This window comes from Salminus brasiliensis, chromosome 5 (genome assembly GCF_030463535.1).
Source record: "Salminus brasiliensis chromosome 5, fSalBra1.hap2, whole genome shotgun sequence".
In the NCBI taxonomy this organism is placed as follows: domain Eukaryota; kingdom Metazoa; phylum Chordata; class Actinopteri; order Characiformes; family Bryconidae; genus Salminus; species Salminus brasiliensis.
In genome coordinates this window covers 12929115-13038157 of record NC_132882.1, presented here as the reverse complement: position 1 = coordinate 13038157, position 109043 = coordinate 12929115, and the positions used below count along the sequence as shown (strand labels likewise).

General features: G+C 40.8%; 5 protein-coding genes across 12 annotated transcripts; 3 read left to right on the top strand and 2 right to left on the bottom strand.

Moving 5' to 3' along the window:
* Positions 1-215: 215 nt before the first annotated feature.
* LOC140555997 (CREB-regulated transcription coactivator 2) lies at positions 216-36242 on the bottom strand. Of its 3 annotated transcripts, none has more exons than XM_072679424.1 (15): positions 36073-36242; positions 22907-23008; positions 20675-20788; positions 19327-19388; positions 18297-18365; positions 17166-17266; positions 17001-17027; positions 16808-16887; positions 16520-16569; positions 16110-16342; positions 15122-15585; positions 11532-12077; positions 8956-9042; positions 8604-8808; positions 216-6616 (listed from the first exon to the last, which is right to left on the bottom strand). In XM_072679424.1, exons 1-15 carry the CDS (start codon positions 36175-36177, stop codon positions 6414-6416), a joined length of 2448 nt encoding a protein of 815 aa, XP_072535525.1. In that variant the 5' UTR covers positions 36178-36242; the 3' UTR covers positions 216-6413. The 3 variants fall into 3 exon arrangements, with proteins under 3 accessions (XP_072535525.1, XP_072535524.1, XP_072535526.1); XM_072679423.1 differs by having other exon boundaries at positions 35978-36217; XM_072679425.1 differs by lacking the exon at positions 18297-18365 and having other exon boundaries at positions 35978-36218.
* Positions 36243-40693: 4451 nt separating this feature from the next.
* Positions 40694-57742, top strand: stk31 (serine/threonine kinase 31). Its single transcript, XM_072678733.1, has 24 exons — positions 40694-40730; positions 40863-40915; positions 41833-41931; positions 42008-42079; positions 42249-42407; positions 44570-44886; positions 45082-45241; positions 45682-45807; positions 46778-46893; positions 47491-47647; positions 48285-48410; positions 48716-48907; positions 49077-49193; positions 49337-49456; positions 50113-50244; positions 51583-51684; positions 52067-52147; positions 52893-53018; positions 53211-53330; positions 54061-54147; positions 55028-55177; positions 57281-57402; positions 57512-57580; positions 57670-57742. The coding sequence occupies exons 1-24, from the start codon at positions 40694-40696 to the stop codon at positions 57740-57742; spliced, it is 2913 nt and encodes a 970-aa protein (XP_072534834.1).
* A 3309-nt stretch (positions 57743-61051) lies between these two features.
* LOC140555478 (pro-neuropeptide Y-like) lies at positions 61052-63647 on the top strand. Of its 2 annotated transcripts, none has more exons than XM_072678731.1 (4): positions 61052-61138; positions 61362-61528; positions 62038-62151; positions 63316-63647. In XM_072678731.1, exons 2-4 carry the CDS (start codon positions 61362-61364, stop codon positions 63338-63340), a joined length of 306 nt encoding a protein of 101 aa, XP_072534832.1. In that variant the 5' UTR covers positions 61052-61138; the 3' UTR covers positions 63341-63647. The 2 variants fall into 2 exon arrangements, with proteins under 2 accessions (XP_072534832.1, XP_072534831.1); XM_072678730.1 differs by lacking the exon at positions 63316-63647 and adding an exon at positions 62623-63093.
* A 1912-nt stretch (positions 63648-65559) lies between these two features.
* On the top strand, positions 65560-89208 carry pals2a (protein associated with LIN7 2, MAGUK p55 family member a). 3 transcript variants are annotated; one of them, XM_072679428.1, is made up of 13 exons: positions 65560-65605; positions 66566-66653; positions 77334-77452; positions 77711-77863; positions 79125-79271; positions 79849-80076; positions 84506-84637; positions 84961-85057; positions 85199-85270; positions 85427-85588; positions 86290-86492; positions 86776-86904; positions 87537-89208. In XM_072679428.1, the coding sequence occupies exons 3-13, from the start codon at positions 77336-77338 to the stop codon at positions 87711-87713; spliced, it is 1617 nt and encodes a 538-aa protein (XP_072535529.1). In that variant the 5' UTR covers positions 65560-65605; positions 66566-66653; positions 77334-77335; the 3' UTR covers positions 87714-89208. The 3 variants fall into 3 exon arrangements, with proteins under 3 accessions (XP_072535529.1, XP_072535530.1, XP_072535528.1); XM_072679429.1 differs by lacking the exon at positions 66566-66653 and having other exon boundaries at positions 65569-65605; XM_072679427.1 differs by lacking the exons at positions 65560-65605; positions 66566-66653 and adding an exon at positions 73970-74000.
* A 2534-nt stretch (positions 89209-91742) lies between these two features.
* Positions 91743-107486, bottom strand: gsdmeb (gasdermin Eb). Of its 3 annotated transcripts, XM_072679422.1 has the most exons (11): positions 107205-107486; positions 105441-105473; positions 102482-102713; positions 102116-102308; positions 97837-98011; positions 95571-95688; positions 95241-95357; positions 93994-94121; positions 93634-93838; positions 92346-92419; positions 91743-92237 (listed from the first exon to the last, which is right to left on the bottom strand). In XM_072679422.1, the coding sequence occupies exons 3-11, from the start codon at positions 102690-102692 to the stop codon at positions 92007-92009; spliced, it is 1452 nt and encodes a 483-aa protein (XP_072535523.1). In that variant the 5' UTR covers positions 102693-102713; positions 105441-105473; positions 107205-107486; the 3' UTR covers positions 91743-92006. The 3 variants fall into 3 exon arrangements, with proteins under 3 accessions (XP_072535523.1, XP_072535521.1, XP_072535520.1); XM_072679420.1 differs by lacking the exon at positions 105441-105473; XM_072679419.1 differs by lacking the exons at positions 105441-105473; positions 107205-107486 and adding an exon at positions 107036-107086.
* Between the last annotated feature and the right edge of the window lie 1557 nt (positions 107487-109043).

Genomic DNA, 109043 nt, shown 5'->3' with positions numbered 1-109043 from the left:
AGCTGTGCAGCCTTAAACGATGAATTCATTAAGCATCTACAGGGGGGTGGATACTTCTGGAGATGTACAGCAAAACCTTCACAGGTCTGTCCTTGATCGTTATGCCTTGAATCAATAAATAAAATACTAAGAATGGGGAAGAGCCTCTTCATTTCCCACAAACCCAAACAGAGATTGTTTTAATCAAAGCGAATGATTGCAATGAAGCTCTTGCACACATTCAATTATGTTCTTTATTTTTCTTTTTTCTGTAAAATATCGTGACGATACAGTCTTAAAAATATTCTGTTAGAAGCACCTATGGTATAGGTATATTATTTACAACATTATGGATTCCCTGGTTATCAAAATGAAGAAAATTAAAGATTGTAAAGGTATGACTTAAAAAGCAAACATTTTGTTTCATTTTTCCATATTCAACCTAGAAATAAAAGCTACAACTATCAAACAACAGCAAGCCCAAGCACATAATGACACAGAAAACGGAATAGAGAACATTTTTAATCGTGTCCATAAACATGGCAAATTGTCTTCAGACCTCTGTATTAGCTCTTATTAGCTGTTCAACAGCTACCCCTTCCTGGCAGAGAACAGAACTGCGCCTTAATGAACTTTGCAGTGGGTTTTCTTTTAATACATTGATGGCAAGTCTCATTCTACAGTGCAGTTAGAGGTCAAAAGCGTGCATATAACAGTTACGCATGCATTTGTAACATATGAAAATAGTTTCTTCTTTCTTTTTTGTTTCTTTTCTTTTCTTTTTTTTCTTTTTTTATGAAAAACTGTTCACGCATTTCATGAAAATAGCTTCCACAGTCCTGATCTAAAATCTGTCCAAACCTTGTGTGATAATTGATCAAAAATACTCAGTAACAAAGCCTTGGTTGCTGAAACTGAGGGCCGCTACAGAGCAAATCTTTTTCTAACTCTAGAAGGTTTAAATCACAGGTGTCCACAGTGTATCCCAGCTCAGTCCTCTGGGACTCAAGACCCGCTACAGACGAGCCCTCGCTCCTACGTGCCACAAGCATGCAAAACCTCTCCAGGCTGCCAGAGTTAGCAGATGCCATCTGGCTGCCCAGGACTGAGATGGAACAGATATAGGGAGCCTGAGGGCTGGGATAAGAATCACAGCTCTGGATGCTACTGCTCTACTACACAACCTGCTGACACCAGGGTTGTTTTACCCCCAGCGCTCTCATTAAATGCACATGATGAGAGGCTCCGGATGGTAAGAGGATCCCTCAAAATGCTACACAATATGACTAAACAGGCGAAAGTAAAAATGCATCACCTTATCTCTGCAGCAGCGACCTGCGCTGGATTTAACAAGCATACTTCATAAAATCTTCATCTTTTCACGTGCCTGACTGCTGATGAACCTCCACCGTTCTCTCACACACACACGAGAGCACGTCCAGATTGTCTGATCTACAAATTTAAGACAAGCCAAGATACTCCATAGCACAACCTGGGCTGCGTCCAAAACCACATACTGCTATGCTAAATTGCATGTTTAAAAAAATTAACAAAGCAGAGATAAGCAGGAGTCAACAATGTGCCACAATGCCAATTTCATGATACTGTGAAATAATTCCAGAGATGAAGATTAAAGGCATTATGGGAGGACATAGCTACAGAGACTTGTTACTATGCAGTTACTATACCCTGGATGGTGCAGTGTGAAACTGGTCCAAATCTTAATGATACATGCAGGTGTTCAGTGCTCTAGAAACAGGGGTGCCAAAACTTTTTTGTGGGGCTTTTGTGAGCCAAATAGAATATATTGTCGCAGTTAAGCAAAAATCTTCAGAAGCCTCTAAAACAGCAAATTTACTGGAGAAGGAAAAAACCTTCTTAATGAATGGTAGTCAATGTAACTAATAGAAAAAAAGACTTGATTCCAAGTCACTTGGGAGCATTTCTATTAGTCCATTCATCATTACATTTTCTCACAATGTAAAGAACTGTCAGATTCACATCATAAGCAAAAACACCTGAACCTTTCCAGGGCAGTGACAATATACAATCAGAACATTATGACCACCCCTGGTTAGAAATGAACTCTGCCCAGGACGTCACGGATGCCACAGTAACAGGGTTGCTGCATGTATATATATATAAAAAAAAGCAAGCACACCTGTCAGTTGTAGCAGAGTGCAAAACGATCCAAAAGGGCATGAGTATAGGCTACCACCCTTTGCCTGGTAGCATCTCAGAAATTGTGGGATGTTCTAGAGCTGCCATAGTAAACGTGTACCGAGAATGGACTATTGGGGCACACTGAGTGCCTCCCAAGGGCATAACAGCGGTGCCCCACAGGCCATTAATGCCAAAGGGAAACGATGACTCTGGCAACAGGTGCAGAGTAATCGGCATGCCACTGTGGAGCAGTTATCCTCTATAACGAACACCTTCCATCACCTAATACAGTCCATGCCACGACATCTTTCTAGGGTCATCCAAACAATAGATGGTTATTCTCACTATTAGGCAGATGGTCATAATATTCTGATATGAAGTGTATTTCATTACACTGCTGTACGTAAAACACTTCACATCTGCAATTTTATAAGTAAAATCAAATCTAGCTTTAATATACAGGTTTGTTCTTGCACCTTTCCGGCAGGCTGTATTAAACATCCATTGGGCAGTCCTGCTCTAGAATCACTGACCTATACCTATGATACTCTGATTTAACCCTTAATACAGTATAGTACAGCACAGTATATGGTTTTGGATACAGCACTGGTCTCAGGCTAGTAAGCATTTAAAAAGGTGGCATAATGCAAGCAAGAAACGTCTCAACAGCCCTTTGACTGGCAACTAACTGATCGTCTGAACCAACCAAAGATCATCAATTAAAGTCCTGGAGTCCAGCACAGTTTGGTAATGTCCTTTCTCATACACACCTGACTCAACTCATCTGCAAACCATCTGTTTAATATGCGTTTGAGCAGGGAACCGATGCACCAGATGTACCAGATGCCCCAGAAATGATAACTCCTGTCCTACAGCAATGTCCAGAATCAGCTTTCCAAACGCTGTTTAAATACCACAACATTTCATTTCAAGCATCCTCTACTACAACTACAGCGGCACATCATGATTACGACTGCATTATCCAACTACCTGAACTCAATCAGATGGGCTTAAACTAAAAGCGGTCGAACGTGTGAGATACGGCAGTCCTGGTGGAATTCAGAAGAAAACCAATCTCTCGAGTACCCGCAATCCACTGAGTGCTGTCAAGCACAGTCTGTATAGATATCTACATTAGTGCAGGCATAAGGCTACTTTACATAGACACTGCATATATAAGAAGACAGCAGATGACCCGTATAGGACCTTCGTGCACACTGCTATGCCTTCAGCCTCAGGAACACAGCTGGTGTTGAAGATGGCCTAAAAAAGATATATTAAAAATATACTGAGCAAACTAGAGGAGCTGGCACTGCAGATCAAGCCTGAAGTGATGAACCTAGGTGTTACTCTTAACTCTGTTTGACCTTAACCTCTCACAATGCCACCAAGAATGCCTCTCTTTCAGCACAGGAACACTGCACTGAGACTCCGACTCAGCATGCAAAGGAGCTGACTTGGAGATTGCCTACAGACTCTGATTCATACTGTAGCTTTTTCAATAATGCAGCTGCAAGAATATTGACAAAACCAGGAAATAGCATTCCAGCTGTGGAAGTATTGTTATACTGGCTGAGTGTTCCAGTCTGGGTTGATCTTAAATTTCTTCTCACATCTTTACGTCAAACTCAACGTTTACACCGAACATTTTTACCTTCTCCTCTCACAGTGATTTTAAACCATTGTCTTTCGTAGGTCCTGATTTCCTCCCAGACACTTACGCAAAGTGGATTTTTGCTCCATAGCTCTAAAATTACACAAAGCACTTAAGCAAAGCTCATCAAAATCCACAAAACTATGTAAAAAGGGTCAGAAAACAAAAGTGTTTGTGCGCAAAGAACAGTTCTGTGATCTAGTACCTTTACACATTTCTGAATGTACCTGATGGGGCAGGTTCCCAGTTGGTCCCAATCAAAAGTACAGGCTTGTTGAATGTTCTTAAACTCAGCCAGCAGCAATGTGCAAGCAGCAGCTGCATGCATTGCAACATATTCTGTTTGTCTGCTTATGATGTATTTTTTTTTTTTGGTCATGCTAGTACACTGCTTTGTTTAGCATTTGAAATGTGTAACAGTGCTAGATAAACAGCTCTTATGGCCAAAAACAACACTAGTCAAAATGGACCTACGCTGGCCTTTAAGGTTCCACTGCCATTGCACAGGGTGGACAGCTGTGGACAAACGATACAATCTGTCCATAATTTGCATTATATTCCTGCCGTGGACATTCTGGCATAATTTTGAGACATGCTTATCGCAGCTGTCACGCAAAAACCTTGTATCTCCAAAGTGGAGAAATAAAAAATTACAGGAGAAGGAAAAAAACCTTCTGAGCTTTTAATGGAAGTCAGATTTTATTCCAGGGAATTTGTATTGGTCCATTTATCATGGCATAACGTAAACGACTGCCAGGTTCAGATCTGACATTGTCAAAAAAGTGAAAAAAAAAACACAAAATAGAGATGCAAGGTTTTTTTGCATCACAGCAACGGCATGCTTCAATTTCACATGGAAAACGAACGCGTAACCAGCGTAAGTGCGGTTAGTAACTCACAAACAGCAGTGAAGAGCTAAACACAATGCAACTGTACAGATTTTTCTGAAAATATGAAACATAGTTTAAAAAAGAAAACAGAGCTAATAAAAATCTCAGATCGAGCAAACGACACAGAAGGCAAACAGACAGAGCAGACTCAAATATCCTGTGGCTTCAACAAATAAATCTCAACCTGCTGAATGACAACGCTTTGGTGCATTCCATCAGAAATAGGCTTCTCTTCCTTAAGTTATAGACTTATTATTATACGAATACATCTATATACATGTACATCTAGACTTACTCTGTTAAAAAATAAACTTAATAGTACACACTATTTGTTACACAAAATATGTAGTCCTTTGAATATGGCCTTGTTCAGGAGCAGGTATGTGCAAAGGCAGGCAGGGGGAGCAGTAAGAGATGCATATCACAGTGACAGAGAAAAAAAAATAATCTGACTGCATTCTCCAGCTCCATAACACACACATACCACCAGACGCAAGCTAGCCACATGAGGGACAGCCGTTAGAACACGAATGCATCGATGTGTGTCCATTTGGATGCAAATCACCGTCTTGGGAAAATCTGTCCATGCAACTGCAATGCAACAGCATAGGCTAGGTTATATTTGCAGGGCTGCCGCTTTCAGTTCAGTCGGGAAGGGGAGGCACACAGGAGACGAACTGAGCTCCAGTGTACCAGCTCAGCCGGACATACAAGACAGCAGCACTAACACATACTGCTATTATACAGTGCCACTGTCACATCACGTCCACAAAGACACAGGCTTTTATGCTTCGTAGGAAGCATAAACAGAAAAATAGATATATGTTTAGATATATTTATAAATATATTTTAGGTGGGAATTTAGATTTTTTTTTGGTATAGGGAAATATGTATAGGAGTAAAAATGCTAAATTCTTTCCAGATAGACATTTTGGTGCAACAAGAGATACTACAAATCAGAGCCACTTTCTACTTTTGGGGCTTTACAGCAGACTGGACTTAATCAAAGCCTTGTAATAGACATACAAGGCAAGTTTCTTGTTGATGCTGAGGCAATGACAATTGAAGAACGATCGCACTGAACAAGCTCGCTTCTGTTTGGAATTAATAAATACTCTTTTAGTACAAAGCATGAGCCTTACGATCAGTGACGTACAGTGACGTGGTCAAGTTGGTCATATATATATATATATATATATAAATATATATATTTGGCGATTCCTCTTCACTGAGTGCACAAAGAAACATGGCCGTGATCCTGCCGGGAGAGCACAAATACAAAAGAAGCATCTCCCATCACAGATTTTCAAGTTGAACGAGACTCTGTCCCAGAGAGCCGGTATCACATGCTGGATGCCTGTGCAAGAGTCACGTAATCTGAAGTGCATCTGTTAACATGCAGTTTGGGTTTAGCCAAGCTAATGCCTACATTGACTTTTGCATCACAAGAGAAATTTCGGTAAGTGCCTGGCGCATAGAGCAAAACAGCTGGACCACAACGTGTTCAGCAAATGCATCTGGTCCCATTCAGGAATCTGTTAAGCAGTTTTCAAGCCTACAGATGGTGCAGAGTGAAGAGAAATTCCACTGGAATGCCTTAAAGACCTCCATCCTTGCTTGGAGATGCAATGGGAGGATTGTCACATTTCGTCCCGGTTCCTCCTGAATACTAAAAGCTTCCACCCATCCTTCCATTCCCCTTCATCTCCACTCCTCTTTCCACTTATTCACTTGAGCCGGTCAGAGCGAAAGGAGTCTTCCACGGCAGGATCGGCCAGCATCAGGTCTCCGTCGGTGAGCATGCCAAGCCCGTCCAGAGCCAGTGGATCCATCCTGAGTGGGTCATCTGAAGAGAATGGGTCCACCTCAAACCCTGGCACTCCAGATAAAGCACTGGTGATCTCTTTAGACAGACCAGGAGGAGAGTCCCCTGCAGAAAACAGACAGCAACATAACATTAAAGCAAACAGTAAAGTGGTGAATATGAACAAAACAGACAGCCGGACCCAGTAGAGGGCGCTAGTAACGCCTGTCTAAGGAGTAAAACGAGCTGTAAAAGCCTGCATGTCCATGTAACTAGCCAATGGTTACCACAAAGAGAGTGATGACACAATGTGCATAATTAGGGGTACATACTACATACTCAGAAAAACCTCACCCCAAAAGTACTGGAAGGAGAACCATCATTCCAGAGAAAAACGTTCCACCGCTCCTCAGCTCAATGCTGGGGGGCTTTATACCCCTCTAGTGCACGCCTAGCATTAGGTAAGGTGCCAATTGGTTCATGTTTATCTGCTCTGGAGAGTCTAGAGAGACTTCACAAGCTCTGCGTGTGCATTAGCACATCTGTGTCAGCAACTGGTGCAACTTAAACTAGCTGAATGCATTAATTACAATAGGCGTCCACAAACATTTGGACAGTGTACTTGTCTTTAATTAGATGGAGCAGTGTGGCGAGAGGATCCGTTGGATTTAGGTTCATTACTGAGAGAGTAAAGTGAAGGCAACAGTTTGAACTAAATGGTGACTGGTCTAAACAACCGTGGAAGTTGGATGTTTTGCTGGTTAGTGAGGTTTCTTGCAACACTGGCAATGAGATGATGAGTAAAGTGAAAGAGTACATTTTTCTTTTCATCTTCTGTCTAAACAGTAGTAGACTGTTATTTCTTCCACACAATGACGTGAAGGGTTACTCAGAGAACTTTGTTCTCACACTGGTGCTCCTACATCAGAATTCTGCTCGTGTTCAAATAAACAAGGAGCAAATGCCAGCATTTTCCTTACACTGCAGAACCCTGCAAGGTCTCGAAGGATACAGCAGTCGAGTCATTTAATTTCTCTGAAATGAAAGCTTCATTTTTTAGGCTGTATTCGAAGGATCCCACAGAATGAAACAGCGTCCAGAGATGTGGCGGCTGGAAAATGGAACCTGGAACTCGATTGTGGCCTAGGTTTGGGGACGCATCCTACATCTACTTATGAATTTGTGTTACATTTGTGTAAAAAGAAAAAGTATATATTAGTCTATATTAGTCTACTCAGTATTGCTATGCACACAGCGAATCCTATGCCTGCACTCTTGCAGGACAACAGTGAACACTGCACGTTCAGGAGAGAATGCAGCTCGAGAGGCTGCACCAATTTGTTGGCAAAGGGTGATAAATGACTGGCCTTATTCAAACAGAGCTGTCTGGATTATACAAAAGGAGGCCTTGAGAATATGCAGCCCTGCAGTCAGCGTGCTCATCTGATTTAGATGCTTGAGCCAAGAACCGACAGAGTTTTGGACCCGGTTTACACGTAATTATGCAATGAGAGTAGAATCCATGTATTTACACACTGTAGACAAATGCATGTTTCCTGTTGGTCAGAGTGAAATCCTGTCTGACAAACTGAAATGCTGTGCGGGACGGAATGTGAACAGTCTCTCATTGTGGAGCACTTATTACTGGTGTATCGGTTGTATTGGGATGGGTTTTAGTCAAATGAATCTTGGAGTCTCCGACCACCTGAGATGCACTGAGAGATGGGATTTGTATCTGTTTTAATTGAGTTTTGGGTGTGTTTACACTTGCAGTTTTATGTGGCTTTGCTTTATCCAGATATAATCCTGATATTTAAGATGGATTAAGAGATTTCTATGACAATTATTCAACATGCAGATTAACTGTTCTGAAAACATTGTAACACAAGCACACATTTTTAAAAATGCTTAACATTAATGACATAATGATTAAGGACACTCGGACCTTAAGCAACAGGTCTGTCATTTTGCTCAAGACAACATACATACGTTGACCTTGAACTAGGCATTAATGTTATGGGAATGACAGAAAAATAATAGAAAAATGCCATTAGGAATGATTGAGATAATACTAATAATAGCCAAGTACAGTACCAGTACACACCACCCTCACCAGTCAATATGATGTTGGGGACAGTGTGGCGTCCACTGCCAAAGTTCTGGTTCTGATTTGGGTTGAGGAACTGATGCTCTGCAGAGTCCAGCAGGTCGAGCACACCCTGGTGGCTAGAGTAGGAGCCGTCCTGGCCTTTACCAACGCTGCCAGAGCCCATATTGTGGTTGAAGGACAAACCCTCCACTTGAGAGTCAATGCTGAACTGCAATATTAAAAACACACAAAAGTGAACGTAGAAAAACAAAATCTTTTACCGAAAAGAAACACTGCTATACTGCAGTTTTACTGCCAAGTATGACAAACAAATCAACAAAATACCACTTTCCATTACAGTACAGCTGTGTCTTACCTGCTGAGAAATGTTCTGGTTTTGCCTGCTAGTGAGCTGCAAACCCAGGTATGGATCATCCAACAGAGAGTTCAGTAACAAGGAATCCTGAAACACCATAAACAGACTGGATTTAATTGCACTATATGGACAAAAGTATTGGGACACCAGCTCATTTATCGTTTCTTCCTAAATGAAGAAATCATTCTGCTTCTGTTGATGTAAATGTCTCTTCTGGCCAATCAAGGTCAATCAAGCTCAATGGCTTTGAACGAAATGGATCTCTACTCCCACTCAAATATTGGGCTATAACAATAATAATAATCACTAATTACTATTAATTAGCAGCAATTACCTTCTTTATATAACACCTTCTTTATTTGAAGCAGAAATTAAAATGTAATTGAACTGAATTTAATGAAATTAAAAATGTAAAAACTTTAAAAAGATTAAATAAATTTGATAAGCTGAGAGATACAGAAGCATGTGGACTGATGCAGTAGAGTAATATTCCAGGATTTGACACTGGCCTGGAGGGGTAATGATCTAGACAGCATTGACTATATGAACACTATATGGTTCCTTAGTAGTCAACGTACCATCAAAATAAATTTGAGACTGTCATTAAAAAAAAAAAAAAAAAAAAAAGAAAAAGATTCATAACGTTGATTTAACTGTACAGAGCTGCTGTTGTGAGCGTTTCATTTTCAGTGGCTCAGCAGTTGAATAGTAACAAGAAACTCACAATGCACTCAGTCCTCAGCTATAATAGCAATCTACGGTGTTCACTACAATTTACGAGTGGATTAAAGTGCCCTCAAAATCGCTTCGCAATTCCACTTGGAAAAACGGCCAACATACTCAGCACTGCCCTGAAACGCAAACAGGGAGCATTTTCAGTTTCATCCTACAATTTAGTGTAATTTTTCAGCTCGTCAAAGTTCTTTGAATCTCAATCATTCCAGCCATGCTCTTTACTAGAGAGCTCAATGAACCTGAAAGAGTTGATCATCCATGACCAATAGTGATGATGAGTACAACCCAGACACCTTTCTTCAGCTTGAAAAACATCCAACCCTCAGAGTTATGAATGGAGAGGTATCATTGTGGGACACCTGGCGGCATTTCTTATAAGTTTGCAGCACAAACAATAGCTTTGTTGTGCAGATCTTGGCATCCTACACCTTCTGAACCGAAAAAAAAAAAAAAACAGGAGCCAGGAAGCAGTACCAAGCACACTACTATAAATAGACGCTACACACAAAGGTTAAACAGAAGAAAAAAAAAAGCCTCAGAGCTCCTCTCAAATTCACTCCACACAGAAGCGGGGGAGGACACACAACAGGCTGTGACCTCATCCACCGATTTTAAAGATCATCTTAGTCAACAGGGTTTTAGATGAGCAGTCAGTAGCCCCAGGTGAGAGGCGGGGGATTTCTGCACTGACAAACGTGACTTCCAACACATTCTAGCTATAAGGTCTTTCTAAGGAACACCACAGAACAGTGTTAAGATGTAAAGCTGTATTTTAGGCCTGGGTGAACCCAAATGTGACCACATCCTTCTTTTAGTTTGTGTATGGAAAATACAGCCCTCTCTTTCTTAACTGTAATTACGACAGTCTTCCGTCTCATGCACAATCACAACTCAAGCAGGAACCAGGTTACTTTGCATTGTAGTGGAACATTTGCCTGCCCTGCAAAGATAGCGTGAGCTGCGATATGGAAAGATGACGCATCCCTAATTCAAGTGCAAACTCTAAAGATGAAACAGGTCAACCAAAAATCCAGCCGAGACCAGTGATTTACAGCAACTGGCCACTTTACTAAAACTACCTCCTTGTTTCTTTACTCACCGTCCATTCTATCAGCTCCACTCACCATATAGGAGCATGTTGCAGTTCTATAATCACAGACTATAGTCTGCCTGATTCTTTGCACACTGTTAGCGTCCTTTCACCCTGTTCTTCAATGGTCAGGACCCCACAGGACCACCCTGCAGCTATTATTTGGGTGGTGGGTCATGATCAGCACTGCAGTAACACTGACATGGTGGTGGCGTGTTCGTTATTAAACACCTCAGCGTCACTGCTGGACTGAGAACAGCCCACCAACCAACAAAATCCAGCGATCTAATGATAAAGGTCTAAGGATGACCAACACAAGCTGTGCAGCAACAGATGAGCTTCTGTCTCTGACTTTACATCTACAGGGTGGACCCATTAGGTAGGAGTGGAGAGTGAATAGCCACAGTGTTTAAAAACTCCAGCAGCACTGCTGTGTCTGATCCACTTGTATCATCAGTGCAACACACATTAACACGCTGCCACCACCACCATGTCAGTGTCACTGCACTGCTGGGAATGACCCACCATATGTTCAGGGTACATTACGTTTACATTTACACTTACATTTCCTTTTGTAGCAGAGATGTGTAGGTTGCTAATATAATATCTTATTAAACATTCTTATTACATTGTTAATAATCCTATTAAAAACATTATAGCCAGTAACCTGCCAACCCCCCCGATCCCCAAGTCTTTTTAATCCAGCTGCACAACCCAGGCTTCTGAGAGAAGGAGAGGAGTCATAACTCACATTGTAAAGTCCAAGATCACTGGCTAGAGACTGGCTGATCTGCTGGAGCTGAGGAAGGCTCTGGTTCTGCTGATCTTGCTGTGCAAGCTGCTCGTCTGCCTGGCTGCTGGACTGCGTCTGCATGTCTGCTTCCTGCATGCTCTGCGAGTTCAGTGGCCCCGGCGTGTCTGCGGCACCACTGCGATTCTGGTTCTGCTGCGACTGCGGATGGAGGTGGGCACCCTGCCGCTGAAGCTGCTGCTGCAGCTGAAAGTTCTGAGTCTTGCGTAGGTTCTGCATGTTTTGCATGTGCAGGTGCATGGCCTGTGGCGGCACCTGGGTGTGCGGGCGATGCATGTGCGGATGCGTGTGGCGCTGTGGAGGCTGGCCGGGTATCTGTTGCTGCTGCTGTTGCTGCTGCTGCTGCTGCTGGCCTGTTGGCTGAGTTGACTGTGGCGAGGAACAGCCTTTTTGCATGTCAGTGTTCTGGGCCTGCTGTGACTGACCATAGGGATATGGCGGTAACCTCTGGTCCATCACTAGCTTACTGGTATCAAGTGGAACACCCTGGTCAAAAGCAAAAAGAGATTCATGAATCTCAATTAAAAAAAAAAAAACAATACAAACAATATTCAATACATTTTAAAAAAACAAAACTGGTACTACCAATTAACCCATCTGTTCATAGCTCTCCCTAGCACAAGCAATGCTACCACCTCTTTTCAGTGAAGCCAGCCATCATATCTTTTCAAACTCCCACCGAGCATCGCCAGGCAGCTGACACGCTCGGAGGAAAGCGTTGTGTCCAACTCCGCCACACCAGCTAACAGACGCCAGTGCCGGCCAGCATCGCTTAAAGAGTGATGAGTGGAGAGAGCACCATCTACCAACCTCGAGAGAGCATGGCCAATTGTGCTCCCTCTGACTTGAACTTGCGACCCCTGGCCCACAGTGGTAGTTTTTATGAATATTTTACATATAAGAATTGGTGGCACACAGAGGTTCAAATAGTGCTGTACGGGGCAGTGGTGGCTCAGCGGTTAGAGTGCTGGGCTATCGATAACAGGGTTGTGGGTTCGATTCCCAGGCTCGGCAAGCAAACTGTTGGGCCCTTGAGCAAGGCCCTTTACCCTCTCTGCTCCCCGGGCGCTGGAGTTGGCTCTGGGTGTGTGTGTACTCACTGCCCCTAGTTCACTAGTGTGTGTGTGTGTGTGTGAGTGTGTGTTCACTACCACAGATGGGTTAAATGCAGAAGACACATTTCGCTGTACAGTGTACAGTGACAAATACATGCACCTTTACCTTTACCTTTTTAAACCCATATAGCTTGACAGCAGTGTTGCCTTCTGTTTTCACACTTTTTACTACTATAACAGTTTTCCTACAATATGACTTACCATAATATACTGAATTTATGACCCCTGTATTGTGACACTTTTCATGTCATGCATAGCCATATTGTTACCTCATTTACATTCACTGTATGGCCAAACATATGTGGACACTTCTTACGATTAAGAGGCAACAGGTGCATAAAAATTAAAGCACACAGCCAGGCAAAAGAATAATAATTTACAGCAGCATGTGAAGTATGAGTACTGATGAGCTACCAAAATGATGAGCTCGTAACATCACAGATTTCAACCTCTCCAACTAGTCAGTTTGTCAATGTTTAGCCCCGCTAGAGCTGCCCTATAAGAGCTGATATTGTAAAAGACTCACATTGCGTTAACTACCGTGCGTCTAGATATACTGTTGTACTCGGACAGCAGACGGATAGTTTATTATATACAGCTAACAATTCCGTTTGAAGATCTTATGTAAGGAAGAAATTATGTATGCAGATCTGGTGGCTGAGGTGAGAGAGTGTGGGTGGCAGGCATATATTAGACCAGCAGAGGTAGGTGTTAGGGGTTTTGTAGCAATGTCTGCCACATCTTTGCTGGCTAAATTTGGATTCACAGGCCATGTGCTAAGGGCAGCAGGGAACAAACTGCAGCTGAAGTAGCTGAAAGATGTAGTCAGTGGTTGTGGATAAGAAGGGCTGAGGTTGGGTGGGGAAGAGCAGCATGTGATTGAATGTCAAGGTGTAGCGTGGTGGGAGAGGTAGGTTGTTTTTTTGTATATGTTGCTGATACAATGTTGTTGAAGTTGTGCGTAGAATTCACATGAGACGAATGGCTAGGTACGGCCTTGCAAGAGTGGATCTATTCAGATGTAGTGCCGGTGAATATTTTGTATAGTTGTTGTAGGAGTCCACAGGGAAGCGGTAGATAGATACAGCCTTAGTCACCAGGGAGGCCAGCGTGGTTCTACAACTATGAAGTTGATTAAGTGATCGATCTGTGAAGTGAGCTTGGAGGAGAGTGGACCTGCGACGTCAGACCTCACTTCTCATCACACACAAAGGGAGGTGCCTACCTGTTAAAAAAAGGGCTGGACCCTATGTGTAACCCCAATTATTATAAGGTGCAGGATTTTTCTTCATCCTATCCTAAATGATTTCATTCAGTGGAAATATCTTGCAGTTAAAAAAGTTTAACTGCGCAGTGGTCAGCCCCACAAGCTTGCAGAATGAGACCACAGAGAGCTGAAGTGCAATGCAGATAGTCATGTCACTTGGTTACATTAACAATCACTAATCAGATCCGAACTGCCTTTGAAAACAACAGCAGCACAAAAACTGTCAGTCAGGAGCTTTGGAGAATTGGTTTCGATCACAGCACTGTATTATATGCAAGCCCAAGGTGGCAGATGCAGAGAGAATGCTATGTGCCTGAATGCATAATGTAAACATAGTCCAAGGCTGTTTTTCATTATCCAAAGTCTAATGGAAGCCTTGCAGAAAAGCAGAGGTTGTTAAAGCTGCAAAGAGGGGATCAGACGAGACATTCAACAAGAACTTGATGTTTGAGTGTCCACATATTTTTGACACTGTAGTACATTATTTAAGGTTTATTTGGGACGGTTCCCTCCCATTTAGAATTCAGTTAGAATTTTCATGGGCAAACCTTTATTTGGGAAAGGTGTTTCAACTAGTGGTTGATAATGATGAATACTTGCAAAAGATATTGTTGGCAGCTGGTTAAAAGACCATAACTAAAAAATGGATACAGCAGGATCCCCCAGCAAAGGAGCAATGGATTGAAATTGTCTACGAAATCTACGCAATGGAGGAAATCACATTATAGAACTACTCCAACTTACCCTTTAACTGAGACCATGGGAGACGCAATTGAAGCACTATGTAACAATATGAAACTCAATATTGCCTGTAAAATGTCCTGGTGTGCAAAGTAGTCCTATGTTGGACATGCTAGTCAACCTTTGTTCAGGTTTTTTTTTTTTTTAACTGTTTTTCCCTACCTGCCCTCTTCCAAGGAGGGGTTGTAAAATTTGGGTAAAATAAGTATAAAACATAAGTTCCCTCCCTTACAATAATTAATAGCTACATAAGGTACTTGCATGCTAGACTGTGAAAAAGCAAGTGAGTTACAATCCCAGCACTCTTCTAACACAATTTCTAAGTTACAAAATCAATGTTACTTTAATATGCAAAAATCTTTGCTTATCAGTCTTCTCTCCCTTAGGTACCAGCAGAGGTCGCTTACCTGTGTAATGGCAGACAGTGTAGGGGAGATGGTGGGGGAGAACTGTTTGGAGAGATGCCTGCGGGACTCTGAGCCAATGGGAAGATTGAGTGGCGAGAGCTGGGTTCGCCTCCGGGGGGAGGTGCTTAGCTGCGGTTGTACCTGGCCAGGTAAGAGCGGAGGGTACGAACTCAAACAAGAGCCAGACCCACCTACTGCACTATTTGCTGACTGGAGGGACTGTCCACTTAGGGAAGAGTTACTCAAGGAGGACTGCAAGGACTGGTTGCTGAGGGAGGACTGCAATGAAGGGGAGGAGCTTAGTGAGGACTGCAGGGAAGGATTGCTGAGTGATGAATGCAGGGAGGTGGAGCTAAGGGAGTTTGGGAACGAGTGGCTGCTCAGAGATGACTGGATATTTGGGTTGCTGAGTGATGACTGAAGGGAGGGATTACTGAGCGTGCCCTGTAGAGAAGCCAGGAGACCTGTGTGTCAGAGAGAGAGAGGGTGAGAAAGATAATGAGAATCATGGCGCCACAAATGAATAAATGAATGTATAATTCCCACAGCTGTACATTTTTAATCATTATGAGATGCAATAAGGTTACTACAACTAACTTAAGCATTAAATGTTATAACAAGGTACTAAATGTAAAAAGGAACCCCCCCAAAGCATGTTATGGGTGTGCAAACCATACAGGCAAGAGAGCAGTGAGTAGGCTACATCCTGTGTGGTGAGCAAAAAAAATCGTTTTATGGAGATAAGACTAGCTGCTGCTTCCGATTACATGCACACCCGCTCCCTCCCTCACCCTGTCATACCAAACACTCTGATGGGTCCTAAAGCTCAGCCCCTAGTTTACTTCTGTGCACTTCTATAAATCCAGCTAGCAACCATCATTAGGAGGAATTATCTGAATAATGCTCATCTCTTAACTCCAGAAGGTTTAGATTGTTGACCAGACCTTTAATAAATCAATTATTTTCACTTTTCTGAACTCACACACACCTGGAGAGTGGAAGGCATTGGTGGTATTGATGCCAAGCTGAGTAAGAGTGGAGGCCAGGTTGCCAGTGCTGTTTCCCCCGCTGAGGGAGGGGTAACCAGGCTCATCTGGGTCGAGTGGTGTTGGCAGTGGAGAGGGAAAGTGCAGACTGGACAGGTCAGGCAAGGAACCGCCCGTATTCAGTGCAGACGGGACATGAGGGGCATTGGACTGCTGGTCTGGTGAGGGGAATATGCTGATATAGGAGAGGGAGAGGGAGAGAGATAGAGAGAGGGAGAGAAAAGGTACGCGTTTATCTGAAAGATAAAGGAGGGCTGTCGGTTGTGAAAGACTGTCAGAATTCACTACAAAGTCACAACTGACTACAAACGTTTGAGCGGCTTTGAAGGTAGAGAGCATTCTTTGAACTTACGTGATTCCAGGGACTTCACAAGATTTTGGTCGCGATGACAGGATAGGTAACTAGAGCAAATAAACAAAAACAAACAAACAAACAAACAAACAAGTTCTATTAACTATACAACAGAAACTGATATGTAAATGATTTAGTTTATAATACTAATAATTATAATAATAATAATGATAATAATAATAATAACCAATCAATTAGTTCACAGGAGGCCAAATATGAGGACATGGAGATTATGATAACAGTGCATAACAAAAAGCTGTTAATTAATAACAAGATAACCAAGACTACCTTCTTGGTATCCCATGGTTTCAGGAGTTTTCCTTCATCTAACACATTCTCCTCAATGGGAGGGACCGGGTATGGAAACACTATATGAACAAAGAATAAGAATCAGTGTCAGAAGTTTCTCCATATTCAAGCTTAAGACTGTACACTTCTCACACAAACAAGTGTGTGAGCTGCAAAGTATTAAGTGACTTACTTCTCCTTCCATCACCTTCAGTCAAACCTTCAGTATGGACAGGAGAAAGGAAGAATCAGCAAAACACTGCTGTGATCCGAAATAACCATTACAGCTAGACCTTACCATCTTGGGTTAAAATAAGAAGTGGCGCATATGTCCGTGGAGACGGCATGTGATACCTACCGCTGCGTCTCCCCTGTGGGGTTAGGGTGTGTCCTGCACTGAACGGATCTCCTGTGGGGGGATTCATCACACTGGTGTGCAGCGCAGAGTCTGAGTTTGTTCTAAAGAGGAGAGACACAGAGAGGGAGAAGGATGTAAAGGCAGCAGGTGATTATATGAAATGAACTGGTCTGGGTTAATGTTGGGCAATACAATATATATTAACTATATCAGTATTCCAATGCGAACTGGAATCGGCTGGGTGGTTCAGTTGGGACAGAACATGGTTCAAAATACAAAAAAACTAAAGAAATAGTAGATTTCCTTTACTGGAACTGAATGGCAGTTCCAGTTCAATCAACATTTGTTCAATCAACATTTCTTCAACATTCCACTTCAGCATAAGCAACATGGTACCTCCACAAAGACGTCTGTTTGACCTGAGAAAATGAACATTCTCGTGCTTCTGGTCAGAAACTTGCAAGCTAACCGTTTTTGAGATGGTTTAACAAAAGGTACCTTAACATTTTATCATCAACACTGCCCAGTATGAGGCTATTAGAAAATAAAAAAACATAAAAGTGTGAGCAATTTTAATCACCAGTCCTTCTTGCAGGCAATGGAAATTGGACAAGTCGTCCTTTGAGCAGCAATGATGATATTAAATCATCAAACTAAATGCCTGTCCACAAATGAATGAGACATCAACTAAATTACTGCAGTGGATCGCTTCCTACCAAGGTCTCTCCTAGAGGGAGCACATAACTGACTTAAGCAGCCAATCAGCTCACAGCTCTCCCAAGCTGCAAAACTAAAAAACCTCAAACCTATTCACAGGAGTCAGTCAATGCAAGTGCAAAAGCATACACAGCTGCGAGAGCTCCCTGAACGCTAGCTTGCACTCACCACTCTACTCAGCCCACTAACCACACTGCTCTTACTGACCTTAGAACGTCCCATCAAACGAGTTGAGAAAAGACCAGGGCAAGAAGAGGAGAGAAAAGAAAAGAAAATGGAGAAGGAAAGAAAAAGAGAGAAGAGAAGAAGGGGGGAGGATAAGAAAAACCACTGAGAGACAGAAAGAAAAAAAAAGCTAGAGATGATAGACAGATAAATGGAGAGATAGTAAACGGCCGAGGGGGGTGAATTCACCTGTTGAGTGCTGTGGTGGGAAGACGGAACAACGGGTTCTTGTCCATGGAGAAATTACTGGACCAGTTCCTTTGTGATTGACAGAAAAATGCCCATTATTTCCAGAACCACGAGGAAAGAATGGAGCAGGCTTGCGAAGGAACCCGAAAGCAGCCCAAGAGAGAATCAGAAAGAGGGACACTGACGATATACAGCACATGGAGCCTTTCTCTATATCGGTCACCATTCCAGGAGAAAGGGATCTGACTCATGAAGAAAATTAAGACTCATTTAGAGAACAGAGCTACCGAGGCCACTCAAACGGCCGCTCCAACATGCCGAGTGGCATGTGCCTCTGTGATTACATCACTGCGTGTGTGTGAGGGGCTAGGTAGGATTTACAAAGGGCTGTTGATCAGAGTGAGAGGACTCTGCTGACACAGCAGAGCATGTCTGCAGCTTACTGCTGATTCCTCCACTCTCAAGCTGATCAATCGATCGCCAAGATTTCCAAAAACCTCAATCCTCATAAACTGCTAAAACGTGGCAGCTGTAGAGTTCAGTCAATAGCCAATTGCTTAAGTATGAACTTTCTTTCTTTTTTTTTTTTCTTTTTTTTGGTACAAAAAGTGATTCATTTTTTCAAGTCAGGATCCCACTCACTGGGGGTGAGTCTGTTCCACTTAGCAGAGCCAGAAGATGGGGGGGTTGGAACAGGAAGAACAAAAGTTGAAATTAAGAAGGTCCTCTAATCAAGAAAAAGCAGAGAAAAGTTTGCTATTGTCAAAGTAAATTTAAAAAAGAAAGAAAATCTGCCCAAACGGCCTGGAAAGCAACAGAAGGCAAAGCCGTGGAGGAGAGTTAACTGAAGCGGTGCCTTTGGGTTAGTCCTGTCAGTGCCAGCGTTAGTCCGCCACAAACCAAAACTCAGCCTCGACATTCATACGCCAGTACCTCGCATTCAAACAAGACAGCCAGACAGCAGAGTCAAGATGTGTAGCACTGAGGGGGCCCGGACTGAAGCCCAATAGGTATCTTTAGTATCCATTACCTTCTCCAGCTGGGGTCAGGGGGCGGCGAGAGATACGCAGAGCTGCAATGAGAGCTGTCCATCTGAGGTTAGTGATTAAGGACAACTGCAGTATTAACCCCCATTTCTGTCTTTTTAAAACAAAGCAAGTGACTTTCACATTTCACACAAACATTTAAGCCCATTTCACACCAGACCCGGTAGACATGCTGCACCGCATCCCAAGAAAAACCCTCCTATACTAATCAAAGTAGCTTTTCACATTGTCCACATGGCATTCTAGTGCCAATTTCTAGGCAGCAAGAGTATAACATGCAGTACTTGCAGTGTTCTTGCTAAATAAATAACTCAACCAACAGTTACCTTGGAGAAGAAGGTAAGTACAGTACCAGTCAAAAGTTTGAATCTTGTTGTGTGCTGATCTTCATCTTAAAAACATTTCATCCAAATACCAGGATGATCATATTTTTGTTTTAAAAAAAGAGGACACTGGGGATACAGCGGTATCCACCGTAGTTACGATGCCGTGTCATGACTGGGGGTTTCAAGTAGACCCAAGTTGTAAGTTGAACTGAAAGGAGATGATCTGGTCATATATGCATACATATTTTTTTTATTTTACAACAATAAGCTATACTTTATGGACAAAAGTATTGGGACACCTGCTCATTTTCTTCCAAAATGTGTATATATAATTCAAAATCCTCTTGTCTCTACTGTCTAGGGAAGGCTTTCTACTTCATATTGGAGCATTAGTGGTAAGGTCAGGATGTTGGACGAACACCACCCCACCTCATCCCTAACTCATCCTCAACTGCCCAAAAGTATTGGATGAACAGAAGATAGTTCCACTGCTCCACAGCTTACTGCTGGGGGGGCTTTATACCCCTCTAGCCTATGTCAGGGATTAGGCATGGTGCCAACAGGTTCTTGTTTATCTGCTCCAGAGAGTCCTATTCTACTGGAAGTACTTCTCTACAGGGACTAGACAAGCGGTGTGTGCGCATCTCCACGTCTGTGTCAGCAAAGGGTGCAACTTAAAAGAAACTGAATGGTTTTATTAGAAGAAGTGTCCACAAACATTAGTGTACTTGCCACCTGATATTGTAAGCTAAACAGTATGAAACAGCAAGAGTCATGGAGGGGTTTCGGCACAGCATGCATCAGGTATGATTAGATTTACACAACCAAACCTACATTAACTAGCAGAGGAAGAACATTTCATTGTGAGGATTTTAAACTGGTTAAGGAGTACACTGCTGAGAAATTGCAGCTTCCTGGGCAAATGTAATTACACTGTATTTAGGCACAGCACACTAAATGTTATTACATATAGGAGCAAATGCAATTATATAAAATGTAAGGATACTTGTCTCCTGTATGGCCGACTGGGAGAGACGAAGCGCCTGTCTCTGTGGACTCTCTCCACCAGCCCATGGTGCCGCGTGGAGCGATTGGAGTCCAGGTTAGAGTGGAATGGACCCTAAGGGAGCACATACACATGGACACATGGGGCAACACAAATAGTCAAAGTTAGGCTCATCTCAAGAGAACAAATCAGAATGCTCAGGCACAGCTAATGAGCTGTTGCATGACTTGATGCAACTCTACAGAGTAAACTTTCGTACAGATTTCCAAGGAGACAAGTTACAGTTGGTTTAATTGGCCTACAAGTGTACTGCATTTAACGTCCACCCCTGAGGTCTCTAACAACGAATCCTGAAGAGTTTTAGTTCAAACTCAAATAGAATAATATGAGGAAGCTCTTGGAGATCTGGATTAGCTGGACCAGATTCAATAATTACAGCTAGGAGTTGGGCATGCAGTCTGTAAAATCAACAGTCACACCATCATTCGGAACTAGAGCAGAACTTTTTCCTCTTTGTTTTAATGGAACTAATTATATCAGTTTTTAAAAATAATTTACAGCATATTAATGTAAAGCATATACAGGGCAATGTAAAGGGATTTCAGAATTTCTGAATTTGTGCACATCTGTTAAGTTATATGTGGTTTATAGTGGATAGTAGTAGTATGTTGAGTCTAGCAGGAAGATTGAGACAAACATTTGGTACACAGCATCAATTGTATTTCCAGTGTGAAAATGTGTTTGTCTGGTGTACATCTAATTTTAGGCCTTTAAGGCATCACACAGAAGTAGTCTACAGAAAAGACAGATTCTTAAAGACCTCAGAAAAAAAAGATTGTGGAAGTCTCTTAGTCTAAAGAAGATTACTAAGGCTCTAAAGCTCTCTAAGGCTAGAGGGCTCAGTACACAACCTGAACTACAATCAAATAGAGAAACTTTGGAACAGTCATAAAACTTCCACAGAAATCCCCAAGAGCATTAAATTATCCAGGAAATGACAAAAAAACCCAAAACAACATCTTATGAACTGCAGTCCTCTCTTGCCTCAGGTAAGGTCCGTGTTCATGAGTCAACCATCAGAAAAACACTCTGTAAGAATGGGATCCATGGCAAAAATGCACCATTTCTAACCAAGAAGAATATAAATACACCTCAAGTTCATCAACTAGATGATCCTCCTGAGATTTGGAGTAACATGTAATGAAGTGGAGCTTTTTGGACAACATGGGCCACATTATATCTTTTTTTTATGAGCTAAAGTAGAAGCACAGTTGGCTCATGCAAAAAGACCATGATCTACAGCACACAGGCAGGTCTACCTCACAGTGGTTAAAAGAAATGTAGACTTCTGAAATGGACTAGTCAAAGTGACCTGAATCCTATTAAAACGCTGTGGCAAGACCTGAGGCGTGTAGTTTATGGTGAACTAGATTTACTGATCTACTAGATTCTGGAGCACTGCACTGCATTCAGCGGCAAGAGCATTAGGGGGGTCAGGATGCTGGATGATCACCTCACCTCATCCCAAAAGTATTGGATGGAGCACCATCCATCATTCCAGAGAACACAGCTCCACAGCTCAAGACTGGGGGGGCTTTATACCCCTCTAATCCACGATTTGCATTAGGCATGGTGCCAATAGTTTAATAGGTTAATCTGCTCCAGAGAGTCCTATTCTATTGACAATACTTCTCTACAGGGCCTAGACAAGCTTTATATGTGTGCATATTTGCACATCTGTATCAGCAATGGGTGCAACTCAATCATTTGAAGGGGTGTCCACAAACATTTAGACATATCGTGTTGATCCATTAGGTTCCATTTCATGCACTAATAGGTTTTGGTAAAAGATATAATGTCATGTAGTTCTTTACATGTGCATGAATTCAGAAGTTCAGATAGGAAGCCAATGCTTTTTTGGCACTGTAAAGTACTTTAATACTATTTATATTTATACGCTACAATGATTTCCCCAACATTATGATCCTGCTTCCCCCAGATCATCAAGTCACAATGTTAAAAATTTCACTACTAAAACAGAAACTCATTCACTTATAAGGCAGCTCTGTATTTCTTATAGCCGACCATTTTACTCTGCTTTGTTGTGACTTCTCACAGGAAGATGACTGTCCACAAAGTTCTTGCAGTCGCCTCTGGTCAAACAATTTAACCGACCTACAGTGGCTGGTTCACAGCTAGCTCCAGACCCAGCCTAAAATCATTGTGACATACCTGGAGTTCGGGGGCGTTCCTGCCGATCTGATTGACATTTGGTAGAGAGCCGCCATAGTACGGGCCCTGTGTTCTAGCCAGTCGAACCTTCTGAGCCTGAATCTGCAGAAGAGGAAAAAACACTTGTGTTACAGAAGCAGTGCTGGACGATTTATATCAGATACATACGCCAGTATAACAGCTGCAGCCAGGGTCCTAAAACTAGAAAATGTGACCATGTCAGTCCAGTTCTATCAGCACGTCATTGGCTCCCAGTTAAATTGCGTATTGATTACAAAATTCTTCTATTAACATACAAAGCCCTACATGGCCTCGCTCCTGAATACCTGCGAGATCTTATTTCATATTATGAACCATCAAGAACACTTAGATCTCAGAGTGTTGGCTTCTAAGCAGTTCCCAAAATTCAGAAAATCTCAGCAGGGGGAAGAGCCTTTTCCTACAAAGCTCCCCAACTCTGGAATAACCTTCTTTAAATCTAGGCTGAAAACTCATCGGTTTAGTTTAGCTTTTGGTAATTTATGTTTCCCCTTAGACACAGGGAATTGTAGTATACTGAGATTCTGGAGCTGTTGTCTCACTGCTAGCACGCGATCACTCAGGTTTGTGGACGGTGGAGCAGATGGATGCTAGCGTTTCAGGGAGCTCCCGTGTCTGTGTTACCTTCTGGCTCTCTCCTTTTAATTAGGCTGTCAGACCTGCCTGAGTCGTCAGACACACTCTGATATGGTTCAACATTCTCTGCTCTCTATAAAATCCTCTCAGAACTAACTCTCTCTCTCTACTTTCTCAGAGTAAAAGGTCACCCAGCCCAACCTGCTAGAAGACTGCCCACTGAGGTCCCCCCCTACCTGCGTCAGACCAGTTGCCAGCTACCAGTCCGACCAGCTGTTTTTTTCCATTTTCCAAATACTGATCTTTCAAAATACATTTGAAAGAACACTTGAAAATGACAGCAAATCAATAAATATTATAAACAGAAGGAAGGCTCGCTCAGCTGTGTATCGCTCAATATTTCTAGCAGAACCTGAGCACTGGTCAGAACATATATGATTCATATTTTGCGAGTTTCTGCCTCTAAACTCAAATATTCATAAAATATGTAAAACTAACTCTGCCTGCCCAGTACACAGAGTATCAGAACACAGCAGAGCAAACAAATACTGTGAACAACACCTCGAGCTCCACAGTGCAGTTCTGCACAGGAATTCACAGACTCTCTCAGCTGCTGCTGTTTTAACTGTGGTTGATGCTCCCGCCACTCATCACTCTTGAAGCAACACTGGCCGGCACAGGTGTCTATTAGCTGGTGCAGCGGAGCTGGAGACCCAACACTTTCCATGAAGTGTCAGCTGCCCAGAGATGTTTGGAAAAAGGTGGTTGCTGGCTTCGCATGTACTGTAGGAGACGTGGGTTAAGTGTCGAGTGCATTGCTAAAGCTAGGGGGAGTTACGAACAGGTGGGTTAATTAGCAGAACAAAAAAAAAAAAGGAGAAAACAAAAACTAATCAAATAAAAATGTATTTTAGGGACTTTGTGAAATTACATACTGCAATTTATATTACATAATGAAATAAATATGTTACATAGATTGGGATATGACCACAGCAAGTTCTCCTGATGTATACATTTTCTTAGTCACTTTAGACCCTCCTACAGACATTAGACACCTACAGCTCTTACCATCATCCTAGACATTACTGACATTTCTGGGGGTTTTCTTTTCTTCTATTTCTGGAAAGCAACAAAATGGCACAAGGCTGTCTCAGACGCTTATTTGGTAAAGCTGGTTTCTAATGCAAGAGCAGAATGTTTAGGTGCTGCAGGACTACTACTCCTAAAATGTGTGAATTTTGTCATTTTACTGCATGTACAATCCTGTAGAAATGTGATTACATCGGCTAGACATAAAGATGAAAACCTTCAATCAGTTATCAGCATCGGCCCACAATCCCTATATTTGTGCATCCCTACCCAGTACGAGGCACAACTGAGGCACAACTGAGGCACAACTGAGGCACAACTGAACCCCACTAGACTATCCAAACATTTCCAACAAGCAATGTCTCAACTGATTAAATACTTGTTTGAATTCCTTTCTTCCTCTCATGTCTATTCTGAGCTCTACCTCGGTCCCTCCTTTTTGCCATTTCACTGTTTAGCAGCATCTCATTCACTTGTAACAATAGTGGCCTTCTTCCCGCCCTCCCCTTCAGGCTGTTTTTGTGTGATGTATTGTTTACACCATAATGAAGTTTCAGTGAACGCATACTTCACTTACAGGGGCAACACACCTGGCTCTGGTGTTTGAAGACTGGCTGCACCAGGTGTGTTAAGGTTAGGCACGGATGTCTACAGAGTGGAGCTGCAGAAACATATGTATAGAACTTCAGAGAGAGGCTCAGTACCTCTGAAAAGCTGAACACACTGAAACTGAAATCACTCTTTAAGTTAAATGGTTTGGATTTATACAGTCAGGTCCATATTCGGACAGTGACTATCATTTGTAATTTAGCCTTTGAATTTTTCTTCTTTCTTGTCAAATATTTCCCTTTTTCTCCCAGGTTGGTATTGCCAAATAACCCACCTGAACGCAACTCCCCCAAGCAATAACAAATCTCCCAACACTATGATGGGGGATAGGATAAGGACCAAACACGTCTCCGCCTCCTCTTTTGTGCAGCCGACGCACTTGGAGGAAAGCGCAGACTCCCCTGCTCCACCGCACCACCTGTGCCAGCCAATGTCGCTATGACAGTTAAGGGAGGAAAGAGAGCGCCATCTGGCCACCTGGAGAGAGCACGGCCAATTGTGCTCTCTCAGACTCCGGGCACTGATGGCATAGCAGGCATGGCATGGTTCCAGATTCGAACCCCCTCCCCCCCTCCCCGGGCCATAGTGGTAGCGCATTAAAAACCCCTGAGCCACTGAGAGCCTAATTCAAGAGGTTTAACATAAAAAACATAATAATCATTAGGGAATTACAGTGGTTTTAAATATAGTTCCTCTGTGTATCTAAACAAAAGCAAAGGAACATGCTTAAATGCAAAAGTCTGTGCATCTCTGTCCATACTGAAGCTTTAGTTGATCGTTAAAGCTACAAATACATGTGCTTGTAATTGTGATGCTCTGCATGTTGCACAGCAATGAGCAGGACCTTTAAATGACATACTCTTTTAGTCACAATTTATCAAACAGCTTTCCTAAACACTGCATTTTATGTGCATGTCATACGGCCCTAATCCGCATTTCATCGCCGTCATTCGAATAATGAACCATGAATGAACAACGGACCAATAGAAAGGCTCCAAAATGACATGGAATTAAATCGTTTTACACCCACTTCCATTGAAAGTTAAGAAGATTTTTTTTTTTCTCCTCTAAGGTAATCATTTTGGAGGAAATAATCACTCCCGATTATTAAAACAAAGTAAAATATTACACAAGAACTTCAAACCCAAATGGTTGAAAATATCAGTGTTCCTAACCAGAGTCAGAGACAGATCCCAGAGTCATATTTCATCCTGCAGACCATGTTCCAGACTGAGCTTACATTTATTCCCACTGCAGTCGTCTGCCGTCGTTCTGCAGCAGGCTGCAATGAGCACGATTGTACTAGTGCTGTTCCACCGCCTCACTGTTCTAGCCCACTCCGAATGTTACAAACAAGCTTTTGTTTCCACACGCCCAGACCGAGAGCAATTCACATTCCTCAGCTTTAGAAGGCTTAAATCATGAGCATAAGTGACAGTGACAATACTGTTTTGTGTAGGAGCCAAAGCGACACTGCATCAGTGTTTACTAATCAAGTGAAATGGGAATAAAACACAAGAGTGCTTTCCAATTGCAAGGCCGCATGAGATAGGCTGTGCTCAAGGACAGCACAGAGGGAGACAATGGTGTCTAATCAATTCTGCACATGGCATGCTCACTTCAGTGAGGCCCAGCTTCTTCTCGCTTTGAACTAACTACTATAAGTAGCTTCATTTCATTACCATCGCAGTTTCATTTGAACAGCTAGGATTGTCCAGCCACTGATTTAATGTACAGATTGCAGAGGGTGACCCCAAATTCACCAAATTATGAACGACATTAAAAAAAACAGAATAACAAAACACACAACACGTAACAGAGGTAACAGGTAATACCTGCAGCACTACTGAGGCACCACATTAGGTACAGGTGGCATAACGGTATTGATGGGTATCAGTATAGGGTGAACAGGAGCGGAAATATCTGGATCAGATATTGTATCTGACCTGACTCTGACCTAACTTTCTTAGCCTTTTCTTCCCGTGGACTAGAAGAGCGTTTGAGTAGCCCACTTTTACTCAGGTCTAGTGGAGTGCATCCATTAAAAACAGCTTATTTTAAAGGTTTGTAGACTGTAAAGAAAAAAAATTGATTGGTAGCGACTAATGCTCAGGATTTTCCAAAAGAAAAAAGAAAAGAAAAACAAATAAAATGAAAGAAAAATAAATACATAAAATAAATAATATAAATATGTAAATACTAACTGCGTATTGATAACTAACTAACTGATTGATTGCAATATTTTTTCTGCTGCATATTTTGCAATATAAAAAAATGAGTGATCAGTGATCCAACATGTCAGCATATTAATGATGCACTCAGCGAATTTAATGCTGGAGTGAAATAAATAATACTGGGTAGATTGTGGTAGATAAGTAACAGAAAATGAGAAATACACACTCTGCGATGTGACCATGGCGCATGCGAGGTGGGACCACCACGGATACGTTTATAAAATATAATAGTTGTTTTTTTTTTAGCTGACAGGGCAAGATGATGCAACCTGCATCAAAATATTGTATTAACACCCTCGGCCCAACACCACTAACCACATCCTCTACCACAAATAAACTCTCCCTCCCATTAAGAGCACTTTTACTCATACTGATTAAACGCTCAATGGGTTAATGATCTCATGATTCCTAATACCATTACATTTCATTTCATAACTTTCAAATCAAAAGTGTGAAATCTAAAATAATAAAAATATTCGATTTGAACTGACTGCATTTTTAATTGTATTTATCATGGCACATCAGAATAAATTCAGCAGTTCAGTACATGGAAGTGATGAACCTCAAACACTTTCACTTACAAATTCAATCCCATGTGCACTTCTTACAAAAAAGAAGGATCATCAAGGGTTCTTTAGTAAAGGCAATGGTCTATCTAGAACCAGGACAACTCAAACAACCATCTGAATTAAATGGTTCTTTGGTTACTGTGACGAGTATATAAATGAGGAATATAACCAGGCCTATGTATGTCATTTACACTGTCAAGAAACCAAACCTGGAATGCATTTAGGAACCAAAACAACAACTTTAAATAAAAGCACATACGTGACGTGTGTAAAAACATCCATTCAAACATTAAAAGCTCCCAGCAGCTCCCAGGATGTCTGTAGTCCGGGGTTTTGTGACGTTAGAGCAAATACACACAAAAGCCAAACCACACAGCATTACTGACCATATATAAAGCAAACACACAGTCACTCAATCTACTTCAGAAGTACAGTTTAAAAATGTGACAGCTGTTCAGCAACTCCATCTTCCTGAATGAATTATACGCTTACATATAAACTGAAGTTACAGCTGTTTTACTGCAGTTATACACTCCATTCATTGTTTTTCTATCTAGAAATATACCTAGAATTTTTTTTTTCAGTCAGATTCTATGAGATATCAACTTTGTTTCTCAAACCTTAAGGGAATCCCAGTTCCTATACAGCTTCTAAAATGTGCAACTCAACAGATATGCAAGAAAGTTCATCACCTTATATCAGCAGCTCCATACAACAGCTAGCTACAACTCTGACTAAGAATTATGAAGGTTCAGCCAGTGGAGATGGGTGCTGAAGCTGCTACCTCTTCACCTGCATCTAGTCTATATGCCACAACACAGCTTTCCTTTCCTGGGACAGAAAAATGAATCATCAGCGAACATCAATACTGATCTGAATGGGTTTCCATTAAAAGATTTTTTAAATTCTTTTAATTCTCCAAGTACTTCACTTAAGATAGGCATCTAAAATTACCACACTCAAACTGCTTAAAGTCAGAGGAAGCACATAGTGAACTAAAACTCTCTTTATTTTTTACAGTGCAAATGTGTTTAAAACAGACTTCAATTTCTGAATTGTAAATTTGTAAGACCACTTCCAGCTTTGGGATTGCAATACAGCACTACATTAGCTCCTTGTTCTTATGTTAACAATATCACACATCATATATATATACATACATACATACACATACATACACACACCATGTCTTTCTCTTCTTTACACTTTATATTCAAGCTGTCCAGCAATATTTGCAGCTAGATTTGCTACCCAAACAGAATCTATTATTTAGTTCAGTTATTGGGTCTACTCCTAATACTGTGATCCCTAAACTCCAAAGTTAACTTACTCGATTTCTCTCTACACTATTAGACAACAGGCAACCACTTTGGCTAGCTCCCAGTGTGAAAAACAAGACTGTTAAATCAGTAGCAATTGCAGGCAGAAAAGAGGCCACAGGATTAAACTAAGTCAACAACACTTAACAGAATACCTGACTTTCTCTGCTGTCCAACAGAAAATACCATGTCCAGAGTCACTCTGCCGGCTGTGGGTCTACTTGAAGGAACTCAACAAAACCTTAACTTGTTCTAATGGTAACATTTAGCTCTCTGGGAAGCTAAGAGGAATGAAGATGTACTTTGTATTTCAAACATACTTAAAAATGTAATTGTACAGTAGTCCCCAACGCTGACCCAGGAGGGCAACTGGCCAGCACCCTTTAGTGCTTTCTCTGCTCCCAGCACACCTGAGCCATCTAATTAACTCATTTACGAGCCCTTACTGAGTTGAGGGTGTGTGAAAGCAGGGAAAACAAAAAGTGGGCAGGATAGTGGGCCTCCAGGGTTGGAGACCACTGCTGTATTGCAAATACACATGAAATGTGGAAACTGTCCTAAAATAAAATACATAATAATAATAATAATAATAATAATAATAGCAGAACAATCAGTGTTATCAGACAATTTAATAATAATGATGATGATGATGATGATGATGATTTTCCTTCTGTAAATCATTTTGTCCATTTTTGTCTAAGCATGTACATGCAGTGCTGGTAATTCATGTTGGTACCAGAACACCAATCAGCCATAACTTTATGTTATGTTTGTGAAGATCACTGACGATCTGGTTACATCGGCACCTGTCAATGTTGTGGGGTGTGTAGTGCAGTGGTTGGTACCTACCAAAATTTGACCAAGGAAGGACAACCGGTAAACTGGTGACTGGGTCATGTGTACCCAGGGCTCAGTGATGTGGATGGCCGTGGAGGCCCCACCTCCCAAATTACAGGACTTAATGGGTCTGCTGCTAGTGTCTTGATGCCAGATACCACAGGACACTTTCAGAGGTCTTGTGGAGTCTGTGCCTTGACTGATCAGTACTGGTTTGGTGGCACGAGGAGAACATACACAAGATTGGGCTAGATTGGTTTTAGTGTTATGGCTGATCAGTGTATGTATTGGCAATAACATCGGCCTCTGCTTCCACGGTGGTGCATCTCAAATTATCAAATAAGAAAAAATGTGGAGATGCACAGCCATACTAATGGTACTTGGTTAAATCATGCATTAACACGCTAAAACACATGTTTGTAGAAAATGAATAGTCTAGCTTCGTTATCTTGAAATCTAAACTGACTGACAGACTAAAAGAAGGGCAGTGACTTTCAGCAGCCACACAGAGACGTCTCAACATGCTCACACAGAGAGAATGATGGTTCTCAGTCTGGTGTACAGTCAATCATACGCTCTCCACAAGTCAAAATCTGGTAACTACAATGCTCATGTTAACTGCTGTAAGCAGCCAGACTCCACTCCTAAATGACCATTTATCACTTACTGTCTGCTCCAGGCATGCCGCTGCTTTTAGCCTGATTGGACACACCGACAGAAAAACACCACAATACGCTTCAGCAGCAAGACTGTTCAAACAGACAAAGAGAAAGGAGATCCTCAAATGATCAGCTATGATAATAGGACATCTGCAAGGAAGGGGGGTGGGGGGTGATTACATTAATAGACATCCGAGGCCAGCACTTATTAAGCTCATTAAACGATAACTACCACATGAGGAGTGACCTGCCTGAAACTCTGGCCATCATTAGACTTGATATCAATATATTTTAAAGCTCAGCATCAACATGAAGGTGTTCGTCTACAGAAGCAGATGGAATTACTAATTCATTCATTAATTGTTTCTTCCAAAATCACATGTTTTTAAAAAAGAATTTGTTTGTTAGTAACTCTGTCTTCTGTCCAGTAAAGGCTTTCTACTAGATTCTGAAGCACTGCTGCAAGGCTTTGATTGCAATTGACAAGAAGAGCTTTTGTTGAGCTCACGATGTTGGATGATCACCGTCCCACCTCAATCCCAACTCATCTCTAAAGTACTGGATGATGCACCATCATTCTAGAGAACACTGGGGGGACTTTCTACCTCTCTAGCCCACGACTGCCATTAGGCAAGGTGCCAATAGTCTATTCATTAATAATGTATTCATTAGAAGGGGTGTCCACAAACATTTGTATATAAAGGTAAAGGTGCACGTATTTGTCACTGTACAGTGTGGACTGTACAGCGAAATGTGTCCTCCGCATTTAACCCATCTGGTAGTGAACACACACTCACACACACACATGTGTTAGGGGCAGTGAGTACACACACACCCAGAGCGGTGGGCAGCCAACTCCAGCGCCCGGGGAGCAGAGAGGGTAAAGGGCTTTGCTCAAGGGCCCAACAGTGGCAGCTTGCCGAGCCCGGGAATCGAACCCACAACCCTGTTATCGATCTCCCGGCGCTCTAACCGCTGAGCCACCACTGCCCCAATATATAGTGTACAACAGCAAAGGAGAGCGAGTGATTGACCGGAAGTGTCGATGTTGTTCGTCAGTTGTCAGGCATGTGTGAAGAAACACACTGAAACACACATGGGGGGGGGGGGGGGGGGGGACTATCCTACACTAGGTGATACCAACTGTACCCTGCACAACTATTAACTAAGAAACCTAGCCTTCTGCATAAATCATGGTGTGAACCAAACCGTGACTTCTGTGTACAGTTACAGCTCTAGTCCTCAGTGTGCCCGGACGAGATCACACTGTACTTCCCCACTAAAAAGCACAACAACACATACACTGTTTTAGTTCCGGGGATCTGCTCTGAACACGGTTCCTCACCTGTTCCAACCAGCTTATTATACTTGTATAACTGTACGCTGTCAAATGTTGGAAGAAGCCGTTTGAAATGGCTTCAACGGTGTCCTCCTCTAACCTGCTGGTCAGAATTTAGCAGACCCTAGGTAAGTGTAACTGGATACAGAAACCATCTCCATTTACACACACTTACACAAAGACGCAGACACATCACTCTCGTCCAGTCCACTATGAGTTGAAATAAGAATTTTTATGAAATACCTGAAAGAGCGAGCAAGAGCGAGAGAGAGAGAGAGAAGGGGAGACAAACAAGACTACAGCTACCATACCAATACTCTTCCCGCAATACCATGCAAATCTAATGACTTCCGGGGGCACGGGCACTTGTGAAATTGCCCCATTTACCCTAATAGCACATACAGTGTATTCTTTGTGTGACTGCGTGCACCAAAACCTCGACTCCGTAACATGACTGTTCTGAGCGAATACACCCACCATTACAGCCCCAAGTTATCCATAATACTGATCGTAACACTGGATGGATTTATACCCGACCTGTCATAAGACCCAGTAAACACCCCCATACCTCCAGAGGTGAGGAGGTTGATGAAACGATGACTTTATATAAAAATAAAAAAAAACTTGAGTAGAAACCCAAACATATACCAGGTCAAAACACCACACAGGTACTGAATAACTTATACAACAGCATCTATTATTAAAAGACCTGAACTCATGCAAATGTCTAAGATGTCTCAAATAAAATTATATGATAATGAACCTAAGAAACTCAGTTACTAAACATTAAATGATCAATGTTATTAATAATGTACCACTGATGACCACATTCTTTCCACAAAAATATACATTTGAGGAGCAAAAACATTATCATTTGAAAATACTGAGAGGTGTACACAGGTTTCCAAGAAGAACTTGGTTACTCTTCTGAGCCCATCATGATCATCAGTACTGAGAGAACAGTGATCAACTGCAGTTCCACTACAGACAACATAACTGGTCCTGTTTACATGGAGGCTTTACTCCGAGTCTCTTAATACTGAGTACCAGCGTATACCGATCCCATCCGATCTCTGTGTTTGGACAAATAGTACAGCCACACAGTTTAGATAAGAGGAGCTCCCATTTATTTTTAGTATCAGTTTCTCTAATGAGACCTTCTGGACTGATTGATTTAGTTTAGTCAAGACTTTGTTTTTTTAATTACTGTTTTATAGTGTTTAATATCTTATAATCCAGTCTGACCTTCCTCCCTGACCAATCAGCTCCCAGCTCCTTTAAAACACTGCTGTCAAATCACTGTGTGTGTGTGTAGGGGTACACACTCTGGACTGATATCGGTTGTTGTTGGTCTACTGGTGTGCAATAACTGGTTTAGGGTGTGAATGTGCTGTGGATTGAGTTTCTATAGCATTTGTGTATTAGCATTAGCGTTAGCCTCCACTTACTCTGAATGCGCTGGTTTCAAAACAAAGAACAGATATAATGTTATGTTTGCATCCACTGAAGAAGAAAAAAAAAGACACCAGATAGCGCTCTGAACACTGCAGTTAAAACAACGAATCGGAACTGGACTGGGATCAAAATAGGCGATACCTAACTCATTAAAATATGCCTGGATCAGATCCCCACATCCCTACATGAGACATATCAATGTAACAACTAGGCCTGCACCGGCCCGATACTAGGATCGGATATTGGTCCCGATACTAACAAAATTAGCTAGATTGTGTATCGATCGCACACCGCCGGTATTCTATGCTTCTTAACTCAGGATCAGAGGAACATACAGACATCATACACAGATACACAGAACAGCAAACAGCATGACTCCCACTATCTTACCCCCTGTCTAACCAGCATGGTGCCCTCGATCTGTCATCAACTATCAGTGAGTTATCCAGCTGGTCTTCCATATAAGGAGAACCGAGAAAGGAGGAGCTGCTAGCTCCTCTTCAGTCTCAAAGACTTTGAATTTCAGAATAAAAGTCCTAGAGAGTCTCGACAGAACTGTATTTAAGTGACCAACGTTCATTTGTTAAATTAGTAAAGTAATGACTCTGTCAATCCTGATGCCGCAAGTCTCTCCCAGATGGTCAGCAATGGTATGAGATCGGTACCGGCCAATACTCAAAGTTATGTATCGGTATCTGTATCTGTATCGTAACAGAAAAAGATGGATCGGTGCATCCCTAGTAACAACGCACGACCTGGTTAGTGTGGTGCAGTGGGTAACACCACCACCTCCTTCCCCAGACAGCGGTACAGTTGAGTCCCTAACCAGACAAGAACACCCCGCTAAACATGATGTTGGTCTCTCTGGAGAAGTGCGTCAGCCAAACAAACGGCACAAATGTGAACGTAAAAATGTCAAATCTTGGTGACTAAGTATCACGATATCATTTGTCATATCGATCACCCATACCAGTTACTCCACAACACCTCCAACTGTATACAACTATACCAGAACAAACCAACAACTGTAAAACCCTCATTAGGGGAAAACATGTTCCTCAAAAGCTGAATGATGAAATGACGGTAAATCAATCCTCGCCGATGGTATGGCAAATGGTAGCCAGACTGTTCAATCTCCACCTAAGATTTAATAAAAGTATTGTATAATGTATTTTTAACTTGCCCTGCTGTGGACATTGAGCACACTGGTGTTGACAGCATGCCAGCAAGTCTTGCAAGCAAACCAGTGAAGCTCAGGTTAAACTACACCTCTTTAAACGGTCACTGAAGGGCTGTAAAGTCATTACTTTGAGAGGCTGCTGTTTTGTCGTTTATTTAAACGAATGAGTTTCCATAAAACAGCGTGTAAACACACTGAACAGGGCTTGTAGGTCAGATTTGCTTAGCTATCTTTTCCGGTGAGTGGTCGGCGGAGAAGCCAGCCAAGTGTCGTTTAGCGCAGCTCGCCTAAACCCCGAGTCTAGCCCTAATTATCCCCCAAGCAGGACTGAGCAAACCCCGCCGTTTAGCTCAGAGAGCCATAAGCAAACCCGCCTAGTCGCCTCATGTGATAAATACCTGCCTAAATAAAGACAAACCAGGCTGAAAGTGGTGTTTGCCACCTTCACTGGGGTCTGACCAGTAGTGGCGAATCCAGGTCCAGAAAGTACGAATCCACGCCAGGAAGTTGTTCAACCCGCCTGAACGGCAGCGCTGCAGCGCTGCAGCGCATCCAACGACGCAGCGGGGACGAAAGCCTGGGGCGGATTCCTGCCCTCCGGACCTGGATTCGCCACCGCCGCTTCTGACAACTTCGTAGCGACGCAGCTTGCTAGCAAACCTACGCTAGCCAACACTGGAGCTTATCGTTAGCTTCCTGCTTCTGAACCGTAGCGAATTTGTGCGGTATTTTCAAGCAGGTCGTACTGGCCATACATTGCTGGTCTTTTCTTCCTAACGAGCCGTATATGCAACACTGCCCGCTGTGGCCTGTAAGCTAAAAACACTGACAGGAACCTTTAGCCACTTAGCATAGCGCTAACTAGCTTAGCCAGCTAGCTAGCTAGCCCAGTGTAACACAGCAGTCTTATTAGCTGCGGGCTAACCCACCTACTGAGCTCCAGAATAGCTGTGTCTCACTTTAAGTTAGAGTTGGACCTCCACTTCTGCTGTTACTGCTAACACACCGTTCAAACTACCGCGCTTAGATATGTGTAATCTGATGAAACAGCGGTTAAAATATCAGCTGAAGTGAGTCCTGTTTTTATTTACTCCGGTTCAGTCTCACAGCCCAGCGAATGACAGGCCTCTCCTACGAGACTCATCCCCGTTTCCCTCCTGACTTACCCGAGTCGAGGTAATGTCCATCATAACCTCCTGGAAAGCGGCGGTCTCCTCGGCCTGACGCTGGGTGTGCAGGGCTATTTTCTCGCTAAACTTACGGGGGTTGGAGGCCCCTGATCCAGGACCGGCACTGGGTCCTGGTCCGGGTCCGCAACCTCCTGCACCCGCGGCGGACATCTTCTACAACCCAATGACTTCAACATACAAGCCGTCCCGAAATGATCTGACTAGCAGAGGGAGGGCCGAGAGGGAGTGGAAAACTAGTGAGAGCCATCTAGGGGCGTGTTCAACCCTGATTCACCCGAAGGATGCTCAGAATACACACTTCATCTGTTGCCTAGTTAGGGAGCACCGCGGGCAAAGTGCACTACTACTACTACTGTACTACTACTGTACTACTGTACTACTACTACTACTGTACTACTACTACTACTACTGTACTACTACTACTACTACTACTGTACTACTACTACTACTACTGTACTACTACTGTACTACTGTACTACTACTACTACTACTACTGTACTACTACTACTACTACTACTGTACTACTACTACTACTACTGTACTACTACTGTACTACTGTACTACTACTACTACTACTACTGTACTACTACTACTACTGTACTACTACTGTACTACTACTACTACTACTGTACTACTACTACTGCTACTGTACTACTACTGTACTACTACTACTGTACTACTACTGTACTACTACTACTACTGTACTACTACTGTACTACTACTGTACTACTACTACTACTACTACTGTACTACTACTGTACTACTACTGTACTACTACTACTACTACTACTGTACTACTACTGTACTACTACTACTGTACTACTACTACTACTACTACTACTGTACTACTACTGTACTACTACTACTGTACTACTACTACTACTACTACTACTGTACTACTACTGTACTACTGTACTACTACTGTACTACTACTACTACTACTACTGTACTACTACTGTACTACTACTACTGTACTACTACTGTACTACTACTACTGTACTACTACTACTACTACTACTACTGTACTACTACTACTACTGTACTACTACTGTACTACTACTACTGTACTACTACTACTACTACTACTACTACTGTACTACTACTGTACTACTACTACTGTACTACTACTACTGTACTACTACTACTACTACTACTGTACTACTACTACTACTACTGTACTACTACTGTACTACTACTACTGTACTACTACTACTACTACTACTACTGTACTACTACACCTGACCATGAGGCTTTGCTCTAAGGCCAAACGCTACTGGGCCCACATGTATCAATGTAGAAAAATAATAATAATAAAAAATAAACGTTCCCTCAATTTAATAAATAATTAATAAATAAATGAAATAAATAGTTTTGAGGCATTTAACAGACACTCTTATCCAGAGCGACTTAAAAAAAAGCGCATCTCTGTTTACTATTAAAAATATAGCTAGCTTTAGCTAGTTTGCATGTAGATTAGCTGGTCTACAAGCATGCTGAATCTGACCAAGCTGGACAACCACTAGGACCAAGCTTGCCTATGCTGGTTGACCAGAAAGACCAAGCAGATTGACCAGCATGACCAGTGTGACCAAGCTTGTTAAGCAGCGTGGCCAAAGAAAGTGTGAATTGGCCCAATAGTCTGACTATGGTGTGATAGTGTAAGACATTATAAACTGTTCCACATATAGAACCTTTTGTCTGTAAATGTATGTTTGGGGAAAAAAAGCGGCATAGTTTCATGAAAAGAACACTTCTCCAACTGTTAATGCCTGTGATGCAGCCAGTGGCAAATGAACTTTACACTGGATTTAATTAAATACCGGGAAAAAAATAGCTAACATACTGTGTGTAAAAAACAAAACAAAACGGAGGATGAGAAGAGGATGGCTTCTACAGCAAATGATGATCCTAAACACATCAATTCACAATAGACTCCCTTAACAGGCATAAGCTGAAGGTTTTGCTATAGCCCCTGCAGTCCTCCGAACATCAGACTTCAACAAAGCAGTGCATGACTGAAGATGACCCAATAATCTCACAGAATTAGAGGCTTCTTGCAAGAAAGAATGGGCGAAAATCCCTCAAAGAAAAGCCCTTAGTGACACTGCCAAAGGGGATGTCACTAAGTACTAGCCATGCAGGATGCCTCACCTTTTGCTTTGTGCCCTTTTGCAAATTGGGCCCATTTTGAAATATTAGTATTAGTATTAGGTTATCATTATTTATAAATGAAAGAAATTTTTAATCTTAAAATTCATTTTTTGGAAATTAGTTCATATTAACAATATAAACAAGCCTAAAACAGCAATAAGTGAAGCCTGGCTACATGAAGTAACAGCATGATCAGGATAAAATGTGCTGTTTCCTTCAAGGTAAAGGTATTTTCAATATGTCATACACGAAATGTATTAAACAATAATTCAGTTCAAAATGATATCAGTTGATATTCGGTTGTGTGCAATAAACTGTAAACACTGGCAAATAACTGTGCCAATCCAAACAGACTCAGTCATACACCTGCACCACAGCTGCCTGAAACTAAGCCTTACGGAGACGGTGCTGTTGCACTTTCTACACAGAACACAGATATATATGCGTTTGCTGACACTGTCTGAAGGCTTTGGGATGGTAATGTGCGGTGTGGGGTTGTTTGCTCTCCTCTCTGCACATCTCCACATTCCTTTCCAATCATAAAAAGACAGACTAAATGATTTGTCTCAATTAATCACACATCTGAGCGGAAGAAAAGCTTTAAACAAGGATTACTTCATGGCCACATGTGAAAAGCAGCTGTTTAATGAAGATGCTCCACAAAAGTGTATGCACAAGTGAGCTGTTATTTGCAGTTCAGTTCTAATACACAGGTAATTCATCATTCATTTCAATTTTATTCAAATTTATTTCTATAGGCTTTTCACAACTAATATTGTCACAAAGCAGCTTTACAAAGAGCCAGGTCTGAGCCTTTTTTAACAAGCCAGTAGCAAAAATGGCATAAAAAAACTCCCTCAGATCGAGAGGAAGAAACCTTCAGAGCAATCAAGACTTTGGTTTAATTACTTTGATACATAAAAGATTCTCCATAAATGATTCATTGTCTTGTGTCCTGACTATATTATCTCGTAGCTTCAATATGTTATCTTGTGGCCTCAACATGTAATCTTGTAGCTACAATATATTATCTTGTGGCTTCATTATACTTATTTAATGGCCTCAATATGTCATCTTATTGCTTTAATATTTTGTGGCCTTATATATTTTCTTGAGGCTACGGCATATTAAAAAACAACCGCCATGTTACTTCAGGGGCACCATACATTTATTTTATAATTTATTTTCAGGTTTTTTTTTTATGGTGCTCCATCAGTACTTTCGGGATGAGTTGGGGAGTTGGGGATGAGGTCAGAGGGGTGATCATCTAACATCCTGACCACACTAACCCTCTTGCCACTGAATGCCATCAGATTCCCACAGCAATGCTCCAAAACATTTGCAATACTATTGTCCCAGTCCATATAATGTGTGTGTATACATGGGATAGAAGAACATAGCATTGGTTGTGGACTACTCTGTGCTCTTGGATCTGTTCAGTTCCACCAGTACCTCACCTGATTTACTTTAATGAATGACTTATTATTTAAAGAGACTGTAAATATTGGACTTTCTCTAAGGGGGTAATTTCACAAAGCAAGATTTCTCAGTTAACCAGGTAGCTAACATCAGCTCAACTGGGGATGTCCCTCATCTCTTCTCCTTCTGGACTGAGTGAACTCTGGGCTTTACTGATCTAAACTGAGACTAATTGCTTTGTGAAATGCCCCCTGGAGATGTTTGGAAATAGTTAGGCTAACACACCTTAAAGTCGTTCACTTAATTTTAATATTACATTGATGACGTATTTTTTTTTTATTAATTAATTAATTATTAATTTATTTTTTTTATTTTATTTTATTACTAATCCAGGTGCAAAAGCCTTTCTGGCGTGTAGGACATCGGAAAAAATAGATAAATAATAATAATAAAAATATTTTGTAATACTGGCGCTATGATGGTCATTCGAGGCTTGCCAGCGTCCAGCCGAGCTCCTGTGTCAGTAATGTCTGCACCTGAAGAGTCGCCCCGATTCACTCATTTAAAGGGTGGTTTAAAAGCTCCTGGGCATATCAGACATAGACGACCCCTTTTCACAGAAAACCTCATATCTTACATTTGACGTTGACCATCAATTACATGGCTTCAGCCCTCGTTTTAACTCCTGAACGGGTTAATTGAACGTGCTTCTCCTGTTGCCCTAAACAGTAAAGCTATGCTAGCTAGAAAGCTACAACTGCAGAGACAGCATCGTATTATAAAGTCAACGAAATATCATAGTAAAATGACCTAGGTTTTGTCTGTAAAGCTGAAATACCAGTTAAATAAACGTTAGCTAACGTTAGTAAAGTCGTAAGCATGACTTAGCTAGCTAGTAGCTAACGTTAGCTAGCTAGTTAGCTAGCTGGCAAGACACCTTTATTGCCTGGCTATACTGCATGCTGACAGCGATAGATCAGGTAAGGGGACAAAAACGTAAAGAAAATATATAGCTATATGTTTATCTGCAGTATGTGTCTGCAGACAGGATAGCTGTGTGCTTGTGGGGCTTCTCTGGGTCTAATATTATGAGCGCCATATTGTTTTTAGGGACGAGGCCTGATGGAGGAGCAAGCCCGGGAGCTGGATTTTGAGAAACGTAAGACAGTAGGTTACAGATTGCCAGACCCAGCTTTAGCTGTCTGCTTAAAAGCCCCAAACAGCGCTGTTGTTCAGTGTTTATAAATGTATTCCCCAACAGCAAGGTTTCTTTCTCATTGGAATGATTCAGTGGAGCTGGTTGTTGTCACCCATGTTGTGGATGCCATCACTTTCTGGGCTCAGGTGAGTCGATGCGTCTGCTTTAGCTCCAAACTCCAAACCCCAGCACTGCTTTACACTTTATTTATCTCAGCTGTAACGTGTGTTTATGCCTGTAATGAACGTGTATGTATGTGTGTAGTACAGCACCCATTATTGACACGTATGTGCAAGTACCCACACACAGCTTGTCCAGGCCCTGCCCAGAAGTATTGCCAATAGAAGAAGACACTCTTGAGCAGATGGCATCATGTCTAATCCCACGCTGGGTTAGAGTGGTATGGAAGCCCCCCAGTACTGAGCTGATCCCAAAAGTATTGGATGGAGCACCATCCATCATCCCTCATCCATCATCCCTCTGGGATGATGGATGAGGGATGATGGATGGTGCTCCATCCAATACTTTTGGGATCAGCTGGGGAGAATCATCCAACATCCTGATCACACTAACCCTCTTGCCACTGAATGCAATCAGATTCCCACAGCAATGCTCCAAAATATTTGTAATACTATTGTCCCAGTACTTTTGTCCATATAATGTGTGTGTATGCATGGGATAGAAGTTGGTTGTGGACAACTGCGTGCTCTTGGGTCTGTTCAGTTCCACCAGTTGATTATATAAAGAGACTGTAAATATTGGACTTTCTCCAGGGGGTAATTTCACAAAGCAAGATTTCTCAGTTAACCAGGTAACATCAACGAGGTAATATCCCTCATCTCTTCCCCTACTGGACTGAGTGAACTCTGGGCTTTAATGATCTAAACTGAGATTTCTTGCTTTGTGAAATACCCCTCTGGAGATGGTTTGAAAATGGTTAGGCTAACACACCTTAAAGTCGTTCACTTATTTTTAATACTACCTTGATTCTTCACACTGTACCACTGAGCCTGAGTATATGCCCTTTTTTCTGTTGCACACTTCATCTTGAACAACAACTAAGGATGTGACTGAAGACAAAGCAGCAGAGAAGATGGATACCATTCTCTCTGAAAAATGCCCTGCTGCTCCTAGACTGGCAGGAAGGCCCAGCCCACAGAAGGTAGGTTAAAGGATAAACTCGACAAATATATGAGAGAACTCTGCAGCATACTTTGCTTATCTCTGTGTCTTCCCAGTTTTATGGTGCATGCTACTCGGAGGACAGATGCTGGTACCGGTGCAAAGTGCAGCAGCAGGTGGACGACAAGGTGATGAACAGATGATGAAATATTTGATATTCCCCAGTCTGGTGGTGTTGAATATTCATTCAGGTTTCCCAGCAGTGGAGATGACCTTCATCTGTTCTGGCTACAAGTTTACTGCAAGGAAGCTTGTTCCTTAAACCTGCCGTTCTCTGTGTTTATTTATCTTGTTTAGTTCCATGTGTCATATGTTGATTACGGGAATGCAGAGGTTGTAGGCAGATCTGACCTGGTTGAACTTCCAGAAGACTTGCAGTCGGCTGCACTTGCCAAAAAATACAAGTTCTGGGGCTTTCATCTGTCAAGTGAGCAGGATTCTCCACATTATTCACAGGTAATCGACTTGGGGGCTCAGCATACAAATCAAATCACGTTTATCGTCACGTCACACAGGTAACTACATGTGTTTATGACAGAGCACAGTTAGTCCTGTGTACAGTTATTCCAACTACTGTTGATGTTCTACAGACAATTATGAATAGAAATCATTGTATGACGAGTTTTTGATGGCCAGTTTATGTATCATTTAACTGTCTTTAAGTATTATGATATAGGCCTAATACTTTTTCTATGTATTATACTGTATTATTATATACTACACACACACACACATACAGGTATATGTGTGTTTAGTATGTAATATAGGTTTTTAGTCCATTGTTACTCGGCAGATTATATATTGTGTTGTGAAAATGTCTTCTAGTAATGTAAGGTTGTGTTTTTGTTGTATCACTCACTCCAGTTGGGGCCTTAATCACCATTACCTAATCACTCTTTTATCCAGCTCTGTCCATGCTATTAAAGTCAACATGGACTGTAATTAAAATATAAATGCATAAACAGAAATATAAAGTGTAGAATTTGCTTTCAAATCATTTTAAAAAAGACTACTGAAGTCTGGGTATCATCTCTGGTGATGAAGCAGTTTTCAGTTCCTGTGTGTTTTGGACCTCTTGTCCTCAGTGTAATCTTTATTAAGTGAAAAGCGTGCTCCAAGTCATTCAGGTGAGGTGATTGACCTGGTCAGTCAACAACCTTTAGCTTTTTGGCCCTGAGGACAAAAAAATCTATAGATGCTTTGGCAGTATGTTTGATGTCAGTGTCTAGCTAGATGGTAATATGCTGTCCAGTGATTTTTGTGGTGGGTTTTGGATATGAGCTGGTGAGATGCTTCTGTTCAATTCAGGATCCATTTTTCTACTGTCGTCAAATCACATTTATTGTCCCATTACTTTAACACTGGTGTGAAGGTGTGTGAAAAACTTGAATATAAAAGGTGCATAGTCTCACACATGTATATATTCTGTTTTCTCTGTTTTGTATATACATGTTAACTTACACTATACATGTATTATTATTGCACTCTTTGTTTATAGGTTTAATATGTACTCTGAAATAGAGATGTGTGCATTACTATTTACATATAAGCACTGGATAAGATAGGAGTTCAACAAGAGCAACAGCAAGAACAACTGAAACATTTCACAGATAATTTGCTATACTTTGGATTATGACCAGTTCCCTTCTTTCTCAACACCGCCCTCTTTCCATCACTGGTTAATCTTCACCTCATCTGTCCATAAGACTTTGTCCCTACAGAGTCTACTTTTCACTTTAGAAGATTAGACTGAAAAAGCCAGAAACAAGCAGGAACCGAAAATGGCTGCATCACCAGGGAAGATAGCGCCTAATGATGTCTGTTTATCGTAGTCCATGTTTTTGCTTTCAACCTGGATAATGTTCTCGGTTTGTTCAGTTACGTTCTTGGTATTTGGAACCAGTCTTCATTAATCTGTGTCCATGGATTGTTGATTGTTAATAATTAGTGCAATAATTATGTTTCCTCTCAATTATTTTGATCCTTCTGCTTAAAGATGACCTGGTTTACTCTCATTAATGCTTCTTTGGTTCTCATGTTGAGAAAACAACAAAGACCAGATGGAAGAAATAAACAGTTTCCTCCATAATGTTTGGGTCAAAGGCAATGCTTTCTTTTTATTTACCTGATCAATGGATTTAAATGTGAACTCCAATAATTTGCATGTACTTATGTTCAGGTTATCAGATTTTAATGAAGTTTTATCATGACAAAATGTAATCATGCATATATACACACCCCTATAAATATAAAAGCTACATTGCAAGATCCAAAAGTGCCCATAAGTCCAGAATCAAGACTGATGCTTGTTTGAGGTCAAATGTAAATCTGTTAAGTACAGATGAAATGTCATGTCCCACACATGGAGTGCACTGTGGAAAAACAGCTGAGGAACCAGTTGTCCAAGTACCTTTGGTCTGCAAAAATGTCATAAATGCGTTAATCTGGAATAGAAGTACATACTCCTGAATGAGGCTGACAGTGGGCTCTTTAACGTAGTGACTATTTCATGTTATTTCCACTTTGGTATGGTGCAAAGAGTATAATAACAAGCATTGTCATTGTCATACTCTGTTCTTCATATTTCTCACATCATGTATTCCAATGTTTTATACCAGGGGAAGTCCTTCCTCCAGAATCTCATATATGGAAAGAAATTAAGGATAAATAAGAAGTCTGTGTGCTTCGATGGAACTATCTTGGTCCAGGCGTTTCAGGGCAATCATGATATTGGCGAAGAGGTGTTGAAGTTTAAATTTGCCAAAGTGAGTCTTCCAGGCAACAGAGAGGGCCCTTTTCCAGCTAAAGCTCTCCAGAAATCGACCGGACTATGGCCCTCCGTTGGCTCTCAGGGAGACAGTGACAACCCAGGCTCTTTAGAATGTATGCCGAAGTTGCGCCCAGCTTTCTCCAGCCTAAAGCCTCCAGGCTTGATGTAAGATAAACCTGATACCACGTAATTGCTCACATTCTTTCTGAAATGTATGAATTATAGATTTGTGTTATTGTGTTATTTTTACACTATGATGCACACAGCTACACAAAGAGGTGTTGATTTCAGTCTGGGAGTGTGCAGATCATGTTGTGAAAGTGCCTCCAGGCTGATTCATGCTTTGATGTCTTGTCTTAGCGAACACAGCACCAGCACAACCTTAGTGACTGCAAACGTACCACAAACTGAGAAAGAGCTGGTAAATGAGAACCGGCCACCTAATGCAGAGATGGTCATCCAGCAGCTTTGCAGTCAGGTGACCGAACAGATGCTGAATGAAGCCAGATCAGAGCTACAGGTGATCATCCACACTTGATGCTTGTAGTAATGGGTTTTTAACGCATTGTTGGTCATTTTTTTAGTGTAGCAAGCACACTGTTTCACTTTTCCCTTAGAGGTTGATGTTTTTACAGTGGTTTGTGGTGGCTCAGTGGTTAGAGCAGTGGGTTCGAGACCACGGCTCGGCAAGCTGCCACTGTTGGGCCCTTGAGCAAGGCCCTCATCCCTTTCTGCTCCCTGGGCACCGCAGCGATGGCTGTGCACTGCTCTGGGCACAGTTGTGTATGTTTACTGCACGGATAAGTTAAAGGCCAAATTTCATTTGTGTCCAACACAAATTGTGAATATGGGTGTCTTGTCTTGTCCACTGGGGGACTGGTCTTTGTTCACAATGCTTAAATAAGCATAATTGTGTATTCTTTGGAGTTCACCATGTGCTGTGTTATTTTGATGTTGTAGCTGGTTAGACAGGAGATGGAGGAGAAAACAAAGGAGATAGAGAAACTTGAAGAGGAGAAGAGTGCCATCCAGAAACATGCAGAACACCTAGAACATCAACTGGAGGAGGCCAGACTGAAGCTGCAGGTTAGAATTAAGCAGTACATCTTACATGCTTTACGTAAAGTAATTTTCTGCAAGAGAGCGTGGTCACACAAGCTTTAATTTATCAATGGAAAATGTTTATTATGTTACATGTTATTATATATGTTTAAAATTGAAATATATGCATAAATTCTCTATTTTTGCAGAAAACATTTCTGATCTAGAACAAAATGTTACTTTTTGAACAGAATTTTTAAATATATTTATTTAAAAATATGTATTTATTTAACATTACTTACAGTTGCCCTTTCCATCGACTACAAAAGCAAACCTTTTAAACCATTTTAAAACGTTACCCAAAGAAAACACTTTTCTCCCTATTGAAAACAATTCAAGTTATTATTTTTTTAAAACACGTGACTATGTACAGAATTCAACAAAAGCCCAATTGCTTCTATTGTTATTCTAAGTTAGCTTTGAAGGGTTGTTCTGAACTCTGAATACCAAAATGTTTACCTTTTTTCTGATTTATCAGTTTTATGGTTGTCCATTACTACAGTTACTGAAGTATCCAGTTGGTGGCAGTGTTGTACAGAGCTGTGAAATGTCACATTTCCATATGCTGATGAACTGTATCGTATTTGGGCTACAATTTCTGTTACATTTTAGCATTCAGAGAAAGCCTTTGACTGCTAAAATGAGCAATGGATACCAAAGTAATGAATACAATTATTTTAATAATAATTCATTTAGTGTTTGAGGCCAAAGGATTTCTGTTCTTTTCTAAGGCAGTTATTGTGTGTAGTAACTGATATGATGTTCAGGTGTGTGATGTGGTTGAGGTGAAGTATCATTTAATGTAGTTTTTTCAGAGCCTCTGTTGTATGTTTAGATTTTCAGCATACATAAAGAACTTATTCACAAACTGGTTCATCATTTACAGTCCAGGAACTGAACAGATCCATTAGGACCACAACCTGGTTTGATTTTTACCTTCTTGTTTGTTCTGTAGAAAGTGACAGAGGTATGTCAGAGGGAAGAGAAGAGTGTGGAGGTCCACTTGGACACAGCAGTAGGTGGCAGGTTTTCACAACTGGCTCAGAAAATGGAAGCAGTGAGAAAACAGAGGTAGGGTTTCATTGTTGCTGCAGTTATGCAGTTTCTCAGAGTTTACTATTACGAAAGATTTATACATATGGGCTTTTAGGGCAGGTTAGTCAGCAGGTTAATCGACGTCGATTAGACTTCGTTTAGATATCCAACAGAAAATACTTTCTCCATGCTGGTGGACACTCCTCCAGACTACATGACTTGTGTTAGATGTTAGAATTCAAAACCAGGTAAATTAAGAAAAAGCAGCTTCCCAGCAGTCTTATTAACTTGTCATTCACAACAGTGAAGCATACCCTAAACTGAACAGTCATGTCATTAATGTTATGCTCATAAGTGGTTTCTCAGGAAAAAAACAGTAAGCTTATAATCGTTTATGCACAAGCATCACCTCATTATTTAGGACTGACCTCCTAGACCCAGATTAATCTAGATTAACTAGTCCTAAACCAAAAAGTAGTGGGGATTTCATTGACACTGAAATTGAGTCCAAGACCAAGCTTAACTCACATGTAGGAAACCAGCCCATAATGTATTCATTCAACACATAGCTTACTTCAGTACAGTAGGCTGTGTATTATAGAATTTTAATTGGTTCATTTATTTTTACTTTAGAGAAAGTAATCCATGCAGTACTGCCGGGGATCGCCTTTTGGAGTCCATCACAATTGTGGTGAACAACCGAATTATCATGCCGTTCACTTCAGAGAAACTTGAGGTGGCATGGGATGTCCACAGACAAACCTTAAAGAAGCTTAGAGATTGCCAGAGTGTGAGTAATTTTGACCTTGACTAATATGGTTGGACGATATAAATTTTTTTTCTTTCACATTATTACTCTATACAGTATTACTGGGTAGGGGAGTAGGGTGAGTGGAGCTGGGCACTATAACAATATTTGATTGTATTGTGATAAATTATCGTGATACACAGTTTCTCTAAGCATATCGAAGATACCGTAAGTGCTTAATAAACACTGATCAGCTGCACATTTCATTACAAACAGTGTAATTATACTGGAGTAATTGGATGAAGAGCAGCAGATCACTATACTCAGTATCTGAATAGTAGTTTTTAAGAATCTGTTGGTACTGATGTATTTAGTTTGTGATTAGGTGTATTGCGGAAGTATTTTTAGTATTTTTACCATATCGGCTATGCCATATCTGTTTGCTTACAGGGTGACTAATTGAGTGAATGCTGCAGTTTAAACCAATCGTGTGTGTGTGTGTGTGTGTATGTATGTATGTATGTATGCATGCGTGTATGTATTTATATATCACTGTAAATGGTTTTATGCAGTTGCAAATAAAGTGTAATGAAATAAAAGGACTATTAAAAAAACTAAACAAATCTGCAGTATGTTGAGAATGTCAAAAGCTGTGAAGTATTCACTACTTTTCTGTCAGAAGGGGGGGCTAGAGGACCTTGTGAAGAGCAGGAATCAGGCTTGCAGCGTTCTCCTGACTGCCATAAATGACTTCCTTCTGGAGGTGGACAGTTTACCAATTAGTGAGCGTCTTGAGAGTCTAAAGGTGCGTTGGTGGAAATACAGACACTGTCTCTTCGATTAATAAATCAAAAACATGAAGCATGGCGTGAATGACTGCAGTGAAATAGGACTGTACACACATGAACACACACACAGCTGGGGTTTTTCTCCAGAAAAAGATTTGATTTCTTCAATAAATATTGTAATTATATGTATATGATTTGATGCCTTCAGTGTGTGCTTTCATGTTTGTGGATTTGATGTCTCCAGTAATTGGTGTGATATTGTGTGTGTGTGTGTGTAGAAAAGCCCTGTTGTCACCCTGCCTGTATCCTGACATTTTAACAGGGCGTTAGCTCATCGCTGAAGGCAGTGTTAACTGTTGATGGCGATGATTCTGTCTCAGAAGATGTGGAGGATCAGACTTTTGAGAAATTCTGTGCGTGGAGAAATCAAAAGCATCAGAACTCCAGAAATGTGCAACATGCAACAGACAAAGCCCTGTGTGCTCTAAGGGACTGGGCAGCCAACACCAGTAAGGTACACTTCAGCACCTTACTGGAGCCTAATAAATTATTATTTATGTAGGAAGTATGCATTGTATTTTCTGTTGTCTTATTTTTCATATTTTTACCTGGATTATTATTATTCAGTTGTTTACTTCTTTTTGTCAAAAATCTAATATATATTTATAATAACTTGTCTGTAGTTTTTGTGCTTGACAGAGAAGGCTGCTGTGACCCTGGAGGCTGTTGCAGATGAGGTGGATGACATTCTGAAGCAGGCTGAGACCAGTGTGTGTGTGGAGTTGAATATTAATCTTTCTGTGAGTCTCAGTGTCTCTCAATGCATTGTACAGTATATAGTGTTTTGTATAGATATTATTTCATCTAGTATAGATTACATTTTTGAAAGAGTCCTAGTCTTGATCAGGTCTGTTTCATATTAACTGCTCGCTGTATTTTGCAGGAACAAGGTGTCCAGGAGATGAAGATGATGTCAAATGCCTTTCATAAAGTGATGCAGCACATTCAGAAGGAGCAGCATTTACTATGTGACATCCGAGAGAAATATGAAGCAAATAAAAAGGTAAGAAAATATCTCACCAAAAGTTAATAGCTAACTGTTACTATGGGCACTGATCTGAGGGCATTTTCCATTAGATACACTATTTATCCAAAAGCTTGTGGACACCCCTTCTAATGGATGCATTCAGCTACTTTAAGTTGCACCCATTGCTGTGCAAATTCATACAGCTTCTAGTCAGACTAGTTCATGTAGAGAAGTACTGCCAATAGTAGAATAGGACTCTATAGAGCACATAAACATTAACCTATTGGCACCATGCCTAATACCAGACATGGAAAAGAGGGGGGCTTTATACCCCGGTACTGAGCTGTGGAGCAGTGGAACCATGTTCTCTGGAATCATGGTGCCTCATTCAATACTTTTGGGATGAGGTGGGGTGGTGATCACCCAACATCCTGAGCTCTAGTAGAAAGCCTTCCCTATACATTAGAGACAGTTAAAGCAAAATAATTTTTATAGCATTGTTTTTGGAAGAAATAATGAATGAGCTGGTGTCCTAATACTGGTTCAGATCAGACATTAGCAGAGGATTAGCTCACAGTATAATTTGCTCTGTATTTACAAAAAAGACTGCAGGTTTATCTGTATGATTAAACATAAATAAACCTCAGAGCACTGAGGGAAGAGCCTAAGCCTTTTCTAATGTTTGGTGCCAGTTTAAGCAGGAGATGCTGCAGTGGCAGACCAACACTCCGAAAGCAGATGAGCTGTTGTGCATAAAGAAACGCATCAGAAGCTTGCGTTCACAGCTGCGCTGGAAGCTGGTGGAGGTGGGCTGTCTGGAAGAGGTAACTATCCACTCTAACAGAAATCAAACAGAATGATGATGTTAAACAAGAAACTTGAATGTTTCACTAAAAGGCTTTCACACCATTTTAAAATAGCATAATAGTAACACAAAGTGTGAGAGAGACTCAATAGAACTCTCACTAGTTGATCAGAAATAGTAGTCTGTTTTTTTTTTTTTGTCTGTTTGAACTCTAAGAGATGCAACGACTAGTCGACTTAAATTAATAGTCGTTTGGTTGGTGACATCATCACATGTGTTTCTTGTGCTGGACGTACGCGAGCCACAGATTAAAAGCCATAGTTTAACCATAGTAGTGTGGAATACAAATTTACTTCCACTGTTAATTTTTACAGTAATCATAGATAAATAATAAACAATAATAAAGTATGTCAACCTCAGAATGACTAACTCCGCTCTTAACCTTTAATGTGAAATGGAATGAAAACAAAATGGGGTGCAAAAGAGAGGTCACCAGTACAATCATCAAGCAACCAGACTCTGTCAAAATAAGTCGCTAGTACAAACTGTCAAAATTAAAGTCAGTAATACAAACAAGCTGACGGTGTCAAAATAAAAGTTGCTAATATAACAGACAGACCGTGTCACTATTACAAAGAGGTCCTGTAAAAATAAAAGTCACTAATTCAAACAAAGCAGTAACCCAAAATGCTTTCAATCTGAAGCTATAATTAGTGTCTTTTTTTTCTTTTTCTTTTTGCTGATCCAAAAATTATAAAAAAAAAAACAAACAAACGGAAGGTTAAAGGAAAACGTTATAAATACTTTGCTATATTTTACACATTTTATTTATCTTTTATATTAGCAGAAATGTTATCTTCATTGTTGGTTAGGAACTACACCTGGAAGTCGATAGCTATGTAAGAATAATAGATCTATTCAATAACTGAATAATCGATTATTCGTTCCAGTAATCAATAGATTATTAAAATGGTTGTTTTCAGACCTATCCCACTTATGAAACCTAGGAAGAACTAAAAATCTTAATACATGTGTATTAAAAAAATACATTATGAAATTATGAAAATTATGAAAGTTTTGTGGTGTTAGATTGATGTTAAATCACCTGTATCTATAAGACACGCAAGATTTGTTCAGCCTATTTGTAGACCTATAGTAAGTAGTAATTTCTTTCTCACAGTTTTACATCATTTCTTTCCCCTCTTTCCAAATTATTTTGATGTTTTTTTTACAAGCATTTTTGGGAGTGCAGCAATAGCTGTAACCTCACTGTCACAGTATTGAGCCAGGTGAGCAATACTAAAGTGTCAAGTGTTGTCTTAGCAGCAAGGATGTGTTTGATCTCTGTCTTTGTCAGGCTGATGATCTGGATCTGCCAGAGATTCTGAAGAAAAAAGAAGAGATTGCGGAGACGAGGAATGCTCTGTTTCAGGAAATTAGACACGAGAAAGAGGAATATGTAAGCTCGAACAAATAACACTCATCACACTTATCTTCTACCAGACCTTTAATGCAGCCATACTTGAGTTCCGCTCATGTTTATTCTTCAATAAGTGAAGGCTATGTTCAGTGAGACATGTGTACCCTGAAAAACTGACCTCTGACCCAGTTATGTGACAACCTTATAAAAGTAAAGTCTTATAAAGATTCACCAGATAAAATTCAGATAAAAGATATATTATGTACATTAATTGTGGAATAAATTAACTAATTAAAAACTTTTTTGGTGATCAACTTTAGGTGATGTGATGTTTAGATTGATGTGATCTGATGTGATGTGTAAGATGTTACCAGTGTACTGATGTATGGTGTATTTAGACAAATTTTGTGTTCTCATGTAGACAAAACTCTGTGAGCTGGTAAAAGGAAATTTTCCTGAACTTGTGCAACTCTATCCTGAGGCTGAATTCAACAGTTACCTGGTGAGTTAAACCATGGGAGGAAAAAACAAAAGGACAGAATAAGAGAAACTTTTTCAAAAACAACTTAAAACAGAAATGCTTTATCAATTTCATTCCAATACCAACCAAACTACAAAGCTTAAAAAGATGTTTGTTTCTAATAGAAACATCTCACTTAAAATGATGTTGAAGTTGATAATCATTCTCAAACTACTCTAGATTCAATACAGGATTTGAATCGACTTATTTCCATAAATCTTCTATTTTCTGCTGATTTCAGCTTGATATTGATACCTGATATCGATATGCCTTGTCTTCTTAAACATGGAAATCATTCTCAAAGATTAGTTGAACTCCCTTGATTTCTCCTTGATCGCTGTTTATCCCTTTTAAAACATCATGCTCTCTGCTCCACCTGAACTTGCATTGCATATTTTGGACCAGTTTCCTGGACAGAGATTAAAGAGAGCCCTGGACTGCCCATTATTATTATTATTATTATTATTATTATTATTATTATTTTATTTCTCATCCAAAGGATAATATTGTGACTGACTAGGACTTTGTCCCTGTCTGGGTAATATGCCCTTATATTTTATTCTTTTTACTTCTTAATTTTGATTTTGTGAGCAAACTAGTTTTGTGAAAATCTTCTGCCAGAGAAATCATGCTTGGCAAAAACGGTCCTGATTATGCTGTTGAGTTTTAAAATATTGATCTTTTGGGTGATAGTTATAGATAAAGGTTTGAGCTTGTGTGTTGACAGAGCTCTGAGGGTCTGTTAATGCAGAGCTTGGACAGAGACATATTTGATGCTGAGCCAATGAGGGAGCTGAGTGGGCGGAGGCCTTTAGTCTGCACTGAATTCCAGGGCCAGAAGGTGGTGCTCAAGGTAACCGCGTTGGTTGTTGGGATAAAGATAGTGAAAATTATAATATTACTTGCTTTATTGCTGTATTATTTATTTTTATTTACCACTTGCCAGCTCATACTTGACTCTCTAAACTTTGTTAAAGTATATCTGTTTTGAGTGACAGTCATATTAAAGGAACATGGACTCATGTTTGTCTTTTTCTTATTTCAGGGTTACTCTGTGGACGAGGAATCTGAGGTGAGGATGCTGCAGCAAGCAGCTCAATACCACAGAGTTCAGAGTCAGAGCCCTTCCACGGTCATGCCTCTGCTGGGACTCTTCTTTGGCAAGGTGCTCCATGTTTACAGTACACATGCAATTTGAAAAGGAGGTGCTGCATAAGCCTAAAGTAGTAACTTGTGTTATTTAAAAACTACAATGTAGAAATATTCACATTTCTCTGAATATCTGAAAGGAACATTTCAGTCTTCTTCAACCTAATCTCCATTTGCTACATCCCCATTATACAGTTGATGAGCACAGACCAAAGGTGCAGCTTTTCCTTTACTCGTGATATTTAAAGAACCTAAACACCTGACAGTGGTTTTCTGGTGTCCATGTGTGATCAGGCAATGCTTGTGAACATTGAAAATGATCACATAGATCCATCTCGACATCATTATTGTGTTGAATTGACACTGTAATACAGATACTGTTGGTGTGCCGCAACAGATAACACCACTACCTGCCAGTGAGCTACCACACCATGTGGGAGACTAGGGTTTGATTTCTTGGTTTGGGGACTACGCTGCACTACACCAATAAAAGTGCTTGGGCAAGAATCCTAACACTACACTGGCCCACCTCTGTAATACAAGAAGCCTCGTAAGTCACTCTGAATAAGAGTGTCTACTAAATACCACCAATGCAATACATCAAAAAGAGTTTAGGTTTACAGCAATATTCTGTAAATTTCCATACATTTGTATATGGAATACCTTGTGTGAACATTTTGAGGCTGATTTGTGTGTGCAGGTCTTACATCAGAGCTGTCCTTAACCATGCAGAATGTGTGTTTCAGTCTGATCCTCTGGCATACATTGTGGTGCCATACTTCTCTGTCGGGAGCCTCAGGGCTTTGCAGAAAAACAACCCATTGACGCACTCTGTAAGTGTTCTGTTAATTTATGCAAACATACAACTGGAGAGCCATAAAAAAGAAATGATTAAAGGCAATAACTGTGATAAATAATGAATAAAAGCTTGCCATTATTTAATGTGAAAGCATTATTCAAAAGAGCTGACACTTAGCTAACACTGCTCATGCGTTTATTTATGGTTAGCACATTAGCATTTTGAATGAAGTATGTTTTACATAATAAAGGTGAAAGAAATGTCTAGACTATAGAGATACAGAGGTATTGCTATAAAATTGTGATATACTAGATGGCGTTAACCCTTAAATTAAAAAAATATATAAAAATTATATAGGATGTTTGTAGGATCACTTTCTGTTAGGATTATCAGTGGCTGGTCAAATACACAAGAATGTAAAGGTTAAAGGCATTAAAAGGGAAAAAAGATAAAAGCTACACCACAGATGAACCACTTGTGTTTTTTATAAAGGACTGTGTTTGTAACAGAGATGTGTCCTTGTAAAGTACCTTTTAAAGGTTGATATAATGGCTCTGACATTGTGCCTCAAGGATCACAAGTTCAAATCCTGCTTCTCCATCAGCAGCCAGAGCCTGAGAGAGCACAATTGTCTGTGTTCTCTCTGGGTGGGTAGATGGTGCTGTCTCTCCTCACATGTGTTGGCGGAGGTTGTAATAGGGGGAGTTTTAGTGAGTTGGTGGTTAATTGGCTCTTAATAAAATAAATAAAATTTAGATACAACTTTCACTTGATCGTTACCAATTTAAAGGTTTTTCACACTTGCTCATATCTTTTACAAAGGTGGTTCTTCTATGGCATTGTTAAAAGAACCATTTGAAGTCATGACAGGAGCACAAAATTGCTTAATGCTAATGATTCCAATGTATCTTCAGGACATTCAGGAGGTGATGAGAGGGGTGCTTGTGGGGCTACAGAGTCTGCATGTAGCCGGTATCATCCACGCCTCTCTGAATCCCAACAATGTGTTTGTCCTCAACCGAGAGCGAGGCATCGTAGGGGATTATGATTTTACAAAAACACCAGTGAGTAGCAATTGTCTTATCCTTCTCCCTGAACACAAACACAGATAGAAACAAACTAGACACATGGATTTGGTAAACAGCTATGAGATGCCAATGTCTATTTAGCTCCCACACTGGACAGTGTTTCACCACAGTAGGCTCTAATTAATCAAATACTCGACTGACCCTCCAGGACAGTCAGACTTGGGTATGTCTGCACTAAATAATAATCTGTTGTGCTGTCCACTAATTTAAATAGTGTCTTTAACTGGGAAAGCCTTGACCTGAAAGGACAAAGATGCAGCCATGTAAGGCACAAGCTAGTGATGTACACTATATGACCAGATGTTTGTGGACACCCCTTTTAATAAATGCATTAAGCTAGTTTTTTCCCCACCCAGTACTTTTTGAATGACTTGGGAATCGAGTTGGGGAGTTGATCATCCAACACCCTGGTCTCACTAATGCTCACTAAGGCTCACTAAAGCCTTCTCTGGACAGTAGTTTCTCCCACAGTTACTTAATACCCTTTATTTGGAAGAAACAGTGAATGAGCAGGTGCCCCATCACTTTTGTATGCATAGTGTATGTGGACTTGCACCAGCACCAAGAAAACTTTCCAAACTGACTTTTGGTGATCCTGAATGGATTATGTCAAAATCTCACATGATGTTTCCACATGAATCTTGTTGGCAGTCTCTGATTACTGTTGGCAGTCTGTGATTAACCCCTTAAAAAGCCTAGGGCCTGCCGGTGGGCAAAAAGTGTTATTACATACTACTTTTACCAGAGAATCTTCACACCAGTTTGTACAGAATTATCTGTAGTTACTGAGTAATAAACATTAGTGTGTAATAAGTCTGGGTTTATGAGAGGGGTTTTAATTACTTTAACACCTGGGTTGGGACTCTGGGAAATGGGATCATGGTTCAGATAAGCAGTCAATAGCTTTCTTATAATGAACCACGTAATGGGCAACCACTTGGCTATTTCTACTTCCCAGAGCTGGGTTTATCATAAGTATTGTAAAAAAGTAGATATAGAATAAGAAAATTAATAGGTGTGTAAGAATTTACAAAATTTAGAATTTGATATAGTACAATTGTTTGTTTTTGTTTTTTTTTTTAATGTTCATCTTACCTTTAAAATAGCAGCTTCAGAATTATGCTGATGCTCTACTGACTGTAATGGGGAGAATTACAGTAGGACTGGGCTGGAACGCTGCTGCTGAGCCATTTAAGCTTTGGTGGAGCTGTACGAGACCTCTCACGAGAACTGTATAATGCTATGTAACATTCATATTGTGTAAATCCTGTAATATAACACCCCTGTGTCAGTCCACATGCTTCTTTCACCTCAGATACCAGTTCTGTATCAGCTTGTCAACGAACACACGTTCATAGTTGTGATCAAAGCGTGGTTTGTATTTACAACAGTGGAGTAAAAATCTATTGTACAACTGTAGGAGGAGACCAGGAGCAAAAACTATATTCTACTTCAAAAAATATTCTACTTTAAAACTCTAACCACAAGCCAACTCGCCTGTATTATCCTTTGTTTACTTACAATCGAGAATTATGGTAAATATGAGTTCCCCACTTGGAAGTTGCACTTGCAACACCCCCTCAAGTTGAAACCTCTAGTAGAAAATTCAGAGAGAGTTCCTGAGTTAAGGTGACCTTCAGTCTTTAAAGATGGTGAGGATTATATAATTATATCATTTTTATGTAAGTACATATAATTCTTCGTTTTTAACAGTAGCTGCAGCTGCTGTTAAAATGTTTTTGTTCTCCACATTATTTTAATCTATGTTAATTTTACTTGATTTAGAACAATGCTTTATATGGTTCTATCCACAGCAAATTGACTACTCTGCTATCGCGGTGAAAGTTATTAATGTTACATTACCCACCATTTTTAATTGTAACCCTGACAAGAGAGCACAGCGTGGATAGTCCCAAACTATCCACGCTGTTGACAAGGTAATATGCTAGTAACAGCGATACAGCACACAGTGCTAAGTCAGTTTTTATTACATTGTATTGTTAGGTCCCCAATCAGTGCATGTCTGCTTAGACTGAACTGCTTGACCCTTGTAATCTTGTTTATTTGTTTGTTTTTAAGGAGCAAAGGGCAGTAGACATTGGCATGGCGGCTGGCTCTGTCAGTTTGGTGGCTCCAGAGTTGAGACGAGGACAGCCGCCCTCCCCTGCCAGCGACATGTACGCCTTTGGAGGCCTCGTGCTGTGGGTACGAGGATGCAACAATCACAGGGGCTTTACCTTTTAACAGTTTATAATTGGACACGTTTGTTCTGAATGAGTGTTTTCGAGGGTGCCTGTTTTCCTTTTGCAGCTTTATGCTCCTAACTTTAGAGCTGTGGAGAATGAGCAACTATCTCTGGAGTTCACCGAATTACAACTGGTAGGTGAACACGTTATCAAAAGTGGTACTTTTCTGCATAGAGTGCTTTCATTTGCTGATCAAAGTCTCATGAAATGTGCCTCTAACAGGACGACAAACTCCAAAGCCTCCTTTCAAAGCTGCTGGTATTCGCTGGACGGTTATCAGCTCTGGAAGCTCTGAATGAGGACTACTTCGTCTCAGTTGAAAACTAACATTATAAGAACCCAGAAGAGAAGGGTTTTGCTTTGATAACATTTTTCTGTTTTAATTGTTTCTGTTGTTTAAGGAAACAAAAAGTAAGTTAAAGCACAACATTTGAGCAGTTCATGTTTTTTGGTTGTTTTTTGTAAATGAGATACTGAGAGGAAATCTTTATCATTTATGTTGGGGAACAGTTTGAAGTACATTAGGTAGGTGAGAAGAGTAAGCACTTAGGAGTTACATGAGATTTCACCATGTTCTTTTACGTCAGCTTGACATGGCAGCCTGTCCTCTTCACTTCACATTCTGAAAATCTGCGCCTTAGAAATTGCTTTAGTTAGAAAATGGTCGTCGTTACAAAGGATTGTTTCACTTTTCAGCTGTTTAAAGGCCAGTGCGGTCTACATCAGATGTATGGTACATTTCTGTTGTCTTTACGGCCTGCGCATTTAAGAGATTACGTTTCCAAATGCAGCTGTTGATAATTGACATTGTCTTATTGTCATATCGACAATGCCTGGCTTTAATTCTCTTCATTATAAAAAACATGATTCTTCACTTCACTAAATTTGTTGCATTGAGGAGTATACATTTTGCTTTGTTCGGAAATATGAAGATCTCATTATTCCAACCTTATTTGTGGCTTGTGATTTGAAAACTGCTGTCCTTTAATGCTTGGACTAGAGCAAACTACAGATGCTCACAAACAGACTTTACGAACTGAAGATACATCAGTATGTACAGTACTTTGCAAATGTTTTAGGCACCTGTGGTCATTAAAAAGCTGCTTATCTGGGCAGTGAGTGTGTATTTGCTCACTAAAACAATGATATTACAATCCAAAACCTTCATACTGAAAGTAGTGTTTTTACATCAGTGTAGTCATTAAAGCTCTCCTCCTGGAGGTCTATATTATTCATAGGTGTCATCCAACACCTGATTTGGTAAATCAGTGCGTAATAATGTTAAATTAGGTGAGCTGGTGATGGAGTTGAACACATCCACATGCTGGCTGGGGGGTGTAGTTACATCTACCTGCATCTGCTGTAAAGTGATCAGGTGTTCCTACAAGCGAAATCGCTCTTATTGCCAAGATAAAGTGTTTTAATAACGTGCTTAGGTGCCTAAAACCTCTACACAGTAACTGTATATCGATTGTCTATTTGCCTGTGGTCTAGTATCATCTTTGTGAAGCATGTGAGGTCAGTGATTGATGTGTTTACGGTGCATTTTCCAATAGTTCTCTTTGGGCAAAATGCAGTTAATGGAGAGAGCTAATGCTCTGATCATTAAACAGTCTGTAAGTCTGGAGGGTCTTCATTTGCAACTCAAAGCAACTATTAAGTATTCTGAAGCACAGGCTCTATAGCTGTTTATTCTGTTGTTGTTTTTGTTCTTTCTCCCTGCTTTCTTTTTGAGTCCTCTTTTTGCTGTCAGCACACCAACAGTAGTCTTCTTAAGGCAAAAGTAAACCCTACAATTACGACCAGCTGCCGTGTGACACAGATTGAATAAAGCAGAACAGACTAGCCTAATAAACAGCCGAGCAGTCAGTTCCTCAAGTCATTTTGGGGATTTTGAATGTGCTTCTTTTCTAAGCTTCACACAGATGAACAGGCTTTTAGATGAAGGCAGACATCCTGTGCTTTATTTCAGACGAAGAAGCAAGTAAGTGATGGTATCTAAATAAATTTCAAGCTCACTAATTTATGCCTTTATAAGTCATGGATTGAGCAAGAGTACTTTTTGTGACGTGTGGGAAATGCTGAGGGGCGAAGAGAGCGAGCACTTGTCAGGGTTTTGTGAAAGATGCTTTATATCTTTTAATGTGTGGTGGCTGAAAAAGAGTACAGCTCGATCTGTCATTGAAATACACTTCTGCTAAGCCCTGGTCTCACAGAGAACCGTTCCATGTCTGTAATTAGACTTGTATTGTGAATCGTTGCGCTAGCTGTAGTCTCTTGGTGTGTGTATTTGTGTCATGCATGGGCGCTTGACTGCTTTTCAGCAGAAAATACAACAGTTACAATGCCAGTTCAATAAACCTCCAGAAGCCCTTCTGTGCATTTTGACGGCATCTGTTTTGTTTGGAAATAAAGATATTGACCAGATGTTGACCCCGCTAAATTGCATGGCTTGATTTTTGACCATACATTAAACCATACAGTTCAGCTAACCAAACACTAAACCCTCCAAAAGCCCTCACCAGACGCTCTTACGCATTTTCTATTGGCTCTGTTGTTCAGCTTGTGTGTGTGTGTGCCTTGTCACAAGGACATAGGGGATCTCCCTTTGATAAACAACCTGTCAGTGTGAAATTTAATATTTCAGAAATGGAAACGTGGAACATCAGATGTGTCCACACAGTTGACTGGAATGCAGATGAAAGGATTTGAATGTTCCTTTCATTTTCCTTCGGCTTAAAGATCAGTATCTAAGCCTTTATTAAAATGACAAAACATGACAAATGTTCTGCTTCTCTTTACAGGATATATTTGATTGTAACTGTGATGGAGAGTCTGATTTCACACAGGGAAAGGGGGGACCTCCTGTATTCGGATTACAGTACATATCAATCATGTTCATTTGCCAGTGATTGACTCAGTAGCTGATAGAGTGAGGACAAATTAAGGAACAAGGTATTTAACAGTCAGTGACTGATTTGCAGTTATAGAGGCAGATAAAGTAATGAATAATAGAAGAAGTGGTTAGAAGCAAAAGTCTGACAGTCGGCCTGTTTCCAAAGCACCACAACTCCACCAAAAGAGTTCAGGTCAGTTACAGTGGTGTACAGTTGGCATTTTTTTCATTTTCCCCCAGATAACAGTTTATAAACCGTTATTCTGCTATATGCTAAGAAGGCAGGGTTACACTTAGAAACACAGTGATTGAAAATCATGGATGGAAGAGACCGTCTGCATGCCCTTTCTGTTTTCATTACATGGAGTAGCTGAGTTGTAGTGGGACATACATGAACTGCACTCTTACTGTTGCAACATTAAACGTACCGGACAAACCGGGACCCTGTTTACACGATTACTAGTAATTTTGTAGGAAGCCTGCTCTAGACAGTAGAAACAGTTACTCCAACAAATTCCCCTGATTTCAGGAGCAAACAATGAACAAACAGGTGTCCCAATACATTTGTCCATATAGTGTTACACAAAAGGCATCCACAGCTCACCATGTCTGTTTCTCTCTCAAAAAAAAAAAAAAACAGTCAAAGTGAAATGCGTGATTGACGTGCCCTCCCTGTAATGGCATGGAAGTGCTCTGTGTATGCAGTATAAAACCTCAGCATGAGCTCCATGTGCCAGAACCACTGAGGCTGCACTGTCAAACCCTCAGCATCAATCTCAGCCATCACTGAAAGATGTGAGTACATTAATGGAGTGCTTACACTGTTTCATTTCTATCATTCCTGTTATTTGCAAACTTTCATTAAATATAAATCCAGTTCAAATTGTTGTTGCTGATGTTGTTTTTTACCATCTTTTACTGCAAGTAGTTTATTTCATCTTATCTTTTTTACTAAATAGCCACCAGATGGTCTGCTTTAGATGTTTCAGCCCTGCCTGTATCTTTCTCTGTACTCCAGATGCTGACTCATATGATGATGTCCCTTGGGATTGCACTAATGATGTTAACCGCAAGCAATGCATATCCACTGAAACCAGCCAAACCTGGTGAGAATGTACCTGCTGAGGAGCTGGCTAAATACTATTCTGCCCTGCGGAACTACATCAACCTCATCACACGACAAAGGTAAAACTTTTATAATTTATAAAGGAATATGAATTGCTTGTCATTTACAGCACCTTTGGCTTATTCTTAAAGCTCATCGGAGCAGGAGTGCTGTTCTAGGATCTATTGCTGCCAATGAAGTCCTCATTAATAAGGTTGATGTGTCTGATTCTACATCAGCTTTCCTACTTTGAGAATCTTAATGAAAATGACTTCCATGTACTAAAAAAATACAGCATATATTTCATTTCATTTCATTTCATTTTCATTGTATTTCAGATAACATACTGTTGTAGATACCTGTGCATTTATGGGGCCAGTATTATTGATGGTCTTGGATCATTACATAAAAGGAGCCAAATCAAAGAAAACTGAAGTGTGTTTTGAACAGTAAATGCAGATGTACTCTCACTAGGGTCCCAAACAAACTAGACCGCTTCAGGCTACAAGCAAGACATACTTTATGCTACTGGATAATTGATTCTGCACCATGTCTCAGCAGGAGATCTGACTGGTCTAATTTCTCTCAGGTATGGGAAAAGAGCTGGCCCCCATACTCTGTTCTCTGACCTTCTGCTGACAGAAAGCACCGAGAGTATCCCACAACTGAGGCATGGAGATTCTACTGATGAAAGCAGAAACAGGTTTGGAGGGGTTACTCATTTTTCAAACGGACACTTCTGCAGTCATTAGGCTAAATACAGTCATTCAGAGTGATTTGATGTGTAATAGTGTAATAACTTGTATTTTCTTTACACTGTTGATAGTAATTAGGGGTCACAGTGTTTGCAATGCAGATATAGCCGTATTTATGTTACTGGTTTTTAGAAATGGTAAAATGATAGTGAATATACATAAATCTACACTTTTACCACTGATCTACGATGTTCTGCATTTATCACTACACTCTGAATGCATTATAAAATTTGTATTAATGTATGGGGCAAACCCTTGTAGGCAATATATGCAACATAAACATAAACATTGTATGCAACAGCTTTCTGTGCTCATGAACACCACTATATGTTCAAATGTTTGTGGACACCCCTTCTAATGAATGCATACAGCTACACTGATGTACATGTTTACACACATGGCTTGTCTTGTCCCTGTAGAGAAGTACTGTCAATAGAAAAGGTCTATAGGACTCTCGGGAGCAGATGAACATGAACCTAGTGGGACCATGCCTAATACCAGGTATGGGCTTGAAGGCCCCAGCATTGAGCTGTGGAGCTGTGTTCTCTGAAATAATGGTGGTGCTCCATTCATTATATTTGGGATGAGGTGGGATGGTAATCATCCAACATCCTGACCTCACTAAGGCTCATCCTCACAGCAGTGCTCCAAAATCTAGTAGAACGTTATTCCAACAAAAGCAGATAAACTTTTTATTTTTTTATTTTTTTAATAAATACCCTTGATTTTAGATACAATTAATGATCAGGTGTCCCAATACTTTTGTCCATATACTGTAGCTTTTAGAGGCATTAAATACTTCAGATATTTGGTTCCGTTCACCACCACTGTAACAATTCGGACTCTCAGTTTCTCTAGATCGATGCATTTCTCATCCAGTCACTGAATTCTGCTGAAATCGTGAAACATCAGTGGGATTCTCTTGCATGTCTGTGTGGTCCTTTTTTGTCTTACCTATCATTTTCAGTGAGGCAAGACCTTCTCTGTTTAAGACCGTTAACACTGACCAGAGACTGCTTGTCTTGTAAACTGGACAATATCACAGGAAACACATAGACACATAGTTTGCCTAGGCTGTGATGTCTGTTTACTGAATGTCTCTCTCTCTCTAGATACGATGATCTGAAGATGTGGTGATCTAAGACGTTGCTGTTCTTCACCAACACACAGACCGCAGAACCCAAAATCGTGGCAGCATGAACTCACCTTCAGCATTGATTTTGATCATTAAAAGACTGATTACATTTTGGTCACGAATATCCGTCCTTTTATAAGTCTGATTATGATTATATATCCTATAAGTGAGTGGCCTTCGACTGCAAGCATATTTAATATTTTGCACTGAGTGTATAGATTTGGTAGACCTTTTATTCCTCACTATGTCAAAGTTTGTTGACGTCTACTCATCCAGCATTTCTTCTCAAATTAAAGGTGTTAACAAAGAGCTTGTCACGCCTCATTTGATCTGGTAACTAGATTCTGTTTAGGAAACTAGATGTTGGAACATTTGCAGTTATGGACTGATTGCATTTAGACGCAAAAGCATTAGTGAGGTCAGGTACGGATGATGGAAGATTAGTTCTGGATCACAAAGATGTGAATGTTGCTTAAATATGACAATTATATATGACAAATATGACTATTTAAATTCAGATGTCACTTTGGTCACTGTTCCTTCCCTGTGGCAGACAAAGGTTTGAGTGCCCAGCTGGGCAAGGACCTGTGGTACGCCCATAAGAGTCCTTGGGCAAGACTAAATACATTAAACTTAACAGAAGTGTGACGGAAGCTCCTGGCATCCGTACCCTAACACTGAAGTCTGTTAAAGCCCCCTGGGTCTTTTTCTCTTTTCATCTTGATCTAAAATTAAGACCAGCTTCTCAGCATTTTATACATACCCAGGGCACGTGGCCTGTATATAAACCTAGAGTATAGATGTCTTAAATATAGGTGGTCGATGGTATGCTGTGCCATCACTGCATACTTTGTGGTCACTGGTGTCACAGGGACTACAGAGAATAGACCTGACGCCCTCTCCTGGCCAGAGGCCTCTCCAGCAGGCCGCCTTCAGTGGCCAGATCTGGCTCTAAACCTCACTGAACCACTTCAAACGATTCCTAAAGCACAAAAAGCTGCACTCATCCCTAAATCTTACAACTACAACTTTTCACATCCACACAAAGTCACTGCACTGCCTTATGCCCCGAATGAAAGCAGATTAGCATGTAGGCTAATCCCTATTATGTGACCTGGATACATAAGCGCATCATGTGACTCTTAAGATTTGTTAATGAATCTGTAGATCCATTTCTCATAAAGAGGTGAACTCCGGTCGCCAATTTGCAGTATTGATCATCATGAAAGTGGCATTATGGCTTCTTATTAGCTTTATCTGGGACGTAACGTCATTGTCACCCTTCAAGAGAGCGGGGTTAGACTGGCAGGGAAACTACCGAGAGCCCTTTTGCCTTGTTGTGGAGGCTGCGCTCTTCACACATCTCATAGATGTAATGGATTAGGGTGGTGTGTCGTTCGAAAAAGAGTCGACTCTTTGAACCGGCTTTTCTATCTAAGCGTTGGGAGCCGAATGATTTTTAATGAATTATAATACGAAAATAACAAAGCAAATTATTCGATATATTAAATGTATGGTAGCAGGAACTGTCTGTTTTTTCTAGAGGAGAAGAAGAAAGTTGTGGGACATTAATATAAAATAAATTATGATAATTTTGTGATGCACATATACATATTTGTTTGTAGTATGATTTTTTTTTCAATTAAATTACAGTAAGCTGCTATACACATCGTGTATTTGATATTTTTTCATATTTAATTATATTTTTATTATTATTTGTATGAACACCGCCAAAACTGCTTAAACAAAATAAAGGATATCTATCAAAATACACAAATATTATAAGCGATACAAAATACAAGAACATTCAGAATATGAGACGTATAACGTGTCTGCTGATCAATATCTGAGCCGTTTAGCAGAGCATAACGAAGCCGAGCCAGGTTTTATTGACACCTGAACAATAGAAGATCCGTTCGTGAGCCGAAAGATCCGACTCTTCTCAGTGAGCCGAGCTGGTCGATCCGACTCACTGAGAAGAACCGGAGAATCGCTGGTGGATTAGGCGGAGACAGGCAGCCTGTGTGAGGGGAACGAGCCTACGAGCCTCCTCGTCTCCACTGTGGGCTGAAGGGGAGTGTCCTTGCTCGGTCAGCAAGCGGAATCGTCACCGATCGGGGCCAGGCTACAGCTTTGACTGACAGAAGAGGATGAGCGCTTTCTTCAGGCTACTGTGAAACCTGTGGGGCAGGGGCAGGAGCAGGGGCAGGAGCAGGGGCGGGGGGTTTGAGCCTATTTCGCCGGGACAGGACCACACGGGGTTTGGGGTAAGTCATTTAGATAGCTAGTTCCGATTGTGTGCGCTTTTGCTCCACTCGTGTCTTTATTATGGTGAGATCGGCTCCGCGCCGCGGGCCTACACGTGGCTGTGTGTTCACTCGGGCTCGGCGCTGACTGAGTTCTCCTGATTACGCGCGACAACCAGCTGAATCCAGTCTCGTTAGCAGCCTGGCTAATAATAACCAGCTGATACTGGTGGCCAGATTGGCTTGTTAGCAGCCTCTTGAGTCGGTGACAAGTAGAAAAGCACCGAGGCTCGCACGACGGCGCAGAGGAGCAGCAGATAGCTCGCAGGTTAAAGTAGTTTAGTTGAACTTTTTAGTAAAAAACAAAGGAAACCGCGATGCTAACCCGGTTGCCATGCCTGCTGAGCACGCGAGCTATCTAGCTAACGCGGCTACACCGCTTCCCCGAAGTTGAATGGGAAGCGAAATATGGCGCACATGTGCAGCTGCCTGCTCGTGGTTTAGCGTTGTGGAGGGAGTGCCAGCGGTCCTTCAGGTTTAACAGGCGTCTGATGAGTTATATCTGCGTGTGGAAGTTTATAACTTGGCGATTTGGAGGGAAATAAGAGGAAATAAGTACGTATTTGGGCCAGTGAAGTGCATCTAGGTCTCCACAGGTTGTCACTTCGTAGTTTAACGTGCTTTATATTTCAGGATAGGAGTGAAATTTGGCCTCAAAAACACTCAACACCCAATTACGCGTGGTAACGTGTGCGTCAGGGCCGGTGTGCGCCTGCCTGGCCCCGGCTTGTTCCAGCTTGTGCGCCGCGCCGCACCCCTCCACTCAGGGTTTACTCCCCTCTCTGGGGGAGAGGTGTCCTTTGTACAAGTGTAGGCGTCGTAGGTGTAAATGCAGGCTGTATAACTTCAGCTGAAGTGGTGAATGTGAGGGTAATCACTCCTCAGATGATCCTCACAGAGCTTTTTTTTTTTCCCCCTCAGGCTTGAGAAGTGTGAGGGTCTCAGATCCCATAACCTGCAGCTCTGATCAGGGTAGTTGAAGGTAACTTGGGGGAAGAAGCGTCTCAGAGTAAGATATTGACCTTTTCTTTATAAACTTGCTTCTACAGTTGTAATATAATGTGCGTTACAGTATAAAATAATACACAGTATGAATAAAAGTAGAATAGGTGTTAAATAAGGAGGGTCTAAATGAGGTAAAGTAAGTGGTAAAGTAGTATAGTGTACACAGTGTGTGTATATAAGAGAAATGAGGTCAGAAAGGAAAGCTGAAACCAACCAGTTAAAACCATCTATGCTCACGGACCTAAGAAGAGCATCCCTAATTAAACGCAGAAATAAAAGAATCCTGATTTAATGGTCTCACAGTCTCACTGGCTTCCTATAGCTGCTGTCCGGATCAGAATCAAAGCCCTGATGCTGGCCTACAAAGCCAAGAATGGACCAGCCCCTCTGTGTTTGATGGCGATGGTCAAAAGCCGATCAATACCTAGAGCCCTTCGAGCTTCAGGGTACGGCTCGGCTCGACCCGCCATCCCTCAAAAGCCACGGGAGACAAGCGTCCAGGCTTTTTTCTGTCCTGGCACCAAAGTGGTGGAACGAGCTTGCCCTGGGTGTCCGAACCACAGAGTTGCTCGCTGTCTTCAAACGCAGACCGAAGGCCCACCTTTTTTGAGAGTACTTGGGTGAAGTGTAGTCGAGTATTATGGTCTCCTTGTTTAGTAGTATCTAAGCTTGGAGGTATTTTAGGTCAGAGTCTATGCAAACTGGCTAAGAAGTTTTACTGAGTAAACGGTGAAGCACTTTTGTAAGTTGCTCTGCATGTAAATGATGGTAAGGATGCAATTATGATTTACAGACCAGGTCCAAGGAGGTCCAGTCATCATCACTGTGTACAGTCCCCTCCTAAGGTATTGGAACTGTAAGGCCCGTTCTTCTGTTTTGGCCGGACAGTGAAGACATATGTGTTGTTGACGTTGTAAAAATGAAAGGATCTGATGGATCAAATTTCTAGCTTTTGGTACCTAATGTTTCTCAATCTAGATGTGTGGAACAACTCTGACTGTGGCACCTTGTCTTGGAGCCTCAGCGGTTTTCAAGTCAGCAAAAATTATTCAGAAATGTGACTGACGGGTGTTGCTTGTTGTCCAGTTACAGTTCGCACTTGCACCCGTTCTCCCCTTGTTTGCGTGTGCCTGCTTTGGTTTGCAAGGCTGCATTGTGTCCCATTTCTTTAAAGTTCCCCAAAAAGGATGTTAATGAGCGCCCCCTTTGCCCCCTTACTGTGCCTCCCCCCCTTGGAAGTCTGCATCAGACCGCGTTTTCGTGACCGCAGTTATCCATGTTCCACTGTGATCCAGTGGCCTACCTCCATAAATCAAGTGAAAAATGTTCATGAAGCTATTAGTAACACTAAGTAATAAGCCAGGCAAGTTCAGGTGCTCTTGTGTTCTGCAGTTCATTACCCTGATATGATTCTTATTCATTTTAGCAGCAGCACAGTGAAAATAGCAGCAGCTGTTAAACCCAGCATCGTGACAACTGCAGTGTTTCATGGTTGAGCCGAGTTGACGTATACATGATGAAACATGAGGCGAAGTGTGTCCCGATTCTTCTCTAAACTCTCCAATGTCTGAAACACTCGCAGTACTTTTGCCTGTCCTTTAGCAGCCCTCAGTGTACACTTCAAGGAGAGGCTTAGGGTTTAGGGTGATAATTGGGACGGGGAATGTCTACTCTTTGTTTCAGTCCTGGGCGGCATTTAGCCTCAACAAAACATAGTAAGGTGTGTATTTAAGTACAAACTGTGGTCCTTTGAACATACTGTTGCGTGCACCAAGCTGTTTGTAGTGAAAGTTGGTAGAATCCATTGTGTGCTTTGCCTTTCTCTATAAAAAAAAAAAAAGATAAACCAGCATGAAGACTAGAGCTTGTCTATGGGAGAAAGGCAAGCTATTTTCAAACTGAGAAAAGAGGGAAATCGATCTGAGCCCTTCCTCAAGCATTCAGACATCAAAGGTCAGCCAAGTAAACCAATAGCGGTGGATGATAAGCACAGAAAACTGTGACGTAAAAAGCCCAAAACTGTAGTTGTTGACCTCCACAACTTCTGCAGGAAATGAAGTCAGGATCTCCCAATACACCATTTGAAAAAGACCTTATCCCTTTAGCAAGTACGGTTCCACCAGTGGGATTTGTCGTGGCTGGTCCCTGGTTGGTACGGACCCACCAGTGGGAATTGCTGTGGCTGGTCCATTGGTACAGACCCGCCAGTGGGATTCGCTGTGGCTGGTCCCTGGTTGGTACGGTCGCACCAGTGGGATTTGTCGTGGCTGGTCCCTGGTTGGTACGGACCCACCAGTGGGAATTGCTGTGGCTGGTCCATTGGTACAGACCCGCCAGTGGGATTCGCTGTGGCTGGTCCCTGGTTGGTACGGTCGCACCAGTGGGATTTGTCGTGGCTGGTCCCTGGTTGGTACGGACCCACCAGTGGGATTTGCAGTGGCTGGTCCATTGGTGCAGACCCGCCAGTGGGACTTGCCATGGCTGGTGGGGTGGAATGTTTGTCGTAAATATATAAACAATGCAGCCTGAGAGTGCAGCTCATCACATAAGTGTAGTTTAACATTTAACCTCAAATGTAGCGATTTCTACCACTGTAAACAAACATGGCTCTGATCACAATGCAGAGTTACTCTTTAGCTTCATGCTTGGTTTCAACTCCACCTTAAATGGCACAGAAGGTATGGCATTCTGCACGTAACTACGGTGCTCTTTTAAGGTGGGATGTAGATTTAATGCTGTGAGACGTGCACAGCAAAGTTTTGTTATGTTTATATTTTGTCTTTATTACAGCTGGTAAAAGAACTGCTGTATTAATAATACATACCACAGGAATCCTGATCTGATCATTTGCAGTTACTGCCCGCTGATTCCCCACATCGCTCTACAGATGACGCTAACCTTACTCTGTACGACCCGTCAGAGACAGACAGAACTCCAGAACCCCAGAAATACACAGGCCATACCACAGAATGCAACACCCTCATCAGCACTAAGAATCAAAGTACCAGATTATTATATGCAAAGATGTGTGCAATAAGAAAGGGTTCGCTTATTAACAAAACATACAAGCAACTCCGTCAAGCATGGTGGAGGTAGTGTCGAGGCTTGGGTTGCATAGTGCTTCTGGAACAGGCTCACTTATCTTTATGTATATTGTGATGGTAACAGCAGATTGAATTTAGAAGCCTGCAGAAACATTGTCTGCCAGTTTACAGAGAAAATTATCCAATCTAAATGGGGGGAAATTATCATACAGCAAGATAACGACCCAGAACACCCTGCCAGCACACAAACAACTTCATCAGGAGGAAAAAATGAAGGGTTTTAGACTGGCCAGGCCAACGGGGCAGGTCACTGACTAAATGTAGTTATTGTAAGCAAAGGACATGCAACCAGATATCAAGTGTTATTGACTTTATGATGATCAGTTCCATTACTTTTGCTGACAAACAAATGGCTGCTTCCACCAAAGCTGGCACGCTTGTCTAGATGTAAATATCAGGAAATAAAAAGTTAAGGTTTTTAACCTGTCTCAAATTCATCTTTTAGTCTTAAACCCAGGTGCCTTGTCTTTCCATACTTTCAGAGGGGATCCTACAGAGTAAACGTAAGAGAGAACTGCTCTGAGAGAGGAAATTTCCCCATTTTCTTAAACCATTATCTTCCTTTTCCTGCAAATTTTATTAAAATTAGTTTGACCTATACTCAGGTATTTATGAGGAGAAATCTCCATTAGGCTACATTTTGCTGTAATTGGTCAGCTCTCACACCGAAGCTCAAGTCAGACTTCTCTACCTCTGCTTGTAACAGGCATTTGAGAGAACCCATTGGATTAAATTCTGAACAGGATTTCGAATGGGAACAAAAATAGTCAGATCAGGAGAATGTCAGGGATGAAGAGATATTACATATGCAATATAATTTAAGTGTGATTTAAAAGCTCGCTCTGCATAATATGATTTGGAGGGATTACAGGCAGTCTGACACCCAGCTACAGGCTGAAGCCTGGCCGTGTTCATCACTTGCACTCTTGACCTTGTAAAGGCTCAATAGGATTGAGCTTCTTTCGTCACGCCCAGTTTGTTTTATTCACCCGCTTGTCCAGACGCTTGTCTGACGTTGCTGTCATGCAAAAATCATTCTTTTTAACCTTCAAAGCCACCAGTATGTGCGGACCACGTTGCTGTGCGTGTTAATGTGAAGTATGTTCTAGCTGAACCTGTTTTCATATCTAAAAAATCAGCACAATTCATCATTCAAGACTCTTTTGATATTTGATGTCATGCTGCACCTCCCCGTCCCACCAACCCCGCACACATCATTGAACATTAGCTAGCTCCGAGACCCTCTTTGACCGTTTCTGGTGTGGAGGTTTGCTCTGGGAAGGAAGAATAATGTATAGCTTCCCACTCAGGTTGGCTTTCTGCTTGTGCTCTATGCTCCCTTATATATTTGGGAGTATATACTCAAACTGTATATACTGTATTCAGAAGAGTGGTTTGTTAAATGTTTGGCACTCCAGGGGCTCCAAATGACTGCAATATAAAAAGTCCTGGGTTTGACTTGGATTTGAATTCATTTCACAGGTGAGTAACAGCCTCATTACCAACAGCCTCATTTCCATCAGACAATGACCGTCCAGTTCAAGAAGTTAAAAAGTGAATTCTCATGAACATGCTGTCAATCTTTCTACAAGCGATTAACCTTTATGTAAATGATTTATAGTGGGGCAGTGAAAGGTGCCATAGAATGCACTGACCAAGTATCTGCTCTTCTTTGCTGTATAAACAGTAAGTATGTTATCTTAGTCGGGGTGAGAATGGCCAGATCTTTTTATAACCCTGTCATACTTCAGGATAAGCTGAATAAGGATTTTCCTTTTAGGATGGGCTGGTACATAAATAAATAAATAAAAAGATATCTGCTTTTATTGGCTGGTTTACGCGCTGCAATGATGACGCATAGTGTTACCCATCCTATCATAGCATCGATTTAGCACTGTACCAAGAATTGTAGTTATTTTTTGAAGATATTCCAGAGTGGGATAATAGGGGATAGTGTTGCTGTCCTCCCAGAGCAATGAGAAATGGAGGGATCACTCAGTCGTGTAGGGTTTAGCTTAGGTATTTAGCAGATGCTCTTCTCCAGAACGACCTACAAGGTTACTCATATTACAAAGATGGGCCAATGTAGTGTTAGGAGTCTTGCTCAATGACTCCTATTGGTGTAGCACAGCATAGTCGCCCACACCAGGAATCGAACCCTGGTCTCCCACATGATGTGGTAGCTTACTGGCAGGTAGTGGTGCTATCTGTTGCGCCACACCAAACCACTACAGCTATCAGCCCTGCTGTACCTGAGGATGCTTTCAGTGGTGGGGCTTCTCTGTGAGTTGAGGTTAGGCTAGGCGTGAATGTAATGTATCAGGGCTGTTGCGTAACAGTGCGTAACAGTTCGGGGGTTTTGAAATCACTGTTTTTAGAGGGCTGTTTTGGGTATATGGGATTTTCTGTTGAACGAAGGGGCCGTGTACTAAACTCTCATTATTGAACTATGCCCAGGAAAATACAGCTTTCCATTCTAGGGCCCCTTAAAAAGGGGTTTCTCAGACTTTCCAGCCACTTTGGCGCCTATCGAGACTTGTTCATTGGTTCCCAACCCAGGTCTAATAAGTTGGATCAGGTGTGTTTAAGCAGGGGATAGTTGTGGGTCTCCACATGGCTCTGACATGTTTGACATTGCCGACTTGCTGCAGACAGCGTTCCTCTTTGTGACACAACACATTCAGTCCTCTTACTAAATGAACATTTTGCTCAGAGTCTGTAAAAGACTGGGTTAGATATTGTACTTATTTGCATGGGGTGAGGCTTTGATTTGTTTGCTGAAGTGAAAGCAGTGTTCAGAACAACAGCGAGCATGCTGGCTAGTTTGCATTGCAGGATGCTAGAAGATGAGATGTGACCTGTTTGGTGTGAAACACAGCCAGATCTTTAGCTCAGTGGTGAATCCTCTCTGGTTTATGAAGCTTGTTGCTGTTTAAAGCACTGTGCCATACAAGCCAGGTTGCTTAATTCTCCTGGATCCTCAGATCACAAGGAACACGTCTACAGAGAGAAAATGTGAGAAGTCTGTAGGCAGCAGGAAGTAGTTTTAAGTAATTAGGTTACAGCTTTATGTCTGTCAAACACCACATTATAATGCTTGCTTTAAGTATAGTTGGAGAATCATTCAGGAAACGGCCTGTACAGCATCAGGACCTGCATGTATAATTGGAAATGGGTTTTAAGGACAAAAGCCACAAGCTGTATTTCCTCTTATTATGATTTGAGCTTAAGGGCTTTCCTGAGGGATACTAGTTGCTGTTAGACTGTTTATAGAGAGTGGTCATTCAGTCTCCAGGGGATCTGCTAATGTTAATAACCAGTTACTGGCTCCAAAATGTCTTGCGCATATATATATATATATATATATATATATATATATATATATATATATATATATATATATATATATATATAATATGAGAATAGCTATGGACTGGCCTGCCTACCTAAGAATAAACAAGGAGTTTATGTAATGTGTAATTTGTCTAAAGTGTGAGCTTGACCTGTGCTGTAGGAATAATGACTGTGCCAATGCCAAGTCTTTGTCATCAAGGCAAAAATTTGCCTGTCAATCACTCACCCCATATTTAATCTTTTTTTTTTTTTACATTTCTCCTGGTTTATTTAATCTTAGGTAGGCAGGACAGTTCATAGCTATTCTCCTATATTTGTTCATCCTTTCGAAAGGAAACATTGCGCAGAATAGTGCACTGTATAGTGTTTGTGATAAGGGTGTAATGGTACATGTATTCGTGGATTGGTTCATGCAGTCGTTCAGAGAATACACAGCACACACACACTTTGCCTGCAGTGACTGCTTATTTCCCTACAAGCACAACTGTGAATCGAAAGCCTATAGTAAGGGTGATTATATGCCAAGCAGCTGACTGATCCCAGACCAGTTTCTCAATAACTCTGTGGTATTAAGATCACTTTGATTGGAAGAGAGAGTGCTTCATGTGCTGCTCGCTCTACCATTTAAGGTAGAGTAACATAAGGTTCAAACGGTGGTGTGAAGCAAACCGTGTACCATTACACCCCAAGTTGATGATGAAATGCACATACTTGACCCTGTAGAAGAACAGTTTCTGACCTAGCCGGTTCTTTTTTTTTTCTTTTTTTCTGTCCGGTTCAGGTGCACTGCTCTCCGTCTGATTGAAGACGTGCAAGATTTGGTTTTGTCTAAAGTGTGAGCTTGACCTGTGCTGTAGGAATAATGACTGTTGCCAATGCCAAGTCTGGTCCAGGTAAGCAACAGAAGAAGAGATCCCATGCTTTCAGTCTCTTTATAGGCCTGTATCAGCAGATGCGGCAAATACGGCAGGTGTTTATAGGGCTGCTGATATTAATATAAAATGTGATGGTGAGATCACTGGTGGTCGGTTATTAATAAAACAGCATGTCTCTGACTAAGCTCCCCTTGAATTAAAGAGTACAGAGCAACACATACTAACTTTCAAAAGTTAGTCCCCTAACAATGGCCGTCCCCCAATATCGATCACTTCTGCACATTGCAAATTTCTGCTGTCTCTCTTTGTCAATCGCTTGGATGAAATTAAAAGAATGTAAGCTCCCGCCATAGAGAGGCATTTAAACTTTATTCCTATTTTAGAAATACATCTAAAAATATTTAGACATCGCTAACAATGCTATATTCTAGTTTGTCTAGAGCTGTAATGTGCACTGCACAGAAGTGCATGATACTGGGGGGCTAAGTTATATCCCACCTGCATGCCTTTTTATTTTTTTACACTGGATCTTATTGCTCAAACAATTCTGTTCATGCCTCAAATTCTACATTCTCACAGTGCAGTCCTTCTGCCATTGCTGTCATTGCAGTCCTCAACTATGTGCTCCTCTCAGAATCTCGTATTGCACTAACAATACAATATATGATGGCTTACATGAAGCAGCCGAGATGATTTGGACGTTCTCTTATTAGCAGGTTGTCTGCATTGAGATGCTTTTGGAGTGAGGGCTGCCTTTAAACCAGAGAATTTAGAACGTGCATATTTTAATTTCTGTCAAATTATTATTGGTTAAATATAAAATGCAGTTCTTGCTTGATTCTACACGTTTATAGTAGTACTTGCAGGCCTGTTAGCTGTGCTTACTTGGCTTTGAAGGCGATGTCCTAATGCTGGAAATAGACTTTTATTCCACTGATGCTTGCCTGTGGCCGGGAGTCCACAAGAGCACAACTAGCCTTATTGGATCTGCTCTTATTGAATAAAATGTGAGAGCGGTACTAAAGCCATTCTCCCAACCCAGAGTGTTGCTGGACGTTATTAGAACTGTGTGAACCTAATGTTTTGGCATGAGAGCTGTGACGTATAGATGCGTTTTGTCGCGGTCATGCTAAAACCTCAGATCTCCATGAAATGTCAACTTTACAGGAAAAGGAAAAGCCTTACTTTTCAGTGAAGGCCGATGTATTTTAGAGCACTTCTAGTGGTCTGTTCATCCTGACCTTTTTGACACAATATAAAGAACAACTGCCAGATTCACATTATGTCAAAAAGTGAAACACTGCAGATACTGAAAATGGAGATACTCTTTTTCTGTGACCGCGACGACCCAGGTAGTGGGTGGGTACTGGAAGCTGGACAGTAAACTGGGTAAAACTTTAAGGTTAACAGACAGTCGTTACTGACCAGTAAAAAGTGACCACCGCAAGAGCAACATATAGTGCAAATGGTGAGGGTGGGGTGGGGGGTGGAGTTCTGATGTAAAGATATGACCATGTGGGTGTAGAGATTGCAGTGTATGGCCCTTTTTCTAACATTACACTGACATGCTGCTTTCTGAACTGGAATGGTGTGTTGTGTAAGGTTGATTGCCTTGCCTTGCCTACTGTGTGAGAGGTCTCTGCGTGGGTGTATTTCACCATGGAAATGGTTACTGTTAGCAGTATGGTAATGAAGTCACTTCGTGATGAATCGGCCCATTTTAATCCACTCAGGTTGTTTTTCATGGCTTGAGAGTGTTTTGCGCATTAGTATTGATTCTGTTTTGCCACTCAATTAGTAGAAAACAGTAGATTAAGTGGAGCAGAATGAACCTTTGCTGGATCTTACTGTAGTTCTGAAGTTTTTTCTTCTTCTGTAATGCAGAACAACACAGATCCACATGCCACATTACTGAGTAGAAGAGCTTCAGGGAGATGCTGACATGAGGATCAGGACATCTGTTTAACCTCGGTGACCTTGGTGTCGTAAATGTTAAGAAATAAATGAAATAAAATAGACACACTTTAAGAAATAGACTTTGTGTTTGATTATGGCTCAGTACATGCAGATATTTATTACTGACTCCAGAAAAATACAAGTAAAGGAACTCAGGCTAAACTCAGGCTAAACTCAGGCTAAACTCAGGCTAAACTCAGGCTAAACTCAGGCTAAACTCAGGCTAAATATTGGTCATTTATGTTGTTCTCAATTTTATAATTTCCAATTCCCACTAACTACAACTAAAGCACGTCTTTTTGAACTGCTGCTAACTTGGTCATTAGACAGCTGAACACGCTTGAAGGAGAATGCCAAACTGTCCAATGCTGGAGGGCTATTCTACACACCCAGGGAAAGTAAAGCCAGTAGTGCTCTGGGACTCCTGCCCGTGTTGCATCACCAGGGATCAAACCTGCAGTCTCCCAATGATCCGGGCTGTTATGCAGTTACTTATTTTTGGGTTATAGAAGTGAGGAATGCAAGTCTGGAACATGCCGTTACTGTCCTGCATCTCCAAAAGTGCAACTTTACAGGAGAAGGAAAACACTTTATTAATATTTATTTCTATAGGTTCATTCATCATGAAACACAGGGTAAAGATTTCTTTGAGATGTCTGTGGGCTTAATTCAATTTTTATTAATTTTAGTAGCATTGCTGAACACCTACAGGAATTTAGAGCAGAGTAAGAGCACTTGTCTTAACAGATTTTCAAAAGAATGTTGGTATTCATAATTCTTAGCCTGTCTGTCTGTCTGAATACGTGATGAGGTTTGCCACCTGAATACAACTTTCACTCTCTGAGATCTGAGATGCATTTTGACTGTATATTGCAGAGTCACTCTGACCATTCACTTTTTTATTGGCAGGAAATTGCTTAAAAATAATCAATGTCAGACAGATTGTGTTGGATTAGATTAGGTCATATCTGACTGATATTATAGAGCGATATTGAATATTTATTGTACTCCAGAAAATCAGAATGTTAAGGTGGCTCTGAGCTACTGCACTAAAATAGCTGCATTTTATTTGTTGTACTGCATTTAGTATTGGGAATGCTATTTGTCTGTAAGGCTAATCCCAGCTGTTAAATTGAACATTTCATAAGTGTTCCTGGATCAGCACCAGCATGCTCGAAAATATTGGACTGCAGCAGCATCGGCTTCCAGTTCCTATATCTATGCGTCTTTAATGAATATACTAATGTTCTAATAGTTTATTTTCTACCTTGCATTATTGAGTATAATTAAGAAAATGAGTAGAATGACAGATGCCTTCTGGCTCCTCATTCTAACCATCTAAAAGCAGAATGTCCTTGTAGTTGGGTTTTTACACTCCTCTTATGCCTCTTCCAGCTATGCAGCAAGTGTTGGATAACCTCAAAGAGCTGCCCCCCTCCACTGGAGCCAAAGACATTGACCTCATCTTCCTGCGAGGCATCATGGAGAGCCCCATTGTTCGCTCTCTTGCCAAGGTAGTCAACCTTGTCTTTTTATTTGTCTGTTTGTTGAGCTGCTGCTTTAGTCAGTGCTCAGTCAATATAAAAGCTTAATTAAGATAATGCAGATTTAAGCAGCAAATGTCTGAAATGTTAAAAGTGAGGGAAAGACCGTTTTTGCAAATTGCGGCTTTCAGAAAATCCAGTATGACAATCTTCACAGTTCATCATTTAGTTTTTTTACTGCTGGTAAAACGGCTCTTAGAATGACTGTAGTGCCACCCCCTCTCCCAGGCTCATGAGCGATTGGAGGATGTGAAGCTGGAGGCGGTGCGGAAGAACAATGTGGAGCTGGTTGGCGAGATCCTGTCCGACATCAGCGGTCTGTCCATCCACGATGACAGCGCAGCAGAGCTGTCTAAGATTCTCAAAGAGCCGCATTTCCAGGTAATCCAGCTCCTGGGGTGGGGACACTAATGGCGCTTTTCCACCTCTGGTTGAGTACCTGTGTCTGTCTTCCACTGCAAAACAGCACTATTGAATGTGTTCTGTGAGCCTGTAAACATGCATCATCATCATCATTCCCATTTATCCTAACTGCTTTTAACAGCTGAGTACATGCATGTGTGCTTGGTGACCTCCAGTAATAAATTAGAGAGAGAGGGAGGGAGGGAGGGAGGGATGTAGGTGATGTGTTAAAAGCAGGAGAAATATACAAGCTTAAGTATCTGAGCCACTTTCACAAGGGCCAAACTGCCATGGCTAAACTACTGGGTCAGAACATCTCCAAAACATCAGGCAGGTCTTCTTGGGTTTTTCTGCAGTGCTCAGTACCTACCAAAAGTGGTCCAAGGAAGGACAAGCAAACCACAGTCATGGGCACACAAGGCTCACAGATGCTCTCCATGGAGGCCCCACCTCACAACTTATAAGACATATGTTGTGGTGGACACAAGGGGGACCTCCTCAGTGTTATGCAGGTGGTACTAATGTTGTGTGCTAACATTGAACTCAGCTGTTTGTTGCTCCCACATGAGGGGTAACCAAAATCAGCATACTTGGGTGCAGTACAGGACAGTGGAGTTAAGTGCAAAATGAGACTTCATGGCTTCACAGATGTACTGTATCACGCCCGCCAGTGAAAACGAGCCATTACACTCTTAAAATGTAGAGTGTGTGGACTCAGACTAGCATTGGTAATCACTATCAAGAAAAGGCACCGTTATGGTTCATTAATAGAATACTGCCTGCAGTCTTAAAGGGTCTGTATGCTACTTTTGCTGTTGTTGATACTGCATCTTAAACACTGCTTTATGTAAATGATTAACTGTCCTGGATTTAAAAAGCAGTGCAGGCTGAACTGAGTAGCTGGAACTATGTAATTGTGCTCTCACAATATGCTATGAAACCTGTAACAGTAATTAAATAATTGATCAAACTACTTTTATTTCAAATAAAGGAAGGAAATGGAAAAAATAAAGAGCAAGTCATTATCCTTCACCTTGTCCAACCCATGTGTCCAGATAATCATGTCTCTAGTGGGGTATATAAGTAGCAACAGCAGCTGTAGTGCACTCCTATGGGTCTCTGAGCCTCTTGCTAATGTGTCTCTAATGTGTGTGCTGATTTCCATGGTGAGTTTGTTTGTTGTGATTTTAGCATCTCATTTGTGTTCAGTTTATTGATTTGTTTTTATCTCTATTTACAGTCTTTAATAGAGGCTCATGATAAGGTGGCTGCTAAATCTTATGCACCTCAGTCTACGGCTAATAACACTAACATGAGCAGCGCTTCCCTCATGCCGGCAGACACTGTGCGTATGATCAGCATCCAGAAGAAGGCAGGAGAGCCGCTGGTGAGCATATGCATTTACTCATTTACGCTTCTAATTTGATGTTTTTTGCTTCTGATGATTCAGTTTTCATCATCTTGGACTAAAGTCTGAAATGGATCTCTTAAAAATGCTGTAGTCTCGTCTCAGAGCACCAGGCGTACTTAGACAGGCAAACATTGTTCAGTAAACAAGTCAAAAAACTTTAGTGTAAACCGTGGCCATTTAGTGTGTGTTCAGATTCTGTTTTTATATCTAATTATTTATTTATTCATTTATTTATTTATTTGTTAAATTTTAAGGTAAGGTATTTTTGTCTGAATCTCAATTAAAATGATTTGTTTAAAGTAGTTTCTCTCAGAAATTGACAGATATTAGTTTAACTGCTAGAACCAAGAACAATGTTATCCCTGCTCCCCAAAAGTAACATCTAGACTCCTAAAATTAGACTTGAGGAGTTGTTTGTTCTTTAGCACCTAATGAAAAGGGGGATTCAAGGCAGGGCTGAATTTATGAAGCATGGATGGTGGGCCAGTTTGGAAGTGTGCATGTTCTCTGTGCATGTGTGTATCTAACCTTCAGAATATTTGGCCTGTTTTAGGGTGTGACATTCCGAGTGGAAAACGGTGACCTGGTCATCGCCCGGATTCTTCACGGCAGCATGATTGACAGGCAGGGCATGCTGCACACGGGAGACGTCATTCGGGAGATGAACGGTCGAGAGGTGGGCGGAGACCCCAAGGCATTGCAGCAGATGCTAAAAGATGCCAGCGGCAGCATCACCCTCAAAATCCTACCCAGCTACAGAGACACACCCCCTCCTGCCCAGGTCAGTACAGGAGGAATACCAGCCAGTTATGCCAGTGTCCCCTGGGTTGTCCCGACCCATGTCCCGACCCATGATGGTCCAATCCTAGTATATTCAACAGTGTTGAGTTTTGGCTGATATTTGTGTTTTCATACTTATTAGAACCATGAACCAGTCTGCTGTGAGCCAGTCTGTTTTTTAGTACTCCAGTAAAAACACCTCATTTAAATATGTTTAATATAATGAGACATTCTGCACTGTCTCTGTGTTGGGTGTTGATCTCCTCCTGCTCGCTGTTGAACGGTTTCCACTGCAGCGAGTAACTGGCAACTCGTGTTTGAGGAAAAGGAACTAAGCTATCTGAAGTGGCTCGGGCTTAAAATAGCCAAATATCTGATCCATCAAAATGTGCTTGGATTTGCCACAATCCCAGTCTACTGGGTTGGATTAAGACTTAAGACCTAGTTTTTCCAATTACGCCAAAAGTAGTATGTTGCATAGTGCCAAGGAACCAGTCTAGTTACAATTGCCTAACAAATGGATGCTGTTCAAGCCAGGTGTGATGATTTAGATATTCAGCCTGGTGTGTGTGTGTGTGTGTGTGTGTGTGTGTGTGTGTGTGTGTGTGTGTGTGTGTGTGTGTGTGTGTGTGTGTGTGTGTGTGTGTGTGTGTGTGTTCATATGTATTTGCACTAAACCTTGTGTACATCAACTGACTGTCAGGCTACAAGTCTAAATCATCACACCTGGCATGAACAGCATCCATTTGTTAGACAATTGTAACTACACTGGTTCCTTGAGACAATACTACATTTGGTGTAATTGGAAAAACTAGGGATGTCCTAATCCGACCCAGTAGACCAGTTGGGAAGTGGGAAATAATAATAGTAGTACATTTACATTTATGGCATTTAGCACAAGCTCTTATCCAGAGCGACTTAAGACGCTTGTCTTCCACGGATTTTGAGGGATGGCGGGTCGAGCTGAGCCGTACTTCAAGCTTGAAGGGCTCTAGATGCGGATCGCACCTAATAATAATATTTTTATAAATATTCAGAATTATTTATTTATACATTTATTTATTTGTTTATTATTATTATTATTTATTGCAAAACTCTCACTTTAATAGGGACATGATCTCTGATTCATGAGCTTGCCTCAACAAGAAATAAGGTGCACAGGTAGCTGCAGTTAGAGCAGGGGACTGAGACTGTGTCATGTATTGAAGAAGACAAAATGTTCTGGAGCAGCTCTAAATGCTGCCTGATTGGCATCATTTTAAGGAGTGTACGCTCAACTTGTACATTTCCCCCCATTTCGCATTGCCTTCCTCCAGTGTGCTGTTGATATTAGAAAGAGAGATGACCTAACGCTGGAAAGCTTATCTGAACTGTTGTACATGGGTATACATCTCTGATTCTTGACTTCCGTCCAGTCTTCCACTGGACTTGGCTGTGTTTTCCTTACTTGGCTGTAAAGACGGAGAAGTAGAGGAGTAGTGGGCTGCTCCTACCTGTCACTAAGAAGGAGGAGAGACTTGCCCTCAGGGTGACTCAGAATGCCACCAGGCTGAAACTGAGCCTGCCTAGCCCTATTAATAACACACTCTGTGCTATCTAGGGCAGATGGGAGGAGAAAGCTAGAGAGAGGGACATGGACACACACACACACACACACACACACGTGCACACTCTCTCTAAGGAGCCTGGGGAGCGATGGAAATAGGCTAACTGAGGCCTGAAAATTTTCTTTAACCAGATCCGAATCGTTATGTTCATGCATGTTAGTTCTGAATATTTCTTGTTGGTGTTTGCCCCAGTCAGCCCTGTATAGTGCAAGATCTTCTCACTGAGGCCTTTATTAGGAACACCTTTAAATCTACACATTCATGCAGTTTTCTAATCAGCCAATTATGTGACAGCAGTTCAGTGTATAACATGATATAGAAGTGCGCCGACCGCTCCAGGTCACGTTCAGGTAAACCATCAGAAGGTGGAAAAATTTTGATCTCTGTGGTTTGGAGCGTAACATGATTGTTTGTGTCAAAGACTGGTGTGAGTATTACTAGCACTGCTGATCTCCTGGGATTTTCAGCACAACCGTCTCTAGGGTTTACTCAGAATGGAGCATAAAATCAGAATCAGAGTCAGAAATACTTTATTTATTTATAAATTGCAGTTGTACAGTTGAAACCGTTTGTGTAAGAAGAAGTACTCTATAAAATGAAAACTCTATAAATTAACACTGTAAAATAAAAAGAGAAAGAATTAAATATGAACAAGTAGTGCTGGGCGATTTTCCTTTTTTTCTTTTTTTGAGATAAACGAAATTTATCACGATACATGTAATCGCAGACTAAATACATCAGTAGCGACAGATTATTAAAGACTACTATTCAGATCCTCTCCCGTACTGAACAGAGTGATTTTTATTCAACATCTGCTGCTCTTCATCTAATTTAGTAATGAAACCTGCAGCTGATCAGTGTTTATTAAGCGCTAACATATGTGCTCTCCTCCATATGCTTAGAAAAGCATGTTATCACGATAACAAAATTTATCACCCAGCTCTATGTACAAGTTTATAAATTATGTTAATATAATAAAGTGGCAAAGTGGCAGTAACTGTGATCATACATATAGAACAAGCTTTATAAAGCAGTTCAAGTATTGCACCTCTGAGTAGTTCACAAATGAACCGTAGTGTCACACATTGAGGGAGGAGTTATAGGAATGACCTCCTGTGGTGCATTTCAGTGGATTTAAGAAAAAAACATTGAGTTAGTGACATTTCTGCTGATGGAAACATCATCACAACATGTCCAACCTTGGAGCTGATGAGCTACAACAGCAAAAAAAACATGTCCAGTTCCACTTCTGTCAGCTGAAAGCAGAAAGCTGAGGCTACAGCCTCACCAAAACTGGACAGTTGAAGAATGGAGAATCATAGCCTGGTCTGCTGAATCTGATTTCTGCTGAGCCACACAGATGATTGGTCAGAATCTGGCACAAACATGAATTCACAGACCCAACCGGTCTTGTGTCAACAATCCAGGCTGGTGGAGGTGGAGTCTACTTCCAGCATGATGGTGCACCATGTCACAAAGCTAAAGTCGTCTCAAACTGGGTTTGTGAACATGACCATGAGTTTCTTCAGTCTTCTTCAGAGACCTCCCCAGTCACTGGATCTGAATCCAGTTTAATACCTTTGGGATATGATGGAACAGGACATTCACAGCATGAAGGTGTTCCTGAGAAATCTGCAGGAATTTTGTAGTTTAATCATGTCGGATGACTCTTTCCGGGGGAGATTTCCAATATCTTGTGGAATCCATGCCATGAATAATTTAGGCTGTTTTGAGAGCAAGGGGAGGCCCTGCCCTGTATTAGTGCAGTGTTCCTAATAAAGTGCTCAGTGAGTGTATTCATAGAAAGCACTGGCGGGGTGGGAAAAGGATGAGAACTGTTCTTAGAAGTAAGAGGCTGCAGTATTGCTGTAGCTTACTGTAAATGCACTTTGCTCTATTTCAGTGTGTTTGCAGAACAGGCGGTCTGTATGTTGACAGTACGCACAGCATTAGAGGCAGAGATTAAAAGTCCTATAAATATTTCTTGTTAAAACACACTATGTATTTTGTGTTGACATACTCTTGCACATTAGCATAGAGCTGTACGATGTATAGTTTCATGGATGCAGGGACTGCAGTTATTTAAACATACTTTATGTATGTAGTTCTAGTGTTACCCCAATCTTCTACCCACTTTGGAAGGCCTGTTCATGTGAACTCCCCCATCACGAGCAGAGCCCCAATACTAGGAGGGTGAACCTCCTGAACAACATCAGAGTAGGAGTGATGATGTGGGGAGGAAGTGCCACAAACTCTCAGACTCCGGCCGCTGATGACACAGCATGATCTGGGATTCGAACCAGCAATCTTCAGATCATAATGGCGGCACCTTAGCACCTCCACTGGACCACTCAGAGCTCCAGTTGTATTATTTTGTTTTTAATTATTTGTATTAATTTTTTTTTATAAGGATTCCTCTCTCACCTCTCAGTAAGATGTTTCAGAGCTGCTTAACAGAAATGGATGGTTGGGAATGCTAGTACTGCTTAAATATCCCTTTCTCCTCCCTAATTCTTATAAAAGATAGAAAATTCAAGCTCTGATGATAAATTACATCCTCTTCAGTCTATAAGCATACCACAAACACACACACACACACACACCATCTGCTTCATAAACAAAGACAGCATGTGCAGATGTTAACCGATTTTCTGTTCAGCCTGAGGAACGGATCCCCTGTCATCCTTCAGACCCCGTTCTGTGTTCATCTGTCTGTAACTTCATGTTTCACTGTTCTTCAGGGTCGTATCTGACTTGTGTTGCTCTACATTTTCTGCTCTGTCTGTGAAACTGACCACATCTGAAAAACACTTTTTCCTCCAGGTGTATTTGAGACCTCATTTCAACTATAACCCAGACACTGACAATCTAATCCCCTGCAAAGAGGCTGGACTGGCCTTCTCCAAAGGAGAGATCCTGCATATAGTGAACAGGGAGGACCCCAACTGGTGGCAGGTTGGTAGCACACCAGGGAAATCCTTGTTGAGTTGTTAAAGTTTACATCTTTTTCAAGCCGTGTATGAACTGATGTAAATCACTAAAATAGAAATAATATCATAATAAAGTGAAAATCAACCTTAAAAACAATAAAAACATTATTTGTGATCTGGCTTAATTCTTTCACAATTGATTAATTTCTCAATATCAACTATTTGACTTATATTAAATAATAACTAAATAAATACTAAATATTCAGTATTTATATACTTATATATTATATTATATTATATTATATATTTATATATTTAGGTTTCATTTAGTGTTGTTTGTCCCTCAAGGCATGTAGTGTAGTTGGAGGCAGGACAGGCCTCGTCCCAAGTCAATATTTGGAGGAGAAGAGGAAAGCATTTGTAAGGAGAGATCTGGATGGTTCAGGTACAGTATGACCTGTAGTTTCTATCTGCATCCTATAAACTAAACTCTATATGCAGTTATCAGCTTAGAAGGGATATGAACGTGACTGGGTGATTGTCTTCTGCCAGATTTTAACTGAAGGTATTAAACATTATTTTGCAGGAATTCTCTGTGGGACAATAGCTGGAAAAAGGAAGAAAAAGAAAATGATGTACCTGACAGCAAAGAATGCAGGTTAGCACGAGAGAGCAGTTTTCTTTCTTTATACATTTTACATATTTTACATAAAAAAGAAATGGCACCCCTCATAGTTAAGCCATCCATCCAGCTATGCTGATGTATTCTTCATCTCTTTTTGTTCCTGACTCTTATTTACTCTTTCTCCATCAGAATTTGACCGACATGAGCTACAGATCTATGAGGAGGTCGCTCGGATGCCTCCATTCCAGAGGAAGACGCTTGTTCTCATAGGTGCTCAGGGCGTGGGGCGCAGAAGTCTGAAGAACAGGCTGATAGTGCTGAACCCTTTACGTTTTGGCACAACTGTACCCTGTGAGTTCACTAACCCCCGCCTTAATTGTGACGTGGCCCTCACAGTACTCTGACCTGACCATCATCTGTTAATAAATCAGAAGAGCAGTACTTGGAAACCCACAAATGTCACACAAGTAGAAGTCTTTTGCTAGGAAGAATGGATGGAAATGGATTCCAAAAAGATTGAAAGAAAAAGTTTAAGCTGTAGTATTTGTTATAGGGGATGCTGCAAAGTACTAACCATGCAAGGTCCCAAACTTTTGCTTTGAGCCTTTTTCTATATTGCTGTTTTAAAACTGTAAAAGATGGGAATACGAAAAGGAATCTTTCTTAAAATATTAACGAATGAAACGTCTTTAATAATTTAAGCATAGAAGTTTCTTTTTTTTCCTTGTTTTGGAAAATGAGGTCATGTCATACTCACTTACTGCTGTTTACTGAAATGTTCACCAGGGCTGCCCAAACTTGCCTTTGTAGCGCTAATGATATAGCTGGTTTTCCGCAGTCAGTTTTGTTTTTGGCGTTTTTTTTTTTGTTTGTTTTTTTTTTTTTGAAAAAAGCCCAAAAATTTCCTTTTGAAACTCCTCAGCTCCTCAGACAGGTGCGGTATAATTCGGGACAGCTTGTGGGAGGATTTCCATTTGTGGGATGGTAGGCACTTTTTCCTAATATGTCCCCTTTAAGCCATTCTTTTGTCTCCCTTTGTTTTTTTACCTCAGTTACGTCTCGGCGCCCGCGTGAAGAGGAGAAGGATGGTCAGTCATACTGCTTTGTATCCAGAGCAGAGATGGAGACTGACATTAAGGCCGGCCGCTACCTCGAGCATGGAGAGTACGATGGGAACCTGTACGGTACCAAAATCGATTCTATCCATGAGGTCGTCCGCACGGGACGCACCTGCATACTGGACGTTAACCCACAGGTGAGGGGATTGTGGCAGTGAGGGCAGATTAGGAACACTGAGCGATAATTAGCAGCTCTAAGCTAAGCATTCACCGTGACTGTGATTACATTAGATACAGTATTTGTAAAAGACTTCTTTTTTTTGTTTGGGGTTAGATGAAAAAAATCTATTCGCATGTAAGGTCAGATTCCTGCAGAAACATATAAAGGGTTCACAAACCGTGGATTTTTTTTCTGCAGGTGGGTAATATTACTCTCAAGAAATAGCATTGACCTTTCTTTCCTGAATGTGTGTATCTCAGGCACTGAAGGTGTTGAGAACGGCGGAGTTCATGCCATTTGTGGTCTTCATCGCTGCTCCAGAGTTGGACACACTAAGGGCCATGCACAAAGCTGTGGTAGATGCAGGAATCACCACAAAACTACTCACGGTCAGTCTCACTGCTTTCTCTCAGCCTTGTTCGTCTAGCTAATGGTTGCCTTGACTAGTCTGTTTCAATTTTCTGATGGTTTTGCTAGTTTTGCCTCCAGATCTAGGAAAATGGCCTGCCGCTATGTATAACACCAGAGACACTCCACCTACATGATCTTTATTTTTATTTATTTATTTGAATGACCAATTACCCAACCCATACATATTCTCCCCTATCACATGCAATGCTCCTGAAACTGGGAGGGTGAAGACCAACACAGGCCTCCTCTGACACATGCACAGGCAGCCACCACCTCTTTTTCTGAACCACGACCAATGCAACGCCACCGTTCAATGAAAGTGTTAAGTGGAAAGCGTTGTGCACCCGGCCCCTCAACTTTCTTAGGGTGGCCCCAACATTAGAAAAAGTGAAATATGGCCAATATTTATATTTCAGAAAAGCTTTACCAAGATACTAAGATTGTCTTAGGGTCATTTTAACCCCCTAAGGACAAGGTGAGTTTACAGAATGTTAAAGCTACGCAAAGGTCAAGGCTCACTCCTGGAAATGTGTAATTATATTTGAATGGCCGTTCATGTTTACTTTTGCTGCTTATTAACTATTATTAAATATACCTCTCTCTTCCTTAGGAAACGGACTTAAAGAAAACGGTGGACGAAAGTGCCAGGATTAAACGGGCGTATAGCCATTACTTTGACTTCACAATAGTGAATGATAATCTGGATAAGGCCTTTGAGAAACTGCAGGCTGCTGTGGAGCAGCTGTCCTCAGAGCCTCAATGGGTCCCTGTTAACTGGGTTTACTGAACAGCGCAGCCAACCACAGGTTCCTCCATCATCGCCGTCATCACCTGCATCCTCATCATCGCTGGTGTCATGGACCACGGCAGGACTGTCAGCGGCCAGGGTTGCTCGCCATGGCCCTGAGGTCCAACCCTGCTATGCAATGCTACACCAACCGTGAGAAACTGAAGGGAAGTGTACTTATTTATTGACCTTTTTTAAATCTTTCTACCAGCAGAACAACACATCGTAAGACATAACTTCTTATGTTACTATCCAGATTATGTATTTCCAGGATGTTCTAAGTAGTTTTGTATGTGTGTATGTATATATAAGAAGAAGCTGATGCAGAATCCATCGTTGGTATATCTTGAGAAACCTCTTGGTACTGGAGTGTTTCCCTGCCACTCCTTTTCATTGATCTCTTTGGTGGTAGTTTGCTGCGTTTCAGTAAATCGTCACTGTTGTATGAAAACCTCGTAACTCTTTGGTTTTGTTTTTATTGTGAGCATTTCATGATGAATGGACCAATAGAACCAATAGAAATGGTCCACAGTTACTTTGAATAAAATTTAATCGGGGCCCATATAGTGTGGAAAACTGAATTTCCCCTGCTTGTTTTTGAGATGAGAGTTTGATGTCGTGTGTAAACACTGTTACATGTTCTCCAGGTCGGTGTAAGTTCATTGTTTTTGTGTTTTCTCCAAAACCGTTAAATTATGCATGTCTGTCTATTCAGCACACAGGTGTTTAGCCCTGCCTTGTTAAAAATGGCTGTAGTATGTATGTATGTAGTGTTTCTACCTGGTCTGCTGTCTGAATGAGACAGTGGAGGGCAGCTTATAATTACAGTGGCAAGCAAAAGTTTGGGCACCTCTGGTTATACTTTGCAAATAGCTAAAATAGTAAGTGAAACCGATGTTTGGACATCCTGCAGGGTCATTACCAAATAAATAATAATGCTCTTTGAAGCCAACTTCTGAAGCCTTCTTGGACTTCTGTATGTCAACTTGATTTACACTGTTCTTGTCAACTGTCATTTTTTAATTACATGATGAATTGATGATCTGACATTTTTGCGATCTTCTTACAGCCTTCTCCTGCTTTGTGGGCTTCGACTATATTAATTCTAGTCCCAGGCAGCTGCGTAGAGGAACCCATAGCTGCTGAAGGTTTGAGGAGTCTTTTGAGGAGGTTTTTTTTTTTTTATTATTATTATTATTATTTTTATATAAACCTTTGAAATTGGCATTACCTGGCCTTTCCTACTGACCTAAGACCTTGGTCTCAGAACTTGGTTAACGCTTCACTCTAAAACCGTACAACACAAATGCAGTACAGTAATCCTGCTTAAAATGTTGCCAAGAATGTTATGTCTTTAACTTCATGTCCTTAGTTGAATTTTGATTATTGGTGCCCAGACTTTTGCATGCCACTGTGTTCAGTCTTAAAGGTTCAGAAACAAAATCAACCTGCATAATTCGATAAGATGAAGAGTTGGGGGGGGGGGGGGGGGTACATAAAAATACAGAATGTCATAAATGGACCTCAGGAGGAACGATATGAAGGAAAATGCAGGATGTGCCATTTGACTTGCGTTCAAGTTCAACATTTAATTTTTTTTTTTTTTCCATCATTGAGAGGTTTTGTTACCACAGCGACGAAATGCTCATGGTCCTACCACAGTGAAACATCTACACCTTTTGGAAGAATAGAATTTGTTGTACTTATGGTCACGTATATTTGGGAGTGGGGGAAACTAGAACTTTACTAAAGCTACTGACTTGCTCTAAGCTGTAGTAAAACCCATAGCTTTTCAGTTGTGTTGTATGACTGGACTATCAGCTCAGCACTGTGCAGTATCTGTTTATACAGTGCAGCGCTGGACAGTTTTCAGAATGTCTCCATACTGAGAGGAACACAGTATTCATCTCAATGCCTTTGCAGAGGTGTGCAGAATTGAAGTTGTTACACTAACAACGGTGTCGCAATGTTCTTTAGTACATACATAGATTTTGAGACATGGTAACACAAGGCTTATTTATCACTGAATTTAAGATGTATTTTTACAATTCCTGTGACTTTATCTTGGTACTGTTTGTTTGCTGCATTTGGATGTCTACGTGCGATGATGTAATGCCCTAATGGCCCAATCACCTCACCCCTGTTTCCAAACCCTGGTCCTGGAGGCCCCCTGTCCTGCACAGTTTGGTGCTTTCCTGCACTGGAAACTCGTAGTGTGTCTAGTGGCAGTAAGCTGATATTCTGCTCTAGTAGTCTGAAGCTCCTCATATTCCACTCTGTAGGTTCTGTCTGACCAAGAGACTATATACACAAGATAGTTATTCTTACGAAATGAAATTGAGGTATGTGTTTTATTTGTATTATCGACTTATTTTAGCTAAATTTTAACCCGAAGCCAAAAGGAGAAGCGAACTAAAGCTTCCTTACACAGAGTAAAGGCTGAACAATGTGATTTGTTATGAGGGGCAATATCCATTGAGCTACATTGGGGGGAGGAGTCGTGTCCCTTAATGATGATGATTATGAACCTGATGGTTCAAATAAGTGTCAGACTATTATGGCAGGAGCAGCGTACTGTAGTGGCTTAGTTATCAATTATGATCTTTGATAATTTATTACTATCAGATTTTTATGTCTGAGACCAGGGTTCTCAAATACTGCTGGGCTCAACACTGTAAGGTTTAATGGCTTCCAGCTTTACAGCGTGGCCCAGGTTGAGAGTCATATTATAGCGTCCAGTCTACTATAAGTATTTGTGGTGGTTCTCTGTCTAATATATACACCTACATATATATATTTTACAATAACAAGACCTGTATTTTTGACATTAAACAACTGTCCATTAAATTAATCTGATTTTTAAAGATTTGCTCCTTGTAATTTTCTGTTGTGGTGTGAAGAAGCTGTAGGCTGCAACTGTAGTTCTGTCCACTGGTACAAGCTAGATAGAACAGCTTGTGTTTTCTTAGTTAGGGATTATAAGGTCCCCTAGAATGGCAACCTGTGTTTATTTACCTTGGCATAGTTAAATAATTAAATTACTTTACAGTCTTGACCCTAAAATTCACGTACATCAGCTCACTATCAAAAGCCTTTTAGGCTAAACCAAGTGTCTACTTCAGGAGAATATGGAAGCAAAGCTAAAAACTAACGCTGACTGAAGAAGAGCCGCTTGGAGGAAGTGCTGCTGCAGGTATCTGTGTAGTTTGCTAAAAGGTCAATAGGTTAAAAGCTGACCAGAGAAGGTCAGGGCACTACTGCTTGCAACTGTGGTGCAGGTGAAGCAAACAGGTGCAAGGCTAAAGGATACCCCAGCCAGCTGGCTGGTCTCTTCAGCTAACTGCACGCTGCTCCAAGAGGATAGCAACACTATCTGGTAAGACTACTACACTACTACTACTTCACAGAGCTTTTTTTTTTGTCCCCTACAAGCCGTCCATTAAAGGAAAAGCAGTAATGTTATCCATGTCCGAATCTGTGCCCTATTCACTCTCCCCTACGTGTGAAAACCCAGACAACTATGGAGAGCACTATTATATCTTAAGATCAAACAAAACAATGAATTCTGGGTATTCCACATCCCTGTAGTGTACATCATCTGTATGCTGTCATCTGTACCTGTGGGATTGTTAATTTGGCACTGTGTTTTCAGACACCACTACAGAATAGAAGATCCCCTAAATAGTGCACTATAGAGTGAATAGGACACAGTTTCAGACAGTGTTTCATTCTGAGGCAAAAGAACAGAGTTGTAAAAGGGCTTCAAATGCAGCATCTGAGCATTTATTTTTTTAAAATCCCAACCGTCCCATACTTCATACATTCATAAAAGAACAAGCTAAAATGCTCAATAAATGCAGTCTAAGGCACCTTTAACTTCTACTGTGTGGAGTGCGCTCCATGTATTCTACTAAGCCACAAACTGTACAGTAGCACAAATTTAATGTTGGATAATGATAAATATTTATTACTCAGTTGAGGAAGGTCTGGATATGTAAGGTTTACTAAGGAATTCACACTACAGGACAATAAAAGCATGATTTTTATTTCACGTTATTCTACAGTGATCATTTCTTATTAAAACCTTTCAGAAAAGCAGATACAAAACTCAGTTTTACAGTTAGGAAAAATATGAAATTTGGATTCATCTTTTCAAAATGTCTTTCTATTGGACAATAGGTTAAGCAAATGTGTCTAAAAAGAGTTAGAGTTAGGATTGAATCTTGGTCCTAACAACCATGTTTTTATTCACATATTTATTTTAGTCTCAGTCTGTCCTGAGCAGTCGCTCGGTCAGGCTGGTGTCACCAAAGAAGCCAGACCGCAGATGGCAATGCATAAGAGGAGAGGAGTATGTTCCTGCTGGCTTCGGATCTCTGCACACACAGAGTCGTCCTTTTTACTCAGTGTGATGTTTGAGGAGCCAAAGAGTTCCTTAACTCTGCTGTATGTGTCCTCTTTAGCCAGAACAGCCAGACTGCGGTCCTTTAAGGAACTCTTCTCATTTCCAAGCACGTTTTGCACCTGTAAGAGATCATGGGGAACAACAGACACACCCAGTTTGGATATCCTGCTGGTAAAAGATCTTCATGAATTTTTTAATACTGATTATAAAGGGGAGACAGTTCTCACCAGGGTGTGCAGTGCCTGTATGATGGGAGAATGGCAGCAGGATTCAAGCAGTGAGAGGGTTGAGGCAGCCATCTCTAAATGCAAGAAAATAGAGAATTTTTATTATTATTTTTCACTTTAATCTTTAATTATGATATTTATGTATTTTTAATATCGTTCAACATGAATCCAGCCGCCAACATCCAGCATTTATACTGTAGCTTTAAGATCCCTTCTTCCACTGTAAGATCAAATGGTTCTGAGAATAGAGTAACCGTTCCCAATGGCATCTGATTGGACATGATTTGGCATGGAATGCTTGTGTGAAAAGGCTGGATTCAATCCTTACCAAAACTCTCATTTACCCTTTTCACATTAATATCATGAGATTCTGGTAGCCTGTAGCGCCCTCATCAGACGCATGTCAAAGAAACAGGCTCTATAGTCCAGTTCTAAAGAGCTGACACAGGTGAAGCTGCCTCAGAGCAACATAGATAGGGATATATTATGTTATTGGGGGAAGCAGTGGGAGGCTGGGAAGAGGATCCGCCTCTGCATCTGCAAAGCACTCCACCTGGCCAACAGACTGAATCCTTGGGAGCCTTTAAACAGCTGTGGGGATGGTTCTCGACCTTCCGCTACTTCCACCAATAACGTCTTTTCTGATCATGTTGCATAAAGGTGTAATGAAGATGATTTTATTATCTAAAAAGTAAAATGAAAGTTATTATAGGGACTATCTCAGTTTGTGGTGATACTAGAGATGGGCGATAAGGATAAATTTATATCATGATATTTAAAGACATTTTTTTATTATATGCAATATTTATCACAATATTTTGTCATGTAGACAAACTGCACCAGCAGCATAAACATAAAAATGCTGTCCAAATACTCTCTCACACGGAGTACTGTGATTTTTACTCAAAATATGCTGCACTCCATTGAATTAAATAAGACTGATTACACTCTTTGTAATGTAAAGTGCAGATATTCAGTGCTCTTTAAGCCCTGACAATATCCACGATCCACTCACATATTGTGTACCATGATGATAAAATTGATTACGATATGATAAAATATTGTCATAATGCCCAGCTCTAGATGATACCACTGCTGTCTTCTAAATTCCTGTCCTGTGTATTTTATGAGGTACTCTCTGATCCTGACTTAGCAACACTATGGATGGATAAAGAAATCATAACCATTCACATAAGACCTGTGAGTCCATGGTAACCATTCAGGTCTACAGTGGAAAAACAGGCTTAAAGGTTAAAGGCACAATTCATTTGACTTGTTCCTCACTCACCGTCTAAGGCACTGGTGAGGACACTGGCGGCAGTGAAGACAGAAGGCTTCAGCTGATCCTCATAAGAGATGCCTTTCTGTGGGGACTTGGCCGCACCTTTACTGCTCTGGAGCAGCTTCAGCGTGGTCTGCACTGCTGCCTTCAGAGAAGTGTCTTTGTCCAGGGTGTTGAGGTTAGGCTTCTTACCACAGCACAGATCCTCTAACTGAGAGAACATGAGAGAAAGCCATCACACTGGGCATCAAGAATCAAGAAGGACAGTATTTAGCATTAGGGGAAAAGGTTATACCTTCATCTTAAGTTCTGTAAAATCTATTGACCAAAGTTTGAATAGCCTACAAATGGCCAGCTCTGACTTACTGCAAGGTCCAATGCACTGATGGCTCTTTTGTCCTTCAGGAGGGGAGTTAGCTGCTGGAAGAAGCTGGTGCGTGTGCTGGCAGAAAGCCCTGACAGCAAGGTAAACTGAGGCTGTAGTTTAGCCAACTCTAGGAAAGTGAGACAGAGAGAGAGAGGGACACTGGTAGTCTTTGTTGTATCAGCTGAGTGTTGAGTTCAATTTGCTGGATAGATGAGCTTAGCCAACTGTTAACAAAGCTCATCCCAACAACAATTAAACACGTCATTTGGCTTTTTTCTGTAGGGAGGGTTTTATGCCCTATCTTGAAATGTTTTTTCCTACACTGAGACAGAATGTACTGCGTACGCATTTGGAAAAAGCTCCAAAAAAGTTCCACTTTTCTGCCTGATTGAGAGTTTCTGACTGTAAGCTTTCTTGTTTCCTGGTAGAAATGTCTCTGTGGGAGATTTGAGAGTTATGGAGTCCTGCTGCTGCATGAAAATGTGCTTCAGCTTTGTGCTGCATTTTGGTCTACATCAAACTTTGCAAGGTGTTAGCGCCCCCTGCTGGGCTGGCATGCTCATGCAAGCGTTTTAGGGTCAGTTTTGCATTCCCACGGATGCAGTGAAAAACCTTTGTTTTCAAAAACATCCAGATTTTCATGGTGAGATGCTTGCTATACTTGTGTTAGTGTTTTTTTTTCTTGTGTGTGTGTTAAGTTTTGCCCATTAAAGGTTAAGTAGAATAGAAGCGAAAAAAATAGAATTTTAGTCAGAACTAAAATCACATTATAAAAAGAACTAAATAAATAAATTACACAATTATAAATGATATAAAGGAATAATATTGGCAGTTATGTTTGCTATTGTGGTTGCTAACTGTTTTTAGTGCAGTCTGACACAGAACTTTTGTGTATCTGGGAAAAATCGAATGTGTATGATTGTGCAACACACTGAGTCATACGCCACACGCTGCCCTTTGTTCGGTGCACTCAGAGCAGGTGCAATAAAACCACCTGGTTCAGTTGTGTTAAATGGCTTTTACCTGCTCACTGAATAGAATGTGCTGTGTATAATTACCATCCTTTTAATAAATGTATTCTTCACACATGTTTGGAGTGAACTACTCTCAGAGGCAGAATCATGATCCTCATATTGGACTAATTATGCAGCCTTGTTTTTAAGCATGGCACTGATTCCATTTACATAAATGACTGCTGTAACCCACCCCTCCACTAAACTTCACTCCAGCCCACTCCAGCTGTTACCTCTCTGCAGCTGTTTGTTCGGTGTTGTGGGTGGCATGCTGTGGACCACGGTCACATTCTTCTTCACCGGCCCGTCCACCTCAAAACCTCCGTAGGAATCTGGCAGTAGGCACAGGTCTGTAGACACAAAGACGATAGTAGTCAGGCCAAACCAGTACACATGACTGCATTGAGATAAAATACTACTATACATGGAACTGACTGGACTAAAATCGACTGCATTAAATTAATATTTAGTGCTCTGTGTTGGTTACAGCTGCTTTGAGCTATCGCACACTTGAGCTGCAAACCCGATTCAACTTTAAATGTAACAGAGCAAATCCACATTACCAATATGACCCGTGGTCTTCACGTTGAGCTCAATCAGACAGTAAGCAAGGGCGGTCTTGGCTGGGATTTCTACTGAAACATTGCTGTCAGACTGATGGCTGCCATTCTTCACCGAAACCTAAAGAGGAGTAAGACAACATTGCAAATGAGACAAGAGCCTAAAAGGGAGCCTTTTTCGTTATGAAGAGGCCTAGAATTACTGGCTGACTACCACAGCAGCAGAGCTAACAAACAAGCTAAAGAACCTTTTCATTTAGGTTTAACAACAGTGAAGCAAGCCTGAACCATTCCTCCAGGCTGGTCCTCTTACGTCATCCATAGATTGTTTTCAGGTCCCTCTTCATGTTCCTCATTGTATACACTGAGAAGACACACTTTTCCTTTCCATGGTACATAATCACAGTTTCACATTTGGCTTGTCAGTGATATGTTTACACAATCAGACTCATGAAGATCGTTTGTCAATGATTTTTGTTTGGTAGGTATTTTAGGTAGGTATATTGCCTTTCCTTGTAGGAGGAACAAAAGTAAATGTAAAGTTAAACCCCTGTGTAACAGGAATTTGTGGTACAAAGTTAAAATGTACATTTCAGTATAATATTACTCCATTTATTACTTATTTATCATTGGTATAAATACAAAAGCAGTTTTGGTAATGTGTGTGTGTGTGTGTTATATAGTAGTCAGACCAAACCAGAACACATGACTACATTGAGATAAAATACTACTATACATGGAACTGACTGGACTAAAATCAACTGAATTAAATTAATATTTCCATATTTATTCCAAAGTGTATTTACACACACACACATATATATATATATATATATATATATATTATATTTGCATTGCTTTGTGTATGGCAGACATTTTATTCCAGGTATTTCAAACAAACAAAGCTAGTACTGTGTTTAAATTTTAATAATAATAATTTCTTTGCATTATTTGAGCAGTTGTTTTTGAGCACTTGTCATTTCTGAAAATAAATGCTCTAAATAGTGATATTTTCCATTTGGAGTTTAGGGGAAATGTTGTCCATGGTTTATGAAATACAACACAAATGTTAATTTCTCTAAACACATTGCCTATAAATAGTAAAACCACAGAAACCTTTTCCAGAGATGTGTATATATATCTATATATTTTTCCCCTCCCAATTTGGTACTGCTAATTAACCCACCCATTCGTAGCTCCCTCTAGCACTAGGAATGCTCCCGACACTAGGAGGGTAACACGTCTGGCCAACTGTTCTACCTTGGCCACTGGAACTTGTGACATCCAGGCCATAGTGCCAGAGCATTAGACCGCTGAGCCACTCTGAACCCTAATTAGAATTGTTAATGTATGACCTATAACCCTTTTTGGTTTATGTAGTGTATGTAATGTGCACAAACAACTTTTTTTTTGTAATGAGGTCTCTGAGTGTTAATCATTGAAATACACATAGATTGCATTAGTTACTGTTCACCGTTCTGGATCACAGGATTGCAGCATGATATACAGGGTGTTGACCTGCTCAGCGAACTTGAACATTTTGCACATTTTACATAGTCTGTGTCCAGCTGTGAAATGACTCTGATTATTCTATTTATGTCTGTGCATGTTCCTGTTTTCTTATTTTATGCTATCCAATGAAGCTGGACATGCAGTAGTGAACACAGCTATGCACAACATAATGCGACAATTGTGTTCTTGGAGGGGTTACTAGAGGTCTGGCTGTGGGACAAACAGAACAATAGTGTATTTTATTGCTCTCTAAATAACACAACACAATTAACTCTTTATTAATTACTTTCAACTCTGCATTCTCACTGCATTTTGGTATGCACATTCTTTTCAGTGTGCATTTAGACCTGCAGTCATGTGAAAAACAAAGTACAACTCTTTGAAATCTATGTCAAAGAAGCATCTGGTCCTTGGCAAGTTTTAAAATTAGGTAAATGCCACCTCAGATGAATAACACCACATGACCGATTACAGTGCCATTACTTATTTAACAAAAATGAGGCCAAAATGCCGAAGGAGTGTATGAAAAATAAGGATACCCTTACTGCTTTCATAGAAATTAAGAGGGTATAAATTGTGTAAGTGGCATGTGTGTACATCCGTCTTGGGGACAGGCCCCAGAGGATCTTTATCTGACGCTGAATTACGGGTTTACAGGTTGATTAAAAGCTAAAGCTAGCTCACGCTCAGATGATCCCTACATCGATCTCAGTTTACTTCTAGTGAGTGTAATAATGGGTAGCCCAGTATCACTTACACTAATCTTCTTGGGTGCAGTGAGGCCAAGGAAGGCTCCACAGCTCCCTCCCTCCTGCACTTCTTCAGTGATGGTGCAGGGCTGCGTGGTTACAATGCGTTCCTTCACCAGCGTGAACACCTCCTGCTGCTTCTCACGTGTCTGCTGGATCAGAGAGTGCTGCATGTTCAGAACTCTAGACAGGAGACAGGACAGCAAGATCAAGTACCTGGTCTGTTTTCTGAGTGAAAAAGAGAGGCTACATCAGCTGGCTATGTGGGTTAACTTAAGTAAAGAGAGGACACCTGCAGAGTCACGTAGCGTAGTTAAGCACTGTCCCCTTTGTGGTTAACCAGGGTGACCGGGTTTAACAGGGTTCGACTACCAAGCAGCTTGTCGTCTATCAGACAAGCCCTAATCACCCACTCTGGTTGGACAGTTTTAATGATTAGGTGCTATGATAAAACTATGCTAAAGGGGAAATGTGAACGTTTATTCAAATAGGGATGCACTGAATTCACTCAAAACTTTATACTTGATGTACACACCATAAAACACCCTTCACAATACACTAGCAATGACTTGCAATACACAGGCTAACATCAGTGTCAATCAAAATTATTCAACCCCAACTGCAAATCAGGTGTATTAATAAACGGTTCAATTATTATTTAAGACCAGTCTAAACAGCTCAACATAACTAATAGATCAAGTGCTTTCTCCACATTCATCACAAAATGCCACTTTTAATGACGACTGCAGTCTCGAATTATTCAACTCCTTTATGACAAGCGTCTTTAGTACTCAGTAGAGCAGAGTACCGTTTACTGGTATGACCTGCTGCAAACGCGACGCATAGTCAGACACCAGCTTCTGGCAACGTTCCTGAAGAACCTTAGCCCATTCCTCATGCGTAGCGGCCTCCAGTTCACTACTATTCTTGGGTTTGTGTGCTGCAACCACCTTCTTCAAACTGCACACTGAAACCTCAGTGCCTGCTGCCACTGAATCTTGCTGCAGGTCTTTTGCAGTCACTCAATGTTTTTTGAGTGACCACCTTCCTTTTCAGGAATCCAGTGGCAGCTGGTGATAGCTTTCTCTTTCTGCCACATCCAGGTAGAGTAGCCAGTGTTCCTTTACCTTCAAACTTGTGACCTATGCTTTCAGCTGTATCTCTAGGATCATTCAGTGCTTTGCTCTCTTTTTGTATTCCTTTCTTTGTTTGTGCAGGGCAACAATCTCCTCTCTGAACTTGTTGGACAACTCTCTTGTTTTAGCCATTTTTCTAACATGCCCTCAAACATCATGGTCAACAAGCCCCTAGCCAGTCCAGGTATTCGCACACCTCATGCTTGGAGAAACCACATGTTCTATTAGTTGTGTTTTGATTGCTACTGTATTGCTGTTCCAAAGGCTGGCAAGTGTGTTAAAGAGCAGTTAAACCCATGAAAAGACTTGATAAGAGTGTTGAAGATCCCGGTGTTGTAGATGTTTCACACTGCCCAGGTCTGAAGAAACTGAACATACAAAAGTCTGATGAAACTGTATTTGGAGAACAAGGGTCTGGACAGCAGTGCTGTTAAAGGTTTGTAGAAACACCAGTCATATCAGAGCCATGGAAAAGAGAAAAGTAGAACAGTACACCCTTTTCATGCATAATGAGGAAGTCACAGTCAAGCCGTTAGTGTTGGACTTCAATCAGAAACATCTATCAGACCATATGCATACAGTAACATGAAAAAGTTAGGAAACCTTTGTTTTTTTTTTATTTAAACAGATGGATTTGATTTGATCTTCATTTAAACAATATTAAGAGATGTAGGTAATAAAACTAAACCAATACGACTGAAGAAATATCTTTTAAAAATTATTTGTAAAATGTAATTAATAGAAAAATGTAAGGAAAAGTTAGAACACGCTATGCTCTGTTAGCTGGTTTTAGCTGGTCCCCTTTTGGCTAAAATAACTTCAGATAGACGTTTCCTACAATGATCTACTGGTCTCTGACATCACTTGAAAGCAAGTTTGTCCCACTCCTCCATGCAGAATTCTTTCAGCTGTGTGAGGTTTCGGTTTTTGATTTTAGACAGAGGGCCTCACATTTTCCTCAAGCGCCCTCTGATAAAGTAAAGTAAAGAATACCTAGTGGATTCTATGTGAGAGATCTCTCCAGGCCCAGCTGCAGAAAAGCAGCCCCAAACCAAACATTTCCACCGTCATGCTTCACAGTTGATATGGGTTCTTGTGCTCAAATGTTGTGTCCTGTGTATGCCCACCATGTCCTCTGTTACTGTGTTCAAATAGTTTAACTTTGGATTCATTTGTCCAAAGCACTTTGTTCCAGATGTCCTGGTCTTGGTCTAGGGGTTCTCTGGAAAATCTTAGTCTTGCTCTGATGTCTGACAGTAAAGGTTTCCTCATTGTACAACTCCCATGAAAATCAAACATGTGCTGTCTCCTTCTGATGGTAGATGTTGTACTTTTACTTCAGCTGTGGAAAGAGCTACCAGTAGGATTGCTGGAGGCTTCTTTATGTATTTTGTGGTCTGCTGTTGGACTGAACTTGCTAGGATGATGGCTATTTCCCCTTTCCCCAGGACACTCCACGATGACCTGACATGGCCATGTCGGCAGCGGTTGCACTAGTAAATTATTTAGTGGGCAGTGAAACAACCGTCTTTCTAAAGGCCTCAGAGAGCTCTTTGGATCTCACTGCGGTTGTAACACTGACTTCACCAATCAGGAGCAACCCTAACTAAAGGTCTAAGATTTAAATAAGACAGGCTCCCCCAGAATCCTCTCTAATGATGTTCTAATCATTTGCAGCTGTTGTGCGGCACCTGATTGTAATTTTAGGCATTTGAAGTAGTAATACATGTAGGGGTGTCCTAACTTTTTCCTCACAGGAAAACAGTATTTTTAGTAATTACATTTTACAAATGATTTTAAAGGCATTTCTTCAGTTTTTTGCCTCCATATCACAATGCTGTTCAAGTGAAGATTAAATGCCCATATGTTTAGATATATTCAAGTATAAAAATAGGGGCGTCTTAACTTTTCACTTCACTGTAAGTGTCAAATTAATGAGCTTCAGCAACTTCAGCTATCTGATGTTTGACATGTGCATCTCTTCTGATCCTTGCAGAATTTCTATCTAGAGTTCTTATGGTTTCTTATGGCAAATTGCACATAGTGCTGTCATTCTAGCTCCATGTTATCTGACTGTGCAGATGCAGAATGTGTTCATGGGTCAAACAGCCCAACAGTTGGGCTAAAATCCAGGTATCCTCATTAGATTGTAAAGAAAAGTATTTTCAGTTATCATACTAATCTATTTCGATGATCATCATGGTAAAAGATCAGATGATGATCAGCCAAAATCAGATAATGATAGATTGATATATATACTTATCTACCAAAGTGGATAAGAGATCAAGCACCTGCTCGTTTGTACCAACCTAAAGCTAGCTATAGCACACATAACAGTAATGTAATGTATGTCAGTTGTTCCTTAAGCAGTGCATACTTTTAATCCCTCATGTTTGTCGCTATCAAAAATAAATTTGAACTTTGTTTGGCAGTTTTTAATGCATTTCAATGCTAATTAAAAAATGCTTCTCCCAATAACAGTTTTATTTATGTATGTGGGCTTACTATTAAGAAATTATGGTGTGTTCCATTTTTAAATTACTATTTTGTCTTTGTCAGTAAACCCACAGACATTACTGTTGTGTAGAAATTTGAATGGTCACATGTTCAAGTTTGGCTTTGATAACAGTCAACATTAAGCATGAAAATTAATTTCTTATGTCTAAGAATAAAGTTTTGCATCAACACAGAGCTTGTATCTTCACTTTTAACAAAAAAATGAACATGTAAATATTACAATTTCAATATGAGGAAAAAAGGTCTCTGGGTTTCCTTTTTTTAAGGCACACAAGATACTGTATCCACAACCACACACCATACAGCACAGTATGCTGTTCCTATTACAGGGTAAACTGATACTGATCATAGATCATTTACAAAAAAAACCCAGGCCAGCTTTCCTTCAGTGTCCTGCTTATTGCACAAACAGCCGTGTTTTTCCAGGCTTTTGTCTTTCAGTATGGCTCACAACAAAAATAGCACTAATATTCTGCCAGCAAATGCAGTCTCACTTCCACTTCCTCATTTCAGTCTTCATCCCACCCTTTCTTATGATGGTAAAAAGCAGCTTTATGGCCGTGTGAAGATCACTCCAGAGATAATCTCAATGAGAACTTTTTACTTCCCTCAGCACTATCCCTCATTCACTCACCTGTCTTTAGTTTCATCCAGCAGTTTCTGTAGATCCACTTCTTGCTTTTTGAGGTTTCCAAATGAAGAAGCTAGCTTGGATGAACCTTTTGCCTCCAAATTTATACTTCCTGGGCCGAAGCCTGCTTCAGCTCCTCCGCTGGTATTATTTTTTAACGTACTGTTATAATTCATAAAGTCTGTCTCAATCATACCTGCCAACAGAAAAAAAAATGCACAGTCTCGTGTTCACACAGTGCAACGTCAACCCTTTCTTTGAGGATTATGTCCTTGATTTAATTATTACAATACAGGCGATTATGAGCTTGAATACATGAATACTTCAAGGCGAGGTGGCTGGTGATTTGGAGTAGAACCGGCTTCATACCTGCATCTATGTTCTTTTCTCCCTGAAGTAGATCATTGAGGGTGAAGTCTGATGGTAGGTATTTGGGTCGCTGCCAGAACCAAAAGCGGCTGCGCTTGATGACCAGGGACAGGAGTTTGAGGTTGTCTGACTCGTTCAGCCGGGACACAGGTATCAGACAGCCCTCAGGGTCAATCTCGGTCACAAATTTACTGGTCGCTTTGGCAAACATCTTTCTTATGTAGATTCCTGGCTGTAACACACAAAATAGGGCATTCACTTATCATCACCACCACCAACATCATCTTCATCACCATACCAAGATGTGAAAAAAAACAATGAAGGTTTCCTATTTTAGATATTTACAAGGAATGTGTTATAATTTATTTAAACCCAAGACACTGAGAATTGAAACTGAGAATTGAAAGAAAGAAAAAGTTTAATATTACTTTTTGAAATGGTCTATGATTGTTTTTAGAGTGAAGCTAAATGTTTATTAGTGATTTTTGTATTTAGCTTTAGCTTTTAGCCACACCTCTGCATTTCACACCAGGAACTGAGACTGCATTGCTGTCTCTTCTTGCCAAGTAGGTAGACCCCAATGTTTCAAAGTAGACGTTTCTAGTCTTAACAGTCAGTGTGTAACATTAAAAACTGTCACTACTGAACACACTTTTAAAGCAATTACAAGTTTTACAAGTCTAAGTGTGTTTTGCATGGATTTTCTGTATTTATGCAAAACAAAAAAAAGGACACAATATTATTTTCATATCAGAATACAGACCAGGTATTTGATATCAGACATGTTTCTTATATCAACATGTACACCAATCAGCCATAACATTAGCACTGCTGACAGGTGAAGTGAAAACACTATCTTCATCTACAGTGGCATCTGTCAAGAAGTGGATATATTATATCTATAGTTAATGGTATAATTTGTTCATAATATCTTTGCTGTGCCTTATTGTATTACTGTGCTGTATTGTGTAACTGCTACTGGCTGCTAAATTTCAAATCAATAAAGTATCTATTTATCTATCCAGACATCCATCTAGATATCTAGATATGAGAATCTGAGCCACTGTGACAAGGGCCACATTGTGATGGCTAGACGACTTGGTGAGAACATCTTCAAAACACCAGGCAGGTCTTGTGGGGTTATTCTAGTATGCAGTGATCAGGACCTACCAAAAGTACTCACAGAAAGAACCACATGACCGGTGACAGGATCACGGGCAGCTAAGGCTTATTGATGCAATACATGGAAGCCCCACCTCACCCCAACTTACAGGACTTAAAGGATCTGCTGCTAATGTCTTGGTGCCACATACCACAGGACACCTTCAGAGGTCTTGTGGAGTCCATGCCTTAAATGGTTAGATCTGTTGTGTAGACACAAGGGGGACCTACTTAATATTAGGCGGGTGGTGCTAATGTTACGGCTGACCTGTGTCAGTTACTTATCATTCTGCATAGTAGATCATTAAAACAGATCATAACATTTGCATATTAATAGACTTGATGTACCCTGGCTGCTATTAGCAAAACTAAGACACCTGAATCAGAAAGTCATTACACATCAAACCACTCTCAATTACCTTGCTTACATCTCAAGAACTGACTCATGCAGAAGTGGAAAAATTACTTCTGTAGGCCACTGGAGGACAATGAAAAGTTTACTCGAAGGAAATCGCCCATTTGACTCAGACCGGGTTGTAATAAGGAATACAATATCCCCACTGCAGTTCTGTACAGGCCCGATAATCACTAAGAGCAGGTATGAATAAAGGTTTTGGGGAGAGGCCATCAACTATTAGTACCTCAAGGGTATCTCTTATTGTAAAGAGTCAAGAACACTATTCTGAATAAGCAGCAGAATCGTTTCTGTAAGATCTCCAGTTACAACCTGATAACCTGGTGCCGAGTACTTCCAGAAGGAAATATACGGAAGTAAAGAGCCTGCAGCTCTGAATTATTATTGAGAACATCAAATATCTGAGTGTTCCTATTACTGTGTTTAATTAATGCTCAGACTTTTTTTAACAATGCCCGTGTTAAAATGTGGCTCACTGTTCCATGTACTGGAGTTATAAACGTGTTACCAAATAAACTAAATTTCCAATAAGATTTTAATATGTGCTACTTTTATGAGGAACCTGTGGTGACTGCTCAGTACGTTTCAATACAGCCCTGTAATTGAAAGTCTCTTGATCTGAAGTTGACACATGCATAGTAGCCAAGCCTGTGGATATGTGGCTAAAACCAAAGAGAACTCTAAAGAGAACAATCTGTAACAATGCATGCATCTGCTTCTACCTGTGCTTTAACACTGTGTTAGGAGATCAGGTCATGTTCACATTGAAAAGAGGTGTCAACACACTTTGTGAAGGCTGTGGCTGTGTGTATGGCGGTGGTCAGAGACAGAAGTTCACCACATTTAGGACAAGTGTTACTGTCGTTATGTGAAAAACTGACAGGTATCGCGCATCAGTAAAACCAAAACCAAAGTTTTACATCTAAAAAGTCTTTCTGTGGACATAGAAAAGATAGCACTGCAGATTCAGATGATTCATTGGCTGTTTTCAATGGTTTCTTTAGATAGTTGACAGTATTCAATACAGTGGCAGTGACAGGTGAAGGATTATGTTTACAGGAGGTTCTCTGGAGTAAATGAGGCATGTGTACTATATGTAGTTTCTAATAAAAATAAAATCTGTGTATGTGCAAAACCACAAACACAGCTTGTCTAGTCCCTGTAGAAAAGTCCAGCCAATAGGATAGTTCTCAGAGAAAGCCAGGCATGGGCTAGAGAGGTATAAAGCCCTCAAAGCCACAGCATTGAGCTGTGGAGCAGTCAGACTGTCTTCACTGGAATGATGGTCCTCCCTCCAGTATTTTTGGGGTGGGTTAGGGTGGTGATCATCCAACATCCTGACCTCACTAACACTCTTGTCACTGAATGCAATGAAATCCTCACAGCAATGCTCCAAAATCTAGTAGAAGGCCTTTCCTGGACAGTAGAGACAGATACAAAAGCTGGATAAACTGTTTTTAAACCCCTTGATTTCTAAGAAACAATTCATTAGCATGTGTCCCAATACTTTCTGTGTAAGCTAATGCAGATATAAACAAATCTAAGATACAATATGTGTTTATATGACTATATTTATTAAGATTTACAACAAGTAAAGAAGTAGATCATAAATCTACAGAGTAAATAAACGTTTATAATACCACTCAGGCCCTGGGTTACAGTGTGATCAAGGTGGGTTACAGTATCAATATATACTAAATACTGGTACCACAGTACTTTTTTCAAGTACCTTAAACACGCATTCATTTCAGCCAAGCAAGAGAACTCCTGATTGCACTTGTTTAATCAGTCGGTCTTCAAATATCTAGTCAGCTGCCTTGAAATGAAGACATGTAATCACATCATGTGTCGTGTGATACGTTCAACAAACAGCTTGGAAGATACAGAGTATAGAGGACAGGATATTCATTTTAGAGGAAAAACAACTGACTGAATTATTATTATATATAATTAATAATCAAAAATGAGACGTGTGTTAAATGGTATAAGTAAGTATGTTTGGGGATATGATTTGCCTATACTTTCTGGAGATGGGTGGTTTCTCTTTATATCTACTCATATCAATATACAGTTTTTTATCTGTGCAATAAACAGTCATATTAATACGGTAACCTGAAACAGTCTCTATATCTTTGTCAATAACAAATTGCCAGGATTCCTCACATCAGGAAATATGTGACATTTATGACATTTACATTCTGGTCTGTTTTTTGTTGTTGTTTTTTTCCTGACCAGTTACCATTTTTTTTATCTAGTTTTTTTATTAAGCTAATCCTAATCCTAAAAGTACTATATCACAGAATATTTATTTGGAAGTATTCTTTTATCTTTTGCAGGAACGCCGTACTTTGGAGCCCCTGAAGGGATGTGGTGTTTTTATTTATTTATTTATTTTTTTAAGTAAAAAAGTTGTAATACCAGATACTATCAGGTGAGCACCTGATACACCAGGGGAAAAATTATACATATATATATATATATATATATATATATATATATATATATATATATACACACACACATATATATTTCCCCCTGATCTATTAGGTGCTCACCTCATCATATCTGGTGCTCACCACATAGTATCTGGTGCTCACCACATAGTATCTGGTGCTCACCACTTCTTTTTACCTAAAAAAAAAATACGTTACACCACACTGTTAAACTGGAATACGACCTACACTGCTTTAATCTCAGCAAATCAAGTTAAATTACCCAACACTATCACTCCCACCACCTTCACCACCACCACCTCCACCTCCACCTCCACAACAACGACAGCTCCCCTGTGAAAGAGCCACCGCGCCAACAAAGAGCACTCAAGCGGTTTCAGACAAAGCACAGGCTGAGAAACGGTTTAGTCGCTGAAGGGTGTAGAGACGTCTTGGCGACGTGTTCGCGCGGTCTGTGGAGCTATCTAGCTAAAAGGGTTCAGGGCACTTCCCTGTCCTCTAAAATGACCTGTTCGGTGAACAAACCGGCTTGACGAGCCCCAGCATATCTCCAGCATATCTCCACTCTCAGCGCGGCGGAAATAATGAGACCCGAAAAGCTGCACAACAAGCGCCTGTGAGCTTTCGCTTTCTGGAGGCTCTCCAAACCGAAAGAGCCCTGCATGTCCTACAAGCCCACAGCAGAGAGTCTTACCGTTTCTTTGACTCCTCCGAAGCGTCTCCTCCTCGTCTGTGTCTGTCTGCGCTCTTCCGGACAGTCTGCCCTCCCTCGCGCTTTTATCTCCCTGTCTCCCTCTCAGCGAGGGACCCTCCAGACCACACCTCCAGCGGGGAGAGAGACAGCCCATCCCTCCCTGTTGTCTGTCGTCCTGTCTCCAGCCTGGGCTCTCGGTAGTGTTCAGGGGCAGGTCTTTGTTTTTGTTTCTTCACAAAATGGCTGAGGAGCTGGTCTGAGGTGGATCCACGCTCCGGTCTCCCTCAGCCCTGCACCCCTGTCCGGACTGCAGAAAGCGTCTCTACTGAAGCTTATGGAGCTATGAACCCAACTGCTGCCCTTATAGCTCTCAGCAGGGGGATAACAGAGACCCCATGCTTCAGAGCTGGCATTACCACTTTATATCAGATATCAGATATCTTTTAATTTCAGAAGAAACAGTGATTGAGCAGATGTCCAAATACTGTCCTATGTATATATATATATATATGTGTGTGTGTGTGTGTGTGTGTGTGTGTATATATATATGAAAGTATTGGAACACCTTCTTGATTCTGCTGAGATATATTAAGGGTTATTATGAACTCCAATTCCATAAAAACACACACACACACACACACACACACACACACATAATATATATATATATATAGGAAAGTATTTGGACATCTTCTCAATCACTGTTTCTTTATATATATCTACTCATATTTACTCATCTATATATATATATATATATATATATATATATATATACCTTACATTTATATGTCATGGATGTATATTTAATGACTATGACAAACATGTAAAAGTGTTACAATAAACAATTTCTCACAAATTAGCATCTGTAGTTTAGCCATGTGACCATGAGAGAGTACCCTCTAAACACCCTAAACTACACAGAACCAGCTGTTTGCCTCTATCCCTCACTTTTCTAACTTTAAAATAAGTTAGTTAGTATTTTATGTATGTAATTACTAATTCATTATCTCTGTATATCTCTATAACTAAAATATATCTGTTTAATTTTAAACAAGTTTAATATTAAAAAAGAAAGAGAGAAAGAAAGAGTTTCTATATGATGATATAATAAATATTAAACAGGAACGCTGTGTATTTATTTTTAAGTAATAGTCCAGAAAGTCCAGGTTTCTAGAAGACGCTAGCTCAGAGAAGCTATCCTTAAAATAATAAAATAATATAATAAAAAAAAGTTTTTTCAATATTGACCTTATTTGTTCACAGTGTTTGCGTCAAGGGTCACATTTGAAAGAATAGACAACTTTGTATATTAATCTTAAACAAAGCAGCATACCTCTACAATGTGTCAGTCTGGGTGTGTATGTTACACACACACACACACACACACACACACACACACACACACACATGTCACATTATGTCACGGTGGTATGATGGTGATGGTGATTATGTATATGTTTGATAGGGAGGTACTATTACACTTGGGTGTTTGAGGGCGTGGTCTAGCACTGTTGCTGTTTTTGGCCTGAGATTGAATTTGACATTTCTGGAATGTCTGTCTGAAGACTGTTCCAGGTTCAGGGTGTACCTTAAATTTATCTTTCCATATTATCTCTAATTCCTATAATCTCTGCTATTTCTCAAGCACCTCATGTTTCTTCCTTCTGATTTTACCATCACTTGGGATTGCAAAATCCTTCACCACTGCTGCTTTCTGTCTCACATCTATCATCATTATCAGCTGTGGGTTTTCTATCTGCAACACAGTCTCTTAACTCTCCTAATCTCCTCATTATCACCAGCACTGGCCTTCCACTTGGTTTCTAGTGTCCTCTAGTG

Coding starts and splice junctions, on each gene's coding strand:
- LOC140555997 (XM_072679423.1), bottom strand. CDS start 36,151: ATGTCCGCCGCGGGTGCAGGAGGTTGCGGACCCGGACCAGGACCCAGT. Junction 18,366..19,326: donor CCTGACCCCAGCTGGAGAAG/GTAATGGATACT, acceptor TCAATCACAAAG/GAACTGGTCCAGTAATTTCT. Junction 17,028..17,165: donor CCCACAGGGGAGACGCAGCG/GTAGGTATCACA, acceptor TCCATACTGAAG/GTTTGACTGAAGGTGATGGA.
- stk31 (XM_072678733.1), top strand. CDS start 40,694: ATGGAGGAGCAAGCCCGGGAGCTGGATTTTGAGAAAC. Junction 44,887..45,081: donor CTAAAGCCTCCAGGCTTGAT/GTAAGATAAACC, acceptor GTCTTGTCTTAG/CGAACACAGCACCAGCACAA. Junction 46,894..47,490: donor GAAGCAGTGAGAAAACAGAG/GTAGGGTTTCAT, acceptor TTTTTACTTTAG/AGAAAGTAATCCATGCAGTA.
- LOC140555478 (XM_072678730.1), top strand. CDS start 61,362: ATGCTGACTCATATGATGATGTCCCTTGGGATTGCACTAATGATGTTA. Junction 61,529..62,037: donor AACCTCATCACACGACAAAG/GTAAAACTTTTA, acceptor AATTTCTCTCAG/GTATGGGAAAAGAGCTGGCC. Junction 62,152..62,622: donor ACTGATGAAAGCAGAAACAG/GTTTGGAGGGGT, acceptor TTGTCCCTGTAG/AGAAGTACTGTCAATAGAAA.
- pals2a (XM_072679427.1), top strand. CDS start 73,970: ATGACTGTTGCCAATGCCAAGTCTGGTCCAG. Junction 74,001..77,333: donor CAATGCCAAGTCTGGTCCAG/GTAAGCAACAGA, acceptor TGCCTCTTCCAG/CTATGCAGCAAGTGTTGGAT. Junction 77,864..79,124: donor TCAAAGAGCCGCATTTCCAG/GTAATCCAGCTC, acceptor CTCTATTTACAG/TCTTTAATAGAGGCTCATGA.
- gsdmeb (XM_072679419.1), bottom strand. CDS start 107,056: ATGCTGGGGCTCGTCAAGCCG. Junction 98,012..102,115: donor CTGGATGAAACTAAAGACAG/GTGAGTGAATGA, acceptor TCTCCTGTCTAG/AGTTCTGAACATGCAGCACT. Junction 92,238..92,345: donor TACAGGCACTGCACACCCTG/GTGAGAACTGTC, acceptor GATCTCTTACAG/GTGCAAAACGTGCTTGGAAA.